Source organism: Mchenga conophoros, linkage group LG1 (assembly GCF_057382185.1).
Source record: "Mchenga conophoros isolate Kocher_MC1m ecotype Shallow Benthic linkage group LG1, M_conophoros_male_GT1.1, whole genome shotgun sequence".
Classification (NCBI taxonomy): Eukaryota; Metazoa; Chordata; class Actinopteri; order Cichliformes; family Cichlidae; genus Mchenga; species Mchenga conophoros.
Window position 1 is genome coordinate 29,752,364 of NC_140526.1, and position 112,729 is coordinate 29,865,092.

At 40.1% G+C, this 112,729-nt stretch overlaps 2 protein-coding genes across 9 annotated transcripts; both read left to right on the top strand.

Moving 5' to 3' along the window:
• Positions 1-28,856: 28,856 nt before the first annotated feature.
• Positions 28,857-87,954, top strand: map2k5 (mitogen-activated protein kinase kinase 5). Of its 3 annotated transcripts, XM_085274178.1 has the most exons (22): positions 28,857-29,314; positions 29,487-29,535; positions 30,345-30,412; positions 37,174-37,243; positions 38,007-38,047; positions 39,353-39,420; positions 39,528-39,576; positions 41,077-41,141; positions 46,859-46,898; positions 47,039-47,107; positions 47,605-47,686; positions 48,643-48,704; positions 52,257-52,305; positions 52,415-52,488; positions 53,438-53,488; positions 53,596-53,667; positions 54,897-54,926; positions 59,810-59,836; positions 60,186-60,218; positions 68,449-68,510; positions 69,450-69,495; positions 84,573-87,954. In XM_085274178.1, exons 1-22 carry the CDS (start codon positions 29,216-29,218, stop codon positions 84,681-84,683), a joined length of 1,317 nt encoding a protein of 438 aa, XP_085130304.1. In that variant the 5' UTR covers positions 28,857-29,215; the 3' UTR covers positions 84,684-87,954. The 3 variants fall into 3 exon arrangements, with proteins under 3 accessions (XP_085130304.1, XP_085130314.1, XP_085130323.1); XM_085274188.1 differs by lacking the exons at positions 68,449-68,510; positions 69,450-69,495; XM_085274197.1 differs by lacking the exons at positions 59,810-59,836; positions 60,186-60,218; positions 68,449-68,510; positions 69,450-69,495.
• A 13,072-nt stretch (positions 87,955-101,026) lies between these two features.
• Positions 101,027-109,282, top strand: skor1a (SKI family transcriptional corepressor 1a). Of its 6 annotated transcripts, none has more exons than XM_085274208.1 (9): positions 101,027-101,246; positions 102,235-104,008; positions 104,599-104,689; positions 104,775-104,843; positions 105,006-105,068; positions 105,858-105,932; positions 106,168-106,242; positions 106,890-106,955; positions 108,118-109,282. In XM_085274208.1, exons 2-9 carry the CDS (start codon positions 102,245-102,247, stop codon positions 108,213-108,215), a joined length of 2,301 nt encoding a protein of 766 aa, XP_085130334.1. In that variant the 5' UTR covers positions 101,027-101,246; positions 102,235-102,244; the 3' UTR covers positions 108,216-109,282. The 6 variants fall into 6 exon arrangements, with proteins under 6 accessions (XP_085130334.1, XP_085130351.1, XP_085130362.1 ...); XM_085274225.1 differs by having other exon boundaries at positions 108,121-109,282; XM_085274216.1 differs by lacking the exon at positions 101,027-101,246 and adding an exon at positions 101,761-101,864.
• The last annotated feature ends 3,447 nt before the right edge of the window (positions 109,283-112,729 follow it).

Here is a 112,729-nt window from a genome sequence, read left to right on the forward strand (position 1 = left end):
AAAGGGCCGGAACAAGCTGCTTGTCGCTGCAGAGACCTTGCTGCTGTGGTGACGAATAGTTTGTGTGGAAGGACCAAAGCTGGCTCACAAAAGTCTGCTGTATGTGCATGCATTTGAAAGGCAGTCAGCGCAGCAGTGAGGCTTCATTATTAATTGTTTCTTCGCGATTGTATAAGAGGAGACAGACAAAGAGCTGAGTGGATGTCTGTCTCCACCATAACCTTCTACCTGAGCAGGAGAGCAAAGTATGTGATACAAAATGAATTTGTGCAGACAATTAAGCCCTCTGTTAAACATCCTGTTTCACATTTATCTGAACTATACCTGAAGGCAGATAATTATAAACTAGTTTCAGGTCAAACCACATGAAAAACTTGAATGGATTAATATAGAAACTAGAGAGTGCTGCTTGTGTCTGAGCACTGATAATCACTTTTCGTCATGATCTGATTCTGGAACAAGTCATTTAAAAAGAAATGAATATGTGTGAGCGTAACTTAGAAAGCTTTTTTGTTTGTTTTTAATAGTAAATTTGCTGATTGTACAGAACATACAGTTGAATGGAAAGACATTGAAAGGACATTCAAGAGACGATATAAAAATCAAAGGTATGTACAATAGAGGCAGTATTGCAAATATAGTAAGACATGGGCATATAATATAGATATAAATAGAGCAGTTTGTGACATGTACATGGACAGTGGTGCGAATGCTTGTAGCAAAATGCCAAAAACAGTCGGCAGCATTAAAAGATTTGAATGTACTGGGTCCTTGTGTGGAACCAGCTAACACAGAGTTGTGGTAGTGTGTTATAGGAGCAAGCCATCAACACAAGATCCATGGAGGCTGGGGTTTTCCACACCAGGCAAGACCTCAGGTGCAGGCTGTGTAAAGATGCCCCTGAGACAATCCAGCACGTAACAGCAGGGTGTAAGATGCTAGCAGACAGGACATAGAATGAACATCATGACCAAGTATACTTGAACATCTGTGCAGAGTATGGCCGGGAAGGTGAAAATGTGACTACCAAGCTGGGCGAGTGGCTCCAGCAGATCCCAGGAACAACATCCGAGATCTCTGTCCAGAGGAGCGCAGTCCTAGGAATAGCAAAGATACTGCGCAGGACCCTCAAGCTCCCAGGCCACTGGTAGAGCACCTGACAGGGAAATTTACATTTTTTTAATGTGTAAAAAAATAAAGTCTTCACAGGGCTTGCTAACCAAGCACCTCAATAAAAATAAAAACCCTGAAGATCTGTCAGTCTGCTGGTGTAAACATTCAGATGTGTTACCACAGTTATCCCAGGAGTGAAGAGTGACTATCCAAACAAATTCACCCCAAGGTCAGACCATGTTCAGCGAAACTACAATACCCAAGAGCTGCATCTCAGACTCTACAGGGCTGTGTTAAAAGGTTAAAGTTAATGGAATTAAAACTACTGCTTCTTTGAGTCTCGTGGTAGCACGGTTTCAGTTTACAAAAGAGCATCTGAACAAACCACAAAGAAATGTTACCTGTAGCCACCAAGGTTGTGGTGGGACGTTAAGAGAGCTGTGCCCACAAACCTGAATGAGCGACGCTGCAAAGAAGAGCGGGCCAAAATGAGTTTATATGATTTCATCACACACACAGAAGAAGTGCACCCGCAATGAAATGAGTACCCTAACAGATATAATAAGCGGTCACAGACTGGAATATTTTAAGACGTACTCTCGGGTCGGTAATAATAAACAGTTTTAGCTCAACACTGCCACCTATTGCTCGCACAGAATAATAGCAGGCCAGATACATTGTTCTATTGATTTATTTCAATCTTTTCGCCTTTATTTTCCATCAAAGAGGTGGAGTGTGCACAAAAACATCACACGCAATGTAGAAATAATATTTTTGTCTCGATTTATATAAAACTGATCAGGAGATTTTGCACTTAACTATTAAACCTTTGAACTTAAAACAGCTGGACGCAGTCTGCTCGCGGGGCACGGCAAACCACGTGACTTTATCAGGCGGGAAAACAAAGGGCACTTACTTTGCATGTGATAAAATTAAGACTTCAGATGTTGTTAGGGAAATGGATCGTTTGGGGCTGCCTGCTTACAGATAACAATGATTAAATGAAGATGAATACGTTCAGCAGAGAGAAAGGGCTCGGTACATCGCCCAGCACAGCAGAAATGAGGTGTCCCAGTGATTTAGGGCGCAAAGATGGGAACAGATGAGTGGCATCAGCTCCGTCTCTGTGTGAAGGTCACCGTGACGCAGGTTTCGACAGTGTGAATGTTTGTTGGTAAACAAATCCATCTTGACAAAGGTCACCATTTGTTTCCTACTCTCCTTTTTTATTACTATTATCAGGGTTCGTACGTGTGCTTGAAATCCTTGAAAAATGCTTGAATTTTAATGTTGCCTTTTGAAGGTTTGAAAAGTGCTTGGATTTCAGATGTTGTGCTTCAAAGTGCTTGAAAGTGTAACTGTATTTCATTCACCACAAATAACTATCTGATTGAATAGTTTTCTTATCAGATAGAGAAATAAAATGAGTCGCAAAATGTAGAGGCAAAATTTGTATAGGTATGAGTGGCTAACATACCTGTAGGGTGCTGTTTTAATGAGTGTTTGATGGAAAACAACAATGGCGGAGTTTGCGCTCTCCAGTCGCATGATAGGTGAGTCCTAGTAAATAATTTTCCAGTACGTGTACGTTACACATGCTATTTTTAAAAAATTATGATTATTTTGCTAGCTATCAAACTCGCTGGAGAAATGACTGAAATGCACTGAGTGTGATGCAGTATGGCAGCGCTATTATGGAATATGCTGTGAACTTAGCTAACATTACTTAGCAGTGATATCAGTTACTTTGCTCAAGTGAAAGCTTTAAACATTAGCCTGATACATAACTAGCTAACTTAAGGCTTTCTGATTAACCCTCTGGGGTCAACGGACCCAGAGTCTCCATTTCAACTTGGGTGAAACGTGCGGACTTCAAACTATACACCAGTGTTTAAATTGTGTTGATAGGCCACCTAAAACCAGTGATTTTTGTTTTTAATAAAACAGTGGTGTTTACTCCGGGAAGAAACTGTTAAAACGGCATTTTCTAAGGAGAGCGCTAGCAAACACGCTTGAGTGAAAAACAACAGTTGTCACTACCCGATCCGTACCGGAAACCCGATCGGTACCCCGCATGCGCGAAAGGTTTCTACTTCCGGTCGTAGTGTTTTACGATAGTTACAGGTCAGAGTATCTGTTAAGATGTTAAGAATAACAAGTATATCTTAAAATGTTTGCAATAATGAAGCATTTCAGTACAATGTAGACAAAAATAAAAAGATAGTTACGGATCAGGACTCCCCGATCCTTACTGCGCATGTGTAAAGTCTGACCGTACAAATCCAAGAGCACCTGGCTGCAGCCACTGTGGAGCTTGCTCCACTACAGGTCACTCCCCCGGATGTGTTACATTCTTCTCTTGGCAATGTTTGCTTTTCCTCTCATAAGTCTATAAATACCAAAATAAGATCTCTCTTTCAGGATGCAATGGTCTCTGTTCCATCAGCCATATTTTATTGGGCCAATTTTGTAACAGATATTGAATGGAAAAAAGTTTGGACTTTACCACAAAGGTTTTTCTTGACAAACAAAATTAAAGAGATTTCTTTTAAGTTGATTCATAAGTTTTACCCTACCAAACAATATTTGTCCAAATTTATGGCTGAAATAAATGTAAATTGTACTTTCTGTCAAGAGCAACCTGAAACAGTTTCTCATCTGTTTTGGTCATGTAAATTTACGTGTAAATTCTGGAAGGATTTCCACAAGTTTATTACTGACTTTGTTCTCCCTAATCTTCAACTGTACTATAAGGATGTTATCTTTGGCTATTATAATTTTAAAGACAAGGACAATGATGCTTTCTTTTTTATAAATTTGGTTTTATTTTTGGCAAAATTTCATATACACAAAAGCAAAGTCCTCGGCAGAAAGCCTGAACTTCTTGTATTAAAAATGCAACTTGCACAATATATAAGGACAATCTCCTCATCAAAAAACACGAAGGCTCTCAAGACTGTTAACATCTGTAACCGATTGAAACTGCTAACTTGATTTTGGCTCTTGCAAACTTTTGTTTATTTATGTTCCCCTTAATTTATTTTATTTTTTGTACTCACTTTTGTCTCACTGTCTTTGTCACTCTTTCTGTTCCTCATTGTACTACCACAATGTTATCTTTTATGTGATCCCTGTTTTACCTGACTGTATGTCTATAATGTGATAAATAAAGTTAAAAAAAAAAAAAAGAAAAAAAAAAGACCCTTCTCTACAAATCGGGTCTACCCGATCCGTACTGCGCATGTGCAGATGTTTTCTTCTTCTTCTGTTCGTTTAATGGCAGTGTACTCCCCAGTGTACGAGGATACCGCCACCTGCTGACCGAGCGAATAAACCCTATTATAAACTGAATTAGCGTCATTACAAACGTGTGTTAAATTTGATTTAGCGATAGTCGAGTGTGTTTATGCTTGTCTGTGCCATTCTTCTTATTTTACGGCGCTGTTGCTCAATCTGGGGACGCTCTCTGTTGAGGAGAAAAGCATGAATTTCTTTGTATACGGATTATCCATTGTTTAAATGTCCCGGGCAGTCGAAAAGGAGGCAGAGCTGTTGAGAAATGCTAGGAGCTAACTGGGCGCTAACCGCATCATTCAAATATATTGAATGTCACAAAGAGAGGAAGTGACGTAAGATTTGCGTATGCGGGGTACCGATCGGGTTTCCGGTACGGATCGGGTAGTGACAACAGTCATTGGTGAAAAAAGAAAAAAACACTCCTTCCCTATTGGTGGAAAAATGTACCATGTCGACCAATCAAAAAAATGATATGGCAACATGTGGCATTTGGTTGTTTGGGAAGAGAGGGACGTTTTAGGAGTGACCGGCGAGAGAGAGAGAGGCGGTTTTGATATATGAGAAATTTGTGAGGTTTACCGTGTTTGGAGTCTCAAGTTAGTGTGTTGTCTTGTGTAGTTAGTGTGTAGTGTAGTCATTGTTTTGTTTTGTTTTGTGTGTCAGCTCTACTAGTGAATGTGACAGTTGCTGCAAAAAAGCCACCAAAGGCAGATTGCAGTGTAAACGCTGAGTGACACACCTGCTGTCAGACCTGCAGGTTTATCCCTGTGCTGTTCTCATCTGTGTTAGAGTGGACACAAACTATTTTTTGGAGTTGCATCAATAATTTGTGTGCCTTCTTATTTGATGCAGAACACCTGATTGTTCTGTAAATAGTTTTAAATGGTTATGTAAAAAACGTCTGAGCATTTTTAGGTAAATAGTACCATATAACTTTGTTGTTTGCAAAGCTTGTGCATATTTTTAAAAATGTACAATTTCTATTTGCATTTCAAGTTATGAAAATGATTCGTTAAACATGCCTGTGGTTTTTACAGTCAAAAATATCACTTTCTACTCGTATTTTAAATTTTGTCTGAATTTAGATAAATTGTGCTGATACAGTATGTCAAAATGAGAAAATAACAGATTGGCAAGATAAACAGTTTTTAAAGGTGAAATATAGAGGCCAAATCAAAAGTAGTCAAAAACGGCCAATTATACCCTGGAGCCCAGCTTTTTGGAGTATTTGAAATAATGGTAATATGAGTGATCCATATGGTCACAAAGAATAGCCACTTGTTTCTGTGCTACCAAAGTTCCCCGGCTTTCATTCAAAATGTGTTTATCTTCAGCATCTGCACATTAAACTACTTAAAACTCATAAATGTCTTCAAGCTCACACTGAGGCCTGTGGGGCACTATCAGCCGCTCAAACGGTACACACATTTATATGTGTACAGTGGGGCAAAAAAGTATTTAGTCAGCCACCGATTGTGCAAGTTCCCCCACTTAAAATGATGACAGAGGTCAGTAATTTGCACCAGAGGTACACTTCAACTGTGAGAGACAGAATGTGAAAAAAAAATCCATGAATCCACATGGTAGGATTTGTAAAGAATTTATTCGTAAATTAGGGTGGAAAATAAGTATTTGGTCACCTCAAACATGGAAAATCTCTGGCTCCCACAGACCTGTAACGTCTTCTGTAAGAAGCTTTTCTGTCCCCCACTCGTTACCTGTATGAATGGCACCTGTTTGAACTCATCATCTGTATAAAAGACACCTGTCCACAGCCTCAAACAGTCAGACTCCAAACTCCGCCATGGCCAAGACCAAAGAGCTTTCGAAGGACACCAGGAAAAGTATTGTAGACCTGCACCAGACTGGGAAGAGTGAATCTATAATAGGCAAGCAGCTTGGTGTGAAAAAAATCAACTGTGGGAGCAATCATCAGAAAATGGAAGACATACAAGACCACTGATAATCTCCCTCGATCTGGGGCTCCACGCAAGATCTCATCCCGTGGGGTCAAAATGATCATGAGAACGGTGAGCAAAGATCCCAGAACCACACGGGGGGACCTGGTGAATGACCTGCAGAGAGCTGGGACCAAAGTAACAAAGGTCACCATCAGTAACACACTACAACGGCAGGGAATCAAATCCCGCAGTGCCAGACGTGTTCCGCTGCTGAAGCCAGTGCATGTCCAGGCCCGTCTGAAGTTTGCCAGAGAGCACATGGATGATACAGCAGAGGATTGGGAGAATGCCATGTGGTCAGATGAAACCAAAGTAGAACTTTTTGGTATAAACTCAACTCGTCGTGTTTGGAGGACGAAGAATACTGAGTTGCATCCCAAGAACACCATACCTACTGTGAAGCATGGGGGTGGAAACATCATGCTATGGGGCTGTTTTTCTGCCAAGGGGACAGGACGACTGATCCGTGTTAAGGACAGAATGAATGGGGCCATGTATCGTGAGATTTTGAGCCAAAACCTCCTTCCATCAGTGAGAACTTTGAAGATGAAACGAGGCTGGGTCTTCCAACATGACAATGATCCAAAACACACCGCCCGGGCAACAAAGGAGTGGCTCCGTAAGAAGCATTTGAAAGTCCTGGAGTGGCCTAGCCAGTCTCCAGACCTCAACCCCATAGAAAATCTGTGGCGGGAGTTGAAAGTCCGTGTTGCTTGGCGACAGCCCCAAAACATCACTGCTCTCGAGAAGATCTGCATGGAGGAATGGGCCAAAATACCAGCTACTGTGTGTGCAAACCTGGTAAAGACCTATAGTAAACGTTTGACCTCTGTTATTGCCAACAAAGGTTATGTTACAAAGTATTGAGTTGTATTTTTGTTGTTGACCAAATACTTATTTTCCACCCTGATTTACGAATAAATTCTTTACAAATCCTACCATGTGGATTCATGGATTTTTTTTTCACATTCTGTCTCTCACAGTTGAAGTGTACCTCTGGTGCAAATTACTGACCTCTGTCATCATTTTAAGTGGGGAAACTTGCACAATCGGTGGCTGACTAAATACTTTTTTGCCCCACTGTATTTGTATATGAATATTTCATACTTTAAGGCTGCCTGTTTATTTAAGGGAGATGAACAAAATACATTGGAATTGTACAAAATAATATCACAGATGATGAATTCAATAGATTTTAAGTAGATGCTTGTGCATTCTTAAAGTCTTATATGTTGAATTGAACTATGTGATCTATTCAAAGCCTCCCAGTCAGTGCTGTTCTCCATGCCTGTCTGACTGTACATGATGTTATTAGCACAAACACTTTAAAGGTGATTTACTTCAACAATAATACAGACAGCAATGTAGTTAGCAATAAAACAGTTTTATTGGGAATTAACTTAAAAAACAAACAAACATCTGTCTCCTATTTTTTGTCACACAGGAAAAAAGCATCAATTTCTGAGGAGAAGACTTATTTATTTCTTTTTTGGGGGGGTAGTTCGTTTTTCTATTTCTTAACAAAAGGCGAACAAAGGTGTTTAAGTTCACCTAGGATGATTTGCTTTAATTTTCACATGGTCTTACTGAGGTGATGCGAATTGAAACATGCATTCTTTTTTTTGGGGGGGGGGCATGTGCTGGAAAAGCTTGAAAGGGGACCTTGAAAGTGCCTAAAAGTGCTTGAATTTGACCCTGAAAAAGGCGTATGAACCCTGTATTATTATTTTTTAATCTTTCATCTAGGGCTGCACGATTAATCGTTAGAAAATCGCGATCTCGATTCATACTTATGTGCGATCTCATTTCCAAATGACAACGATTTAAAAAAATCGTGCAGCCCTACTTTCATCCCCTTCACTGTCATGTACTCACTCTCTCCCATCTCTGGCTCCTGCCCGACTTCTTTCCACACGTTCATTGTCTGCCTCTCTCTGTAAAGAAAAGCGCAGACCGCGCTATTATCAGCGCTCAGACGCCTCCAACCTGATTGCACTTCCATGGGTGGCTACGCTACAGCTGTCTCTGGACAGCAGCAGGTACCCAGAACTGCATGCCAGCAGAGATGGGCACCCATTTCTCCAACTGGCTGCTGTTGGCCCTCTGCCTGCTCGTCACCCTGCGTGCAAAGCTAGCCAGCACTCATCCCCCGCTCCCCCGTCAGCTGTGCCACCCTATGCAGGAGAGGAAACTGTCACACTCCCTCAACTGAGTAGACGGTTCATTCAAAAGCACCTGGCCAACACTTATGTTCAGTGAAGAAAAAAACATGCATATAAAATGTTCAGATGCAAGCTAGCTGTGAGAGAATGTTTGGTGTAGAAGGAAACGAGCGAAAAAAGTTTAATTTTGTGCCTCGAAGCAATTTTCTGCTCCTTGGCACTACTTGCTTTTTCTGCCAATATGCTTCAGTTTGTCTCCCGAAGCCAAACTTTGCACTTAAGAGCACAAATATCTGTTTTTCTGTCTCGTGCGGGGAAGTTTCTTTGTTAAACCCTTTGTTATAATTAATAAAAAGTCAATGTTACACAGCGGAAAAGCGCAGGGGAGAGAGTGGGGAAGAAAAGTGGCGGAAAAGGAGGCGGTGAGGGAAACATATTTACTGACATCCATGGGCTGTCACCGCTCTGATTAATGGTGGCTGGAATCCCTGCCTGGTGAAAAGGTGTTGTTGGGGTGTAGAGAAAGCCCGGGCTCTGACCCAGAACTAATAGCATTCGACTTGAACAAGCTGTCCAACCTGAGAGAGTGAGTTTCTGCTGCTGCCAGTGTGCGCTGCAAAGAAGCTGAAATAACAAAAGTCAGAAATGTGGAGGGGGTAGACACTGCATCTAAGTTTACACTGCAGCCTTTGAACTTGGAACAGCTGGCCTCAATGGCGCGTGCCTGGCCTCACTTTGGTCCTAACTTAATACATGAGGAATAGTTCCTCAACAAATAAAAATTTGGGATACTTGGGAATTAATCATTAGACACCATCTGAGGCTGAAAGAAAAGGTGGTTTAAATGCAATAACATGTAAACGTGTAAAGCCTGATTCTGAGAACCAGTATACAAGATTAGTTGAGAACTATACTTTTTATTGCACGGCAAAAATACATTAAGTTCACAGTTTCACAGATAGGCTGTATTGAGACATGGTGCTTAAATGTTGATTCACGTTGATTCACATCAAGTCAATTCTTTTATTATTTATTTAGCCCCAAATCACAACAACAATGGCCTTAATGAGCTTTATACACTAAGATAAAGACCATACAATAATACAGAGAAAGTCCCACGCAATCAGAGGACACCTATGAGCAAGCAATTGGTGACTGTGGGAAGGAAAAACTCTCTTTTGAAAGGAAGAAACCTTCAGCAGGACTAGGCTCAGGGAGGGGGAGTCATCAGCCAGAACTGCTTGGGGGTGAGGGGACAGGACAAAAGACATCGTGGAAGAAATGAAAAAAGTGAGTTTTAACTTTTCCAGTTATGTGATTAGACATCCAATTTTGGTTAAGCCACGACTTTGACTTTGGCCACGAGGGCTCTTTTGTATGCTGTTGACATGAAAGTAGAATGTGGGTTGTCTTGCTTAAATAAGCGAGGCTTTATTTAAGCAAGGTTACATCATCTGCATACATGGTTCAGACCTGTGCCATCCATCCTAAATGGATCATACTAATATCTGGGCTTTTTTGTTTGTTTGTTTTGCATTGTCGATTTTTAACTTATATTTTGGATGCGTTTTTCAGCATTACAGTAACTCCCACTACAGAATTGTATCTGATTTTAATGCAGTGCTCCCTGAAGGGTCACAGCGATTCATTAGTCGTGGTTTTTTTGGCCTTGAAATTTCTCTTCTTTTGATTCTTTTAATGCTGTTATGTACCGTATATAATGAAATCCTCTAACTCTCAGCTCTTTCATGTTGAGACATATTATTCTTAATTTGCTAAACAATTTGCCCTCACAATCTTCAGACTGACAAACCCCCTCCCCGTGACAGTCTTTTTGCTTGAGAAGATTCCCTACCAATTGAAATGACGTGAAAGTAGCAGCTGTGTCCTGGTTGAATTCTCTAAATGCTGAGAAATTGTGCTTCATTGCTTCCTTTCTTATGTCCTTAAGATCCTGATGAATGGGTCATCCTTTAAGAAAGAAAAGGAGATAATTAAGTTTGCCAGACTAACAAATACTGTACTTGTATTCTCTTAGTTACAAAGGCTACAATGTATTTTCCTGCAGTTGCAGTCCTGAATTCTCTTTCCTTGACCTCAGCGAGTAACATACAATGTGGAGTGTTTAGGAAAAGACAGAGAATGCAATCATTGTTTGTTTGTTTTGTTTTGTTTTTTTTTGGGGGGGGGGCTATTTAAATTCAATCTCAGCCTTGCAGGGATATTATTTTACAGTTAGATCGATGTGTTTTGAACAATGACAGCACCACAGAGTATTTTAAGTCAAACAATCTGCATGGGATTTTAGTACCTTCAGCTTTTATTTGAGGATCTTCTGTTCTTTTTCATCCTTAGATTTACTATGTTGAATCACTGCCATGTTTGCATTTCTACTTGTGTGCTGTGTGAAATTGAACTGTTCATGTTGGTCTTGGAGTTTCTTTTGCTGAGAAGCAGGAACAGAAGACTTGAGAACCGAATCAGAGTCTGTGCACGGGCTCTAAGAGCTGCGGAAATGAGAAAAACGGCAGCTGAGCTATTATATGAGGAAAATAAGTGAGCTGGTTACAGTTACAATCAATTTATGTTTGTTTAGTCCTATATTACTATCAAACTGATCCATCACCATTGTTGAAGTCTGATTTGAACGTTAGATTACAGTGTAAGGTAACGCAGTACTATATGAGGCATGACTGTGGCCAGATCTTTGACCCCAAACCCAGAACCAGTGCAGACCGCTCCTGATTTTTTCCACAAAGAAGTATTTCACACAAAGGTAACTTAACAAAGGGCATTAACAGAGCTCTGGGAGAATGCATGGGTCGTGGAGAATTGTCCACAAAGATGAGAAGCGACTGGTCCAGATTGCTTGATTTTACAGAAGCAGATGTCCAGGAGCGGTTTGGGTCCACAGGGTTATGACTGGAGTAGTGAGTATTCAGTGAGGGTCCAGATTATGAGGTTGTGGGAACAGGTGAGCATTCAGCAGCAGGTCCACTTCCACAGCCAACGAGGAGATGGAAGTGGAAGAAGAAGGAATGTTAAATTACATAATACACAAATCCTAAACGGTCAATGTGATATTTTTGTCAATCCCTTTAATTAAAACCAAAATCTGCACTTCGGTTACATGTTGATTGTTTGACCTGTCATTAAACCTGTTGCCTGTTAATCTAACCAGCTGTTGTGAGGTGTCTCACCATGATTAGGGTTTAAGGACTTGATATGGGTTAGTGTCATGAAATTTAAATTGAGCTTATAGTATTTTTTTAAAGATATTTTTGAAATTTTTACAGTAATATGAGGTAATGGGGTTGCATTTACTGTTTTTAGGAAATAGGGGAGTATTTCAGTCAGTACTATTATGTGGGGTATGATGCCACTGCCACCCCTACAGTGTAATGTTTTTGAACAAAGCACTGGGACTGTTCCATTTCTGCATTTTGTCTGAAGGCATTAAGTGAGGATTAGGACTTGGGAAGTGAAAGTAGCCGTAGCTACCTCCCTGTTCTCCTCTTAAAAAATGCCACATAAAAAGGGTCTTCGCTTCAAATAATCTGCAGCATACTTGCCAGGAACATCATCCTGCCGAGGCTGTTTCTTTGCTGAGGGTAACAGCAAGCCCAACAGCTGGGACATAATGAAGCTTTCAGGCACTTGTTCTCCCATCGTGTAGCACCAGCCCCTGTCTGCTTCCACCAGATGTTCCCTGCTTTCCTTCCAAAAGGCTCTGCTGCCAAAATGGGTACGGAAACCAGCTAACTCCACAGTCAGTTCATGATTGTAGGGTGATAGTTGGGTTAATTGCTTGTTTCGTGTCTACTGGGCGATGCCCTGCCACTTTGTTGTCATCTTGTATGTAGCTGGGAAAATTAGTTTGATGGTAACCCGAGCTGCTGTTGTCGGGCTCTTTGGTCCGGAGTCAGCTGGGAGCAGATAAACCCGATGCTATTGACTTACTTTCGGGGGAGCTGCCATTATGAATGACTATTGTCTGAGTTTTGATGGAGGACGTGTCACTGTGTGTCCTAAAAAGCACACAGTCCTCTTTGCCACCAAATCAAATGAAGATGTTAGGGGGACATGGGTGTGACTGAGCACTGATCAGATGCTGCTCACCTCCTCGGAAAACTCGGGAATATCTCTTCACCAACCGCACAGTTGTATGCTCAGGAATCTACCTGCAATGAAAAAGAGGCCTCTGAAACCTTATTAGAGGTTCAAACAAGTTTATATCTGCATGTGTTTGGACATTAGCAAGCTCTATATGCAAACAACCAAATTTCAGGTTGAAGAATTGGTCGAAATGTATGGCTAGTTTCAACTCAATGCCTTCTGAAGTAACAAAAACACAATTCTGTTCCCTTTTGTGCCTGGGTGTGCCGTTCTGCAGTGCATTTCCTGTTAATTGCTTCGTCTGATGTAACCCTTGCCAGTGGAATCATGTTGCAGGCTCACAGAATTAATTGAGACTAGATGTTACATATGTAATTAAATGAACTCGTATCATTTATGCTTCGCTCGGTTCCTGTTAAACTGGTAGCACTCGAACCTCGCTTTTCTTTGGGGCAAATGAAGAAATCTCTATGGGCCATCCTGTCACTGATCAATGCACATTTAGATGTTTAACATCTGGCAAGCCACTGGAAAGTGGCTTCTATGGCAACACTGCGTTGCCATCATCCTCCCATCATTAGCTTTCACCATTGCCCCAGGGTTCATAATGTCGTTAGAGATGCAGAAAAGTGGCGTTACATGGCGTTTCCCAGCTCCTTTTATTGAAGAAGCCTGCTATGCAGCCTGCTTGTCCTATTCCACGGACACCACAGGGAAATAAGACATGACGAGAGCGCACAGACGCGAGGTTTAAAATTTCCTGCATCAAATCTATTTTTTGGGGTGGGGGTGGTGGATTTGGCAAACAAACGGGGTCACACAAGCTCGTGGAAAAAGCTTTTACTGCAATGCTGTAATTTCTGAGGGTGCTTATGGAAAGTGGACTATAAAGGATTTGATGTTGTTGACCCTGTTGGCGCGTGCAAAGATCAGTTCTGTAGATTTTCGGTCCCTCTTTTACACCCAGAGCCTCGGTCCTCTACATTTCCTACTATCTGCCCATCGCTGCACTAGTTTTAATCGAATGTGCAGTCAAAATGATCAGCCACAACGACTGAAATTATGTAGTTGTAATTACAAACAGATGGGAGGCTTTATTTGCACTTAAGGCGGTGGTGTGCATGGGAAATGCAGTGTGAACAAGAATAATTAAGAAGTTAAAGTCCTGTTTTTGTTTTTTTTGTGGGGGTTTTTCCCCAAGTTGTGTTTAAATATCAACACTACGATGTACATTTGTTTTAAATTAACAGTATATTAATGCTTGGCCTGGAGCAGCCCTCACCTTCAAGCCTTTACTGAGAAGATATAGATTTTTATTCTATTTATATATTTATTTTCTGAGACTTCAGTGTGTTTATTTGTTTTGGAGGAAAGCAGTGTGTTAAAGTTGTGGTGCCCCATGCAGGAGATGCTTCCTGATACCTGAGGACTCACTGGGGAGGAGAAAGCAACTCATCAATCGAGTCACATATCACTTTCTGCTTTGTGGCCTCTTTGTGGCGCATATAAAACACTGTCACACAATGGGCACTGCTAACATTTAATATAACGACAAGTTAGACAAATGCATGCTCATTTTGCTCCTTTATGTGGAACTCTCAGGGTTGGCCTTATCTTATGCGGTGTAAAGAACACTGCAAACTCTAGAGGCTGCTAGTGGACTTCAGACTGCATTCAACCTATTAATGAGAGCAATTATCAATTAACTTAAAACGGGCCATTTTTAATCGTTAATTTGGATTATGTGCACACATGTTTTGTGGAGCCATATGGAGCACTTCGTATTTTCTAAACATTCGGATATCTTAATTATGCAGCTTTGTTTCGGAGTGCTTTAGAGTAGCTGCTTCATTGCTCAGACTCCAACTGTTTGCAGTTCACTTGCTGTCTGTGTACAACAGAGGTCACCAGAGGCTGCTCCTGCACGTGAAACCGGCACATCTGCTACGTCTTGAGCTGTGAACCGAAGTTCCCAAAATGTGTCGCAGTTGTGTTTGTTTGTTGTGTAGTGTGTGGGGTTTTTTCCCCCTTCAGCTACCATTCTGATTCAGCAAACCTGCAAGCGCAAGACTGCTTTATTTACGATGCTTGATTTTTATGTATGACAGTTTTGCTGAGAAGAAGAAGAAGAAGAGGAAGAAGGGAAAATGTTCCTCCTCCCCGTCACCCCCGTGTTTCCCCCTATTGATTTTGGAGCTTGGTTGATGTGACTCCGCGCCAGAAGTGTCACTTAGATGAATCACTGTTAGCCCAAGCTGGCACAGCTCAGCACTGGTGACAGAAGGAAGAATTCCACGTGGATCAAATAAATACAGATGTGAAGTAATTAGATGTATTCCCAAGAAGACCATCGCGGGGATGTTAAAGATGGTAGGGATCAGCATTCCCACCATGGTAGCTTTTATCAGTTTAAACAGGAGCAGGAACTAACTGGGTCACAGCCCAGGAGCTGACTTTTATGTTGGAGGGTTGAGCAATAGAGGTGGGCGGATCCATCCTATTATCGATACTAATGCTGCTATTGGTACTGAATCGATAATAATAACGCGATAGGATCAATACTGTTTTTATCCTCTAATTTCAATCTTTAGCCCAATGAACTGTGTTAAAATAATTATTGAAAATGACAAAATATACCCCGAGATCATAATTTAGAGTAGCACAGCACTGGTTAGCAACGAACGGGCTTTCAAATTTGTCATATTAAGCAAACATTATGTTAACAAATCAAAAAGTTTGTTATGGAAAAAGTATAAAAGCATAACTACAGCTCACGAATTAGTATTGTATTGCTAAACCTGGCTTTATATTGAGTTTTTTTCACTGATGGCTACATTTAACCTTGATTCAAATAATATGAGACAGACTCTTATATTTAATTTTCATCCTGCAGGGCCTGACAGAAAGGAACAAAACACATTAAAACGCGTCAAACTCTAGGAAATGTCATTGCAAAGAGAAAGATATGGACCTGTACCCAGCCTACGTATGGCATTTCTATAAAGTCAAACAAAGGCCGTAATCAATTAGATTCCAAGAATGAAGCAAAGTACAGTATCCTGATGGCCCTGAACAGATTGGATTTAGAGGAAAAATGCTATTGCTTTGGTGCGCTGTAATATTGTGAACGGGGCACCGCATCTGGGGTCGGGTGGGGGCCCTCCACCAATTTATGTAAAACACACTTTGATCTTCAACCTAAAAACACATTTGAGAAAATCGCTGCTTTTAGTGCAGCATCTCATAACAAAGGCGGTGTACATTTGCCACATAATACTGCCATTACAATTAATGCCACATCCCTGTGAAATTGAACCCCACTTTTTTTTCTTTTTTTATTCCTCCTCTCGCAATTATAGGCCCCTTCAGGAGGGGACGTATTTATGTCCGGCAGTTAGCAATGCATTGATTTAATACGTTTCTAATCAGGACATGCAGCTCCGGGGCCTAAAATGTTAATTTTTCCTGCTGCTTACAAAGTAGCCTTTGATTTTCTGTCATGCCAGTAATTACAGCATTTTGCCACTAGACAGGGGGAGAGCTTTGTCTCGTCTAATTATGAGGTAATCATTGCTGTAGTGCCAGCATGTTGTTCTCACCTTTTTTTTTTTTTGTTAATACTATTTTGATTTTATTTTTACAGCTTCCAGCTATTACCTTCCCTTCACTGTGACACAGTTAAGACTGTGTGTGTGTGTGTGTGTGTGTGAGTGAGAGAGTGTATATCTGGAGTGTAGTAGCCTAGTGACTGTAATTGTTGTGGTATGGGTGCTGTTAATTACTGGAGTAAACGGTTGAATCACGGCCAGGGCCCTTTGTGGCTGCAGAGTGGCGGGCAGCAGAGGAGAGAGACAGAGGGCTGGAAAATTGTTTTTACCATCTGGGGACCGAGGGATAGAGAAGGGGAAGCAGAAAGGAGGAAAGTGGGAACAGCAGCAGACAGAAAGGCCCAATTGGTGGCCAGAGCCTAAGGGTCTGGGGGTCCATATGGAAGTCAACACTTTGCCTTGCACTTTATTGCACACCTTGCTGTTTTAATCAATGGCAAGCCTGTTCACAGAGCCTAAAGCTGCAGTGGTTGTTTCTCATTGTCATAGCACTGCTTCCACTTTTCCTGCTCCACTACGCCCCAGCACGCCTTACCAAATCTCCGAGGAGCTGTGCGGCAGCACTTTCCAGGTCTCTCTCTCTCTCCAGAAGTGAGAAATGTTTGCACTTTGTGTGAGGTTAAAGCTCCTCTTTGGTAATGATGATTTGATACGCTTTAGGCTCCTGCCTGTGCAGCTCTAATTTCCCAGCAAAGCGGGATAAGAACGGAGACGCCCGCTGCGCTTGGAGTCGTTTCTTAAAATGGACGACACCATTCCATCTGAATTCCATTTGAGTGCTGAACATAATGGGATTAGGCTACAAAAGGCGGCGAGACAGTGGGATATGTGCTAATAACGCCATAAAAGTGCCAGTCAGCAGTGGGCTGGCTCCCTTGAAACCCCACACTGGTTGGAGGCAGTTTAAGCACGTGGTGAGGGATAAAGGCCTGCGTGGGGGGTTGAGTGTTTTATTTTATTACAGAACTCTTGCAGGAACATCAATATTGTATTAAATTAGTTCACTTTTGTGAAAAACAAAACAAAACCCCAGCACACACAGAAAACAGGTGAAAGGTGTTTCTCTAAAGTAGACCCAGTGTGTTACCAGGAGCATCTGATATTGTATAATTACTGTAAAGGACATTCAAATGCAGATTCCCTCTGTTTGAGCTGAGCAACTCCACACTGCATAATACTGGAGTCTAGAAAACCTCAGCTGGTCAGTAAACTGGTCGGGTTAGATTTCTTTTTTTCAAATATAATGTCGCGTTACTGTAATATAATCACTTAAATCAGGTAATGAGTAAAGTAACAGATTACTATTAAAAAGAGAAATTAGATAACTGACAGGACTTAGTGCTGCTGAATCTTTGATTTTATTTTATTTTTTGCTGTGTTTTACTTGCATCTATTTGTGAGTGTAAACAAAAAAAAATGTTATTTTATTTTATATGCTGGAATATGCAGAAAATAGGTTTAAATGTTAAACAATTTCTTCAATCAAAGACTGTTGCACATAATTTAATTTTTGCTTGATGTAATGTGCATACAGTTAAAAGATTAAAACTAATAAAACAAGTTTTTAAAAAGAGACTTTTTCATTTGATTATTTGATTTTATATGATGGATTATGCAGAAAAAATACAATATTGATTTGTAACTATTCAGCTTGTGTATCATGTTGTTAAAAAGTAACTAAGTAATAAAGTAACTAATTACTTTTGAAAATAAGTAATCAGTAAAGTAACTGGAGAAGTAATCATTAATTAGTAACTAATTACTGTTTTCAAGTAACTTGACCAACACTGGTTGTCAGTTTATTTTGTTTTAACGTTGTAAACTCATGAAAGGGAATCACACTAATGACTCCAAACTTTTGAAAATGGCAGCAAAAACATGTAGAGCCTGGATCCTGTTCAGCTGTCAACACGTTTCCTCTGCAGCAACAAAAGAGACTGCAACAAGGGGAGGTGTTTGTGGCAAAAACACCTATTCAACTTTCCAAAACTGCGTTGGTGGGAGATGCATTAACAACATTTTAGCTTAAAACTGATTCCATTGGTGTGGGTAACTGAGACCCTGTTTACATGTAGATGATGAGGTCACAAGTTGAAAGTTAAGTTAAGAAACTGGCAGCCTTTTACTTTAAGACAGGGATGCCAAACACATGGCCTGGGGGCCAGAATCGGCCCGGCAAAGACTCCAATCCAACCCAGTGCACCACTTTGGAAAATGTGAAGGAGGGCAAGGAGGACTTTTGACTTTTGACTTTTAACTCTAACTCTACTCTTTTCTGTTAAATGTAAATGTCTTCATGCGGACAGAAAAGGAGAGTTTCACTGTTCTGGCTCACCTCAGAGCGGTGTGCTGTATGTGGCCCATGATGTTAAATGAGTTTGATATCCCAGCTTTAAGTCTTTAAGGATTTACCCCCATATAATTTCAATAATAGGATAAACTAACAGAGTTTACGTAGAGGTAAAAAAAACAACAACATTTTTTGTAACCAGGCTGTAAACATGCTTGCAATATTAACATGAGAGTGTGAGGAGACCGACTGTGTTTTGAGAGCTCGAATCGCGCTGGATCTTTCACTCTTGATCATATTACCTGGGAGGCATCTTAAAATTAAACATCAGAGATAGAAGTTTTATTGAGGCTTAGCTTTTAAAAATGTTTGAAATAACCTACATTTTATCTACCCTGTGGAGAGACTGCCTTTTTTGTGCACAACAAACCAAATCATCCCTAAGAATGCTGACTGGCGTGTGCCGACACAGCTGCATGATATCATCCAGATGTCTGCATTGTGCAATTAACAGCATGTTCAATGGAAACAGTCCCGCATTATGTTTTCCCTACAGAAGTCAGACTGCAACAGGCTGCACTGACACCATTGCTGCTGTTTGGCTCTTTCTATTACACCCTCTGTCGTTACTTGGATTTGTGATTAAATTTAGCAAAGTGCTGCCGATAGCCGAATTGTCCAGCCACTCTCAATTACTGTCTGGGGAAGGTACCTGAGAAAGCTTAACACAGCAATTAACAACTTAATTAAGTGCCACAGCCATTGTGGCATTTCTGGAGCCATGCAACAAGGGGCATATTGATTGCAGGGGATTGCCAGTTGGTCCCCAATTGATCGCCCAATCGATTGGCTTGGATAGGCACTCCTCAGTGACTCAGGGAAAGGAGTTGGTGTGTGTTGTGTGTTTTGTCTCAGAGGAAGTAGCCGTCATGCCACTGCATGACACACTGATAATGACCTGCCAGACTGGCTGCGTGGCCCCTACCGATCCCCCTGAGTGCAACACACGTGTCTGGTGTCAATCATTCACTCGCTCACTCACTGTCTCTCTCGCTCTTTCACATAAACACACACAAACCGAGGCCTCGGGTCTCTGCCTGAATCCTAAGTAACATCTGCAGTCTATTCATTCTAAATACACCTGACAGGGATGCAGTGACACAAGCGCAGGCATAGCAGAATGGATTGAAAACACTAGATACAGGTATGATACCTGAAATCACAGATACATGTTACTATTAATTTCTATTGGGATGTTCAGATTATGATTAAAATTAGGTCAGAATATCAGAGGCTTTTCAGTAAAAAAAAAAAAAAGATCCAATGGATTCTGTTGGAAGAGTAAAAACAAGCAAAAAATGACTGAACAAGGATGCACCAGCCAGCCTGCACACATTCACACAGATCCAGTGCTCCCCGGGGAGCAGTTGGGATGCAGGATGGGGGCTGGATGTTAGTGAGGGGTGAGGGGGAGGGTGAAGTGGTGGTAAGATGTCAAATAAAATGTCATCTCTTATTGTGTCAATGAAGTAATTCCCTTTTAAAGGCTTGACCCTTCGACCCTGGAGGAGCTCGGCCAATTGCCCAGTGCAGCCATGAGGTGATAACAAATGACTCAAGCGAAGGGGGATGGAGGGGGGTGCACGGTGCGCAATGCTGGACTCACCCCGGGCCGGTCTCGCCAAAGAGAGGATGTGTCCGAATCAATTACAAACCACTTACTCTTTCAGAATCACTCATCCTACAATTTGGTTAATCTACAGAATGTAAAATGCCTTTTTATTATTATTATTATTTTTAAATGATTATTGAACCATTTTATTTTCTTGGGTAACTCTTGGGTAAGGTCCTACTAATTAGCAAGCACCCTTTCAGTTGAACCTCATAACACTCTGTGCATTAGTAGTTTCTCATTTTGCCACTGGGGGGCAGTATTATATGGATGAACTTGAAGGCTGCAACCATTGAAAAACTCTAATTCCTGCTTTGGGACTATGCAGCCATGCTCTGTGGATGGTCGTACAACACGCGCTGTAATGTTACTCGATTTTGAGTGAAAAAAGTGTGTGTGTGTGTGTGTGTGTGTGTGTGTGTGTGTGTGTCAGTGTCAGAGTGGTTGACAGGCTCAGCTCTGCCCGTACCCGCTGCGGTTCCGAGGTGCTCAACTTATGACCTGTAATTACATTGCTACTTTGCTCTCAAATCTCAATAGAGCAGGTTGGTCTCAGACACTTCAATTACCAGTCCTCAATACCTTGCTCTCACATTCCCAGCAAAATCATAATGATAATCCAGGGAATGGACTGATCCAAAGTTTATTGCACATAACATGGAGAGAAAGAGACAAAAGATATGTTGCAATTAAACAGCAAAGAAAAAAAAGGATATAGGTGTTATTCTTATTGTACGGTTTTCCTAGTTATTGTTAAGCATGATTTTCAGGGGGGGGAAAAGATCTGTAACCCGTCTTCACAGATTTGTAAATTCTAGTATCCATTTAAACAGGAAGACTTTTCAATACTTAAAGAAGCGCTTGTGAAAACAGCACGGCAAGGCCAACAACAATACCCCCCACATGTCCCACAGATTCTTTGGAAGCGGTCTGCATCAATTTGCATTCAAACTTGTTGTAAAATAGAGAAGAGCAAAAGATCTATCTATTGGGGCACATTTGAAGGTTGGGTCCAGGTCGCATATGTTTGTCCTTGCATAGTTCTGGCACATTGTGGTGTAACGGAGCCTCAGCTGCAGGATTGCAATTTTTAATGAAAAAGTGGGGGCCCCCCACATCCAGGTAAGACCCCTGGAGGTTGTATTTCCAGGGCTTTGTTGTAACCCACAATGAGGCTGTGTGGACGAGCGCACGCATGTACACACACAGACACACGCGTTCGCGCTCACGCACGCAGATTTAACCCAACAATGATGATGGCTACAGCAGTGGCTGATAAACACTCATGTATTTCCCTGAAAAAAAGCACATTTTGGATGTATCCTTGATCATCTGAAAGACTCTATCAGACATTAAATATTAAATGTCTCCAAACTTTCATTAAGTATATGAGGAAACAGCTGAGGTTATTAAATGCCCACCAAATACAACTTTAGAAATGAAAGAATCGCTGTATTTTTTATTTTTTGGTGAAAACATGAAACAGGCAGTCAGATATTTTAAGGTTCTTTGTGGGCATTCTTTGCAGATCAAGGACAGTCTTATTGCTATTACCTATAAAATATTTAAATATTTTCTCAGTGGCATAATTATAGTCATTTTTTGTACTCATTTAGGCTTAGTTCAAACATCTTCAGTGGATTTCATCTGTTATGGTGAATGGTACAAAATGAATCTGTGTTACTGAGCACTGATTTAAGCTTACAGATAGACGTACTTTACCGTATGTATGAGATCACATGTATCCAAGACGCATCTCTGAGTTTCACCTGCAATAGAAAAAAAAAATGCAAGGAAGCTCATCAGTCAATGAGCCATTGAAAGTGTTTGCTCAGCTGTTCAACTGGACGGCTGATCCTAACGGCCTGAAATAGTCTGCCTGGAAAAAAAAAGGTGCAAATTACTGGCAAGCATAGCAGTGGTATAATCTGTCTTGCGTCTTATAAGAAACTGAGCTCAAATCTGTGCTCTTGTTTCCAGCCAGCTGTTTATTACCATGCGGGACTTACACACACACACAGAAACACACAGAAACAAACACAGATCTTATCTCAGCAGAAAGATTATATTCCTATCATGAGCCAACTCCCCCCCAAACAAACAAACACAAATCTGCTGTTAGCAGTAGTACCACAGGGCGTACTGTACCTGGTGTTATACCTATCAAACTATAAATATGATTAAAAAAAACATTGCAAATCAGTTTACAGTAAGGACAGCAGGCAGCAAGCTAACAGTCATCAGAGACCTATTACAAAATGTACTAGCAGGATATAGTTTAAAAAAAAAAGATGTAAGTGATAAATAATTAAGAGTGTGAATGCTATCCTCTTTTGTTCACTTCATTTCATTTCAATGCAGTTTTACTCACACAATGCCAAATCACAACAACAATCACCCAAAGCACTTTACATTGTAAGATAAAGACTCTACTATAATAGAGAGAAACCCCCAACAATCAAACAACCCCGTATGAGCAAGTTTGGTGACAGTGGAAAGAAAAAACGTCCTTTTAACAGGAAGAAACCTCTGACAGAACCAGGCTCAGGGACGAGAAGCTCTCTAGTTATTGAGGACCTTTTACATGAGGAGAAAGATCTTTCTAGTCCCTGTCAGGACTCTTGCTGCAGCATTTTGGATCAATTGAATGTTTTTCAGGGAGTTTTTTGGACATCCTGTTACTAAGGAATTACAGTAATCCAGAAGCAATAAATGCATAACTAGTATATGTACAATTGTGCAAGACAGCAATCGTACATATTTATTTTTACACATGAATCTCCCCTTTGCACATCGGAAGCCACGATGGGCCAGAAAACACACAGAAATGTTTTTAAGGATGGTAACACTGAACACTTTCACTCACAATAACAGAGCAGACGTCCCTCTTTATGTGGGACAGCACAGCATTTGTATTGCTTGTCCCTTCCGTCCCACTTCTAGAGACTATGTCCCACATTTTTGCCGGCTCTCAAGGACGTGCACTTTTCTAAAGTCTGGATTGCATCAAATGCATGCAAAGGGACGGCTTTTTATTAGCCTGTGTAATGCTATGACCATTTGTGAAATTTAAGAGTTACCAAAGAATCACAAGCTTTGCAGATTTTGGCAAATATGATGAAAATTACCACAAAGAAAATAACTCAGCAGTATATGTGCATAGTAATAATGTTTTTCTCTTTTTTTGCTAGTTATTTTTATTTGTTATTTTTCAGTTTTGCACAGGAAAAAAATGTGTGACACACAGTGCATGTGTGCCACAACTATAACCTGATATTTATGGTCATAGTTATTGCGTAGAATTAGTAGAACAATAGAATTCATAAAATAATCAGATATGGTTCATAAAAGTTGTACTAACATCTGGATGAAACACAAAGACTGTCAATAAAAACGATAGTGAAATGAGAAAATATGAAGACTAATAAAACCATGAGAACAAACTTCAGCTTCATTGTATTCTTATTGTATTTACTTAGCAAAAGAATTATGAAGCTACATTCAGATATAACATATTTAACCACCTGTAGCACAGTTAATGCATGCTACTTTGTCCCCAGTCAAATAATGTTAAAGATGTTTATTAATTTTTATGTTACAGGCAGTAATGCATTAGTCACCTGGCAGGAAGGGCCAGCACACACACCAATGTCACTACAGCTTTCCACTGATTCACCACAGTATTGGGTTTGTCATCTGCTGTGAACGACTAGTATTAAGTGAGTGACAATGGCCCACTTGACATGTTGTCAGTGCACATACTGTTAGCACAATAACATGTTAATATGAATTTGATTTGATTCTACCAAGAAATGTTTTCCAATCGTGGCAGGTCATAAGTCAGGTTAGAGACTATTTTTGAAAATTAAATTAATTACTGAGCTTTCAATTGCTCATACACAGACAGTAAAGGCACTTAGAGATATTATTCAGTGTGAGCACAAAACCAAACCAATGAATTTATCATTTTCATCGTAGCATTTATTTCCTTTGTTACTTTCATTGCTTAGTTCAATGCGTCGGTCTTTATATGACACATGCTCGCTCGCCGTGATGAGTTCTTTCACACAACAAAGGTCAGAGGCATCACTTACAGAAAGAGAAGGACCCCCACAAACACTCAGTTGCTCCTCTATCAATTATTGAGCCGCAGTTGTCAGTTGAAAAGCCAGCCAGACTTTCCGTTGATCTGTTTGATGAATATTTCAGCTGACAAACCGGCCACCTGACACTCCTCACCAGAGCAATGTGTGGTTAGAGAGAGGTCACGCGTTCTGGCCACAGTCATGCACATGTGCATGCACATGTATATACAGTTACAGTGTAGCTGTTGTTGCTATTCTATTGTGAATGCTTTTAGTTACTGTTTGTTTACATTACTTTCCCCCCAGAACTCTCTGTGGTGGTATCTGTGTTGACTACAAACAAACAAAAATAACATGTTTCCTTAATATATATGTGGACACTACACGTTGGAGGAAAATGCTACTATAGCCTGAACGATATAGGATTTTTCGGCCCGATACCAACATTTGCAAATATTTATTTACTTTTTCACACTCCCCTCGACTCTGCTTGAATCAGCTAGTTATTTTTTAGCATTCCCAAAAGGAAAGTTTCAATGTACAATGTACTCCGGTGGACTAACTATGCAAAGTAAACTTTATGCAATGTCGACACTTAACATGATGAAGGGTGTCATCTAGACTGGCAAACAGCTAATATTGGCCAATATTATCATCATTATCAGACGATATCCATCCATCCTCAAGTTCCTCTCTCAGCCCTTGGTATTTTTCCAGCTTTTCTTGTTTTTTCTTGTTAATTTTGCTATCACTTGGTATATCTGCATCTGATATGGCCGTCTGCCTCTGCTTGTCTACCACTACCACGTCAGGTTGTTCTTCCAGGCCATACTTGGCACAAATGTTCCGATGCCGGCCACTTGGTTATGGCATTCCATGTATGCCCTTCCTGCTAGCATCTTGCACCCTGCTGTTATATAGTGGATTGACTCAGGGGCATCTTTACACAGCCTGCCAGGTGTGATAGACCCCAGCCTCTATGGATCTTGTGCTGAGAGCTTGTTCTGCCATGATTTGTTCCTCTGTGTTGTCTTTCAGTCCAGCTTTGTCCAGCCACTGGTAGGACTTCTGGATGTCAGCCACGTCTTCTGTCTGCTGATCACACTGTACACACTGTGCAGGAGCCTGTCCTTCCATGATGCTTCTTCTCTTGCTCCTCTTCTACTGGCTCTGACACTCACTAGTCCCCGGCCACCTTTCTGCTTAGGGTACGGTCTCAGGGTGCTGGATTTTCGGTGAAACCCTCCATGCATGGTAAGGAGCTTCCTTGTCTTGACATTAGTGGCTTCTATCTCTTCCTTTGGTCAGCTTCTTATCCCATCGGGGTATCTGTGTTGATTGATCAGGTCTTGTTGTTTCCATTCTGCTGATTTCTCAGGACTTGCCTTAATCTCTACAGGTACTTGGTAGTTGCAGCTTTCCTAGCGGCCTCCTCGTAATTCCCAGATATTCGTAGCTGTCCTCAGTGTCCCCTCTGACTACCTTCCCTCTTTTTGTTACTTTCCGATCACACTTCTCCAGTTCAAACGGCATTCCCATCCATATGGACTTTTATTTTAGACTTCACCAACCACTGCTTTATTATTCAATGCAGAACACAGATATCTCTTTGCTTGAAGGAAGATACTGATCATTGTAAATAAAATAACATTATAGGTAATCCATGCTGATATTTTATTTTGAGGTTTACTGAAGAACAGAGTAAAATAGTGATGGGTTTCCTGGTGAGTTTGCACAGGGAACACTCAGGATATTTTCATCTAAAATTTTGGGACAATCAAATTCCTAGGATGAAACTGCCAGCTCACTACAAGAATGTTACATGAAAGGGAAACGATTCACCACTTTGAGCATTTTTAATTAAAAAAAGAAAAGTCATATTTTGCATTCAATATAATGATTTGACCACAGCATGAAAGAAAAGCCAAGAGAGCTTGGATGAACTAGTGATGTGTTATTTATGTGGGGCTCAGCTCAGATGCTACCTCACTAAAGGAGACATACCCCATAAATTTTTCTGTGGCCACTATGAGCAGGTCAGGAAGGCACCAATATTTCCTCTTTATTAGAAACAACAGAAACAACATACAGCCATAAAAGGGGCCCTCTGAGGTGAATCTGAAAGACTGGAAATGGCAAGAAACGTATGCAGTTCGAGGAGCTGAAAGGTAGTCACACAACCCATTTCTCTCCAGTCAGTTCATACGCATCTTGGTGCATTTCCTCATAACTCTTCCACCAGTGACTCACAAAGTCCTCGTGCTTCATCACAGGTCAACTTGGAGATGAACTTTAAAGGAAGAGGTAACAAATGATCACAGCCTCTCGGGCAATTCATATCTGCTGAAGTGCCATAACCGTCTACGTATCCTGACCTCAATTTGGAGGCTGCGTGTTGTGAAGGCCCATCTGAGTGAGATGGTATCGATCTGAGCGGGGGCTCTGGCAGCATCAATAAACAACAGGCTTCAGGCTTCAAGGCTGAGGAGACACATCTCTATTTCAGCTGGAGGGTTTGCATCTGGATACCTGAGTTGGGACGTGGCCCTGGAACAGATGGTGGGACATGTTTTTCTTGCTGAGCTCACAGCTCACATTTGTGAGACCAAGCCAGTGATATTTAGCCCACCCTGCTGGATCTATGAAGGTAAATAAGGCCCCAAACTACAAGCTCACATTTTTTACTCTAAATAATTACGAATTAAGTTTAAGGGGCACATTAGATATAGAAAGATACCAAGTAGCAGCCAATATAGCAGAGAACGATCAATGCTTAACGGGTAGACAAATAGCATTTCAAGATCTTCTATATCAGCATTACAGCGAGAGACGACGGTGCTGACTTTGGCTCGTTAATCAATAAACACAACGAGCCGCCCAATATGTTTGACACGGACTAATGAAATAATAATCATCAAGAGAAAAAGAGGATGTGAACAAAGGCTGCATTTCTTAATAAACAGAAGAAAACAAAACTAAAGTGAAAGGAATTTGGCGGTCCTGCCAGGCAGTTTTGTTGCTGTCTTGTTTACTTGCTTTTCCCTCTTTGCTGAGAAAGTTAAATAAGTGTGCTTCATATATTTAGAGTCAAACTGAGCTCTCTTTGCGCTAAGCAGCTTGTCAATAGCAAGAAAAGAGGCATGGAGCGAAAGAGGAGGCCTGATAAAACGGCTTTTAATTACCAGACAGTGAATGTTGGCCTTCCTCGTCCACTTTCCCCTCCCAGCTAAGCCAGGAGTTTGATTTCTGATAATGCGGATTGCTGACTGGGCTTCATCCTAGTTGTCCCTAAAGCAGAAGGATCTAACGTCACGTCCTGGGAGAGCACGTCTGACAAAGTGCCATATAGATCCTCTGCTTTTCATCAGAAGTCAGTGCTGGTCGAGGCATTAATCCGAGTGCTTGATGGCCTTGCTTGTGTTTCCCCTTTTGTATCCAGTTGCAATTAGGCGGAGTAATAATTTCAAGCATTGCATGGAAATCAGTGGGTCTTTAACCTAATTGTTGGTACAGGTGTAAGATCAGGAAGGATCAATGCAATGAACTCGTAACATCCCTCTGGGAGTGTTTTTTAAAGGTTCAAGTACAGACAATTAAATAAATATATGGTAGATTCAATGTTTTACATTTCCTTTTCTTTTTAAGTGAGATGGTAATCACTGATAGAGGAGTTCATCCTCAGGCCAATATGGGATGGAGACATTTTTTGTAAGAGCCAATGAAACCCAGCCTAGTGCAATGGCCGGCACAGCACACACACCACCACTGAAATTGTTTTCAACTGGCACATGTATTGTATAGCCAAATTTGAGCCATGGGGAGACAGAGCAGGCTTTAACAACTTCTTATCATTACACAGAACCCAGGTGAACAGACTTAGGTATCAGGTCTGTGGGTAGAGCAATGTAAATGAACAGGATAGAGACTTCACTTTACTCAGGGATCAATGTCTTTTTTCCATGAACTGCAATCAGAGCTGTTTATAGAGTGGACAGAGCAGCTGTTCACTCACAGGGCCGCGATCAACACAGGTTTTAAGAGCCCTTTTGTTTTACACTCAATTATATGCTAATGGCGAGCGCAGAGTGGAAACCTTTAAATACTAATGCTGTTTTAATGTCAAGTGAAAGAGGGAAAAAAAAACACTTTTTAAAAAACTGTGGTGGTTTTCATCTCAACAGCAGTACATTTCCGTGTAAGTGAGGGCCATTTACGAAACATTTACAATTGTGATCTAAGGTCATGTTTTTAAAGGAATATTTATCCATAATACCTCAGAAATCTATTGTATTCTCAGTATTGTACTCAACTTATCAACCTTGATCTCAGGTCAGTGTTATCTACAGCAAAAGCGGTAATAATTCCTTTTCAGTGCAGAAACAAAAACTTTTTAAACCGTATGTATATTTCATTTTATAACATAGGAAAAAAAAACCCAAAATAAGATCCATAAGAATAGCAGCGTTCTCTCAAACTTCGCCTTTTAGAATTTGACAGATTGATATAGATAGTGCAAGTCTTTTATTTTGAAAAGGCAACGAGCGGATGTTGATTCGGAAGCGCTGTTGTAGCAGTTTCCTCAAAACTAGCTATACAGCTAAACACCTACGTTAGTACAGTGTAAACTTTGTCTCGTGGAGCAGTGGTGTACACGTTCACACTTCGGGATAAGCCTTTCATACGGTTATGACTTGACTGTGGTGTCGGCGGCGACCGACCTCAAAACGTTTTTGTTTTTTAAAAAGGCTCCGCATCACTTAAATCAAGAATCCGGACTGAGCAGGATGCTAGCATGTATCGTTAGCAAACTGCTGCAGGGAATTAGCTGGTTAGCTTCCACATCCAGTCAACTATTATGAGGCTGAAGCTTCCCTCTTATTGCTCTCACTTAGGTTAAATACTGACAGCGCAATGAACACCGAGGCGATAGTGATCCGAATAAAAACGCCGACAGGAGACATGGACTCGTCCGTGGACTGTCCGTCTCTTCTGAACTTCAATGACTTGCTCGTGAGTCTGCCTCATGCCAACTATCACTTTTCACTCACAGACACACTGCACAAGTCAAAAACACACGGACTGTTTCTGACTCAGCGTGTCGTAACCCTGCCTCATTAATATCTGTCAGTCTAATAACCATCCTTAGCTGTCTGGTCCTAATTCACCCTGTCAAACATTACAGGTCGCAATCAGAGATGTCATGCCTGAAGCCACTGTCACGGCCTTTGAATGTAAGTACCTGCTTTAGAGTTGGACTGCTGTAATGCTGCAAGAGGAAGCTTTGAATGACTGTGTTTACACACCAAAACAATAGCCCTGTAATGTAGGGACTTGTAATCAGTTATCAGATTGGTCTGAAGGAGAGGAGATCTCATGCAGCTGTGTGAGAGTAAGAACCGATCCCTGCTGTCATGGGCTAGACTCTAGCCCTCTTGAACGGGCTTCATCTATCTGAGAGAGTAAAAAGCTTCACACATTTTCATTGTGTTAGCTTCTCTCTTCTCTGTTCCCTTTTTTTACTACTCGTGTTAACCTCTAGCATGCGTTTTATCCAGACATGCCATAGCTACTGTACTAACTGATTGATTGACAGGAACAGTTGAAGTTTCTCTCATTCAATCAAATTAAGATTTAGCCTCTTGGTATAGGCACCATTCAAGCCTGTTTACGGGTAGAGTGCAAAGAGTTTGATTGACATACAAACATAAATACTGCTTACTGAGTGCTTTTATACATTATATTTTATTGTATGATTTTGATTGTATGTTTTGGCTCCCCAAATTTTGCTATTGCATTAATACTTAATATGGAATGATATGCTTTTTTGTTTGCATGCCTTGATTCTATTAAATGTTTATTATACGTAAAAGTGTTGTTTTACAGTGTCTTCTGTTTATATTTATTATACCACACTTGTTACTGCAAAAAAAATCTGTTTTGAATTTTCTCTGTGATTTCCCCCCTTCCCCATTATTAGTATTTTATTTTTTACAGTTGTACTGTTTTTGTGTTTTTGTTTTTTGTTTTTTGTTTTTTTTAGACGAAGATGAGGTGGGAGACAGAATCACAGTAAGAAGTGATGAAGAACTCAAAGCCATGTTGTCATATGTGAGTACATAAATGTTGCATGCAGTACTTTGACCAAGTCAGGCATAATATCCACAAATTGCGAAAGTCTTGAGCGACCCTTGCTTCCTCTTTATATTTTGTTTCCAACAAGCTGGACTTTGTAAGTCTTTAAAGTGCTCTTGAGCATAATTCTCTAGGCTATCTGAAGGTCAGGATATTGGCTGATTTTTTATTTTTTTAAACTAGTTTTCAGTTCAGTCTTCCTACCTGACCATTTTAAGAGGACTGATGTTTGTTGTTTTGAGCTATTAGTCAAAAATCACATATCTCAGCAAGGTGTGTCAAGAAATCTGAAGAAACTAAACAAGTGGAGAACAAAAGAAGATGTGGTAGGCCTAAAAGTATTATTTACAGTAGATGAAAAGTACCTGAAAGTCCACAGAAAGTCATTAAGGCATGGGAAAGCGAGGGTCAGATTAACATGAAGAAAGGTAAAGCAAAAAAGAGACAGAGAATTTTTTTTAAAAGGGTGGGAAAAAAGACACAAAGGACAATAGGTCACCAACTGCTGCATCTGTAACAAAACGCATTCAGCAAATAAAAAGCACCTGATAGAGGATAGATACGCAAACGTACAGTCTTTCTGTGTGTATGAGTAATAACACTCATACACACAGAGTGTGATTGTGTGGTTTTCATGAAAGTTACTTGATTATGAGTTTGATAAACAACAACAACAGCCACTGGTAGCCAGAGGTGACAACCTAAATTACACAAGAAATGGACTGAAAATATGTGGCAACAGGTCTTATGGAGTGATGAAGCTAAATTTGTTTAAAGTTTGTTGAGTTTAGGTTAAAGGTAGAACAGTGAGTGTCTACAGCTATCTGTTAAACACTGTGAAGGCTCCGTCATGGTTTGGGGCTGCAGTTAAGCCTGTGGTGTTGGAGGTCTTGTCAAAGCTGATGGATTCTGAGTGCAGAAAAGTGTGGCCAGACTTTGATACACCATGCAATCTCATCTGGAAAGTGTGTGCCTGGCAACAGCTTTATTATTCAGCATGACAATGATCCTAAACACACTGCCACTGCGCAGAAAAACACACAATTGAACACAGTCAGTCATGGATTGGCCTCCCCAGAGCCCAGACGTCTGTAGCTTTTCAGCTCACAGCCCGACACACACCAACACAACAGCACAGATAGCACAGACGTTAAGGCGGCGAGGCACGATTGCGGGTGCCGCTCAGGTGCAGCGTCGCTGCAGACCACGCCCCGCCACACACATTAACCAGGTAAAATACATATTTAGACAGAATTTTGCAAATATCTATTTTTCATTTTTCAGCAGCGTAGTGCTTTTTTTTTCCAATTATTTTTTTTTTTAAAAGTCAGGTCAAGGCTCCAAAAGCCCAAAGGTGATTTAAGGGCGGCGGCTCACAACAGTTTTTCTTTGCTACATGGGTCATTTTAGTTCAGCTGGGTGTCTTTCCTTTTGTTATATTTCTTTAAGAGTTCAAAATGTGTTAATTACATGAATAAAATGTAATTTTCTCTGTAGCACTTCATGGATTTAAGCAACACCTTAGTTGTTTACACAAAGCATAAAGGTAAAAAAAAACAATATATACAGTGTTATCTTCATTTTAGATGTCAAAAAGTACTTGCGGCTCCAGTGTTTTCTTTTGCATGGAAATTGCGTCCAAATGTCTTTTTGGGTGTTAAAGGTTGCTGACCCCTGGTGTAAGAGAATTCACACTGTTTAAGAATAAATATGGTCACACCAAATATTGAATTTCAGACTTGTTAGAATTATACAAGCTCTATACATATGCTGTATTTCTAAGTATGTCTGCACATGTGTCAATAAATCACTGCACCTATTTCCTAATTTCCTAGCAAAATATAAAGAAATGAGGGGTTGATCAAGGCTTTTGCACAGCACTGTACATGCCAGGGTTATGTTTTCCAGTTATGCTGCTGCATTGTAGCATTCTTACTGTGTGCCGATTCCTCATTGGAAAGTAGTTCTGACAGAAACTGTTCACATTCAATCCTTTGTGCAGTTTAGATGACATGGCCAAGAGCATGTCTGAACTACATTTGAGCATTTTGAAAGGTCCTCCTCCTTTATGTGTTCTGCACTATTTTGGTTAATTTTTTTTGTGCAGCTTTTTAGAGCCATTTAAGTGTCTGGGGTTTTGTATATTGTATCGTTTGGAAAGCTTTTGAGGCACGTCAAATTGACATGACACAGTAACAAGGACGTTGTTCAGATTTTCTGTATTTTTTAAGTGCTTTGCTCAGCGCCATAATAAAGCCACTCACCTCTCTTTTTATTAAGCAAAACCTTAGACCCAGTCAATCCTCAACAATCCTGAACTCTCAGTTTGAGTGTTTACCTTTCTAGCTCGCATGGACTTAAGGTGTAAATAAGTCATTTTAAGAATGGTTTGAAAAAACCTTTAGTATTAAATATGCTACACCAAAGTTTTTAATGTTAAATTAAAAGGCGTTCTTCGATAGCCACCAAAGCCTTGGTTGAATTCAAAATGACCTCATCAATCTGGTGAGTTACATCAAATACTATAAAATACTTGGCCTAGAACGAGAAGCACAATTCTTCAGGTAGCAAAACATGAGACGGCAAGATGCTGATTTGATGGCAATCTCCACTGACGTAGTTATTTATAATATAACATGAAGAAATTGAAGCCATATAGCCTCATCTAGTAGCAGTTAACCTATGGCAATATTCAGCAGCACACATGCAGACACGTCCCACATCCCCTTCAGCTCCCTCAAATACTGCAGTATATTTTCATATTCGACCATACTTACTGTTCATGCCGCGGACAGTAAGAGTAATGGCGTGTAATGGGTTTTCTGTATGAAGTACACTGTAAACTAAATGAACTGTCAATTTTTATTATTTATTATTCAGTACTTAAAGTTTTGCCTCATTAAAGAGCAGCCCCCCTGGGCTGCAGAGTTGTTCAAAATCTACTTTCATCTGTGGATGTCTTTTACCCCCCATCAGCTCACAATGATGCTACTAGAGCCACAGGCACAATTTACACTCCCTGCTTCTTTTTTTTTTTTTGTCCATTTTTGTCATGCATTCACTTGTGGTTGCTTTTTAATCATTAAGTAGCATAGGGTAGCAGGGTGATTAAGCAAAAAGAGACAGATGTTGTGCCAAGAAGTGTTGTTAGACAGACGTGGAAAAGGCTTTGACCTAAGCAAGTTTTGTTTTCCACAGATCCAGCGGATGTTGTTCTGTGCACTGTCCTGTTAAAGCTGGAGTAATGGTTGAGAAAGGGGCAGTGTTTACAGTGGGACAAATTATGATTTGATCTCCTGCTGAATTTGTACGTTTGCTCACTTACAGTGAAATCAACAGTCTCTAATTTTTATGGCAGTTTAATTTTAATGGAGAGAGACCAAAATTCAACCAAAATCCAGAAAAAAAATCCTGTTGCATAAAACTTCTAAACTGATTTGCATGTCATTGAATGAAAAAACCATTTGATCTCCAAGCAAAACAGGACTTAGTACTTGGTAGAAAAACCCTTGTTGGAGAGTAGAGCAGTAAGAGGTTTCTTGTAGCTGGTCTTCAGGTTTGCACACATCTCAGGAGGGACTTTTGCCCACTCCTCTTTACAGAAACTCTCTAAATCCTGTAGGTTTCTTGGCTGCCTCCTGGCAACTCAAAACTTCAGCTCGCTCCACAGATTTTCTGTAGGACTGAGGTGTGAAGATTGACGAGGTCACTCCATGACCATAATGTGGTTCTTCTTTAGCCACTCATGTGTTGCCTTGGTGGTCATCGTCATGCTGGAAGACCCATCCAGCACCCACTACCCATCTTCAGTTTTCAGGGAAGTAGATTCTCGTCCAGGAGTTTAAGGGTGCATGGCCCCGTCCGTTGTCATCTTGATGCGATGAAGTTGTCTTTTACCCTTAACAAAAAAACAGCCCCAAGACATAATGTTTCCACCTTCGTGCTTGACATTGGGGATGTCGTTCTTTGGGTCATACCCAACATTTCTCTTTCTTCAGACACGGTAGGTCGATGCCAAAGAGCTCAATTTTGGTTTCCACAAAATTCCACAGCAGCTTCAGACTTCCATGATGCTGACCAACGTTGACTTGATGGTCATTTTTTATATTTCTTTCATTATATGTCTGTGTGTGCACACAGCCAGTCTGTAGGAGGTGTAATTCTGGCTGGGTTGAAGGGGATTAAATACTTTTTTGTAATAATTCTGTCTTGCTCCATTAAAACCACGAACTTGCATTAACATTAGAGACTCTTAATTTCTATGTAAATTTTGGTTGTTTCTATTTTGATGTCAGCCCAAGAAGTCATACGTCTGTGATTTCAACAAAAAAGAAAAGTTGTCATTTATCATGGGCTAAATGTTTAGTTGTATGTTACATGGAAAATATCGCAATTAATTACAGAACCGTGCAGACTTGTTTTACTTGTTAGATAAAATTAGGCCGACACTGTGGTTTGTTTTTATTGCATTTTTATTTGTCTGAAAAAATGCATGTCCAAAAACCTTGAGTTCCTTGTAATTTGTTGCAGATGAAATGAAAATGAAATGAAAAAATTGATATTTTGTTAAAGAAACATTGAAACGTGTATTGTTTTTGCTGGCAGTTACACTTTTTGTCTTTATTCTGACATGCCTTAGGTGTATATAAATTTATGACTGACCCCTGCCTCTTTCTACAGCGCCCAATAGAAATATTAAGTATCCACAACAGTGCACAGCTTTTCCCACAGATTTCAGACCCCATTTGTTCAGTGAATTTTTGGCAAACAAATCTCGGAGCCTCATAATGGCTTTCTACTCATGGGACTGCCAGCTGTACAAAAAGCTGCTGATCACCTGGAAATACTGGGCTCACTAGACTATAATTTACGCTAGCCGTGTACTTTGAATGTTTTATGCAAGTGTTATGCATTTCAGCTCTGGATTGCATTTGTATTTAGGGTTTTTTTTTCCCTGTTGTTTGCTGCCTTTTGGCCTCCGTGGAGACTAGTGGGTTTTTGCTTGAGTGTTATTAATTCCAGGTGAGCAGACAGCCATTATATGAAATTAATAGGAATTAAGGGAAGCAGCATGTTAGGTGAAATGTGGGATAATTCAGTTTCTTCACGGTTGCTTTGTGTGTGTCTGTGTGTGTGCGTTTGGGAGGGTGTGTATATTTTTATTAGGAAATGTATAATCAGGCTTTTAAATACGCTGTCAGTGCACGATGTTTGCTTTCTTTCTCTCTTCTTCTTTTTTTTTTTTTTTGTCTTGTTCAAGATCTTTGCTTTAACATTGCCCTGCGAAAAATTCACGCTCGTGATTACTGAGCAAAATTAATGCTCAAATTCAGCACTTAATTAACATCAGTCTACAGAGGGCATTTATTGTGAGAAGTATCCCCCAGCACTAAGAACATTGATTGCTACATGCTCCTGCGAGACCCGCTAGACTTCCAGGCATTTCTAATCATTGTTCGACACCTTGAAAGACAGACGCCCCCTGTTCAAAGTTAAAGACCAGCCTATGTCAGGTGCTTAAAAAAAACAAAAAAACATGTGACCTCATCCCTTCCTCACTCAGCTCCCCCTGGAGGTAGTGGCGCTAATTCCACCATTCCCATTTGCTCTTGGTCTGCTAATGATGATGAGACTCACACTTTCTCTCTCTTGCACTCTGGCTTGTCCCTTAAGGCTGAGCGATGGTATTTGGGATCGGACACTGTTTAGTTATTGGCCAACAATGGAGAATGTCTTTTAATAACACACCTACTACAGATTAGGTGGTAATTGCAGCCTTAATCAATAAGCTAGCTGAGCGGAAAATTAAAGGTACGTGAAGCCCGAACACCCCCAATTCCCCCCCCCCCAACACACACACAAACACACACACACACCATGTTTTTTTGCTATTAAGACCCATTGTTCAGATGCGGCCTATTGAGAATGCTGGAGGGCGAAAGCAGAGGGCTAGGAGCGAGGAGGGGATCTGACAGTGATAAATAGGCCTTTTAATAACAGCTGTGCCACATGGGTAGCCATTCTGATCCATTCCAATCCAAGCCGTGCCCATCGTCCTCCCTCCTGCCTCCTCAGTGAAAGAGCATTTACATTTTGCTGCGATCACTCAGTACTAGTTTGTAAATGAATTACAATAAACTTGTGTATGTGTGCACAATATAAAGACATCGTCTCAAACTCAACCCCTGCAAAAGCAGAAGACATCAACAAAACGCACATAAGTAAACACACACACACACACTCTCTCTCCCATGCTCACACACACTTGCGGTTTAACAGATGGTTTGGTTAACTGAAACATCAATTATTGCATTGCCTTGGCAAGCAACCGAGAGGCTCCAGAGTGCGTGCATGCACGTGTTAGTCCTGTAGGATATGAGTGTTTGGTGAGCTGTTGACCTGGAGGAGAAAAGGGTTAATGCTACACTCCTTCAGAACAAGCCCACAGGGCATTGGTCCTCGTCTGCAACAGATTTCCGCACAGCATGCTCACGTTTTTTTTACAAAAGACTGTGGATTAATTCTGGTGGCAGTTAAATAAACATTTTGTGTGTGTGTAATACTCTAAAATTAGGCCATGTAGTGTAGGGTCAGATCTTCAAATTTAAGGTTTTTCTACCTCTGTCGTGTGCTGATAACATTCTTGTACAGATATTATCTGTGAACTTAAATGCATGTAAAGTCATTTCAATTTAGTGTCACACTCGACTGTTTGTCATTTGCTTTTCCCCTTTTAGTACTGCAACACAATGAATGAACAACGCATGAATGGACTGCTGCCGGACCCTCTGCAGATTTTTCCAAGAGGTACAAAAGTGAGATGTTCTATTTTTATCACGGGCTAGGCGATGCTAACGGCTGCTTTGTAATTAACGTGGTGACAATTAATCACCAGCACCATTTAAATATATAAAAATATTCACACTTTATTTGTAAACGCCTATTTTACTAAAATTAGTGTACATGACCTGCTCTGTTTTCACAAAAATGTGAGCATTTGGTGAGTAGGAGTAACAGTGGAGCCTCTGGATAACATTAAAATTCAGCGGCTGGCTTTGTTGTTGGATGTCATTCATAAATCTACATTTCTTTTGCTCCAAGGGCATTCAAAGTGCATGCTTGTGTTCAGCTCAGGCTAAGCCTTGCCTGCATCTCTGGCATTGTGCAGTTTCTGTTCCTAAACTGGTTTTCATAATGAGGGCCTTTTCATAACATAGTTTTTCTATATTTTCAGCTAGTTTTCACAACGCTCAAAGACATACATAATCTCTAACAGGCCCTAGGGGAGATGTGATGAAACATTTTATTGTCTCCCTTTAGCTCTCTGGCTCACTCTGTTTCTCTCTCTATCTGCCCCTCTTTCCTCTAACGCTGTGATTGTTTTCTTTCTACCTAACTACCAACCAACCATCTCAAGAGACCAACAGCTCAATCACTCTCTTGTCCACAACTAATTTTTTAGTAACTCTCATTTCATCATTTTTTTCCTTCATGAAGAACTGATTCCTTTTCACCACATTTGTAAATGGCCCAGTGATGTGTTCTACAATCTAGTCAATTACTGTTTCAGCCGGCAAGACTCCAGGGATCCGGAACATACATGGCCTGAAGGTACCTATCTCAATAATTGTTTCGGCTGCCTTACACAGAGAATGAGGGGAGGGTGAGAAGTTAAGTCAAATGGATTGATAATGCTGTGTTCCACTTATTGAAATGTCAATTGAAGTCAAGGCTCTCCTTCTCTTTCACTCATTGTCTTGCTCCCCTCGACTATGTTTATGCATTAGCATATCTGGCTGCGGCTGTAGCAGGGCCTGTCTCTCTGCTTTTCCATCCGTCTCTCTGTATTCTTGATTCTCATGCTGCGATAGTCATTTAAGAACAAGGTGTTATCTCCCCTCCAGAGTATTATGATCCTCTCATTCCCTATGATAGAAAGAGTGTCAGCGTTGGTTAGAGAAAAAACTAAATCGGGCAATAAGAAGATGTCATTGTTCAACCATGAAATTGTCATTACAAGCCCCCAAATGGCCTCTCGCAGACCTTCCCATTTTATGTTAGGCATATGTTGCTATTGAAACTCACTGCTAATTACCATGGGTTAAATGACTTGACACCTCCTCCATCTCTCCAGATGATCCATATTATATCCATCTGCATTTCAATGATAAAATCACCCCCCCCCCCCCCCCCCCCCCACACACACACACACACACACTCACAAATACTACTTTATGTATCCTCTGAGGAGCTTTGAGAAGTGCTACTGAACCGAGTCAGTTTTTTTTTTTTAAAGGTCAAGAGTCTGTTTTGAGAATACGATGTTCTTTCCAGAAAACCTTTAGTCTTTTGCTAATCTTTCCCTGCTTTTCTCCTGCTTTAATACAAAAGTAATTGGCCGAGGGAAGCCCTGTGTGCCTTTTTAAATGAGGTTTTCTTGGGCACTAATTAAAGAGACATTCCCTGTGCTTTAGTGGACCCAACGCATTGGCCTTTTGATCTCAATTAATATGCTATTTTTAGTATCTCCTTTAAAGGGTCTTGTCTCTCCTTTTGTGTTCATATCTAGGTTGAGCCTGGAGGTCTTTGGAGTAAACATAGATGCAGATGAATAGATGTAAAGAAAAAGTCTCCCACGAGGCACGAAAATGGGAATGTCTTAAGTTTTCGTCTGGACTCTCCCAGCTGATTTTTGCTGTCTTTCTTCCTGTGCTTTTATGCAAATAAAAATTTTCTTCTTCTTCATTTGGCTCTTTTTTTTTTTCTTTTTTTTTAAACAGTCAATTGACTTCACAAGCTGAAACGAGAGGCTTGTGTTTTATTGTCCATGTGACCATGTGCTGTTTTTTTTTTGTGTGTGTGTGTGTGTGTGTGTGTTTTTTTTACATTCTTATGCCTGTCTTTGCACACCTTCAGGTTAATACAAGGCCTAATCCAGCAAATGACTGCAGTCACGCTGTCCCAGACTCTATAGCTAACAACAGGTGAGCTTTCTGGGGCACAAGGATCATGTTACACTACCTGGAATAAACAACTAAACCTCTGGTTGGTAAATGTGGTGAAGTCTGATATACTGTTTTCTGTCCTCCAGCTTAAAAAAGTCATCTGCAGAGCTGAAGAGGATCTTGACAAATGGCCAGGTTAGTGTGTGCTTTGGGGTTTCTGTACGATTCCAGCCTGTAATCTTACTGCTGTTGCTCTGAGACCTACTGAGGGGCTGTGGGCATGTCATACAGGGTGTGTATTTGGATGTTGTCTCGTCACGCTGACTGCACCCAATATATAGACTTGCTCTCTCCTTTCTCACTCACACGCACTCTGACTCTGTAACTAGTGTATGCATTCAGACACAGTGGCTATCATGTAGGAAGAAAATTAGACATACAGCCTTCCTGGTTTCTACCTGATTGTTGGGGTTTCACTGTATTACTGTGGGGTCTTTATCTTAAAATATACAGTGCCTTGAGGTGACAGTTGTTGTGATTTGGCACTGCATGAATAAAATTGGAATTGAAACCATCATTTCTCTTTACCTCCATCTTCTCACCTTGCTATCACATTAGTTGTGGTTAAATTAGGGAGGGTCCATTATCACGTGTTGTGTGCAGGCATGTTTACATGTTTACTGCACAGCCTGACCCTTATCAGTACTCATCCACAGTCTAAATATCAAAATAAAGGAACTTTTTAAACTAATGTATTGTTAGTCTGCAGCCTCAGTGAACATCACACACACTGAGGTCATGTTGAACGGAGGCAATAATTAGAAATTAAAAATATTCACTTTATTTTGTTAATTAAAAAATTATACACGCAAATAAAAGTACTTTTAAAAATAATAACAAATAAAAAAATGTATTTTTGGCACAAATTTTAAGTTGTGTAGTTACCAAAACGTGTAGTGGATTTATTTTGCTTTTATATTTTTATTTTGCATTATTAAGGGACATATTTTAATATTGAATAGTGATGTTTTGAGTAATTTTCACCCTAAAATCTTAGACCAGGACAAACGTTACATAATGAACTGTAAAATGTATTTATGAATTGAATACATGATGGCTGTCTTACATAAAAGTATGCTGATATTATACAAAACAACAACATACAACTCTTACTTTTTTTTTCATGGATTTTATTCTGCCTTCTTCAATGCTTAGTTGATATTTATATTTACATAAGCTTTGCCTCAATCAATTATTTCATCGTCCTGGTTGGAAAAATCTACAAAATGTACAAGAGGAGGAAGCTACATGATCACACCCTGACTTAAAAAAATGAATAAATTATGAAATGATTGAAAACAACTCATCATTAAATCCTACAACATTCAGCGTCCCACTCGCCCAAACACAGTATTGTTTCTTTGTTTTAAATTGGACAGCAAAACCTTGTATTGATCTCTTCTCCTCCTTCTCTTATTTTGTTTTTCACTCCTTACGTCGCTGAACTTGGACTGACCTGAATTCTTGTCTTGTTTATAGCCTTCAATTACAGTGCAGTCCCATCTCCCTCACGTGCTCACATCTCTGTCTCTCTGCCAGTTTAGTTACACATGTAATTCAGCGGTTGTATTGCTTCTCATGTTATAACATCCACTTACAATCAGTGTAATCCTGGGTGTGTTTCCTTCTCTGCAGATAAATGCCCAAGATATCCACTATCAGGAGCAACTTGGCCATGGAAATGGAGGCACAGTTTACAAGTAAGTGTTTGTTGGCTCTCACGATGAGGCACCAGCATTGCAAGGCCAAAGCACTGTAATGGATAGTGACACTGAAGAGATTATGGTGCATTCAGTAAGCCTGAAAAAACTGTACCTGGCAGATATTCAACAAGAGTGGGTACTTTTAGATTGAGTGTGACTTCTATCATTTTTCTGTCCACTTTTTCTAACAAAATAGGACTCAAAACTGCATTTTGTGTGAAGGGGTTTCATTCCTCACAGCACTCTTTCTGTTCAATTGTGTCTCCATCTATCACTCACTGTTTGGTGGGGCATCTGTCAGGCTGATTTTCATCTGTACCTTCATTTTTTTTTTTTTTTATTCTGGGTTGAAGGTTGCAAACATATATGATATCGATTTGGGGCTGTAAGGTATGACAGCTATTGACTTAATTGGCCTATAGTAAAGCACATAACCTACCACCAAGAAGACTTCCATCCTTTCTGGCTAGACAAATGTATGACTGACCTGATAACGTTGTGACAAGGTTGGCATTTGTGTCGCTCCTTCTATCTTTCTTTCCCCTACCTTGTGCTTTCTCTTTCCCATCAATCCTCAGCTATTGAGCTGTTTTATTGAGATTGAAGTATTGATCACTGCTCAGACTAACCTTGGCTTGACGGAGTGCTCTGCTTCTGATAGTCCAACAAATCCAAACGTCTATCTTTTTTATTTCTTCATCCTTTTCTTTCCAAACACCTTTTACTCTTTTATGATTTTTCTGAGGTTTTTTTTTAATATATATATTTATAAAGCTGCAGTTTCTTATAGTTGTCATAGAATAAGATTGTTCATCAGTTTGGCACCAGAAGTGGTTACACTGCACAGGGGAAGGCCAATACTGCAAACCCAACAACTTTTCAGTCAATTTAGCCCAGCAAAAAATCTATATGCAATGCTGCTGAACTTTCTAAGGTTGAAAGGAGACGATTTTGAAAAAACAAAACAAGTAATGTTTGTTATTTGTGTTCTATTTATGTGTTTATCTAATTTTAATTTGGCTTTCATTAGTATTTAATGAACATGCTTTAATTATTTGACAGATACTTTTGCAGGTCAGAATCATTTAGACAAGCAAAGGAAACCAAGTGTACTGAAAAATGTGCATGTTGACCGCTCACTCTCATGCCATCTTTACTATGTGTGATGCTAATTCCATTTAGCAAATTTTGTGACATAGAAATGAGGCGATGCTGTGCCCTCTTCAGGACCTGCTGTTCATTCCAGCTTATATTGGGCCTATCACTTGTGAAGAGCACTACGATAAGCTCCCCACCTTTTAACCTCTTAGCCCATTTATGACCTAGAGCCATTTAGACTCAATTGGATGTTACCAACATCTCAGCTCTCCATAGCCACATACTGACCTAACCATCCATCAATGTCAGCCTTTGTTTTTTATTACACACTCTTTCAGAAGTCCATCTTGTCCGCCACTCCTACTGACTCTACGCCTTATAAATACAATAACAAGGACACACAGGCTGTACTTGTGACTCGTGGCGGTGCAATTAAAAGAAGCACATTTGCCTGGCTGTGGTGACATCTACTTAGACATCCACGGCTGCTCCTTTAGTGTCTCAGCCCATTTTCTCCATTGATTTTATTTTTCCTTTATATTGATCATTGCGTTTCAAATGGCTGTGCTTCACTGGTTGATTGCTCTTAGATTTTCTAGTTGTCTGAAGAACCAGAGGCATTGTGTTTCCATATATGTGTCTTTTTTTTTTCAATTTTTTGTTTCCTTTATTAAATTTGGTCCAATATATGAATTTGTGCAGTGATGGGTAAGAACTAGAGCCTTAACAGGTATACATTTTGGGGATGGATAACTTCACCCATAAATGCTCAAGCCTTCTCTGAGTGAAACTGTTTCCAGCTATGCTGCAGTGTTTGGTGTGATACATGGATGTCCCACTCTAAACACTTGATCTGCATTTTTACCAAACTTGAGAACAGTGTTGGTCAAATAAAGCTATTTAAACCTATTTTCTGCATATTCCAGCATATAAAATAAAAGGCAGAGGTTTGCCCTGGTGCAGGTGTGTCGCAGCGGACAGTGGAAGGATCCAGCAGTTTCTCTGTGAATTTCACATTTCCGTGGCAGCGTACTCGGTGCTTGCTCGGACGTTTAGGGGGTTTTTCGTTGTAAAAAGAAGTTTTCTTCCCACACAGTGAGCAGCGGACGCTAATGTTTTTGTCACTTTTTACGGAATCAAACTCAAAGTAACGTCAGTATTTCCTCGCTTTAAACGCTGCACGGTCATATGCTCTCCCGCACTCGTTATATTATCCATTGTTGATCTGTTGCCACGAACGTCGCACTCGCTTACGTCACTGTCACGAGACACTCTTGCAAAAAAAATCACGGTTTTAGTAACGCCCTAACGCAGCGTGCTTACGGGAAAGTAACGATAATCGAATTGCCTTTTTTTGCAATAGTAATCTCTTACTTTACTCGTTACTTGAAAAAAGTAATTGGATTACGCGTTACTGCCCATCTCTGCTTGAGAATAAATAGCACCTTTTGCACCAATCTTAATGTTGAGGATGTTGATCCAAAGACCAAATGGCAGTATCCATTGGAGGAGTCAACAGTGGCTCATAAAGTGTGCTCAACACTCTTTTTAAGCATTCAAGGTGAGGATCAGACTGTTGGTCGTGCTATAACTTCCTGAATCATCTAAATCGGATAATTTCCCGCATTTGACCTCAACTTTAGTGCCTGCAATCATACCCGGACCTACTGCACATTAAAAGCACAGGCGTACTTTTTGACTATACCAATACATTTCTCACTCATCGCCTAACCTTCCTTCAGGTTTAGCTTCCTATCATCACATCCTCTGTCCTAAAATCTAATTCAACTTAATGGGTTGCCTGCGTACTTTGTGCATGTGCTCAGCCCAGGACTTCTATGGAGCAATGTACAAGGCTGATTTTGAAGTGGTGAATATAATTTAGATGAGTTATGGTTTTTGATATTTGTATATGAAGACCTGTTAAGCTAACTTGGGTCTCATTAATGCACATCTATATCTGTTTCATCCACAAGAGGCCTGTTCACAAAAATATTGAGCGTTTTTCATACAGTGGTAAAGAAACCTTTAAACGCTTTTTATTTGAACTCTGGATTTCTGCTCATAATCTTTTGGATTATTAGGGAGCCTTTTATGTCTCTGTGTTTGGGTTTCTGTCAGTCTGTGGCACTTGGGTGACCGGTGAAAGCAGTATCAGGTGAGGGAGTCAGGGAGAGAGAAAGGCAGCTCGTCGTCCATGTGGCAGTGTAAGCATAGCACGTTAGCCCTGATCCAGGAGGCCGATCTCTAACCCACGGCCCCAACTTCAGAGACATAGAGAGAGGCCCTATGAATACTGCATGATGAAGCTTTTATTACAGAGCGAGCTAGAGTGTAAATAAGATCCAGGCAATGGGGCACGTTTACTGGGGTCAGATCAGGGGGAAGTGGCAGGGGGTGGCTATGTAACCTTGTCCCCATGTCTCCTGCTGTCACAAGCCTGTCACTGTAACTCATACAGGGATGTTCGGCCCTGAGGCAGTCAAGGACAACCTCAGAATAAAGCTTCAGTGCAGTAGAGGTCCTATTGCATCTCCACCCCTAAAACATGCCCTGAACATGCATTTCTTTAAACTTGGAGATTAAGAAGCTAGTCACTGTTTCTTTTGTGGCCTCCTTTAGCTGCAGAAACCGCCATCAGATGTTTCCTATAGTTGAGATGTTTGTAACTTGAGACTTGCATGACAAGGAAATAACTTGCAGAGGACCGCTCTTCCTCCAAAACCATGCAAGTCCATCAATATTTCCAGACTTCATAGAACAGCTTATAGCTTGCTATGCTTCATAATTGGCTGAGGTTAAGATCATTGTAGAATTTGTACTTCCTTTATTCCTGAAAAGCAGTGTTCAGTTTTTCAACATTCTTAGCCTCCTCAGTGAGAACAATAAGTTGTTTAGCACGGTGAAGACGTGGTTTAATCTCCTTTCAGGCTGCCACACTTACACAGCCTGCCCAGTCAGTATTTAACATGTCTACCCCTGCAATCTTGCCTCAATTAACATCTTTGTCTTAATTAAGAAGCAGCAGTCATGCTTAACTGATATTGATTGTAGCTTAAAGGAAGACCGAGACATCAAAATGAAAACAAGGCTATCAGCCTTCGTGTTCAAAGAGCTCTGGTCTAGAAAGATGACGCTTAAATTCTTAAACACTGTATCCGTCTTGAGGCAAAAAGAAATGACAGTGTGAAATCAGAAGAAGCTAATGGAAAAAATATTTAACAAAAAACAACAAAAAAAATCTGGCCTTCTTGTTTTATCTGTAAAATTTGGCTCATGGCAGACCTTTGTCATGGGTCCTGACACAAATTGAAGTTGCAAGTAATTCAGAGGATTATTTAAGCAATACTGACTCTACTACCTGTAGATTCAAGGAGGGCATAGAAGCTGAGACCCTGTAGCTATCAGTGAATTTAATAAATTGTTTAATATGTGAGGTTACTGTTTCTTCTCTGGACACCTTGAAATAAATGACAATCACTTAAATGTCTGAAGTTTGTCTTTAATTAGGGGAAAAAGAGAAATGTGGCATGGCTGTAGTCAGAAAGCCAGAGCCAAAGTTAGCTCTAACTGTGGGTAAAAACCTGAAAGGCACTAATAGGTACCATTAATTAAAGGCCTGGGACAGTTTAGAGGTATCTGTCCGAAGAGAAATGCGATCCTCCAATCTTAGACACATTAATCACACCTTGTGCAATGCACATTCTCTCTGGATGACCCACAGACGGTTGAGTAGCCAGGTATCACATTTACTAAGCCTGTTTGTGAGCTAACCAGCCTGTGTGACGTACACTGAAGCCAGCTCATCCCCATCACCTGACAGCTGTTGGACAGTATTTGTCCTTGAGGATTGTATGCTGAGAGGTCACCGGTCCCGTAAACTAACCTTCAAGGGCTGTAACTAAAGCCGATGTTTGGCATTAAGGAGTTTGATAATTAAATCATTATGGGGCCAGGTCGGTGGCTGCTGCTTTACTTGCAACTCTAAACTCTGTCTGGAGCAACTAGACAGAGGCTGACTGCATCAGGTTTTGCGTGATGCTCTCTGACCTTGAAGAGAAATAACAGCAGGATTTTGTCAGTCTGGTTTAGACTCTGCTCAAAAAGTCCGATGTGGATGATTTATAGTCAGTTCTTTTGGTCAATAAAACATTATTGAACTAACTGTAGCATTACTCGCATCATCACAGCTTGTGGTGGTTTTAATCAGATAGTGTTGCATGTTTTTGTTTCAGAACAGAGTCTAGAGCAGCTTCATGTAATAGAAGTGTTAAAGGGAGTAAACTTTAATGGCAAAATATGAATTTATGAGCAAAGTATGGCCCTCACATTCACCAGATATGAACATCATTGAGACTCTATGAAAAATGCTGTAGAAGAATAAGAAGCTACTTTCAGCTGCTCCCTTATTCATAAGGGGTGAATATGGGACTATTTGTATGAGGCAGGTTTATTAAATACTGAGTAACGAGGGTGCTCAAACTTGTATAAATGCCATATTTCTTTCATTTTGTAAGTTCATTAAATAAAAAGTAACAACATATTACTGTCTGAGACGGCATTCCCTTTTTTCAGTTTTGTTTTAACCTTATTGTCTTCTCTTTTGACCCATCCAGAGCGTACCACGTTCACGGCAAACGGGTTTTAGCTGTCAAGGTGAGAATTCCTTCCATTTACATGACGATCATAGTGCTTACTTTTTCATTTAGTCCGTCCCTTTGAAACATCAGCGGAATTTGTTGGTGTCGAGTTTATAATTTTGCTGCCCCTTTTGTCTCGCCCATGTCTGATTGCAGGTCATTCCCCTGGATATCACGGTGGAGTTACAGAAGCAAATCATGTCAGAATTAGAAATTCTCTACAAGGTTAGTTTTGAACGACTAATTCGCCTCCTGTTCTTCACCAAAACATTTTTTTCTCCACTGATGTCTGATATCGTACCGCACCTACATTTTTAATTAATCATGAGTCTAACTAATGAAATGCCATTTATCACCTCTGGTCTTACTTACTAAGCCAGGGATCAGTGATACATGAATGAACAGGCACACAAATGTGTGTGTGATCTGAGAAAGAATATATACATAGTCTGTGTGTGTGTGTGTTTGTGTAATTAAATGATAAATGTAGTACTTCTTTCAGCAGTTAGACTTGCAATGGATGCTGCAGTGATGCTTTTGAATCATGGACTGAAATCTTAAAATCTGATCACAAAAAGCTTTTGTGCAGTTCATTCCTGATAATTTTTCTTTTTTTCTTTTCAAATTTATTTATTTTTATTTATTTATTTTTTTCGTAATCCTGAATAAATATTTTTGGCATGCTCTTATATGATCACATTTTCTGTGCTCTTAAATTGCAGTGTGATTCTCCCTACATCATCACTTTCTTCAGTGCCTTTTTTGTAGAGAACAGGATATCAATATGCACAGAATTTATGGACGGTGAGTTTCTTTGCGACTTAAGCAAGTAGCTTGTTTTTTTCCCTTTGCTAGCTACAGTTGTATAAAAGAGACTTTGGGGGAAAAGTCCTCTTTCTCTCTGCCGTGTACCCATTTACACTTCTGCAGATCAAGAGAATGTCTGATCGCTGTAAGTTGTTTAGCATGCCTGTGTGCTAAAAGCTACAAGGGCGTGATAAATCTTGACTTAAGTGCAGTTGTAGGTGTATTTGTGTGTGCCTTTACTGGTGTGAGATGGAGAACTGTGGGGTTTTTTTGTTTTTTGGGGGGAGGTGGGGGAAAGCTGTATATGTTTGTCAAAATGTGTGTTAATGCAGTGATTTCCCTCGATTCACACATTTTCTAGCTTGTCAGCAGTCTGTATAACTTACGTTGTACTCTGTTAGTTCATGAAACATCATGAAATTTCTGGACGTATGTGTACAAATGTAAACCGGTTCACATATAGCAAACACTGAATGATGATTGGGTATAATTGTGTATAGTCGCTATAATTTTGCAGAATACTTGGATGATATCCTCAGTATCACTTTATCTTAAATTAACTGGGTAGCGTTTTGATGATGTTATAAAAAAATGACTGATTAGACTTTTATTTGTATTATTACTACTACTATTATTATTATTACTTTTATTATTTCATTTTTATTTATTGATTATTTATGTATTTAAATTAGTTTTGTGTACTTTTTGCAGTGTATATGTAGATCAGCATTGCTCTCTTGGCAATGATGTCAGTTCAGGATCTGTGGGCTAGATAAGTAATATAAAATCTGGATTAAGATGAAATGAGCATTTCTTCATTTTTTTTTTTAATCTGAATTGTGCAACATGTCTGTATTACTGTAACGCTCTAAATATACATACGCACATACACTTATACATGCATACATTGACACTGACTAACCTGTGTCAATGGGGAAATCTGTGTTGTGCAGGTGGCTCATTGGACGTCTACAAAAGAATTCCAGAGCACGTGCTTGGAAGGATTGCTGTGGCGGTAAGTGTTCATAAAGTTTGCAGAGTTTCCCTGCTGTAAAGTTAAAACCTTTTTTTACTCCATATACAGAGCTCTAGCTGCGAGCACAACAGACCCCACCTACCTGCTATTCAAACTTTCTGTTTGCAAGAAATCAGCCAATCAGATAAAAGTTGGTTTAAAGGGATTTGGTGCAGCATTAAAAACATTTTTTCAAATTGCCGATGAATAGAGGCTAAACAATTGTCTAATATAATATAAATATACAATATTTTAAATAGTGAAGTCAAAATTCAGGACTTTTTATTGCCCCTCTGTTAGCCTGGTTCTTCCAGAGGTTTCTACCTGTTAAAAGGGAGTTTTTCCTTCCCGCTGTTGCCAAGTGATTGCTCTGATTGCTGGGTTTTCTTTGTATTATTGTAGGGGTTTTATCGTAAAGTATAAAGTGCTTTGAAGTGACTGTTGTTGTTGTGATTTGGCACTACATGAATAAAACTGAACTGAAGCAAATTACAAAATTACAGTTATACTACCAATACTAAAGGAGTTATATATGTTGACATGTATAAAAAGTATAGCATCAACAAATTGTGTATATACATATCTAAGCATATATAATATGTTATGGCAAAGCCCTAGGGAGACGGTTAATTTGTACTTAGTATAGTAGTAGTATTTATTTTATTGTCATTGTCAAGAACTTCTTGTACTTTTTAAGATAGCGCTGTCGACCCTCTATAGCACATATGTTTCAAAGTTGTGGCCCAAATACAACAGTGGTCCCACTTCCTCCATGGGCAGACTATAACAGCAGGAAACCCTTGGTTACTAATTTGTCAGCAGATATAGACTACTGACAAATTGTAGCATTTGCCTAGCTCTAGCTGCTTTCTACATCCCCATTCATATAACTGCTAAAAGGTTAAGATAAGCTTTATTATCATTGTAAGCACAAATAAACAACAAAATTGGAGGCACTGCTGATGTTGGTGTATACAGACAGACAAACATAAATAATCATACTTTTCAAATAAAAGAGTAATAAAAATATTCTCTGTACTATCATCAATAGAAATAATAAATAAATAGATAATAATGCTACGGATTGCAGCTTTAATGGCTCAGGTAGGCAGTTGAATAGATGGATATTATAGAGGTATTTTAACTATTGTATTTTGCACTTAAGGTAGATATTGCATAGAGATCAAACATGAACTTGTTTGTGCATGCATACCAGAGCATGAAACTTAAGTGATGTCACTCAGTATAATTAAATATTCATATTATTTTAATGCATTATTATGAAAAAATGTTTTAAAAAAATGGTTTTCTGACCACTGTTGATGTCTGGGATCATCGTCATTCATCAGGATTGGGTATTGATAACATTTTTATATCAATGCCAAATGAATAAATAATATAAAATTCTGCTTGTAAACATGAAACCATCGCTAAAAGCTTGGAGGCTTACCGTTACAATGAATTGGACATTTTGTAACTGTTTCTCAGTCCCACCTGGCTCTCGATTCCCTTTTCTAGTTGGTGGTTTTACCTCTTGAATTTAATTGCCCATGCGTGCGTGGCAGTCACAGTTTCAGTGTGACCTGTTATTTGTTTGCTGCAAACAAAACAGACCTGAGACAAAAACTCATTTAATGTATTAAAGAAATAAAGACAGGAGAACCACAGGTGTGAATTTTTCAATTAGCCCTTATTAGGTGAATGATGGACAAAGTGAGTGTTGTTTTCCTCGTACTCGCCCCGTGCCCATTTCTCCCTCATGTTCTCCTCTCAGTTAAAACTCACATTCTGATCGTATTTGGCCTTGATGTTGATTAATGCATGCCTCTGTTCCACACTCATTACCCTTCTCCTGTCTCCACCTCCTCTTTTCTGTCTCTCTCCTTTAACTTTGTCCGTAATCAAACAATGACAGCTATTTAGTCAGTGTTAATTCTAATTCACAGCTTTCCTTCCTTTCCACTGTCACAGTTGTTAATTATCACAGAAGGAAAAGCACCCAAGAGGGTGCGAGTGGAGCTGCAGACGCCAGTTGTTGCGCTTGCACCACAACCTTTCAAAGCAGCAGGACTTCAGAGAGCTTTTGTGATTTCTTAATTTATCACAGAGGTTGTTTTGCACGAGTGCTGGATGACGGGAGCCTTGAAGCTAAAATCTGCTGTCACACCCCGTAAATGAAGAAACCACCACAAAGCAACATTACACGTTTGCAAATGACTTTAATACTTACTTCTTACTTTTCTAGGTGCCCTAAACTGCCTCCTTCCTAATTCTTCAGTTATTTTCTCTTTTCTCTAGAGAGAAAGTCAGCTTGTTCAGAAAGAGTTTCTTGTGTCCGTATTCACTTCCTGTTGGTTGCTTCCTGATTCTCCGTTTGTCACCAGAGACTTGTAGACATTTTACTCGAATGCACCTCATAATTTTAGCCAATTTGATGTCCATGTTTCCTCAAATGACTTCATAGCTTAACATTGTTGTTGGGATAGACTGTAGAACTTGCCTACAGTATTGTGCAGAAGTCTTCTCCCATTTCTCTGTGTATTGGGAAATAACAGTTTATTGAAATGTGTGCAAGCATAAACTGGAGTTTGTAAAATTAGAAAGAGTTAAAAGTCAGTATTTTGTGTGAACACCTTTACTCTTAACCACAGCCTGAACTCTCCGAAACCTCTTTTCCACTTGCATCTACTCAGCTCGACTCTACTGGATTCTACTTGGTTTTTAGGGTTTTTCATTAGGTGCTCGTTTTTAAAGTACAAAGTTGGCTGGGGTTGCAAGCGAGCCGAGTCTAGCCAAAAATGTGATATCAACAGACTTCCAGGAAGTGATGTCACTGGATGAGTCATGATAGTGACTCTGTCACAAGAATCAAGCCGAAGCAGAAGTAGATAAGTACTTTTGGGCAGCTCTGTTCCTCACAGTTTAATTATTTGACGAATTCTGTGAAAAGTGAAACCACGGCTCTCGTCCCATTCACTCATAGGAATGGACTGAAAGCACTCAATGAGCCTTTGAGCAACACGCTTTTAAGCCGTTTTACAGATCTAAAAGCCCATAGACTAGGGAGACAGATATTTCACTGCCTTATTCACCTGCAGGTCTATAATTTAAATGCTCTGTTACTTAAATATGGGAACTAATATTCACTGAAACAAGGCAGCAACTCCATACTTGTCTTTAAAATGATGTAATTCACAAGTTGTTTGGCTAATACCATCACGCCATACTACTCCTTGAGGTTAGTCTGGTACAAACGTGACAGATTGTGCAAGCTGGTCTTAGTTGAATCTCCTGTAATCACCCCTTTATTATACAGCGACAGTTACTCTGAAGGAGTCCTTCCATCATGCCGCATGCTGGGATCCTGGAGCCTGTTCACCTGCTGCTAAATTTTGTTCTTTAAAATGTGTCACTTTATAACTGAACTCTTTCAAAACAGAGGTGGCGATAAACCTGAGTTAATGTGAAGTAGTTGTTATTCACCAGGGTGTGCTGGTTACACGCCTCATGCTGTCAGAATTGATAGTTGTTCTCTGCCGCTTGTGTCTCTAGGTAGTCAAAGGCCTGACGTATCTGTGGAGCCTGAAGATACTTCACAGAGGTGAGTAAGGTAGTGCACGGCCTCCGTGTTATTAAAAAAGAGCAGGGTTGATAAAGACAAGCCGCGGTGTGCTGATGTTGCAGTTCTATGAAGCAGTTTGTCTCCACAGATGTCAAGCCTTCCAATATGCTGGTGAACACCCGAGGACGAGTCAAGCTCTGTGACTTTGGTGTCAGCACACAGGTACACTGATTTGTTTGTGCGAGCATGAGTGAGAGAGGAAAAGAGAATGGGAGATAGAGGAGAGAAGAAAAAGAACAGTTGTCTGTGGCTTCAAAAACCTCAGTCCTGTGCTCTCGGCGTGTCTGTGTGCGCGTGCATATGGTCAGCTTGTCAATCACCACATTCATTTTCCAACTCAAGACATCAGCGCTGTCCCAGGGGTCTTCCTCTCACATTAACCCCCCACCTCCATTGTTCTGCAGCCTCTCAGAAAAATCACTTGTTATAATTATGACCCACACACACAACGCCAAGCCTCATTGATATGTATTCAGTAGATTGGGGGAAAGCGTGGGTGACGGACAATGGAGTGCGTGTGTGCAAGTCTGTGTGTGCATCAGTGTGCGTTTTGTAGTGTAATCATCAGGGACAGACCTTCACCGCTCCCCAAAACATCAACCCGAGGTCTGCTTTTTTAACACACATCGCTTCTGTGGTAAATTGTTATTCATTTTTAACCTCCACTTCCTTGCTCAACTCCAAGGTGAATTTACACCCTCACTGACTTGTCTTTTTAACTATATTTTTCTGTTAAAGTCTTTTCCACTCATGTACATGCTTCCTCACTCTTTCACGCTCCAGAGGGCATGCTCACAAAAAAAGGAGAGAGAAAAACAGCCTTAAGGGAACAGACACTCATTATCACAGTCCTGTCATTGATGGCATGTGCCATTGTGTCCACATGCACAAACTCACTAATGTCTCCTTGTCTCACTCCTGTTCCTTTGTGCGATGGTTTAGTGCAGCCCAAGATATCGACCTGACATGTCAGTAGGTTTACGTAAAGAAACTTAATCCCCCTTGTTTTTCTTTATTCCTTGACATGACCTTAGTTATATCAAGTTATTTATGCTGTGATCATTTTAATACTTTTTAACGTTTACTCACTTAAATGCTGTTTTATTTGCAGCTGGTGAATTCCATCGCCAAAACATACGTGGGAACTAATGCATACATGGCGGTGAGACACCACTTGATTTTATTCTCTGATACTTTTGAATTTGTTTTAATGCAGTTATACGTTGGTCTCTGACTTTGTTTTTACACTTGTTTGTTTTTGCTTCATAGCCGGAAAGGATATCAGGAGAACAGTATGGGATCCATGCAGATGTCTGGAGTGCGGGCATCTCTTTCATGGAGGTATAACAGTTTTTAAGTGACTTTATGATACACTTAACTGTTACATGAGCGGTCCATTTAATGGCAGATTTAGCTGCAGTGTAATTAAAATGTAATGGGTGGTATCGCATGTGTTAAGTCTTGTCTGTTGCTCATTGTGTGTGGAGGTTTATCAGTGTCACTGTTCTTCTCTCCACATAGCATCGATAAAGTGCTTAACTGACAGTGTGTGTTCAAATAACATTTTAATTTCAGCATCCACCTCCCCGGTCTTTTGTCCTCCTGCTGACATTATTGATTCTCCATCTGTTTCTGTCTCCAGCTCTCCTTCAGCACTATAATAAACGATTGTGGCTTCTGCCTCACCTTTGTTGGTCAATAAATTTGATATCATTACAATTATAACTATAATGGAGTTTGCAGTGATGTCAAACTTATTGACGTAAGTTTGCGTGATTAAGACATATAGTCGTTTTATAAGAGTCTGGTCTCTTTGTTTCTAGCTGTGGGCGTGCACATTAAGCCAAATGAATTGGGTTGCAGTCCTGCTCCCATCTTTACTAGTTAGTCTGTTTATGTTGAAGGAAAGAGCTGAGCATTTTGACAATTTAATAAAGTAATGTTGCCAATAAGCTGCCCTTGACCAAGATGAAAAATGTCCACCCCCAAGTGAATTGCAAAATGTCAGGGAGAGCTGACACCCAACACCCCAGTGAAAACAACACACACACATATTATACGCAACTGCCCTCCAATGGTGTCCCCCTTCTCTTTATCCCTCTATTCTGTTCTCTGCAGGTGGTAATTGTGCGTGTGGGGGGGTTATTAACTAATGGCTGATGTTGTTTGATGAGGAAGTGTTATCAGCAGGTGGGCACTAAGCTTACCTCAAAGACTGAAAGTCTCAAGTTCTGCACGCTCGAGTAGCTTCAGCTGCATTTTGCTTCCTTGTCTACACTTGAGATTTTATGCTATTAAGACACTGCTGATGGCAAGGTGTTTGTACAGTAACACATAATGATGGATACCCTATCATTGCCCTTTACAGTCTATCTGAATGCAGTCCTGTGGTCATACAGGAAGTTTTACCTTTGTGAAGTTTCATTTGTCAGAAAAAGTATTGCTGTGTGTTTTTGGTTGCATTTTAATCTGAGACTCTCACGCAGGACTTCTTAGATGGATGGATAAAACTAAATTTGTTTATTGTCAGATATACTTGAGAATTAATTGTTATCATCTTGTCTATACAGCTGGCGCTTGGCATGTTCCCGTATCCACAGGTAAGGGCTTTTTTTTTTTTAATGGATTATGGCACTGATGAATAAATGCTGGGAGTTTTGATCTGTTTCAAATAATTTTTCTGGAAGGAGTTCCTGTTGGATGTTTATTCTTGTAATACTTTTCTTGATAGATAACAGTTTCTCTTCTTGAAATAATTTAGTATGTTAAGACAAAATAAGAAACAAAGAAAAATTGCAAACAACCTGAAGACCGCTCAGCACTGTGCTGATTAGGCTTTTTGTTGGCCAGCTTCTCCCACCCAATTCTAAACTGCTGGATAATTTTCTCTTTATTTTTTTAATTGTAGTTTTCTATTTATAGGAGAAAACTGGAATCATAACCCCCGGGAAACTGATTTCCTCTTGTTATCAATTCATCTAGATCAGTTTTTGATTTACAGTTTCAAGTGTATGAACTGCTTTTTGGGCTTATTTTTTTCCCCTCATTACACTAAGTTAAAATCCTGCTCAAATGTAATTGCTATAGAAGTGGCTTCCCAATCCCATCAAGTCTTAATTAGCCCTTTTAAGATGGGTTTATCTCACTAATCCCTAGCTGAGCAATCTCAATCTGGTTACCTCAGGTTACCTCCTGGCTGTCCACCTTTACAAAATTTGAAGGGGCAGGTCTTATTTAGGAAAATTTGTTTCTGAAGTTAGACTGATTGTGTGAGAGTATTAGTTATTTATAGATGAGCTGGGATTTTCCATTTCTGCCCGTCAGTGCATTTGACAAAAAGTCTTACACGGTGAATCAGTTATTTTATTTTTTTAATGGTTTGTTGTGTGCAACAGTTGGACTGCTCTGTTAGTCAAAACGCGCTTGAAAATAAGTGATTTAAAAGGCAGACTGTTTGGTAACTGCTGCACCATCTGCCCATGGATTGGCGAGTTACTGATTATTTTCAGGAACGCCAGTTATCCTTCCCGAGGAGAGCAGACATTCAATAAATGAACGAGCCGGACAGCTTTTATAAGGCTTAAAAATCTCAGGATGTATGCATGAAAATGTGCTCTTGTATGCCATTGGTCTTTTGGCTGATAATGTCCATTGCCTCTGTTTAATGATGTTCTCCAGTAAAAGCCATTTGTCATGTGTTTTGACAGGAATTTATTCAGCACCTCTTTTTGTGCTTTCACAGTAAACATCTGTCTGCGAGACTGATTAGAGTCGCGATGTAGCTCTTGACTTGTTTTTGGCGTCGATCGTTAATTCTTAAGTACGATGAAAAGCAAGTGCAGGAAAGCAAAGGTGTAGATCGTGTAGTAACGTAAATGTCATACAGTGATCGATCTGTGCGCCTGTAGCCTTGGGTGTGTCTGATTTGCGCGCTCTCCTCTCTTCATTTGATTCCGTCATTATCATGTTAATCGCTAATGTACGAGAGGCACTTTAGTCCTCCCTCGTAGATATAAAAGGGGTGGACAAAATAAAAACACCTCTCTGTTTTTGGTAAGGCTCTCTACCATCACGCAGCTTTCCTCATCTCGGTGTTAATTTTCCCCTAACTCCATATGGCACTGCAGACAGTTCACCTGCAGGCTGTAGCAGAGCAGTGTGGCGAGAGCGCTCGGATCCAGCTCGTCAGGCGCAGCCTGCCAAAGTCCTCGGGCCTAAGCTGTCATTTTTGCAGACGCTGGCACAGCTGTCTGTGCAAAACCCCCTGCTACACTTCACAGAGAACATTTTAGCACAGGCTCAGAAAGAAGTTGTAGAAGATTAAAAGAGGGAGGAAAAATTAGAAGAAAATCTGTGGCGTCTGAATTTTTACTTAGTGAAAAATGCTGGATGACTTATTAAAGCGGTGTGGCGTTTAGATTTGAAGGAACTAAAGGAAGGGAGCGTGTGCGCGTTCCACTTGCTTTTATTTGTCGGACGTTGTTTAGTTAATGGATTATCCTCCATTCATTGTTGTGTGATTGTGTATGCATGCACAGTGGAGTCATCACCTCATGTTTGTCATGATTAGAGATTGTCTCTTTAATTCCACTTCACCACATGTCGGGATTCATTTGCATTCTTTGTCAGGAGTTAATGGAGTTTTGCACGGCTCGCTCTGAAAGTCTTTGAAGACACCAGACCTGATGTGATGTGTATACAGCCGCCAGCAGTATTGTATCTGATTGATTTGTTGTCTTTTTTGCTTGCTTTATGCTTGCTTTTGTTTCTCTTCATTTTGTCATGTTTTTTTTTCTCCCCCCCTCAAATTTGAATGGATTTGTGGATGAAATGCCGTGTCAATCTTTAGTGTGTCTGTTTCAGGAACTTTCATTACACGTCAGCGCATCCATCAGAGAATATAGATGCTTTCCTTTTGTTGCTTTGTTTTTTCACTCCGAAATGAAACGGAGAGGAAATGGTATCTGTTCCCACAGTGTAGTGTGTGTTGTAAACAATGTTTGCTGTAATTTTTTAGCTCGCTACAACAAATCCAAACTGCTGCATACTTTGTTCGATCACGTGTCCTCCGTCAGCAAGCTAGTTAACATTTTGTTTCAATAGATAAGTAATCAATATGTGAAGTCTTAACATATTACAGGACCTTTTGTTTATTGCAGTGCTAATTATTGTCGCTTGCACATTTTTGGACGTTTCGCTTACAACTCATTTTGGCTCATCTGTGCAGCCGAAAACTGATTTTAATGATCTGTTGTCTTGACTTGATAGCGCTTCCTTTAATCAATCACGTTGCAAATCTAAATTTAACACTTAGAGAATCTAATTTGAGCAGTATTCCTGTGGCTAAGGATGAAAGGCTGGCAGCTGAAGGAGATCAGAGATGAGCTGCTTTCATTGCATGATGTTTCATAGCCTTCATTTTCAGGGAAACGCATCTCAAGCTAATGCAACAGCATGCTTGTTGTTGACCTAACAGCTACGAAAACAGAGGTGCAGACCTCTCATTTTTATATATATATATATATATAAAAGCATATCTTCATTTGGGCCCTTAATCATAATGAAAACATGCCTGTCAGTTTTTGAAAGTGATGTCTTTTTTTCTTTTATTATCTATCTAAAAGAGAGTTTTTTAGATTCATTACCCTTGAAGAAATGTCTTCTTTCAAGAGGGGAAAAGCCATCTGATCTTTTAGACGTGTTTATTGAGCGGCTCTTGAAAGGGACAGAAATCATTTGACATCTAAAAATTGATTTTGTGACTTCTTCTTTTCATGCTGAGCAGACTGTGATGGTTTGAAGTAATGAGAGAAGCTCAAAAACTTGAGTGGGCTCTCCACCTCAAAGACGCGAGAAGCTGGTGTTTATTTCCTACACAGCTACATTTGCATACACACACACAGAGACAGCTTTATGCACTTACATACACAATACAGGTGTTTGTTCATAGCTAACATACAAATAAAAGTCTGAGTCCATCTATTTTCTTCTGTTTATCTAGTTCAGGGTCATGGGGTGGCTGGAGTCTATCCCAGCTGTCATTGGGTAAAAGGTGGGGTACACCCCAGGCAGGTCACTGGTCTGTGTCACGCTGCTTACCAAGAGAGTTTATTTCTGTGCACACTTAAGCAAACATGCATTTTTTTTTATGCCTTTGGGATCTAGCTTTTTGATTATTCTTTTTATGGGTTCTATTTTATCTTTTTATTATTATTTTTATTTTTAGGGTGGGATACATCTACAGTCTTCAGCACACAGCCAGTCTCGTATTAATTCACTATGAGTCACCGGCACAGAGATTCATTTACATCTTCCGCTAGTAGTTTAGTCAGATTGTGTTTATGACTTAGGAGAAGATTCGACTCATTTCATGATGAAATTCATTGAGAAATGCGGCCCATCCAAAGGTTCACTTCATGGGGAATAACAGGGAGGTATTTTAAAATAAAAAATCTTTTTTTTGATGTGTGGTCAAGCCACACGGTACAAGAGGAACATGCGCTCATTTATGCTTGAATAAGTTGGTCTCCCACTATCCAATTCCAACTCCTGGAGCAGCACGCAATTTTGTTCTAGTAATTATTTCTGAACAAATTAGTTTTCCATAGTTGCCTTTAATGTGTCTGAATCAGGCAAAACTGGATATAGAGGCAGTTTAGGAGTCTCTTGGTATTTACAGAGTGTAAAAACCTGTATTTAATCGAGTGGATCAATAAGTGCTCTAATGCACTGTCAGAAGGCCTGGAGAAATGAGCAATTTATTCACCAAACATTGTTAGACATTTAGCTGAGCCTAGTTTTTGAGCCTTGTATCATTTAGTCTGTGTGATGAAGTTATAAATTTAGATCTTTAGAAATAAAAGCATGGGTTTCCTCATGAATTCACCCTCGGGGGGTGTTTAAATAAAAAAACTAAATCCTGTCTAGAGTTTTGTTACTGCAGTGTCGTACATTTTAAGACGAAGGCTTTTATTTTGAAGAAAAGTTTCTTTATTTTTGATCCCGATCAAATGAGGTGGCGTGTTAGTAAGTCAAAAAATTGGATTTGTGTTTTTTTTCCTCCTTTTCAAGATCCGCCTTGTTGTTGTCGTCGTGTGTTTAGCTCGTTCAGTGTCGGAGTGTCACCTGGGAAACCGCCACAGCGAGCACGCTCTTCTAAAACCTCAACACTGTTTGCGACAGTCACTTTGCATCCCAGCACATCTCGATCACCTGGAGGGCAGGAATGAAGTGCAGCTCTGAAAATTAGCATTAGTGGATCTTTTACCCCCATTCTCCTCAAATGAGAGCGAGGCCATTAACATTTGTGTGTTTTCATTATGTAAATGGTGTTAACACATACTCACAAATTGCCAACAGGAAAGCAATAATTTTCTCCCAGTGATCATAATGTGTCCAAGTGCATCGTCTTGATTATGACACGCTAATTACATATTGCCTAGTCTCTCTCTCTCTCTCTCTCTCTCCCTCTCTCACCCTACAGATTCAGAAAAACCAAGGATCTTTAATGGTAAGTTTTATTGCAGTGGAATAAGAAGCTAGAGGTCTACAACTCTGAAGTCTGTTACTCTTGGTTGACTCTCTCATTTGAAATAATAATAAAAAAAAGCCCATCAAATTCCATTTTTGCAGAAAAATATTGGATCATGCTTAAACTGCTAGTATTACATTAGGTGCCATTATGGAATAATAAAAACATTCAGAAGCTGAATGGTGGTTTGCCTGAGCTCACTGAATTTGATTAATCTAGGTAGATACTTTTTTTTTTTTTTTAATATCACACTATTGATTTTCTCCATTGCCAAGAAATTCCATGTAAGCTAACATGTTTTTTTCTCCCTGTGCTTCTCCTTTTCCAGCCTCTCCAGTTACTGCAATGCATTGTTGATGAGGTGAGTCGTCGTCTTATGTGCTTTTGCATCTAAAGTCAGCCCTAATGGCCCGGAAAGCTTATATTTTGTTTCCTAATGAAGCAAACCACTCAGGCGGCTTTGCTCCCCATTCACTCAACCCTTCACCCTACGCGACTGCCTCAGGCAATACACATATGCACATGCACATTACTGTAGAGGTTGGACCTGTCATGAGTAACACGTACACACAAAGCGCAGCTCTCAATTCTGTGTACTAGTGTATGCAAAAATGTGTTTAACCAGGCTTTCTCTCCTTACTGCACTGGGTTTTATTATTGTGTCTTAAAAAAAAAAGTCAGAGAAGACTCACAGGAGCATCAAACCAAAGACTCATAGGACTGATAACGATGCGCGCACACTGCAGACCACAGCGACTGATTAGCCATCCAATAAAGTTTTATTTAATTTTGTAATTTGCGTAGAAGCAAAAGGATGTCAAAGATGAAAAAGACATAATAATGACTTTATAAGAATTTATTTAAGCCAACGGATCAATCTCCTCAGTGACAGCGTTCAGGTACCCGTTCTCATCTAATTTCTTTATGCTCTAAGACTTTCCATTTTCTAATACAAAATGCAAGCTTGGACAAAATATCATAGTGAAACCAAACCTTGTTCAAGTCAATCTTGAACAGTTTCTTGATACATTGAGATGCTGCTGTGCACAAAAATATGCATTATATAGAAGCTCACTCTGTGTGCATTTACATCATAAGCAGGAATAATAATCTCCCCTCCCCTCTTCTTCTTTTAAGCTGGCTTCTTTGCTGAACAGTCAAAATGGCTACACAGCATAAAGCATTCCTGCAATGCCCCCATCACCAGCTATATCGCACATTAAACATACAATGTCACTTGTCCTTAACTGCCTATAGATTGGCCGTAATTAATAATTAAATGCTTTCGGTTGTAATGGATTGACCTGGGCTGAACTGTTCATTAGTCAGCTAGACGTAGCCATCACTCAAACTATTTTTCTGTGCCCTTTCTCGTCTCCCCCTTGAGGCAAGAGAGCTCTCATTGTTGTCCGTGCCGTACCGTCCCAGCTAGTGCAGTGCTTTGGAGGAAGAGACAAGAGGATAACCTCTCTCTGGACAGTTGACGCTGCATTGATGAAATCTATCTGTTCCCACTTACGCCCGATTTAGACTTGTGCATTGAGTCTCGGCAGAGCCGATGACATAAGCTACGTAAAGTGGCTGACATTGTTGCCAGCGTTTATGGCTGTATGTGGTGCATTATGTGTTAATTATGTGTTTTACATGCAGTGCCAGCCGATAGAAACAAATGAAATGCCTCGACTTTCTTCCCTCCGGGGTCCTCGCTCTTTGTTGTTTTCTTTTTTCTTTTTTTTCCAAAGGAAAACACATTTATGCATCAAGTTTGTACATTCAGATAGTTTCAGCTCCCTCTCCCTCCAGGAATTTACAGATTTTTTTTGAGTGCTTATGTTGTTACTATCATTATTGTTTCTTATATTGAGGCAATGATTGTAATTCTCTCCCTGTCCTGTTCAAAAACTGCCAAAAAACTCACCAGAAATGAACAGGGGAGAGGACTCGACGGTTGTGAACAGGCCAGGTGCACATCAGGTTACACTGTAGGTTACGTTGTAGAGTTTTAGAGCTATTCGCGGTTACGGTTTACCTACAGTGTAGATCTCCCACTGAAGCATAAATTCCCACTTGGATGTTCAGAGTCTGGCATAACTTGTATAAACCCTTTTTTATTTTTGTTTAAACCCAAATAACTGGGCTGGGACACGTCACATGGAGCAGCTACTCTAATACAAAGGTATTTTTAAGTAGTTTAGACACACCTGACTCAACACTATGGCAGGTGTGATAAATTACACCTGACTCCCTGGCATTTTGTAAATATTGCTCATTACTATATACTGTACTGTACATGTGAACCTTTTTTGGATATTGTATGTGACTTAACCCACTGGGAAATTGAAAGTTGCTTTATTGGCTGAATGAATGTGCTCTTGTGAGTGGAGCTTTTAATATTAGGTACAAATGTGTGTGGTTTGGCTTCCATTTCTTTCATTTTGAACCTAAATTGAGGTATGCCCTCAACATATAGGCCAAATAAACAAATGATCAAAATTCAAATTGCTGATTACCGCTGATTCTGTAGTGTGGTGGTTTACACATTTATCCAACACACAAAAGATTTGCTCCCCAGGAGGAGATGCAAATCTCTGAGAAGGTTGCGTGAGGAAGTAGCATGCGGCATAAACATTTTCCAGATCATAAATCTGCTGTCTGAATAAGGGAGCAGCTGAAAGAAGGATTTACTTACACAGAATAGTAGAGGTAGTAAGAACTGTGGTTTCAGCTCAAGTAAAGGAGTTTATTTATTTAGACAAGAAAATGGTTTTGACATTCATGAACAAAGAACATGTAGTCGTTGTTGACAGCTTACACAGTTAATTTGCCAGCATTAGAGAAAACACATTTTTGACTTGCCTAACGTAACATTACATCACCTCCACTTTATCTTGATTTTATTTATAAGGTTGTTTTAATGCTTTAAAAAAAAAATTAGGTTGATTTTGGTCAATATTTGGAAAACGCCAAAATTTTCCATAACCCAACAGCTATAAAACACTCGAGGCTGAATCTCATTAGTAACACACTGAATATCTCTTTCTAAGGACTGTTAGTGTTCACTCTCAAAATGACACATTTGTATGTAAGACACTTAAAGGGGCATTTGCACTTCTGCACTGAATCTATGCTGCATTCATGCCATAAATACAAACCTTTCCGATCATCAGCAAAAGTATAAATACCAGTATAAGTAAATTATAAAATTGGGTATAATTCATATTGATCCTGAAGAGTGGTTCTATATACGTGTATACTGCTCAAAGAGGAATCAAAGGAACACTTGAAAAATCTTAACTTTGATGTTTGATCTGATTTCTGAATCCAGCCCTCAGAGCTGTGATGATTTTGTTTTCCACTGATGTTTCATCACTTCATGCTGATCGGATTGCACAATGCATGTTAGTAAAGATATTCAACTAGAACATGTGTTTTAAGTGTTCCCTTAATTTTTATTTTAACATGCCAGTCCTCCACTTAAATGCATCGTACTTGCATCTTTGGAAATCCTTGTTATGAGTGCATGCTAGAGAAACGGCATGCTCACCCTGCTCAGGCAGGGTCTTGAATTAGAAGTTCTCTGCAGTTGTTTCCACCATCTGTAAGCTGTCCTCCCTCATTAATGCGCCTCTCTCCTCTGTTTGTTGAATAGCAAGTGGCTCCACTAATAAAGAACTCCCACTTTATTTTCAAGCCTGTAATTACTGATCTAATTTTGCCTAATAATTGCTTCATGGCAATGACATGTATATTTACTTGTACCCTTGTACCCTCGTAGTGTGTGTTCTGTCTCCTAGTGGTGCACATTGACAACCAGAGGACTAATTCACGCAGACTAGCCACTTTCATCAGCCTGCCTGTCTTTTGTGCCATCGCCTGCTGCCACATCAAAGCTGCAGCAGTGTTCCTCTCAGGTGGAAACATGAATACATGCATAAATGTGCATGTTTATATCTGCATGCAGATTTGTTTGAAAAGTGCAGACAGGAATTTTGCATCAAATTTAGCCTACATGACACATACATTAGTTGTATAGTCAAGACTTTATGTGTGCGGTGCACCTAATTGATTGTTGCTTTGTGTTTGTGTGTACACCAAAATATAGCGATAGCAAATTATTTGGTGCTCTGTCTCTGTAAACAGTGTATACTAACGTTTGTGGGTTTTCGTGCTTAAGGGCATTTGTTTGTGCACGTGTGTTTTTGTGTGTGCGCTATGATATATTGCTCATCCAAGCAGCGGCAGAACTGTGAAGTGCACTGAGATTAGAAGGAATCCATTCCTTTGTTAATTTAAATGGGTTCATGCATCATGCTTTGCGGGAGCCTGCCGATCAGAGCATTAAGGAATGGCGAACACTGCCCAGAGGTGTTTTTAATGGCACAGCAGGGTCTCGGATGTAAAGAGGTTTAATTCTTTGCATTTGAATGAATGCGTGGTCTTGAACCTGGGCTGTATGAGTTTTGTGCATATCTGAGTAGTTGCTTTATTTCATTTTTTAAGACCTCTTTGCATCATCTCTGTATGACGCCGCACTACATGTTTTTAAAACTTGACCTACACCTGCGGCATCTACCGATCTTATTATATCCAAGCACAACACATTTTGTGTATGTAAAATTTTAGAGTTACAGATAACAGCATCTTCCAAATGTATATACAACAACTGCTTGCTGGTATTGTTGGAAACAAAGTAAATACAGATGTTAATTTAGTAAGGTTGCTGCTGTAAAGTGGTTTAGACTTTTCCTCCAAGTATTTCATGTGTAAAAATAATAATATACTGTGTTGGGAGGTTTTCGTGCCAGCAGCCAAAGGCAGGGATAAAGCAAGAGTGGGAAAGTGGATGGAGTAATGAGGTGAAGGGCTGTAATGGAGGGTCAGTCGGGCACAGCTGTTCTACATGACACGGTTCATAGAACTTCGATTGACAACAGGCAGCGGGCCTGACACACTCAGACACACACACAGAGGGATACACACTTAGATGACTTCAAAGTTTTTGACACCCTGTAACATTAACATAACGTTAACTCGATCTTAAATGCATCCTTATACTAATCCTAAAGCATGTCTTTGCTTTTGCTATTGATTATCTCAGTGTAGGTAAAAGATTTATAGGAAATGATATGTTTGAAAAATGGGTAAATAAAGCTCAGACTCTTTATTAAAGACTAATGTAGCCACCTTACGTGACCTATTGGTTTGTTAAGTTTTGTTTTGTAGCCTTAGGCTTAGCATTTTTCTCACCACTGTGTTGCTTTTTTTCAAGCTTGATCGGGTTTAGTTAGGAAACTGCATCTATCGGCTGCAATGCACAAACACACATATTTGCTAATTATTCGTGCACTACTAGTTTCACCTCCGAAACCCACACAGCAAGCCATAATATTTCCCAGATAGCACCATTAAAATACTCCCAAGTAACGAAAAACGCCACACGCACCTTGAAGAGGCTTCATCTCTGCTGACTTTGTGTCATCATCCACCTGTCAGTGAAAGTGGTGTTCTCCTAACTTTAGTCCTTGATCAAACATGTGAGTTATTGAGAAAAAAGAAATCACCACTATACAGTTGTGATGAAGAGGTAACTTGGCTATAGAGACCAGGCTGCTTTAAAGACGACTGTTTTATCAGCCTGTGTGGACTGATTCAGTTTTGTAACAGCTGCAGTTTAGGACACTTATGTGTTTGTTCCATTTTCCAGCCTTGGAGCTTACTGCTTTCAAAGGTGTGTTTAATATCTAAGAATTAAATTAAAAGGGATGTCAAAACATCAAAAGAAGTTTTAGAAAATGTTTGAAGTTAAAAGATTCAAAGATGTTAGATGACATGAGTAATAACCAGAGTGGTTTTTTTTTTTATTAAATAGCAATAATAACACTTCCCAGGTCTATACAACAAAATCCACATTCATATTTTGTATTTAAGAACAAAGTAAAATGAGTTCAGGGACTACTTGGCCACTTTTTTTCTATTTGTCTTTATTTTAGCTTCTTATTTATCTTTTAAGTTACATATTTCCCTGGAACAAAAACCTGCAATGATAAAAGTGAGGTGAACTGCACAAAAGATTTGTGTACACTTTCTCTAAAGTAAAGGAGTGCAAAAAACCACAATGTCAAAAATACTGAATAATCTTTCAGATATTTCTCCTACATAAATTGAATGCTACAAATTTAACATTCATCCTGGTAGCTTCAAAGAGCTTCGTTACCATAACATCTTTGTGTCTGTGTGCACCTTTAGATATCTGCTAATATAATAAAATATAATAACATTTTTGTATTCTATCAGCACCGTAACACACTCCTTTTACTCTTATACTTTAAAGTGGGTTTAAATAGTCCATTTTCCCCACCAGGCTGACTTTAAACATACTGTGTGCCACCAGGTACCTCCACAGCTGTTCACCTGGCAGGCACAAGGAAAATAAAAAGTAGAAAAAGTTTTTGCTTTGCATCATTTGGTTGTTTTAGTAACCATCAAACAGAATTTCTGTCCTGTTAAGAGCACTCGTTTTCAAAAGGTGACTCTTAATTAGTTGTGTGCGTTGTGCTGAGGGCTCCACACCAAATATACAGCTGTTTCCTTTAAAGGTTTTTCCCTTTGGTCTGATGATCTTTTCATTGACATCCAAATCTTGTCTTATTCCACCTCTTTCTCTGCTGGACTGCTTACAATTAAAGAACATGATCCAGGGATGTTGGCATCTAATAAGCGCTCCCTGCATCGACACCTGACCATGTGCCTGCCAATCACAGCTGGTCCTTGCACTGTGCAGCTTAAAGTTTCCCAGACTAGTCTGGATGAGTAGCATTGCATTAAACACAGATGTACAACTACTTTCAGATGTTTGGCCCAGCAGAAGAGCTTGTCCCTCAAAGCAGAAAAAGGGCCAATTTACTGGACAAGAAACACGTTATCCTCTCAAAACCTGCAGTAAATGCAACGAGCCACAGGAGAAATGAAGCGGCATCAAGTGTCACCTCCATCATGCAGACGCAGTGAATGGCGTGAAAGAATTTATATTTTGCTTCTAGGAGATGCACTTAGGTGAAAAATATCTGGCAGACCTTATTCATGAATGCAGCAGTGCCATGTTGATTTAATTTTTAATTACTTTTTGGTAATAGTTTTTTTTTTAATTAGATCTTTTATTTTCTGTTGAAGAGAAGCCCTGAGTTTAGGTTCATGAATAGGATCTGATTTGTTTTGAAAGCAGTGTTGTGTTAACATGAATCTGCACGAAAACATTTTTGGTACTAAAATCAGTGAATAATGATGACAAACAATCTCAATAATCTTGTAGTCCTAAGTATGATGACTTGATCTCATTCAGCTAGAGCAGCGGTGCCCAACCCCCGGGCCACGGACCCATTTGGTTCCGGGCCGCAAGAGTTGAGGCTCGGGTGTGAAATTTATTGTTTTTACGGTTTTTTTAATGTTACTTTTTAACGTTTTTATCGTTAACTCGGTCTCCCTGGGTCTTTTCCCGTGTGTTATGAATAAATCTTCTTTTTTTGGTACCGGTTTTATTTTGTTGTATTTATCCGTGACACCTTCAGGTAATAAAATATTGTCTGAAAATATTGTCGGACATACACCGGTCCATGCTGCAAAAAAGGTTGGGGAAGGCTGAGCTCGAGCATCTTTGAGACGAAAGCGTGTGGAAACCTTTTTCTAGCAGCACCAGCACTTTCGCCCACGTGGCAGATTTAGTGTTGTTATGCTGTTGTTGGTTATGCTATATATGCCGGACACGGTCAAATGATTTCTTTTTTTTCTCTGTGTTGTGTGTTTTTGTTCTGGTAGACAAAACATTTCTGCTAAAACCTTAGACCGTAACTAGTCCCCTCGCCAGAATTTCAGGAGAGAAATAGAAAAAAAAATCCAATCTTATTTCTAAACTCAGACTGCAAGCATTAAGTGTGTGAATATTTTCTGCGTCACACATTGTTAGAGAATAACAATAGCACAATAAAATCAAGGTTGATCTGTGTCAGCAGTGCTTTTCAAAAAATGGGGCACGTCATCAAAGTGTAAAATATGTGTTGAGTTGAACCAAAGTTCAGTTTCCTGATGCTATTGTATATAGTTTTTATTTAAGTTCAATTCAACTTGGATTGTCTTTTAACGTCACAAATGTTTAAAACATTGTGAAGTGTAGGGCACGAACCTTCTGAGGTCGGGGGCTTGCCAGTAAAAGTTTGGTAATAAATACAGAGCAGTGTGACATCATCACCCCGAGTTTGATTACTGTTTTTTACATATTTCAAAAATGAAAAAAATAACCTCACAAAACAAAACTTTAATCTAGCCAATGTTTCTGTGGGTACGTGTCATCACTTGGTTGATGTGTAATCGTCAGTCATAACACAAGTCACATTTCAGGATTTTAAAAATTTCCTTTGACAATTTTCAACTTTCATCTCCAGCCTTAAATTTGGTCAGTTTTTTCTTGCTTTAGTAATTTCAGCCAACCTTGACTATGACAACCCTCGTCTTAGTTTTAATGTATCCCTGCTGATGTGAGGTAAATGTTCGGGTTTTTTTTCTCCAGTAGGTCAAAAACTGTCCTCCTCTTTTTACAGGATCCTCCAGTTCTTCCTGTCAGCCAGTTTAGCGAAAAGTTTGTTCACTTCATCACTCAATGGTGAGTTATTTGTTTAAATGACCCGTTTATAGAAATTGAAGCACTAGATTAATTATTTAAATAAAAGAGAAACTTTATGTGTATTCAACAGCTATTGACTGTGTAGTCCTTTAATTTGTAAATTTGGTTTGTACGATCTTTAAATGTTTGTCGTGGTCAAATATCGAAGGACTTTTTGTTTCATTCAGATTACTGTAGATGAATATGAAGTATAATGGTATAATAGCGTAATGGAAATAAACTGCATTAGTGTTAATGCGTTGTGGTTGAAATAGCTATTAGCTCTGTTCTCCTGTGTGTTTGAATAGAAAGCTTTTCTTTATTTATGAGGAGTGATTGATTTATCTAATGCGTGAGGACACAGAAAACGTTTACCCTGCATTTGCTTGTGATTAATTTGCCTCTTGTAACCTTTACAGTTAGACAAACATCTACATACACACCCTAACCACATGTGTATATGTGTGTGTTCAGCACTCACAAGCTGATTATACCAGCTGCTGTTTGTCCCCGATGGGTGTTGCATTTACTTAAACAGGGCATTTCTCTCTCAGGACCGAGGTACTCCGCCCTGCCTGCGTTCAGTGGTGGTACTATCCTCTCCCAATCTGTTCCTGGATGTTCATAATGCTTTCAAAGCGATGCTTTAACAAGTTACCTGACTGCACACCTCACAGTATGAAGGACGCTTGCAAAAAAACACACAATACTCCCCATATCTGTCTGAAAGAAATGTACTGGGTTGTAAGGGAATTAAACTCTTGCTTTTAATTTCTGTAGAGCGAAGAGTTTAGTTTCAAGCCTCCCTCCTTTTTTAATATTCGTTTATAAATAAAATTAGGCATGAATTGTAAGTTAGAACTAAAAACCATCTCTTGGGCACTTAGAAACTCAGTTTTAATAGTGTCTGGCTTTAAGCTGTTGTATTTCTCTTTTCAGCATGAGGCGGAACCCCAAGGAGCGACCTGCACCCAATAACCTCATGGTAAATTAAACCAAACCTCCTATTGAACACTTCCAAGGACTTCAAAAATATAGGTTTTGAATAAATGTGTACAGAGAATGATCATATTCATGCATTCCAATAAAAATTCAATTAAAGATAATTTTATTATCTTTGTAGCTTTTGGAATATGCAGTTGTATTTTCCACAGTGATTGAGGTGTTTCAGGTCAAGGAACCTCCAACTTGGCATTGATGTGTGGAAACGGCAGTAATGAACTTTTTGCTTCGGATAAACAGTGTCAGAAAGAGGTCAGCCAGAAACCTTGAGGAAGGATTGAGACCTACTCCAGGAATAATTCATTCATTTCACTCCACTGGAGTCAGCATGAATAAATCAGGCTGTTGTTCAAGAGTCACATCATTCAGGTTCAAAATCAAGTTTTAAATTTGACCAGCTGACAAAAGAAACTGTAAGTGTGCGTGCGTGTGTGTGCGCGCGCATAAATCATTAGGACTCCAACACCTTGTAGAATTATCAGCTCAACCATTTTCCAAAATTAAAAACAAATCACTTGGTCAGTTTCACATGTTTTTATAAATTAAATTTTTCTTTCAGTCATCTACATGTACACTTACCATTTTCTGCAATATTATCGCTGCTCATTCAGGCTACATTAGGACACAGATCCCGTTGGGGTTTCATAAGGCAGGCATCCGGCATGAAAATGTGCTAAATTGAAGACTTTGAGCTACCCACTTATGAATAAGGGAGTAGGTAAAGGTAACTTTTTTTCTGGCTGCTTAACTTGCCTTTGGCACATTGTAGCTAATATTTTTACTCTAAAATGTTGAAATTTCTTGAATTCTTTTAGAAATAATTGACATAATCCAGGAATCAAGCTTGGCGGTGAATAACAGCAGCAACAAATTAGTTAATGGCATTTAAATTTAATGCTGAAAGGGCAGTGACCCTGCTGTAGTATATAAATAAGGGACAGGCATACAAGCCAAGTCAAATGGCTCCTTCCATTTGTGAACCTGACGATTGTCTTTAGTTCTAGCATCAGCACACAAAACTGTCAGTTTGTAAAGACTGCCTTTTAAGAGTTTTAACACTCGGGGTTTTCTGTGTGCTCGGATCAAGGACACTGACAGTTATGTCCCGAGAGAGGTGAGGCCTAAAGGTTTGTGTTGTGGGGATGGTGAGCTGGAGAGGGTAAATGCAGAGCTGCTAACAGATTGCATGTTCTCAGTCTCACACTAGAAAGAAGGAATATTGGGAAGTGTTGGCTGTACAGGGACTTCATGCTTCCATCCAAAAATGAAGCTCAACTTGATGTTTTTGTGATCTTCTGCTCAGAACATTTTGTTATGTGAACCAAACTTTTATGGTTTTTCTGGCGCAAAGGCAGATGTATTTGTATGTTTTTGATTTATTTTTTCTCTTTACCTGAATGCATAGTTGGCTCATCCTTTGATATGTCATTTCTCATTCACATAAGGAAGATTATAAGTATTTTACAGTCTTTGTGGTTTTCTGACAGGGGTTGCATTAAATATCAGATTCTTGTCAGACATTACCTTTACGTTACTTTACAACCTGCCTGGCTGAACACTCGGTTTTCATTCGCTACAGGGCGTCCGTTAATCTTTGATAAAAAGACGCCTACTGAAGGTGTAGTCGCAGGTTTGACTGTCAAAGTGTAGTTAATTTGACTAGTGTGATCGCTGTGTCTTGCCCAGGTGCGATTAATTGAGTCATGTTTTCCAAGCGTGCCTTTCAATTGTCGGACAGCGTGAGCACAGGCTAGCAGTGGAGCGGGGAGGCGGGTCAGTCGTGCTCGGAGACGCTGCAAGGCGCCCATCGCTCTCTATGAGTACACCCTCAGTAGCTGTTAGTGAAACTGTCTCTTGCTGGCTCAGTCATTAAGTGGATAAGTGTAGCAATAGCAACACAATGCTGGAATTAAAGAGCCAGTTCCTTTGTATATTTTCCTTTTTAATATTTTCAGTTTACCTGTTGTATTTTTCTGTGTAATAATTAAACTAGTCAAAGTATAATAATGTTTTGCTTGGTGAGGGGGGGTTTGATTTGGGCCATTAAGAATGAACTGGAGCTCCAAGGAAGATGCCCTGTGTCTGTATTCTTTACTGTTTAGAGGAAAAACTAAACGGCTCTTTGTTCAGTCGTGTATTTATGCATGCGGCGTGTCTTTAAGAAAAATATTATTTGTTTCCTAGTTTAACGAGATTCTCTCCACCCGTGAGGTTGAAGTGCTTTTCTGATTTTTAATTTCAGTTTTTTCTTTTTAATATTTTGCTTTTCAGCAATAACACATTTTTCTATTTTATGATTTCCTTTCTCGGTCACTTTTTTTCCCCATCCTGTGTTTTTTTTGGAGGTGGTGGTTGTAACTCACTTTCATCCCTTTTCCCATCAGTGTTTCTTTTTTGTCACTCCTCCTATATTCCTACTGTGCCCCACTTCTTTCATATTCATACTGTGATCCTTGTGCTCTTTTTCAAATTTTCACAGTTCTCCGTTTTCTATATTTGTCTCGCTCCATCCCACTCATCTTTCCTTTACCTATATTTTGTCCTCCTGTAGGCCTTCTTTCTGTGCCCATGATGAACTGAGATATAAGGTCATGGTTGCCTGCCTTTGTGACACCAGCCTGCTGATTGTCTTTCTCTTTTCTCTTCTTTAGTCCCTTTTTCCTCCCCATCTCTCATGCTGCCTCTCCATTCCCCAAGCCTCCTGAGTGCATTAAAACTCTTTGCCTATTCTATCTGTATGTTAATGCACCCAGCCATCGGTCCCCCCTTTCTCTTTTCTCTGCTCCACTATTTACTCTCACTTCTTATCTGTGGAAGGTAATGCAGGAAATGCACACAATAGTGTAGACACTGAACAAATAATGTTTTGTGACCATACAAAGTGACATAGTAGCTCCAGTTTGCTCATCAGGTTTCAGCATGTGGTTTCTCTAATCACTGGTGTAGCTTTTACTGACATTATTGTCACTGGGATTTTATCCTATTAGATGTTCTTAAAAAGGCTGCCGTTTGATTGTGTGCCTGCTCGTAGGTTACATCCCTGAAGCTCGGGTTATGTCTGTTATATACTTGACGCTTTGCGCATGAAACTGTCTTCTTCTATTAGGCAGCTTTATCATTGCACAGTGTAAGAAAAAAGCTTTTTAAATGGTTCATGCTATGATCCCAACGTGACCAAAGGAAGCGCAGTGTTTTGATTACACTACCAAAGACAAAAGGCGAAGTTAACAGAAGCTAATGGGAACAGAAGTAGTATAAGTGTGTCCTTCATTTTTATTATTATCTGGTGAACCGTAGGGCATGTTTTAAACATCAATCCAATTAATCACTGGTCACTTTGTGTTCGACTGCTCATTAATGAAAATATCTAATCAGCCAACCACTCTGCAGAAACTCATGCATTCAGACATGTAGACATGGTCAAGGCGACCCGCTAAAGTTCAAACTGAGCATCAGAATCGTGTAGATGGTAAATGGACTCGTTCTTATATAGCGCTTCTCTACTCTGCTTGAGGACTCAAAGCGCTTCATATAGCGTGCCTCATTCACCCATTCACATCCACTCATACAACCACTTTTTTTCCAGCATGTAAGTGCTTTCTATCTAATATTCACACACGCTCATTCTCTGATGAAAGGATCAGAGATCTTGCCAAAGGATACTTAGCATGCAGACTGAATACTGGATAACTGCTCTACTGTCCATCACAATGGGCAAGAAACTTGTTTTTAAGTGACCTGGCTGGTAGTGCCAGACAGGATCGTCTGCATATTCTGGAAATCTGCTGGGATTTTCAGCACTTCCTTCTCAAGATTTAGAGATGGCAGTATTTAGACTAAGGTTTGAAAAACATAAAGCATCCAGTAAGCTACAGTTCTCTGGGTAAAAATGCTTCATTGATGTCAGAGAAGAATGGCCAGCGTGCTTCAAGCTGATAGGCTACAACAACTTAAATATCCATTTGTTTCAAAGGCATGCAGAAGAACATAAACAATAAACACATGAAACTTTGAAGCAGATAAGCTACAGTAATAGAATACTGTACCAGGAGACACGTTAGCTAAGAACAGGAAACTGAGGATATAATTCACCAAAATTAGTCAATAAAAGATTGGAAAACTGTTGCCTGGTTTGGCAACAGTCTCACTTTCTGTTGCTATGTTAGTATGGTAGGACTTGGCTTGAACAACATAAAAGCATAGCGCCAACCTGCCTTGTATCAACGGTTCAGGCTGGCATGTCAGTATGGACCAAAATCTGTGAGGAATGTTTCCATTACCTTGTTGGATCTATGCTGTGAACAATTAAAGCAGCTCTGAAGTTAAAACTGGGTCCAACCCAACACTAGCAAAGTGTAACTAATGTAGTGCCCGGTGGGTGTATGTTGAACAATAAGATAAATACTAAACAATATCAGTCTACCCAGTGACATCAGTGGGTTGTAATTTGATACATTTATTTATTAATTAAGACTAATGGACTTGATTTAATAAACTCGGGCTGAGGAATCTTTGTTCTTTAGTTAGAAAATCACACGATGAGCCATCAGAGAGGCAAGTGTGTGTGTTTTTTCTGTCCTCATACTGATGCATCTTTCATTGTGGACACCCAACCCTGTCGTCATAAGCTGAGTTAGTTAAGGAGACTTTCCATTGGCTCGCTCCCAGGACTTTGGCTGCCGGTATTTGGTGATGACCTGTGCCGGTCTGGGGTTTCTTGCTTTTGGTTCTGGCCTGGCTATTAAGCTGTGGAGCAAGAAAGAGTTGGTGAGGGTTTTAAGCATTTGCTTATTTCTGGGATTTACATGGACACAATATCATCATGCGTATCTGTTTCCTTGTTTTATGTGGTTAATTTGTGCATATGAGTGAAGAAAAACTAGAGCGATGATCCGGACAACCTTATGTTGTTTTTTCGGGATTTGATGGACATTTCATTTCTCCCTCCCCCTTCTCCCACTCCTTCGTTGTCCCTCGTTCCCCAGCCAGCAGCCTTCACGCAGCCTTTTAGCACCCTTGTCAAAGCAGTCCTCCTATTCTGCTTCTCTATTCATAGATGCACACACACACACGCACACAAATTTCATAGCCCCCTTTCAACCCCAGAGACACCAGATGAGCCCCTCAATTTTTTTCACAAAGAAAACCCCCTCTTGTCTCTGACCATCCTCAAATCTGGTTTGAACTTACACACACACACACTCACACACACACTCACACAGAACCACAAACGCACCACAAAGACAGGAAGACACTAAATAAACTACGTTAAAATCACAGTTTGACCATTTGAATCAAAAACAGTGGATGTTTGTGATTTACTGTGACTAATTAATGGTAATCTGCCTACATCTACTTTGCTTTTTAGGTCCACTTCCCTCAGTTTTCTCATTGATTTCACTCTATTTTAACTCAGGTTAGACAGCTGGGAAAATGTGTTAACTGTAGTTGCATGCCTTGCACTTATCATGTGTGTTAAAACTTTGGAAACAGTTTTATCCTCTGAGGAATTGGCCTGTTAATGTTTACATTGTTGCATGTGCAAAAAGGATTTTCACATGCCCGCTTGTGTATCAAAGCACCTCTTTTGAGACCATGCCACCAGTGTCTCCTCCTCCCTAAACTTTTCTGTCTCCACCTTCCCCTCCAAATGTTTTCGCATTTCCCCCTTGGGTGTTCACTGATGTAAACTCCATTTACACATACTCGGACTACAGTGCTTCAACTCAAGTCATTCAGACGTCAGCCAAGTCATTTTAAATGGTGGCTGAAGTCAGAGTAACATATAAATCAATATTTGGAGCTTGTATAATAAAAACAAAACATTATCCTTTTTAATATAACATTTCCTGATTTGACCTTTTTGTTTAGGTGTAAAAATAAGTTAGATAATAGTGAATGCTATTGTTTAACTTAATTGAAAGTTAAATGGACGTTTGTATCATTGATGTGAGGATTAGAGAGCAAGCTATCAGTTCAAAATGTAAAGTTAGTCATTCTTCATTCTTTTTCTCCCTTTTCAATATATCCCAGAATACTTCAAACGTTCTGGGAAAGTAATAGATTTTTCCCCTCATTTTCTCCAGTAGTGGACATTTATACTATATATATATATATATATATATATATATATATATATATATATATATATATATATATATATATATATATATATATATATATATATATATATAAACTCTGTATATAATGTCTCATAATCCAGTTTATTCATGAAAGTACCTGTGCTTTATTATAACATGTTGATTTGTACTGGACTCTTATTATTAGATTGTATGAGAAATATCCTAGAGAGACCACTCTGGTTTGTAAGTCATAGTACTTCATTTCCCATGCACCTTCAGTTGTATCTGCCTGTTGTACTTAACGGCACTAACAGGTTACTAGCTCTGAGTGTGAATCCTGGCTACTGATTTGGTTACTTAGTTGGAAACTCAGACATGAGACTGACACTGTCACTCTTTTTTTTTTTTTTTTTTAAACATCATTTGGTGGATATTTGAAGAACAGCAGGTTCTCTTGACAGTAACATTAAATATGTATATTATTGTGTTTTGAGGTCACATGCCACTGTAACAGTGTAGCTTTCTCTGGGAACTAAAATTGGTGCACACATGCCCACACACTGGCCATTCATACACTCACCCAGGCAGTTTCCAAAGGGAGCTAGTGATTAGCATGCAAATCTGTAAAGTCCCAGTTATTCTACCTACCTCTTTACCCTTCTCTCTTACTCTCACACACACACACACACACACACACACACACACACACACACACACACACACACACAGTGTTTTTTCCAACACTATTCTAATGAGGTGATGACCAGTCTCTTGTTATAATTGCCTCAAACTCCTTTTAATTTCTTCTGAGCGTATTAATCATACATTGAGTTATTTAAAATCGCATAAATTAATCTTAGATTAAACAGACCCTTCAAAGGCTTCAAACAATTAAAGAGTTAGGTAGTATTTCCCCTGGGTGTAGGCCATTTCTTTTTGAGCGGAGCAGTTGCAGGTGATTATCCCAGTTTGATATGGCCAGACGGTGATTAATGCAACTTTTAAATGAGTCCTTCCCCCAGCTCACCTCTGTCCATGCTCTGCTACAGCAGAAAGTCAGACACCTTCAGTGACCTGACTAAGAAGCACTTGTTCACTCTGTGTTTAGAAACTCTTCCCTCACAGGTTTCATACTTCGTTTAAGCTGCAGAGTTTTAATTATTAGACAGCCGTGTAGAAGTGCACCAGACCAAGTGCACGTGCAGTACATTCAAAATGACATATGCCAGATTGATATAACGGTCATTAGGTTAATGTAGGGTTTGTTTATTTTCTTAGGCATGTGAGCAGTCTGGCAATAAACATTTTGTCTCCAAAAATATTATATTGAACTTCTTGAAGTCTTGTGCTTTATTTTTACTTCTGCTCACAGCTCATAGATATGCTGCATGTGACAAAGAACTCACTAAAGGCTTTTTAATTAGACTATCTGCTGTGGTTCCTATTGGTTCAGATCCTTTAAATTTGATTGGAGGGGTCTAGTCACTCAAAAATGCTATTATATTTATTTAGGCTGCCTCTGATGATCTCAAGTGCCAGTGACTTAATTTTGATGCTTTAGGCCTAAGATAATGAGAAATATCTCATAATAGACTGAGCACTTCAGCATTTAAACAATGCTACTGCATGTAATATTCAATACTGAACAATAACTTAAGTCTTTTTCAAGGAAGCAATTTTTTGTTCAGTTTCCATAAAAGCCTCATTTTTATAGATTTAATACGACTGGGGAGAACATAAGGTTTAAGGCCTGGGCAAGTTTGAAACCACAATGTAAAACTGTGGAGGACAAAAAACAAAAACCATGTATCATTTATCCGGCTCCTAATTTTGTAAATTCTGCACTCAGCTTTGGAGTCTCCAGTGTCATTGAAATGCAACCAGATGCTGCTCGTTTTACATTTTCGCTTTTTCATTTGTTCACTTTTTCCTGACACGCTTGCATTTAAATCGCAATTGCCTGACTCAAACGTATCCGCAGGCAGGATATAATTGTATCCAGCCAGCAGGCTGTACGTTTGACTCCCCTGCTTTACAGTGTGAAGTGTACTCGGAGTACTTATTTTTTGGATTATTGCTGTTTTTAAATATAATAAAGCCAACGAGTATGTTGGTACAGTGGTTAACGTTGTTCCCTCACCGTAAGAAGGTTCTAGACTATATGGGCAAAAGTTCTGGTCCACATACAAATCATACCTACGGTAACGGCTCAGCCATAGAGACCCATGCTATGAAGCTCCTGCTGCACAGTATTTGTGCTGATGTTAATGCCAAGCATTTCTGACTTTAACACACTATGTGCCTCAGCACCCTGCAACATGCTTTGTGCTACATGATGTGCCACTTTGTGTCTGAGTTGCTGTGGTTCCTAAATACTTCCATTTTGCAATAACGCAACATACAGCCGATCATGGGATGTCTAACGGAAAAAAATTCACAAATTGATTTGCAGCGACTTTCTATTACAGTAAACACACTCAAATTCAGTAAGCTCTTCAAAACAAGACTTCTTATTTTCAAAGGATGCAATCAAGCACCCAACCATATCTGCCTGTTTGATTTTATACACCCGTGGCAATGGGACTGAAAACACCTGAAATATAAGGTTAAGAGGTGTGGCCCAATACTCTTATCCATGATGGATCCTGCTGCAGGGCTGGGGCCTGTCTGTGTGAAGTTTGCATGTTCTTGCTTTGTCTTTGTGGTTTCAGTTCAATTCAGTGTTATTTATACAGCACCAAAACACAACAACAGTCGCCTCAAGGAGCTTTATATTGTAAGTTAGACTCTACAATAATACAACAGAGAAAATCCCAAAAATCATATGACCCCCTTTTGAGAAACGCTTTGGCAACAGTGGGAAGGAAAAACTTCCTTTTAACAGGAAGAAACCTACAGCAGAACCAGGCTCAGGGAGGGGCGGCCATCTGCTGGTTGGGGTGAGGGGAAGTAGACGGGACAGAAGACATGCCATGGAAGGGAGCTTGAGATTGATAACAAGTACGATTCAGTGCAGAGAGGTCTATTAACACAAGAGTGATAAAGGTGACTGAAGAAGAAACACCTCAATGCGTCATGGGATTCCCACAGTAACCTACGTCTATTGCAGCATAACTAAGGGAGGATTCAGGGTCACCTGATCCAGCCCTAACTATATGCTTTAGCAAAAAGGAAAGTTTTAAGTTGTCTCCCAAATCCAAACTGGAAGCTGGTTCCATATAAGAGGGGCCTGAAAGCTGAAGGGTCTGCCTCCCGTTCTACTTTAAAATACTCTAGGAACCACATGTAAGCCCGCAGTCCAAGAGCGACGTGGGATTTACATGGACACAGGAAGCCAATGAAGGAAAGCCAGTACAGGAGAAATATGCTCTCTCTTTCTAGTCCCTGTCAGTACTCTTTCTGCAGCATTTTGGATGAACTGAAGGCTTTTCAGGGAGTTTTTAGGACATACTGATTATAACAAATCACAGTACTCCAGCGTAGCAGTAATAAATGCATGACTAGTTTGTCAGCGTCAATCTGAGACAGAATATTTCAAATTTTAGAGATATTGTGCAAATGGAAGAAAGCAGTCCTACATATTTGTTTATTATGTGGATTGAAGAACATATCCTGGTCAAAAATGACTCCAATATTTCTCACAGTGTTACTGGAGGCCAAGGTAATGATCCAAGAATCTGGTTAGATATCATATTTCTGAGATTTTTAGGGCCGAGTACAATAACCTCAGTTTTATCTGAATTAAGAAGCAGAAAGTTAGTGGCCATCCAGGTCTTTATGTCTTTAAGACATTCCTGCAGTTTAACTAATTGGTGTGTGTTATCTGGCTGCAAGGATAGATAAAGTTGGGTGTCATCTGCATAGCAGTGAAAATGTATGCTATGTCTTCTGATGATGCTGCCTAAGGGGAGCATGTATAATGTAAACAGAATTGGTCCTAGCACTGAACTCCATAATTAACCTTATTGTGTGAAGAGGACTCTCCATTTACATGTACAAATTGGGCTCTATTAGATAGATTCAAACCATTACAGTGCAGTACCTGTAATACCTACAGTATGCTCTAATTGCTCTAATAATAAAAATATTATGGTTTACAGCATAGGTGTCAAACTCTGGCCCGCGGGCCAAATTTGGCCCGCAGCCTAATTACATTTGGCCCGCAAAGCCATACCAAATTACTATTAGAGCTGGCCTACTGGTAGTATACAGGCAATATATATAATGTTTAGTATTAAGCTTTGCTTGTTCCATATTCAGTTTTTCAGCAAAACGTGTTTGAGTCCATAAGAAGAGATTCGTTCTTATATCTGGAGGAAGATTTTTTTTTTTTTTCAATAAATATTAATGTTAGCCCGCAACTTTGTTCCAGTTTTGAATTTTGGCCCACTGTGTATTTGAGTTTGACACCCCTGGTTTACAGTATTGAACGCTGCCTAAGGTCTAGCAGGACAAGCACAGAGATGAGTCCACTGTCAGAGGCCATGAGAAGATCATTTGTAACCTTCACTCAAGCTGTATCTGTGCTGTGATGAGCTCCGAAACCTGACTGAAACTCTTCAAATAAACCATTCCTCTGCAGATGATCTGTTGTCTGTTTTACAACTACTCTTTCAAGGATTTTTGATATGAAAGGAAGGTTGGAGATAGGTCTATAATTAGCTAAGACCGCTGGGTCAAGAGATGACTTTTTAAGTAACACCAGCTTGGAAGACAGTGGTACATGGCCAATTATTATAGATCAGAAGAAGAAATTTTATTTAAAAGCGCCTTTCAAGAAACCCAAACACAGTAAATAGTAGAATAAGACACATCGTAGAACAATGATAAAACAAAGAACAATTTAAAAAAAAACACAAGATAAAATAAACAAACAATGAGTTCACAGATTGTTCAGTTCACAGGTTGATCATATTTAAGATTGAAGGATTAATTAATGGCAGGATTTCTTTGAGCAGTCTTGTAGGAATGGGGTGTAAAAGACACGTTGATGGTTTGGAGGAAGTCATTACTGAAGTTAACTCCGAAAGATCAATTGGAGAAAAAGATTCTAAATAAGTATCAGTGGTACTGCATGTACCATAATGTTAGAATGAATGGCTTTTTGTCAGCCTGGCTACAGCGCTGAAGAGAAACCTATGGTTGTTCTTATTTTCTTCAATTAATGAGGAATACAAAGATGTTCTAGCTTTACAGAGGTTTTTTTTTTTTTTTTTAATCAAGCAGCAAATTAATTTTCCAGGCTAAATGATGATCTTCTAAATTTGTGATACGCCATTTCCTCTCCTGCTTAAGCGTTATCTGTTTCAAGTACTTCCTATTTGAAGGTCTCTTTTTAACAGGAGCTACAGTATCGAGAGTCATATGTAATAAAGAAGTAGAATTTTTAACAAGATAATCGACTTCTATGGGAGTAGCGTTCAGGTAGCTGGTCTGCTCCTTATTCTAAATTTAAACGTTTTCAGGAAAGCATCAGATTCTCACTAGGTGCCCAGTTCAAAGACATGTATGTTAGGTTAATTGGTGTAGGTGTGAATGTGGGAGTTCGTGGTTGTCTGTCTCTGTGTGTGTTAGCCCAGTGTTGGGCGGATGACCTGATCAGGACATTTGTCAGCTGTTTTTTTGTGTAGGATTAAATATTCAGATTTAGGTTCAAACTTGACCATGGAAACAGTTTACTCGCTCTCCTTGAACTTTTGATGTTTAGTTTTATTTTCTGGACTTCCTGTGATGTCTTGTATACACTGTTCAGTTCTTTTTTCCTCATTTTAATCATAATTAATCTATTTCTTAGGTGTGATGGGATGTGATGACAGAAAAGAGGCTAAAAGAGCACTGTGAGAAGTACCTTCATCGAGGTCAAATTCCAGCAGATGTCTCTGGCCTTTAGGGTTAATTTCTAGAGTGGAGGTTGGAGCCTGATTTTAAAAACATTACTCAGGACTTCCTTCTTTATTTCTGTATCACTCCCTCTCTACTGAGGGAAGGAAGAATGATTGATGAGATGGGTATTCAGCACATAGGGGCACCCAGGAGCGTCCACTCCGCCCGTCTCATACTGACACACACACACACACGCACGCTTACAATGATATGAGAGTAATTAACCTCAGACTGTGTTAACCCCAGCTGGCCATTAGAAGGACAACAGGATTGATGGGACTCCCCCCTAGTCTTTAACAATCTCTACATTTTGTGCATGATTAAAACACACTGCAAAGTGTTTCCATTTTCTTTGAAGTGTTCACAAAGGAAACCGCAGCGAGCAGAGAAAGCAGAAAAGTCAAAAATCAAACAAATCCTGATACTGTCTTTTTTTTAAAGTTATCACTTTATTCCCCCTCGGTGTGATTTTTATTTTTATGAACATAATTGTCACATATTTCCCCGTGTAACCACAAATAGACAAGAAGGCTCTCAGGAGGAAAAAAGTGGACCAGCCTGTCCTACTTTATCACTAATCTTATATTGTCTGCACCAGTTTGGGTGTTGCTGGCGGGTATTAAAGACCCCAGAAGAAACAGCTGACAACAACATTACTCACCTTGGAGTCACTTTCTGCCTCCAATTTGAATCACACTAGTCATGTTCTTTTCATATTGACAAGATTTGCATTTTGCTTTTGACCTGCAGCCCTGCAGATCAAGGAAATATAAATGTTAAAGTTTTATTTTTAAAAAAAAATGTTCAGGTTGGCAAAGAAGGTAGAACTCACCTTGATGTTTTAAGGTCAAAATTAATAAGTGGCAGATTAAAATAAAATCACTGTAGCTGGCAATGTGTTCTGTTTATGTAACATTTTACGTAGATTTGGATACAAAGTTTGTGGGTTTGTGATGGTCACAAAGTGCAGTTAAGGACTCAATAACACAACCATAGAGACTCGTTGGCAACCACTTAGCAGCTCCTGGTCACTAGTGAAAGGTGTGTATTCACTGTTTCTTGGATCTGAGATTGGTCACAGATCGGGGTGCTGCAAACCAGTTGTGGGATTCATACTTTTCTCTAGCAACCAAAGGTTGCTAAGGGGATTGCTGACTGGGCTCTAGATGTGCATGACTTGAGAATGCAGGTTTATCCCTCTTGGTTGGTGATTGCCAGATTGGTGCCAGTAGGCCTCTGAGTCTGTGGGACTGATGCTTGAGGCAGACTGGGTCATGTTTTCCTGTGTAGGTATTTATGCTAGAAATCCAATTTGACTTGATGTTGGCCACAGAGACAGGTGGAGATCAATCCTGTTTAATTTCCTCATATATGAATGGGCAGAAGTCTCTTGTCAGCCCTTAGAAACATAGATGAAAGCATCATAGTTGCATTAACTCTTCAACCCTGTAAAGACTGTTGAGATTAACCCTTGAAGCTCTTCTGAATTTGAATTTGAACTTCTAAATTGGTTTCTGTCATATTTCAGGCCTGTTTATTGAACAAAATGACTTGGTTTCCATCAGAAGTTAGTGAGTGTGGTCTCTGCCTATGCAGTTACTCTTGGAAACCCGGAAACTATTCGAATGTTCATCAAATCGTGCCTTTATTGATATATACAGTACTCAGGGCATCAGATGTGGTCTTTATGGGGGAAGGATTGAAAGGTGAATAGATGTTTATACAGACAACATGCTGCTAACATGGCTGAAATCAAACTCTTCAGTAGTGGTACTATATTTAAGTGACGTTAAATATATCTTTTTTTTCTGTTGTTTTGTGTTAATCATTGGCTGATATACGTTATTGTCTCCTGTTATCCCAGATTCATTGACGTAGCTCCGTGAAAAAAAGCTGAGCGTGTGTCTTTGTTTTTTTGCTGAGATTGATCTTCTTACTTTGAACTCCTCCAAACGGCGTGCAACACTGACAGCTTCTTGTTGTTCACGACGGAAATCACTGAGATCAGTGTTGACAAGTTCATTTAAACCGGCCGGCCAGAGCGCTGTTTACCTAATTGGACATCTAGACACTCAAATAAAATTCCTGGTTAGTCCGAGTTGATTTGTCTCATTTGCAGCCTCCTCCCCTCTCACCTCTTGACCCTCTGTGACCTCTGCAACCTCTGGTCCACAGTCCTCCAGATGAGTCTGGTTACTGGGACCGCTGACATGTGACATCTCTGTTTAAGTCCTGCAGCAGTAACAAGTGAATGGTGCTGGAGTCTGACGGCTCGATGGGCTACAGGGTCGTGTTGGTGGGTTTCCCGAAGCACAAGAAGGCTTCAGAATTAGTCTTTATTTTTTTTTTGGAAAATGTGTTCAGAAGGAGCGTTCATGATTGGGCTGTGTTTCTGCCATGGCTGTCTTTTATTACAAAGCTCATCCCACATCCCGTTATGACTCACGTAGCTCATTAAACTTAAAAGATATTTGTTTGAAATGCTCTGACAAGCCATTACTTAAACGTTCTGTCTTTAAAACCAAATCTGTTGGACATTAATATTTAAGAGGGTTTTATGATGTTCCCGTTTAAGTTGTTTGCATTTTATCATTTTGTGAATCATGACTCAGATGCAAGTAGCTGCTACACCGTACACTTCGCATAAAGATGTAATAATGTTTGTGGCTCCAATCTGTTTGATAATAAAATAATATTGTAGAATGGGTGGAAACATTTGAGTTTTCTTTTCTTTTTTTTATGAGAAAGCTCATTACTTGTGTTTTTACAGCCACTTTAGTTCATTTTTTACCACATAGCAGTTATTATGAAGGTCATATATGTTGTATTTATTTTTATGTTTGTTAAAAAAGTGAAAAGTATGATTTACGATATAATCCAGTAAATTTTGTTGCAAAAAAAAAGTAAATTATTACTAGAACCTTAATTTAATTGTCTCATTTTGATTCCCAGCAGCCTTTATTTACTTACAAATACCTTTTTATTTTTTAAAATTTAACTTTGAGTCTTTAAATGTGCTCGCTTTGTTCTCCACAACCTTTTCTTAGATATTCTAAATAGAATCATTAAGCGCTTGTGTTTTTCCTTCATACAGGATCATCCCTTCATCGTACAGTATAACGATGGAAATGCGGAGGTGGTGTCGATGTGGGTGTGCCGCTGTCTGGAGGAGAGGCGAGCTCAGCTGGCTCAGGGACGCATGTGACTTCTTCCTGTCGGCAAACTGTGGTGGACCCGAACGTTTGATCCCAAACACACATCAAAGGATTCAGGGTCAAATACGTCCACGCGCACTGGACAAGTACCTTATTATGAATGGACCGAAATCACTAGATGTTACTTTATCTGAACGATTCTTGATGTAACAGACACCCAGGAGCGCGCTCGCGTCCTTTAAACTGAATATTAATCTCTGCATCGACGGGTCTGCACCTGGAGATCCTTTCCATTTCAAGGGAATCCCAAAAAGCAGTGACCATTAAAGTCGGCTGATTTTAAAGCATCAGAGACGAAAAGAAACTTCAAAGCACAAGACTCGGGCGCGGGCAGAGTTACGCTCTGCGTCGATGATGGCATCCCAAATAGCCGTCTTGTGCTTTACTGTTGACAGCCCTCCCATGAATGTTAAGGTTTTTTGCCTGTGAGTAACTACCCATCTGTGTGCCTATTTTTCCAGTGCTATAATTTCTTACCTCAGCAAACTTGATTTGTCACTGCAATATCAAGACACCCCACCCCTACCCCCGAAAATGTACTTACTTTTAGCTCCTGGAGTTGAACATCTGCATAGTTTTTCCTGAACTGGTGAGGCTGAGTGTTATCTGCTATATTCTAGAAGCCATTAAGACTGAAGGAAAATGCAGCTAAAAGCATAATCTCCGCTTATAAAGCACCACTGTTTAAAATGCTCTTTTAGTCACATTGTGACCACTAAGTTACTTTAGAATAAAATGTCATGTATTATTCAGAATTAGACATTTCACTGGGTTGCCTAAGAGATCGCTTTATTTTGCTGTAAAGGGAAAATGTTAATGCAGTGTACTTGACACCAAAGACAATATAGACGGTGAATTATATTGATTTTTCATGAATGAGGCAAATGTAAGAGGCCGAGTGACTAAAATGAATTGTTTCAGAAAGGTTTTTATGAAATGTGTAATGCTTAAGTGCAATTAACCTGCATTGCTTCCCCGTATTCACAGTGAACGTAGCTTACAGTGGCGCAACCTGCACAGCGTGTGAATCGATGGAAACAAATGCAATGGGGAAAAAACAAGCAAAACATGAGCCAGTGGTTAATTTTTTTATCAGTTCAACGCGGTTTCATCCTTTAAGTTGTAAATCAACAACCTTTATGAATGATCAGAAACTGAAAGTACATGTTTACTGAAGCGTCACAGATGGGTAATCGTGTTGTTCTTAATGTGGGAAATGCTGAAGGTTGCTGTGTTATTTAGTTTTGATCTGTTTGCACTTCATGTCAAAAATGGACAAACAATTAGCGACCGCAAAGCTCCGAACAGGCTGCTTACCTGTGCGTGGCATTCACGAATCCTCCTTTTTATTTCAGCACCCACGTTAGAGCAGCTGCACAGCCTGCATGAGACCTGCGTCTGATTGAACCTCCTCGTGTAACACAATTAGGCTAATACTGCTCTTTCTCACTCATGGCGTTTGTGTCCACAGCACAAACGCTGTGGACATGCACAGTTTAAGGTTTGAGTCCATCATGTGGAGATAAGAGTAGGTGAGGTCAATCACAACAAGTCCAAGTACAACAGGTTTTTAAACCCATGTGACTGATGATTTTGTAAGTTTGGTGAAAATGTGCAGAAATCCATACTGGTGCATTTAAACTACAATTTAATTAATATTCATATTTGAGTATTTCTCACACACAAAAAGAATGAAAAAGCTAGAGATGGCACGATACCACTTTTTTATGTCCGATATCTGTCGATACCGATATAAATCCGATATAGCATATTTTATAATCAATAAAACGTTTTTTTTTTAATATCTTGCTGCATTTTAAGTTAAACTCACCGTGGGAATGCTTTACAAACACTCAGAGATGCTTGCTTTACTTCTCTGGGATACCTTTCTCGGAGATTAAATGCCGGTTTGGAAGCACATAGCGAGGCTCCAAATGCTCAACCAGACCGCCTCCAGGTCTCGCACGCCACAGCCGCTCTATCACGTGACGCATATTCCTCCGACGTGCTACGGTTATGAGCTGGGTTACGCCATGTCGCAAGTTTTGTGAGGTGCTTTTGTGATAGTTAATGGACCGGATTACATTTTTTATTTCTCTCCAATATCTGATCCAATAATTTAGGTCAGTATTGGACCGATACGTAATATGGGATCAGTCCATCTCTAGAAAAAACCAAAAATGTCTTGAAATACAGTGTAAGCTATGTACTCCATGCTTTCGGTACAGTCGCTGTACCGCAGCCGATGTTCCAGCTGTGAACATCAGACAAACACTGGACGTTTATGGAGTGGAAGTTGTGATTGCGCTCTCTTCTGATTCCCTTGAATTTTGTGTGGTCACACCTTAAATTATGTTTAATATCAGTTTAAATGATCTGGTATGAAAAACATGACATCACAGTGTGGTTTTTATTATTATTATTATTATGTTACAGCAGGTAAATCTTTTTTTAAGACATTTTTCTGCCTTTATTAAATGGAAACAGTTGAGACAGAACAGTTGAGGAATGATATGAAACAGCTGCGGTCAGAGTACTGCTCAGTTATTTTGTCACCATCATGAACTTCACGAGTCCTCCCACCATAAATCATTTATTGCCACTATTTGCCTGAAAAGCCTGCAAAAGGAAGTCCAACCTTTTACAAGTTTATTGTTGTTGTTATTGATGTTGGTTTTTTGTCTAGCTTAGTTTTTTAGAAGGAATGTCTGTGCAAGATGCCATTTATTTTCCTAAAGTCCTCACCACTCTTGTAAGTGGTGAAAAGTATAATATGAAGATGTTCCAGTTGCTGAAATGTCATCAATGGAGATTCTTCAATGGTTTCACAAGGAGTAGTATATGTTCTCTGCATTATAGTCTGTTTTTAAATCAGCACTTAATACTGTACATTGGTGGGACATCCACGTGATACTAGGCTGCCCTGTTGCTCATGAACATTGTTGTGGCATTTCTTGCAAAGCAAATGAAACCATGAAGATGGCAACATTTCATATTTCTGAACAGATGTGCACTGTGATGATTCAGAAATGGTCTCACAGACTTTTAAGCAAGAATATGTCATAAATTAAGAAGAAGAAAAAAAAGCTCCTCTCTCGCTCCGTTTCTCTTGTTTCCTCCTAAACTTCAGAACATAAAGTCAGTGATGAGCCCAGCAGAGACACTCGTGCTGTGATGTTGCTGTCTGACTATGGCCTTTCTGTAATTATCCATGTTGGCACATATTCCAGCCATAATAAATAAAATGTATTTAAACGGTAACTTGGCTACATGAGACTTTTTATTTGCACTTGACATTTGACTGTTGAAGGCTGCTGCTTCTCAGTCAGGGTTCTATTTTGAAGGAAAAACGAGGTGCATCAGTTTAAAGGTGTCGTTCTGTGTACTTTGATGATTTAACGCTTTAATATAAATATCCTTCTGACTTTTATCCAGCAATTATTTTTGGCAGCTTGTTTTTTTTTGGTTTTTTACTTTTCTGTTTCTGTGGAGGAATTGTAGATCTTTTCAAGTCTGGCTATGAAATATGAACGAACAAGCTGATCATAAAGTTAATTTGTGCAGCTAAAAAGCTACAGCAGTGGTCCATCTTCATGATGTGTGAAACATTAAGTACACTGAGTGTCTCTTGTTGAATTTAAGCAAACACCTCAACACATACCTTTACAAAGGCTGCAAGACTGTTTCATCACGCTACCGTCACCTGGTTGGACAACATGGCACAATGAAAATTAGTGCGACTGCATGCAATGAGCATCTCAGGGACTAGGCTTGCAATCACTCGCAGTCTGTTGTTGTCTACAAAGCAGATTTGGTGCTTTGGTGCAGGATGCACAAAGTTCAGAAACCTTGCTTTTATAAGAGAATAGAATCAGAAGAGACACGTAGCAGTTGTGCTTATTGGCAACCTGCTTGTATTTATAAATTGGACGACAATTATTTGCCAATCTGTCCCAGAGTGACTGCAGTCACTCCGAGTTGGACCACAGCTGTTTGGAGACAGGTTGCCTCCCACCAGGCAAACTATGCAATGCAACTCCACCTCTGAGCAACCAGCCGTTCGCCGCAACTACGTGCAAGAAAAAAAATTTCAATGCAATGCAAAGACCCGGTCATCGCATTATTACTCTAATGTGATCGAGCCATTAGGCAGCCTGACGTCCCTAATAAACTGTCAACAGATGATAAAGCATAACTGGCCTGATTGTGTTTTTTATTCCAATTATAATACCTAGACATTAAAAGTCTTTAGGACGCGGCCCAAACTCTTCACGCGGTGTAAAGTATGTAAGAAAATGAGGCTTTCTTCATTAGGAGTTTGACATTTACACGTCTTGCCATAGAGTGACCCAAACCTGAAAGCACCCATCTCTCCTAAGTTCATTTATAATTTGCATTTCATAATTAATCTCAGTCAACCTTTAATTAACATCTGCTTTATTCTTGGTTATTAATTTGTGCCATAGCCTGGGAAAAGCAGCTCGGTGCAGACAAACGCAATCCCACAGAATGACTGTATTTAGATAACGTTTTTATTTTTCCTCTTAAAGCATCAAGGACATCCTCGACTTTCCTTTTCCTCAACTTAAAAAAAAAAACCCACATTCACGAAGGAGACCTTTGGATAACCCGGCACACCTTCTGCTTCTGATGTTAAACTTCATTACCTCCAAAACAAAAAGTTCTTATCTCTGCTGTAATCCCTTTGTAGTTTATTTGATGAGGAAAAGTAAAAACATGGATGTTTGCCGACAGAAGTCAAGACTTCCAACTGATCCTGATAGAACGATGATATTAATTAATTCATAATGTTTTCATAAAGCACACCAGTAAAAACAAAAGCCGGGAAATTTCTATGGTACAGTGCATTCATAAATACATCACTTCTGCCTTATAATGATACAAATGCTTAGATGTGAAGACTCTGGATCTGAAGAATGCGGTCATGAAAGACCTCCAAACAAGAATGTCACAGAATTTAAAATATACTAATGCAACCCAGAGCTCAGATAAATGCAATGCCAGTGGTGTTAGTGTGTTTTATTTCTGTGGTATGTCGTCTTCATGTAGTGACTGAACGAAGAGCAGTCTTCACTTAGACAAAAACCTTTTATGACATAAGAATTTGTATTTCCTTTTAACAGCCTGAAAAATCTGAAAGTGAAACATCTCAGCAACTACATTTATACATTTTTATGTTTCCAGGTGGACAAACCCTTGGACTTTTCTGCCAGTGCCACTGTAAAGTTGGCATGTGTTGTTTATAATGTGCAACCCCAGTTCTAACAAAAGCTAGGGCGCTGTGTAAAATGTCAAAAACAGAATGCAATGATTTGAAAATCTCAATAAACTCATAGTCTAAGGAGCTTGGAAAGACTTCTTTAAGTTTTCTTTAAGATGTTTCACCTCTCATCCGAGAAGCTTCTTCAGTTCTAAGGTCGAATGGTGGAGAGTCCCAGATTTAAACCCAATGGGAGTGTACGCAAGAGGGACATGGACACCCTATTGATCCCCTACCTAATCACACAAGCCAAGGTGTGAAAACGGGTGTAGGTCACAATCAGCCAAGGTTTCAGGTGGACCCATTGTGAAACCTAGCCCAACCCTATCATGTGATTTCCTGAGGTCAGACGGCCCAGGATGTAAGTGGGCTTTAAGGTGTCTGGGAAGGGATCTCAAAACTGGTTTATAGATGGCAGACGGTTGGTGTCGTAAGCCACCGCCTCTGTTCAAAGAGAGTTGTTCACAGTGGACATAGATGGCTTCTTTCACTCCTCTTTCAAACCATCTGTCTTCTCTTCTAAAATATGAACATTGGCATCCTTAAAAGAGTGACCGTTGTCCTTTAGATGCAGCTGGACAGCTGGGTCTTGTCCCGTGGAGGTGGCTCTTTTATGCTGTGCCATGCGTTTATGAAGTGGCTGTTTGGTCTCTCCAGTGTACTCAATAAACTCATATTTTATTCCCAATAAAAAAAGCAAAAACATCTCATTTAAATAATATTTATCTCATGGTGAATTTGATGTAGCACAATTCTCAAAAAACAAAGGTTGGGACAGGGCCATGCTGACCACCTTGTACCATCCCCCTTCTTTTTAATAACAGTCTATATATGTCAGGGATGTCTAACCCTTAACATTTATGATGGCGCAGTGCTGAGCCCATGCAGTCATCTAAATGCCTGTTTTTAATGCACAAAGGACTGAAGATCACAGGTGTCCGATGCTGATTTTCAGCCTCGTCCTTTGCGCGCAGAGATTTCTCCAGATTCTCTGAACCTTTTTGTCATATTATGCACTGCAGATAATGAATAATGCAAAGTTGAAGTTTCATTCCAACTTTTCTAAGACACGTAGCTCCAATCAAATACAAATTCAGTTAATATTTTTAATGATATATTAAAAAGTCTCAGTTTAAGCGTTTGTTATTTTGTGAATAAATCATTCAAAAGTCATTGCATTCCTTTCTTATTTACCTTTTATACAGGATCCCAACTTTTTTTTTTTCTTCAATTGTGGTCGCAGCCTTCTGAAAACTATTAAAACTATCTAATTGTGTACACACATTTATTTTAGTTTCTAAGTGAATACAAAAAAAACTGTTAATTATCTGAGTGTCCATCTGGTGCCACGAAAGGTCAAAATCTGATTTGTTTTTCCTCCATCTTTGCTGACAGTTGAACTGTGCCAGACGAGATGTTTCCTCATGTCTATTGTGATGCAAAGTTAACTTAAACCCTGTCAGGGTTTAAGTCTGAGCTAAAGACTAGCGGCAAAATTGAATGGAAGATGAGACAACTCCTGTGATCACTGAAACAGTAGACAAGGTTATCTCAATGAAGTGCTCAAATAAGAGTGCAAACAGTGTTATTATTCATGAAAGGTACAGTTTGAGATTACATTGCTTTATCCAGAACCTCAAATAAATGAGACAATTTTGAGATTGGTGTATAATTACAGGGTGCAAATTAGGTGAATTTAGCAGGGGGTGAATAACTGCATATTTTAAAGAGAATTTATTTAAAATTTGCCAGGTTAAAGGTGGGAAATGCTTTGAGCAGGCCGGTGTGATGATGTCTTGGAAGCAGGAGGAGCAGTTCTTTGTTAGACTCCACTCTCACTGAAAATGTAATTGGATGAAACTGTTTAAACGAAGCAGAATTAACACGGGGAATAGAACTCAAAAATCAGGCTGGATGCGGTAACTGTTTCTCCACCTCGTTTACAGAATTAGTGAGAAAGTTTTCAGATAGCTTTGCACTGAGGAAAAGAGGATGAGGGTCCACCAGTAACAGAATCAGTTACTTTAACAACTACTTTTTGATTGAGGTTAGAAAAGTAAACCAATCTTGTGTATTTGACATCAGTCTGATGAGTTTTTAACAGTAACTTGTGCTGTGTTTTAACTCGTCGCGCTTCATAATTTCTTCATTTAAAGGTTTAATTCTAGTCTTTCAGTCTTGGGAATTTATTGAATTTTTGTTTCTTTTGCAGTTTGGTTGAAGGTGGATATGTACTGACTGTTAAACAGTGTATCTGAACTCAAGTGCAATTTGAAGGATGGTAAATGAAACAAATCATAGCTTTTAAGTGCAAAATAAGTGTTATGAATGTTAGAACTAGATATATAAATACAAAAAAATACAAAAACAGGCAGAGATAAGCCTCAGTTAGAGGCTTAATGCACATAAAAATCAATTCTAAAAAGTCCAAATCATTCAAAACAACAAAATTATTATTAATAAAGGACTTATTGACAAAATATCTTCCATTTATTTGACCCTAGAGAAAAGAAAGAAGAAATGGTCTTACAAGGCTATCCTGCCTGTAGACTTGAGTTGGACTGACAGTATTGACGAAGGAAATGACTTTAAAACATGAATACCGCCAATAAGACGTGCAGCCTGACACTGTGTTTGCATCTTTTTGCCATGTTTAAAATCTTGTACATCTCCACAGTGGGAATTAACAAAACCACTGGAACAAAAGCCAGTGAAGCAGAGAGTTTCTGAATCCAGAAGGGCTCAATTCATATGGAAATATAAATTTCAAATCCACCAATAACTACTAAAACAGCTAATAACTCTGTAAAAAGGGATTAGCCCAGTGAGCAGTCAAGCTAGCACATAGGCGGTCTATTTGGTTAATTCCAGATCCAGATGTCCAATGACTACAATATTTTTCTCTATTTAAATATGTAATTGAAATGTGTATGTGTATGTTTTCGCAACCCCGCCCTCTCCCTGATGCTATCCCTAAATTTAGCTAGCCCCCAGTAGGCCCCCAACCAACTTTCTGCTAAGCTAGCAACCAATCAAACTACCTCCTTCCTGCCCCAACTTTCAGCTAACACCTTCCCACCTAATCCTGGCTTTAAAAGACAGCTGCCTTTTTAAATGTCCTTCAGAAGGAAGTTTGGCTTTGGATAAATTGCGCTTCTCCACAGCTTAGCTTGTAAATCTGTTCCTGAGTCAGGCAATGCCACACCTGTCCACAGGAGGCTACTTCCACCTCACGCGGCTAACCTGTTGCCGTGTACAAAGTTATCCAGTCATCCTGTTCCCATCCTGCCTTGCAGTGCAGAACACAACCCCCCCGCCTCAGGACCTCTATGCACCCACTGCCAGCTTGCACACCTAAGTTCCCCTGACTTACCTCTCTGCTGCTCTGCATTCAGTCTCTTCCTGCACCTCCTGTTTGCCATCTCTTCTGGTTTTATAACATTTGTAAGTAAAATTGTAATTTTTGCTTTACCTTGTGGACTTTTGCTGCATTGAGCTGAACAATGACATTACAAGCATCAAGTGCTTACGATCTCACAAAAAAGAGCTAATGTAAAGATCACATAAGCATTATTTTCGCTGTCACTGTTATATTAAATAAACAGTCTGATTATTCATATCCTCAACAGAGCTGTGGCCTTCACAGCTCTGTTGTGGCACTTAATCTAAGTGATACTTTGCTCCTCGGTCAGAGACCTTGTACGATGCTTTTCATAAAAGTTTCTGTTTCAAAGCAGCTCTACAACTATTGGCAGGCAGCTTAATTTAAGAATTATGCAGCTGTGTGTAATGCAGCAGAGCTATGAAGGCATATCCTGACATAGGTCTAAGCAGCACGCTGTCAGTCAGTGCTGTGTTGTATTGAATGTATAACAGCCCTTTGAAAGAAGTCCCAGAAAGGAAAAGGACAGTGAGAATTTTAAAACCCGTCTATAATTTGGTCATTTAATGAAATCTTTCCTCAGCACAATGATTTTCTGATTGAGGTTACCCGATCCTCAGGAGGTGAGAGATACTATACCTACAATGGTATCTTTAGAAAAAACAACCTTGGACACATTGCTATAAGATCAATGAGAGAGATGTCCTAAAATATGGGACGCATGGTGCCAATGAAGAAACTTCAAAGTTTCTTATAGTGTAGTTAATAAACTCTAAATATGCAGCAATAAAAAAAAAAGGAAAACACTTTACTGTGATGAATTTTATAAGCCCAGTGATAAGAAATTTAAAATAACAACTATACTGACTAAATGCTACTAATACTCAATACTGTGTACTGTAGCTAGACTAGAAAATAGAACAAAGATTCTTGAAACAAAAGATGAGAAGACATGCATGTTTTATTAATAAATGGCATTTTTAAATAAATGCATTCCGGGAAAGGGTTTGACCTCCTCTCACGGCTCACACGGACAATTGAATTCAATTAGTCAAAATCAGAATTAATGTGGCCAAAATAAAACCCAGTGACTAATGGAGATATGGCCTTGTCCTCTGGTATCAAGTCAAGGCTCTGCTAAAGGCATGAAATGCATTTTGGACTCAATCGAATTTGTAATTATAGTAAGTGTAACACATTACAATTATCTGTTTAAGTTGAACGATGAGTGAACATAAGTGGAACATGTTTTTCAAACAAAAGGTCAGTATCAAACAGCCGATATAGATTTTATAAATGATGGAAGTAGCTGAAAGGTGAAGCCAGTGTGCAAGTGCCTTGAACCTGCAATCTGTCTTATGTCCAGCAGGGGGCAAATCTTTTGTTTGCCTAAAGCAGTCAAATTGTATAAAAGTCAATGAAAAAAACAAAAAAACAACTTCTTTCTTAATTTGATACATCAGTAAATGCTTTCCTGATGAAGTCATGGCCTCAGTCGTTAGTTTCAAGTCCTGTTAAACACAACATGATGTCAAGTTCTGGAAACTATGGACTTATTTAGTGAAACAGAAGATAAAGCATGTTGTGCTTAACTATCTGAGATTTCCCTACTGTAAAATAGCTCAGTCACAAATAAATAGCTTCAGCTTCAGGGCAGCTAGTAAGACTTGGAAGGTTGCCCAGTGATTCCAGTAAATTATTTTGTTGTTGGAGACCAATTGTAAGTAGTTTGGAAGATCAACTGGTTCCCTAAAGGACCCTCAACTTTTAGGCAACCCTTTCGATCCCAAGGTGTTTGAGTGAATTGCCTGGTGGAGGCAACCTGTCACCAAACAGTTGCAGTCCGACTCAGACTGACTACAATCACTCTGAGACAAACTGGTGAAGGTTTGTAAAGGATCTCATTTATAATCACAGACAGATTACCAGCATTTTTGACTAATCTGATTCAATCTGCGCTGATGGGCGCAGCTAGTCTGTGATGCATCTCTGCAATGGGGCAATCCACTCAACTGCTTGCCAACTAGTTGTTTTCCTAAAGCCAGGTTGCCAAGCATCGATGTCATTGCAGTTAAATCCCCCTCCTGCAGCAACTACGTGACTATTTAAGGGGTAAATTTTGAAATTCTGCTTCTCATCTATGAAATTCTGCCTGGATATCTGAAGGCTAGTAATTATTGTGACTATATTGTATGTGTTTGGAGATAGGAATAGAATGTGATTTTCAACATTTTATCTCAGTTAGTTGCAGCTTTATCACAAATACCCTAAATGCCAACATGACCCCATTCAGTCACAAAGTGATAGCTGACTGATTCTGCCTTATTGCCATTTTTCACCATCTTGATGCAACAAAGCTGCTTTGAGGACAGAAACTGACTGTGAGGGATTGCAGACCTGGTCCCCGTTTTCAAAGAAATCATTTCAAAGGCAAATTCATTGCAAGTTCATTGATCGCAGTAATTTTGGTCATGCTGTGGACAACTGTTTTCTTTACTGTGGCTCTAGCATAAGTGTGCTCCACCCTCAGTTTCTCATCACATCCTTGCTCATGACATCTGTTTTCAAAAAGGCCACAATAGCAACTGCCAAAATCCCGAACTCAAGGCTTTAAAATGGTAATCCAACAGCACTGTTGGAAATCAGCAGACACTTGGCTTTTATGCTCTTTGAAATTAAATAATAAGAAATGAAATTGATGGAAATGGCTGAAAAACACTTGCCAATGTCAGTCTTTCAGAGCACTTTAAAGTTCTGGTGTCATTTTTAACCTGTTTGACATTTTACATTGTGGTGGGTTTGTACAGTGGTGCTGTGGTTAAGTTTTCCTGCCACCCAGCAAAAAGGTTCATGGTTCCAACTCCAGCTTGGTCTTTCCGAGTGGGATTTGTATGTTCTCCTTGTGCTTGTGTCAGTTCCCTCTGGGTACTCAAACACTGAGAAGAAGGTCGAAGCTCTAAAGTACATAGAGCTGAAGTGAAACTGAGCGTTAAACAACAATGAAAAGCGTCTACTGCAGCCACTCTCTGTGATCTTTTCCCCTTCATCATGAACTCACTTGTTGCTCTCTTTCCTCCTGAGGCTCACTTTTTCGGCTCATCATCATCCAGCCAACACATGGTGTCATTCATGATCGGACCCTCATCCAGCCAAAGCACTGAAAATCTTATCTCATGGCTCATCTGTCCCTCTGCAATTCACAAGAATCACTACTCCTCGGAGAATACTGGTCAGACTCTAGTGAAACTTTAAGCTTCTGTGATCTACTGCGTCAGACATGTTCTACTCTGGAGACCTGCACGCGAGCCCACCTTTGTAAGTTGCATACCCATAATCCTTAACTCTGCATAAGCAAATACCTACACAAAAGGACACGAGTGCAGTACCATGAATCCCAGCTGAGTGTCCTTGTTAGTTGTAAGCCATGTTAATGAGCCGTTCATTAAGTCTGGGGATTAGGCTGAGGGAAGGCTGTCTCGGATTGTTAGCTGGTCCCAACTTGAAATATGCAACAACATTTGGATGGACAGTCTAGAGAAGATGGCTGTGTAGACGCACACATCGCAGACACTGTGATGACTCCTACACTATTCTCCCAGCACAGCTATTCCTTAAAATGCTGTAAAATTTGGTGGAAACATCAGTGAACTGTTCAACACTTTGGTGAACTCTTGACTTTTTGTTTCAGATATGAGCACAGAAATACTGTTCTGAGTGGTAAAAAGTTGTCACCCTGACCCACAAAGGGCCCCAAACCACTGTTTGCACCTGCATGGGCTCAACCCATGCAACGATTAACTCCGGAGTATTTAAAACTGTGATGTTACATGAACTTCTAACGCACACGTGCTGTCACATCACTGTATTTCCGCAGTCTTCAGCTTGCAGGGAGCTCTGACGGTGATCAGCCAGTCCAGCAGTGTTGCAGCAGCTCTGCCTGTCACAGACGCTTTCTGTCACATGTAAATTGTAGCATCAGATGATCTATGGCTGCTGCTTCGTGTGACCTATAGCGATAATATGTCTGGGATTAATATTTGGACGCTCCATGATCTCATCTGGCGTGCCTCTCTCCGGGATATTGACCGCGCTTTTGTTTGGAGATGCGTCTTCATTTCTGCCACTCCCGGACCTTCATATTCCCAAAATCCCACCGAGCTGCCTCTCCGCTTTTGTACCGGCCGGTGACCTTTTTTCCCCAGAGCAGTCCGACTTGATTAGCACATCAGGCGGGACAATGAGTGGCCGCCATGTACACAGCCATTACCCAGATCCCTTTATCAATGTCCTGTAATTAAAATGTCACCGTTTAATTTTCGAGGCATCGCTTCCCCGCACTCATTCCTCCAATAAAAAAGTGCGATCGAAATGCTCTTTTCACTGGAAACCAAAAAAAAGGATGCGGAGAAAGTGTTTAAGTGAGCCGAGCAGGGAGGGATCAATAGGCCCTTTAGTCCGAGAGGAGGATTGATTGGTCTCTAAAATGGGATTTATAGGGGTCACGCTTTTATAGGGTGCTGATACAACTGTTAATTATAAAACATTTGGCCTCTTATTAAATCTGTCCTGACTGAGGTGGGCTTGATTTATCTCTTTCAATCACGTGACAGGATTCAAGCATAAAAGTATGAATATGCTTCAGCTTCAGTCCCACAAAGGCAGAAAAAACCCCGCAGTGTTTGAACACTGCAGTTTTTTCTAATGCACTTTTTTTCTTTTTTCTTTTTAGACACATTTGTTTCCCCACAGTGGGTGTTTTTGACAAGAGCCTTCAGACATTTCATTTGCTTTTTTGCTTTTTTGCACTGGACATTGCAAAAAGTGGTAAAAAAAAAAAGAAAAAAAAGAAAGAAAAAACAGACGATTAAATGGGAGGTTGTTAATAAGGCAATAAATCAATAAAATTAATCAAGCTTAAAAGAAAAAAAAACAGACATAAATTGTGTCCTAGCTGAAAATGATAGAAATCACTGTCACATTTCTTCAGCACAGAGTTTAAAGGAGGATGACGAAGCGAGGTTTTTGTCTGTGTAATTTTTTTTTATTTCAAAGTGCTCGACATAAAGCAGAGAGACGCTTTTTAAGCGCCTAAATACAAAAAAAAATCATAATGAGCCAAAACAAAGAGGATGGAAACTCTCTCAGTGCAGAGTGGGAAAGGTTACATTCTTCGTCACCACTTTAAACTCTGAATAAACTGGAGTAGATAATAAGTGTGAGAAAGACAGAAGACAGTAAAGAGAAAAGGGAGAGAGCCGAGGACCAGGATTTGCCCACGTGGTGTTTCGTGCCCCTGGACTTTTGCGCCAAAGTCTCAAATGTTCCGGTTATAAATTAGCAAAAAGAAAAAAAATCAAGAGTACAAAGTGAGAACCAAAAGATGATTAGACAGAACAATCAATAAATCAACCAGTCGATAAATAAATAAATAATAAAACGCTGTTGTGTTTAGGCCAAATAGTCCCAGCAGTTCACCTGTGGTGAGCTGAGGCGCATTAATATTTCAGGTTAAAGGTTTGTTTAAACAATTGGGCGCATATCAATGAGGCCCGCTAATTTGTAGGCCATCCAGCAGTAAGAGCTCGCCTAAAATTACCGCTGAAATGTCTAATTAAAAACCCCCCTCGCTGCTGAGCCAGCCACGTCAGCTCACGTTTCCCCCGGAATACGCGGCGACAATGGCTGCATTCAAGTCGGCGGTCTAAATAATTAAAAAGAGAGGAATAATTACAGTATAAAATTGTAATTATTGGCGGGGGGCTGCTGGGGGGTGGGGCGGTGGTGTGTGTGTGGAGGGGGGGCTCTTGATGGTGAAAGAGGAGAGGATGCGCTTAGGATCAGGTTCAGCATCAATATTGCAGGGAGGTAAAGCTGGGGAGCTCAGGCTGCACGCGGGCTGATGATACTTCATACACGCTCGTCACTCGCTCTGCACTCCAAGCCACACTTCATACACTCTCCACGCGCAGGCACTCGGCTCGAGAGTGTGAAGCATGTCCCGGTTTTATTCGCCACGAGCTGCTCCGCTTCCTGCCTGCTGTCAGTGCGTGTTTGTGCAGCGGTCGGTGCGATGGCAGAGCCGGGCTTTGCTCGCCCTCCATAAGTGCCCAGTAAAGTTGTCATGCGCGGGGCACTCTGGGGATGTTCTGCAGCTGGTTTGTCTGTGAAATGAGCCAAAGCACCGGCTTTTAACACGTCATCATTTTCAGAGGAAACATCTGAGCTGATCTAAAGAACAGGTCACGCAGGAGCTGTGAGACCTTTCTGACTTTTTTCTGCGAATGTTCCTCAAACAGCATCAGAGAAATTATTTGTATCGAACATAATGAGTCAAATCTGACTCCTCTCTGATTGTTGATTATAAGTTAATGTTTCATCTTCCACAAGTGAACTTTTAGATGAACTTCTGTTTTTTTTTAGACAGTGTAAATAATGGAGTCCTGATACTGATTAGTGAGAGCAATAAACATGAGAAATAGTGCGTCAGCATGTCTCTCTCTGTGTGAGTGAAACTGGGACTAAAGGTGTATTGAGTGAGATGTTTTATGGCCGTCTTTATGTGACATCACAATGCTGGATGTAGAAGATGTGTTTTGTTTTTTACTTTAATTTAGCCTCCGAAAGGGTGTAGTCCTGAGACAAAAGTGTGGCTGATGTAGGAAAGCAAATCTGACTTTGTATTATTTACTTGATTTCCAAATATTGCTCTAAAACGGCATGGCATTATCTCAGTGACACTATTATCCATCGATCCGGTTATTACAGGACTGAATCAAATATTCTGTTGATCCGCGTGTGTGTGTGTGTGTGTGTGTGTGTGTGTGTGTGTGTGTGTGTGTGTGTGAGACAGCCTGAGGCATCATCATCATGAGCTCACTCCAGATTACACGCAAAGACTCTAAACACAGTCACTTCCAGGTCCAAGCGTCTTTCTCTGCTTTCTGTCTTTCAAATCATTTTCTCCTTTCTGACTCCCCCCCCCCCCCTTTCTGTTTCTTTTTTAATCGCCAAAGCCTGGGATTGATTTGTGTGGCCGGCGTGGAAGCCGAACAGATGGCCGTGTAACTTGATGAGCCCGGGCCTTTAGTCATTCCTGGTGCCCTCCACTGTGCCACTCCGGTTTGTCGGTGAGCTCCAACTTCGGCGGAAATAATACAAGATCTGCGTGATTAGATCGGAGCTTATCATTAATACACACCGAGCCCGATCTGTTAAGACCAGCGGTGATTACCTCCCCGACAACATTATGGGATCCGGGTGGAGGCCCCCTAGAGGGTCCTTGACTGGGTTCAGAAAAGGGTCACGACTGTGGCGTTATATTTTTCCTTTATTTTTGGTATCTTTGTGCAGATATCTCCGATGATGTCACGATGTCTCCTTCTTAATTTATATATAATAGCAAATAAATAAATATATAATCACGAGTCTGAGGGCCAAAATGATTTTCCATCTGGGGTCAGCAGGGGCCTAATTGATATTTTTGTTTCTGATCATGTTTGAGCTGCAGAGAGAGAGAGAGGGTGAGACTCAGAGAGAGAGAGAGCCATTACACACCAGCATGACAAGACACAGAGAGGGGGGGGGGGGGGGGGGGGGAGAGAGAGAGAGAGAGAGAGAGAGAGAGGTGCCATGTGTTTCCTGTCTGCGCGCCAGTCACCTCCCCTTGCTCCGACAGGATGGAGGTCCCGCGTGCTGCTGCCTGCCCTGAAATGCACTGAAATAAAGGCTCCTCCTCAGCGCTTTCACTGCCAGTGCGCCTTCTTTTCTCCATCCTCTTTCCCTCTCTGGACTCTCTCAATTTTTGTCTGTTTATTTTCATTTTATTTATTGTTAATATTGATTTCCCAGCCTGACTTCCCCTACGGTGTGTTGCTTTTACAGGAGAGAAAGGTATGTCTCTGTTTTTGTTTTCCTTATCACCAAATTCATCCTAAAATTACAACAACAATTTACAACAGCTAATTTAATTTAATTTCTCGCGATTTGACCGTAACTCGGCTGTATCAGTGGCTTCGTAATACTTCAAAATAGTAACTAAATAAAAGCAGGGGTTTGCGTGCGTTTTGGCACAAGAGACGCAGAAAGTTAAGTACGCGCAGGGGAACGTGAGATAGGCCCGCTTCAACCTAATTTCGAGCAGTCGTATGCGGCTAATCTGCGCAGAAGCTTTAATTATATATGGGCCTGGTCTTTTATTTACAATGCAAAGACGCACGCTTGGACCTGTGTAATTAGCTCGCGGGAAAGCGGCTTATAGTTGTTCTTTTCCTCTCCGCTAAGCGCATTGACGCAGCTCAGGCTGCATTTTCCTTCTGTCCTTATCCACCTATAAGATTCTTATGTGACCCTTAAGTAGTTCCCCCTTAACGGCTGAGCCGATTTCAGGATAAAGAGTAGCGGTAGAAGTAGATCCACCAACGCGCAGGAGCCTGTAGGACAGGAGAGGAGGCAGAGAGCACGGAAATCATGCTGAAATAATAAATACGTCTAATTAATTTCACTTAAAAAGTATTATTATTATTATTATTATTATTATTATTATTATTATTATTATTATTATTATTATTCAAACAGTTAAAAGACCCTCTGCTATTGCTTCATTTTAATTATGACACAATTGTAATAATTACTTTTATATATATAATTTTTGGTCAATGCCGATTATAATAATACGGAAATAATATATATTTAATATTTGCCTTTCAAATGGTTATTATTTAGGCGTTTTAAAGTATTTTTATTCGTTTTCTGTGATGTTTTTCATTTTTCTCGCAGACTTGAGTCATGCGAAGATTCAGAACACGGTAAACATATAGTGCTTGCGTAAACAACCCCACGGGCCTCCGGTTCACTGTCTTGTCTTCTGTTTGACTCACAGGCTTCCAGGGATGGAGTCGATGCCCGGACAGCTTCGAGACGCGGGACGAGACGCTAGCTCTTCCCCAAGTTTAAAGCAGGGCGCGCAGAGCTTTTCCAGCCCCGGCTCTCTCAAACCGAACCAAGTGAGTGAGACATCCCTGTACGGGGTGCCCATCGTGTCTCTTGTCATAGACGGCAAGGAGAGACTGTGTCTGGCGCAGATTTCCAACACCTTGCTGAAAAACTACAGCTACAACGAGATACACAACCGCCGGGTGGCTCTGGGCATCACCTGTGTGCAGTGCACGCCGGTGCAGCTGGAACTCCTGCGCCGGGCCGGGGCTATGCCCATTTCCTCCAGGCGCTGCGGCATGATCACCAAAAGGGAGGCCGAGAGGCTCTGCAAGTCCTTCCTGGGAGCGCACAGCCCGCCAAAGCTACCAGAAAATTTTGCATTTGACGTGTCTCACGAGTGCGCATGGGGCAGCAGGGGCAGCTTTATACCCGCGAGATACAACAGCTCCAGAGCGAAGTGCATCAAGTGCAGCTTTTGCAACATGTATTTCTCTCCCAATAAATTCATTTTCCACTCCCACCGCACCCCAGAGTCCAAGTATCTGCAGCCGGACGCGGCCAACTTCAATTCGTGGAGACGCCATTTGAAACTGACGGAAAAAAAATCCAATGATGATATTTGCCACGCGTGGGAGGATGTGAAGGCCATGTTCAACGGGGGGAGCAGAAAGAGGACTCTGCCCATGAGCGGCTCGGGGATGTCCTCGCCCATGAAATCACAGGCCTCGTCCAGCCTGGTTCAAAGCAGCTCCCCGGAGATCCCCCACAAAACATTGCGCTGCGACGAGGATCAGGGGAGCAACAACCTGAGTCTGGCGAGGGGCGAACGGAGTTACCCGGTCATCCCGGTGCCCAGCAAGAGCTTTGGCATGCTTCAGAAAATCCCCCCACCTCTGTTCCCTCACCACCCCTACGGCTTCCCTAGTTATGGGCTGTGTCAGAAAAAGAGCGACGGGGTGCCTGACGTGAACAAAAACAACATCCCCGGTGTGTTTTGGCCCGGCACAAAGGATCCGATCTACCCGGCCTTCCCCATGTTTTGGCCTGCAGCTGGAGGCCTACCGATGCCGCCCTACCCGGGCTCCCCACCCAAACCTCCCCCAGAGCTGCTGAGCGTCCGGCCGGCCGAACTCGACCTGTCGGACCAGAGCGAGAGGGGCGCAAACACACCAAAAGACACCAACCACCACCCTCACCACCAGCAGGACGGCGGAGAGCGCTGCCCCAGCTCCCAGTCCTCCTCCACCCGGAACGACGAGGACAAGTCCGGGGACGAGACCTCTCAGAGGAAAATCAGCTATATCTCCGCCTTTAGACCCGTCGTCAAAGACGCAGAGACCATTGCCAAACTGTACGGCAACCGGGACTCCTACGGGATACGCCCCGGCTACCTGTCCCCGGATTTTATCAGCGAGAGCTCCAGCTACAGATCGATATCACCGGACAGAGACAGCGTGGTGGACGACGACGACGACCTGGACGTGGACGTGGAGTCCAACCGGGGACAAGGCGAAGAGGATCCGATCCGGATATCACCGGGAGGAGACCACCGCGACTCCCCTGTACCGGAGCGGGTGTGCTCGGGTGCTGAGGAGAGTCAGGAGCAGGCCGATGCAGCCTCAAGCCCCGAGGCGGTCGCAGCATCACCGGAGGATTCCGCTCACACTGGGTCATCGGATGAGGACAGACAGATGCGTAATGGCTCCCCTCTTCATGAAGTAAGATTAGATTAAATGAAACTTTAATGATCCCCTTGGGGCGAGTTGAATTGTCACAGTTGTAGAAAATAAGATTAGAGAATTAGAGAGTGCATTAACATATTAGCCTCATTCAGACTTTGAGAAAGGAAATTCCAGATGTAGATATGTGTTTATTATTTATTATAGATATTAGTCGTAAGAGTGGTTAGTGGGGAGTGTTTGGACCACCTGCAGTGAAACTGCCTGAGTCCACGATTTTCTCCCAAATTCAGTTACAGCAACATTTTTTAATAGATACAACATAACACACACACACACACACACACACACACACACACACACACACACACACACACACACACACACACACACACACACACACTGTTTTTTCCCGTTTTCAATGTTAATTAAACCACTGTATCCCAATTTGCACAAATCTGCAGAAATATTAATTAAAATCAAAATACTTTAATAACCCCGCTTCTTTCACCATCTTCACATCAAGCCACTCCTTTTATTTTCTTAAAAAAATAAAAGAGCGTAAATTGCGTGCACCAAATGACCAATAATTGCTGTGCCGCTATTAAAGACGATTGTTCCTTTTACAGGTGTATGCTCATGAAAAGGACGGCCACGTGCTTCTGAACGAGCCTTCCACGTTTGGGTCCAAACAATCGAGCAGCCCCCGCAGATCCAACGGTAATTACCGATCCGGGTTATTAATGCGAGCGGGAGCGTCTCCTCGTCCTTTACCTGAAAATGTTTGTGGCTTGTTCGCTTCTAGGTGTTCACCACGTGTCTGAAATACAGACCCAGCGCACTGCAACGTCCTACCAGGAGCAGGACAGACAAGGTCGTTAATCATTCTGTTATCTGCTGTTTTAAAAATCGTCTTTACTTTTAATTATCGCCACATCTGACCACTTTGGGCTGGTTCGATACTTTTATTCAGCAGCTTTTTATAGTGTTACAGTTAATCAGGTTTTTATTGTTAGTTTTTTTTATTTGTGCGCAGCCGATGGAGCTTTACGCATCGACATCAGCGTGCACGAAAGAGACCTGCAGAACATGGCTAAAGGTAGGAGGCCCTTTTCAAGCCCGAATATGGATTAGAATTGAGAAGGAGGTGATATAAAGTGCCAGTAATTGTTACTCCATTTTTTTTTTTTATTTGAGTACACACAGGGTGTGTTAAAAGCTGTGCTGGTCACTGCATCTAATCAGGACTAAATTTAAGTGTTATTTTAAATATTAACGAGTTTGCTTAAGCAGTTTGGATTGCATTAAATCTAACAAGACCGCAAACATTTTCAAATATAGTATTTTTTTATTAAATGAACATTAAATATTGAGTTCCACCTCATTTTAAACAGAGCTAAATACCCCCAGCCTGTTAAAGATGGCGTGCCAGAATCCAAATGTGCATTTCCATTTTTATTTATTTAAATTTTTTTTAGGCCTAAAGTGTTTCCATAGTTGTTAACCACTTAATCACAAGATGTAGGAGTTTTGACTTATTATTATAAGAGGAAATCGTTTAGAGGCTATTAATATTTTAACGAACAGAGCCATAACCCCGAGGCACGGCAGCTAATTATTTTACAACGCTTGGAAAAACCCTGGGACTCCATTATTATCGTCTCCACCTCCAGGCAATGCATGGCAATTACTGTGGCAGCGAGAAAGGAAAACAGTGAAAATGGTTGTTATCGAGGCTGTGAACGCACCTGAGAGTGCGGCTCGCATAAATCTTTATGTGCTGAAAATTCAAGAATATATCATTGTAAGTGGAAGTGTGTGTGTGTGCGCGCTTTAGGAAAAGCTGCTGATTTGTGGTGATTGGTGATGTTTTTTTGTTTTTGTGCAGAGGAATTACAGAAGCAGCTCGTGGAACAAGTGGAGCTGAGGAAGAAGTTGGAGAGAGAATTCCAGCATTTAAAAGGTGGGAGCATCACGAGCGTGTTTTTGTGAGTGAAAGTGACACAGACAGAGAGAGAGAGACACGCATTTTACATCTCTGTCTGGATTTTTAAAAACAGGCCGTGCTTTACAGCCAAACTATTTGCAGGAGAGGGAGTTTTTATTCTTTTTTTCTCCTTTGAATCCTGGATTGTGTCTTTAAATGTATCCCCACAAAGTCAGAGTTTCCATCTGATGTGGCCTTCGGTACTCTTCAGATAATTTTCAGGATCAAATGAAGCGTGAGCTGTCCTACAGAGAGGAAATGGTCCAGCAGCTGCAGATTGTTCGAGGTTTGTCTCTCTCCTTCTCTCTCTATATATATACACATATATTGTGCGCCTCCATAGACTCTGACTGTAAAGCAGATGTAGATCAATGCTCTTTAAGTTTATGAGGGGGAAAAATGGAGCCACAAAAACGTTTAAATATCATAAAGCATTGTAATCCATCTGAAAACAAAAAAACCATGCACTGAACTAAAAAGGAAAAAAGAAAAAGAAAGGAAAAGTGACACTTGCATATTGAAATATTGGCAATTTGTGTCCAGGCTTTTTCCTGTAAATTTCATACTTTTTTTTTTGTGTCCAGCAGTTCAGTAAATTATTAGATATCAAAAGGTGAAATTGAAACCGCATTGTTTTGTTACCAAAGGTTATTTTCTCCTAAATCATGCTCTGGAAAATTGAATAGACAGACCATTATGTAGTGCTGTATCGGTTACATGCAGTAGACAGCAACTAATGCCGCCCGTTAAAGGATTGGTTTAGTGTTACAGTAGTTTAAATACAGGGTTCAAGTACACAGAGGGGTCACTCTAAATACCACAGGGGCAAACAACATACATTACACTCCTCCACCTCACATCCTCCAACAGCAGTTTACATTTTTACTTATTTTATTTATTTATTTTTTGTATTCATTTCATTTTTTTCGATAGACACTTTGTGCAGCGAGTTGGACCAAGAGAGAAAGGCTCGTTATGCAATACAACAGAAGCTAAAAGGTAATTTTATCTGGTCCAAGAAGGAATACGTGTAATCTTTGCCTTCAATTCTAAATATGCAAGTGGAACTTTTTATTAAACATCTCCTGTGATCAGTGATCAATAGACAATATTTAAATTACCACCACCACCAACAACAAAAAGCAATAAGGGGTAGGTTTACAATTTTCAAAACAGTCTCAAGGCAGTGCTCACATGCACACATTAAAACACTGAAAGCACCGCTGTGTTCCTCCTGGTGGCTCTTCAAGCGATTTCAGTGTAAGTGACCAAAAAGCCACAGCAGGCAGCACTCAAATAAAGTGCCCATCTTCCAAACTGGCACTTATTTACAGCTTATTTTCCCTCTTTTTTTTTTTACTGGTCCTCCACCACAGCTCAGCACAGAAACATTGTGTTTTTACAACCTTTCCATCCATCTGATTGTCTGTATACTTAATCTGTGCAAAAAAACCCCAAAAAAATACCCCAGCTGCAAATGCATTTTGCATGAATTTGTACGTAATGGAAAATGCTTATTAATAAAGGTGAGCTGGAAAGAGCATTTGTAAGTCATATGACTTTAACACCCAGTGAAGATAATAAAAATTATGGCCCAATTTGCAAAAAGAAATAAGGAGAATGTGGCCAAATTCAAGCAAACCCCAAAAATGAGTGGAAATGCGCTTTATTTCCTGTCTTCTTTCTATTCCTTTTCACATCGTTGTCCAACGTTTTGAGGTTTTACTGCTGATTTTCTGATTATGTCTCCTTGCTGCTTCCTCTTCTTCTGCAGTGGTTTAATGGCGGCGAACGGGGAGTTAGCTCCACCAACTGTTTCATTTAATTAACAGAAATGTTAATTAATTCTCTTCAAATTTGAACAACATTTGGTGGGAAAGTTCAAATTTGTGGAAACAAAGAGTAAATAGGACTTGGGAGGCGGGGGCGAAGGGATTTTTTTCCCCCCCTGTCACTTACACTGAAGTCATCTTAGGACACGAGGAACATTTACAACAAGTAGAAAGAAAATAAGGGTTGAATATGTGAGTATTGTTACTCTTTACAAGATCAGAGGAGGCATAGATCCAACTCACACTTCATTGTGTCATCGGTAGTTTGTGAGGTTGCATTGTCTGCATTTCCGCTGCATGTTCTCACTGATGGACTCGTTCCTCCCCAGAAGCTCACGACGCCCTTCACCATTTCTCCTGCAAGATGCTCACCCCCCGTCAGTGCACCGGAGCCTGCACCTTCAAACCCCCGCTGCTGCCTCCCTAGTGCCTGGCACAACACAGCACCTGACCCCAGCACAGCCCAAAAAAATAAAAAAAAATAATAATAAAAAAAAGCAACACATATATACACACACGCACATACATAGATATGAACACACAGGCCCGCCTCAAGAGCTCTCACCTCCCACCAAGGAGCACCAACCTGCTGTACAGATGCACTGCTGATTTTAGCACCTGACTTGAGCAAACCCATCGAGACTCAGAGGAGAGGGATTTGACGCCTCCTCAAAATAATAAAAGAAAACGAATAAAACTGAACTCTTGTATTAGAGAGATCAGGGTTTGCTTACACACAGAGTTTATGTTGGGAATCACAGGATTGTAGACGTGAAGCTGCAAAGCTCAAACCAAGGAGTGTCCCCGAGTAAAGCTGTCTGCTCTTGAGCTATTCTGAAAAGAAAGAGAAGAAGAAAAAAACCCAACACTATATACATACAGTATATATATCATGTGACGATGTGCAATGTACATTTGTGATATTAAGTTCAAAATGTATCTCATTGTTTAGATTCTGTTGCTTGTTTGAATATGTTGGATTTTTACATATGTTTGTTATTTATCTGTACTGGATTTAACTTATTGTTTAGATGATTTGTAACACTGTACGTGGTTAAGCACTTTAAATGGGCACAAGTCATGAATTTGACCAAATTCTCTCATCAGAACTACGAGTATGTTTATGGTTTGAATAGAGCACATTATTATTGTTATTACGAGCACTTAACTCAGCAGCCCTTCAGGTTTCACATCAAACAATAAAAGACTTTTCTTTCACCGAGTGTCGCGTCACGCCAGCTCTGAAGTCTTTTTTTGTAATCTCATGTGCATTTTAGACACAAATCCATCACTTTCTCTGTGCCAGGGTTTTCCATGGTGACATTCATCTGTGAGACACAACCAAAAAATCCTTTCTTGTCCACGTGACTGTCTTTTTTATATGGAGAAGACACTGTGGGAAATAGAAACAAATGCCAGTTTCTGACTTGATTTACTCACAATTTACCAGTTTCTGTATGCACTCATGTCCATATGAATAAAATGTGAAGCCACTTTCTGCTCTGTAGCCTTTTACTCCATTGGTTTCTTTCACCGGTGCGAGCCTGACACCTGCTGGCCTCCGCGCAGAATAACTCCTCGTGAGGTGGCTCATATTTCGCCTTATTGTATTTGAGTTCAACATGATCTCTTTCATTAGGCAGCTACATCGGTGCATGACATGTCCAGTCAACTTATAATGTTTGACGTCGAGTCAGGGGAGCAGGCTGATCTAATAGTGAAATCTAATTCTTCTGATGGGAGGACTAATAGATATTGATTACACAGCTCTCGGTCCCTGGATGCTGAGAGAGATACTCACATAATGTCACTGAGACACAATGAATGTTAATTTTCTGTGAACGTAATTGCCCTGCGTGGCAAAGCTCATTCCCTCTGAATACTAACGAGGCCCGCAGAGCTGAGCACAACTACGGCGGGAACGATTGGCTGCTTTACTGTAGTGTTATCCAGCCGCTGTAATATTAAGCAAAAGCTCATTGAGTCTGATATGAATGGATGGATTATGCGACAGCGGGAACCTGGGCACAAAATAACTACAAATGACACAGCAGCGTGTTTTCTCTTCTCCTCTCTGTTAACGTGTGGCATCTATTTAGCCACGTTTTGCTCCGTCTAGTTATTTTTCATGTCCTCGTGGTCATTTTGTAGCTCTTTGTTGAAGGTTTCTATTTCTTCTGTCTCTTTATTGTTATTTTGTATCATTTTTTAAGGCATTTTACATCTCTTTGCCATGGATTTGTTCCTCTCGGCCATTATGTTGCATCTGTTTTTTGGTCATTTTATGTCTCGTCATGGTCATTTTGTCTCATTGGGTGTTTTTCATCTCCTTGTGGTCTTTTTGTGCTTCTTTATTGTTGGTTTGTATCTCTGTGGAGTCCTTGTGCATCCCTTTGTGGTTGTTTTGTGTCTCTTTGGGGAGTCTTTGCACCTCTTTTCTGCCATCGCTCTCTCTCCCTGACCTCTTGACCTCTCTGGGTTGTGCAGGGTAGTCGGATTCATCGGGACATCATCCATGATAACAGGTTGGGAAAATCCTACTAACATATCCTACTATCAAGGATATTTCTAAACTGTAAACTGCACTTGCTGTGATTGTGCAGACCGAGTTGTTGCAGAAATGTTCAATTAGCAGTAACATTTATTGAAGAACTTCATTGTTTCTGATGCGTGTTATATTTGAAAATAAATCACATTCAAATAAAACGGGGGAAAACACGGAACTTTCACACAGCTTAAATTATCAATCGTAGGCTAATACTGTAAATGATACAATAATATGACAAAGATTGAATCTGAGAGATTATTTCATGGAAAATTAACTAAAATAAAAAGGCTAACCAAAGGCATCCCTCCCGCTCACGCAATGCCAGCTAACAAGCAGGAGCCATGTGTGGCTGTAGCGCTTGCTTATATGACTTTTGCATCAAAGTGATGAAGTATATTTATTTGCTGTACATTTAATTAACTGCAATGGTCATCAGTGGAAGATCAACACATGCATAAAGCAGGAAATGAAAACTACTGGTATGTTTGAATGCACTTAAAATGTGAAAGGTGTGCGTGTTACATTATGTAATCAGCATTTCAGTGTCATAGCTACATCGGCCGGACAATTTAATCTGTAACATTTTAACCTTTAGTCTGAAAAGTAAGTAGTAACATTTAATGCAGGAGGGTGAAAAGTATAATATGTATACATTTGTATCCACCTGATTTCTCATAGAGAAGCACGTTGATTTTGGCGAGTGGAGAATGCTGATATGTTTCATACCTGGTGCCGTCATACAGGATGTCACTGTCATGTGCTCACGAGGCTCCACTTTAGATCCATCCAGTCAAAGACTTTAAAAGGAGATTGACGTGTTATCCTCCTGTGGGACGGTTGTCTCGCAGTATTTGCAGTCTGGTCTGCTTATTAATCATTTGCCTGTATAAACATGTGTGGTCAGGGGACACCTGTCCCATCCCCGGCTGGAAACAATGCAACAGATGGCAGCAATCCATAGTAATATAATGAAACCTCTGCTTATTCTCTCCTATATGAAACAAGCAGCGGAACTAGTTTGGTCAATAGATTCTTTGTATGTGGAAAAGAGCCATTTGTGATAATGGATTTGGGCTCAAAGCTTAATGGCTTTGATGTAATACTGATTTTTTTTCTTGTTTTGTTCATGATGGAAATACAGAACCATTACAGCACACACAGGAGGGCCACAGAGGCGGGTTCACTATTTAGATCAGGTTGTTTCAGTTTCAGCTTCATTTCAAATGATAGGGCGCCACCTACTGGCTTTCTCATCAGTGATAAAAGGCTTGGTTGTTTCAGGGTATAAATATTAAAGTTCTTCAGATAAAGTTTAAATTATAATTTCTGCAACCAACCAAAAAGTAGAAAAAATTATTTTAGTTTAAAAATGGTAAATTAAGATTTTTGGAGAAGTGTTTCTAGTATTTGGGGGAGGGGAGGGCTTTTTTTTTTTCTTCTTTTTAACCAACTTGGCAAAAGGCTTTAAATGAAGGGTGTCAAACACAAGGCCTGGGGGCCATAATTGGCCTGTCAAAGAACCCAATCTGGGCCTCTGGATGGCTTTTTAAGATGTGAAGGAGGACTTTTAACTGTGTTTCCATAGCATTTCCTGCTGATAAAGAAATCCACCAGTACCATTCACACAAATGGTTAAGTCAGCAAAAAGCTTCTATTCTATTAGCTATCAATAAAGAAGTGTTAAAAAAGGGGTGGGGGGAAAAGGACATTTTCTGAGCAGTGAACTACCTGTTTTTTCTCTGTAATTTTACGTGTTTATTTATTTGTACTGACAGATTTCTTGCGTTTACTATAGCAGTGTTTCTTTATCATGTAGAAAAACTTTGATGTACTGCTGAAGTTGCACTTCTTCTACATTAAATGGGATATACGTGTAGTTAAACATCTTTACGCTGACAGAGAGGGGAGTTTTGTTAGATCGGCCCAATAAGATCAAAGTGTGACCCACAATGGAAAATGAGTTTGACACCCCTGCTTTGAATCAATACTTGCATATACAGCTTGATTTTCTCACTGGTAAATGTGGGTTAATGTGCGTTTTGCTGTCAGTTTCAGAAAGTTTAATGTCCGCTTCAATAATGCACTTGCTAAAGTGTGTGAGAGGCTCAAGTTCAATTCACAGGGTAACACAAAAATGGGCTGAACTGGGCCTTAGTGAGAATAGCATGTGGAGAGAATGGCAGAAGACCTGTTGTTTAAATCCTGCAGGGTCTCTGCGAGAGGATCAGTCTCAGACTGACAGAGAAGTGGTGGTGTGTCCAGGTTGCTTATAATGGATGGCAGAAGTACGACCAAGACAAGGAAGTAGGAACCCTTAAGAATGTGAACTTGTATTTTTGCTCTTTCTGCTGTCCATGCGGTGCCTGATTTTTATGATACGACTGATTGTTTTT

What these genes read in the sequence shown, in the direction of transcription:
- map2k5 (XM_085274178.1), top strand. Translation starts at nt 29,216, where the DNA reads ATGAACACCGAGGCGATAGTGATCCGAATAAAAACGCCGACAGGAGAC. An exon ending in CCTGAAGATACTTCACAGAG is followed by an intron (nt 52,306 to 52,414) that starts GTGAGTAAGGTA and finishes TTGTCTCCACAG; the next exon opens with ATGTCAAGCCTTCCAATATG. An exon ending in GTTCACTTCATCACTCAATG is followed by an intron (nt 68,511 to 69,449) that starts GTGAGTTATTTG and finishes TTCTCTTTTCAG; the next exon opens with CATGAGGCGGAACCCCAAGG.
- skor1a (XM_085274208.1), top strand. Translation starts at nt 102,245, where the DNA reads ATGGAGTCGATGCCCGGACAGCTTCGAGACGCGGGACGAGACGCTAGC. An exon ending in CCAGGAGCAGGACAGACAAG is followed by an intron (nt 104,844 to 105,005) that starts GTCGTTAATCAT and finishes ATTTGTGCGCAG; the next exon opens with CCGATGGAGCTTTACGCATC. An exon ending in CCTGCAGAACATGGCTAAAG is followed by an intron (nt 105,069 to 105,857) that starts GTAGGAGGCCCT and finishes GTTTTTGTGCAG; the next exon opens with AGGAATTACAGAAGCAGCTC.